At 45.0% G+C, this 109,592-nt stretch overlaps 3 protein-coding genes across 7 annotated transcripts in view; 1 reads left to right on the top strand and 2 right to left on the bottom strand.

The window, feature by feature from the left end:
* LOC141148502 (sulfotransferase 1C1-like) overlaps positions 1–11,004 on the bottom strand; it is an 18,231-nt gene extending 7,227 nt beyond the window's left edge. Inside the window, exons 1-4 of the mRNA XM_073636025.1 lie at positions 10,913–11,004; positions 8,226–8,406; positions 644–772; positions 467–564 (exon numbers count right to left, since the gene is read on the bottom strand). Coding sequence (XP_073492126.1) covers positions 467–564; positions 644–772; positions 8,226–8,406; positions 10,913–10,930 — 426 coding nt within the window. The 5' untranslated portion in view covers positions 10,931–11,004. The remainder of the gene's footprint in view (positions 1–466; positions 565–643; positions 773–8,225; positions 8,407–10,912) is intronic.
* Positions 11,005–26,113: 15,109 nt separating this feature from the next.
* On the bottom strand, positions 26,114–84,908 carry LOC141148504 (sulfotransferase 1C1-like). 3 transcript variants are annotated; one of them, XM_073636028.1, is made up of 8 exons: positions 84,695–84,908; positions 40,303–40,483; positions 36,193–36,321; positions 36,016–36,113; positions 33,132–33,258; positions 29,357–29,451; positions 27,855–28,035; positions 26,114–26,537 (listed from the first exon to the last, which is right to left on the bottom strand). In XM_073636028.1, the coding sequence occupies exons 2-8, from the start codon at positions 40,388–40,390 to the stop codon at positions 26,425–26,427; spliced, it is 831 nt and encodes a 276-aa protein (XP_073492129.1). In that variant the 5' UTR covers positions 40,391–40,483; positions 84,695–84,908; the 3' UTR covers positions 26,114–26,424. The 3 variants fall into 3 exon arrangements, with proteins under 3 accessions (XP_073492129.1, XP_073492128.1, XP_073492127.1); XM_073636027.1 differs by lacking the exon at positions 84,695–84,908 and adding an exon at positions 51,568–51,626; XM_073636026.1 differs by lacking the exon at positions 84,695–84,908 and adding an exon at positions 44,415–44,609.
* Positions 51,433–107,699, top strand: LOC141148505 (sulfotransferase 1C4-like). 3 transcript variants are annotated; one of them, XM_073636032.1, is made up of 8 exons: positions 51,433–51,451; positions 87,555–87,742; positions 98,703–98,828; positions 101,355–101,452; positions 102,181–102,307; positions 103,110–103,204; positions 103,276–103,456; positions 105,222–107,699. In XM_073636032.1, exons 2-8 carry the CDS (start codon positions 87,571–87,573, stop codon positions 105,332–105,334), a joined length of 912 nt encoding a protein of 303 aa, XP_073492133.1. In that variant the 5' UTR covers positions 51,433–51,451; positions 87,555–87,570; the 3' UTR covers positions 105,335–107,699. The 3 variants fall into 3 exon arrangements, with proteins under 3 accessions (XP_073492133.1, XP_073492131.1, XP_073492132.1); XM_073636030.1 differs by lacking the exon at positions 51,433–51,451 and adding an exon at positions 84,983–85,304; XM_073636031.1 differs by lacking the exon at positions 51,433–51,451 and adding an exon at positions 85,360–85,377.
* The last annotated feature ends 1,893 nt before the right edge of the window (positions 107,700–109,592 follow it).

Consider the following 109,592-nt stretch of genomic DNA (forward strand, 5'->3'; position numbering starts at 1 on the left):
GGAGTCCGGGGACCAGCCCGACACTGAGCACCGCAAATACTTTTCCCACCTGTACCTTCTTCCGGGGCACTGAGCCCAGCAATGTCCCCATCCCCGAACAATCGGACCAATTGGACGGACACATGCTCAGCCAGATCCACCGACTGCCCAGGGAACAGGACAATGACATCATCTAACCCGAGCTACTGGACATGACCATCTCCCTTCTGCCTGGGGGGGGGGACAGCCCCCCTGAAATATGCCGTCAAAGGCAAATGCCTTGTTTGCCTCGTGGTAGATACGCCCCTGCACCCAACCACCCAGAAGGAGTGGAATGGATCCCCTTAGTTTTTTCTTTTTTAGCGGATAGTCCGTTTACATTCACCGCTCTATAGAAGTTAATGGTCTTTCTCCCCTTAACCCCAAAAGATGATGGAATGTTTAGAAATTACACTTTTCACTGTGGTGTTCCCATCCTCACTCCTACCTTACACTTTTGCTCCCAAAAAGATTTTGGCACCAGCTCAAACTGAAGATGGGTTTTTATTTTTCGGGGAGATGGTGTATTATTCAAAACATCCAAACCTGAAGAAAGAAGTGAAGTTGTCAATACCAAGTTCAGAATTTCATGAATCAAGCTGTTTGAAACCTAATCCAAGCTTACCAGAAGGCAAGGGAGGTGGGGCGAACATCTCTAGAAATGGAGAACGTATATGGGTGGGAGCACACTTGGACTTCTCTATGTCACCATCATTCATTATGGAGTCCACAATTTCTTGCATCCATGTTGTGCCTGAAGCCATCTCAGATGAAAATAGCAATTTAAAAAAGGGGGAAAAAAAAAAAAAGACAAAAAGTAGACATTATAGGTCAACAGAGGTCCACCATCTTAGCTACAGACCCTATCAACAGTGCTCATTTTGTGGATCTTCTCACTAAAGCATAGGGAAGCCCACCAAATTTGTGAAATCTTTGACTATAATAATCTGTATTTCTCAGAATAAATCTATTTACTAGGCACAACTGGTGAAGCATGCAGAAGGGGTGAATAATCTTAGCCCTAAACAAGAGGAGAATGGTCAAAGTGATCACATTTTCCTAGAGGGAGAATATATTTTACCTTAGTGAGTACACTTTTTTTTAAAGATTTTTGATAAAATGAATGGTCTGGTGATCGGGTCTCTTTAAAGGAAAGGGTTTACTCCCATCACCAGCAAAGCTTCAGTACAAATGCAACCAGCAACTACACTCTTTGGCTAGTTAGAACAGCGAGTATTAAAAAGGATCAACTTATTTATTTTATATTTTAATATATCAAAGCGGCCGAACAATGGAATTCATATAAGCATGCAAAGACATTACAAACTAGACACACTCTAAACATTTGGGATTGGTTATGAAAATCCAAAAAGGGATACAGAGCCCTAACATATCACTAGTAGAGCTATTAATGTAGATTTCTCACCAGAGGTTCATATTTATATATTCTGATGTCAAATATTATTTATTGTTCTTTTTTCAAAATGTGATAAGCCAGGTCATCCAGCAAAGAGACATCCCCATATATTCAGTAAAAAGATAGCCCAATCCAGCAAAGAGACGGCCCAATTCAACAAAGAAGCAGCCCAATCCAGCAAAAAGACAGTCCAATTCAACAAGCCCATTCAGCAAAGAGACAGCCCCATACATTCAGCAATGATACAGCCCAATCCAGCAGAGATATCCTCATATATCCAGGAAAAAAGACATCCCCATATACAGTATGAAGAAAAGAGATTGCTTAATCCAGCAAAGAGACAGCCCCATCCAGCAAAGAGACAGCCTCATCTAGAAAAAAAAACAAACAAAAAAAAAAAACAAAAAAAAACAAAAAACAAAAAAAAAAAACAGCCCCATATATTCAGCATTGAGACGGCCCAAATCCAGCAAACAGATGTCCCCATATATTCAGCAAAGAGACAGCCCAACCCAGCTAAGATACAGTCCAATCCAGAAGAGTTATCCCCATATAGCCAGCAAAGAGAGGTCCTGATATATCCAGCAAAGATACATCCCCATATATTCAAAGATACAGCCCAATCAAGCAGAGACATCCCAATCCAGCAAAGACATCCCTATATATCCAGCAAAGGGGTATTCTCATATATTCAGCAAAGAGACCGCCCAATCCAGCAGAGACATCCCCATATATTTAGCAAAGATACAGCCCAATCCAGCAGAGACATCCCAACCCAGCAAAGAGACATCCCCATATATTCAGCATAGAGAAATTCTAATCCAGCAAAGAGACAGCCCAATCCAACAAAGAGACATCCCCATACAGCAAAGAGACAGCCCAATCCAGCAAAGAGACAGTCACAGGCAGCACAGGCCCACATCCAAGCAACATTAACAGACACACACAATGACAGCCCCATCCAGCAACATTGTCAAATTTACCAAAAAAATGTCTAACAACTTGTCTCCAGCCCAAAGTGAGCACTGAGCAGTGAGCTGTCAATCAGGCAGGCTACATGCACTGAAGTTTTTCCACACTGCTGAGCTGCGACTGGCGCCAAAACCAACATCCGGGCTGCGGGGAGAGGCAGAGTGCAGATGGTATTACTCTGCCTTCTGCTCTCTCAGGCTGCAGCCAGAACTATGTGTGCATCGGCCCTGCTAAGGCTAAGCAATTCAGAGAGTGCTTCTTCTCCTCACTGTCTCTGGCAGAGGTGCCGAAACGCTGTTCCTGCATGTTCTGCCAGAAAAAAAAGCCCTGAGCTTACCAATCCTTAGTTGTGGTGGCTTTAATAGTTTTCTTTTCCCAAGCTTCTTTTTATTTATTTTCACCTAGTGATCCTGCCAAACTTCTTATCCTAGGGTGACAACGCTTGCTCACTGTACATTTACGGAGGAGCAATATTGTCACCCTAAGCTCCTTGTTCCCATTTGTACTGCAGGCTTAGTGCTAACATCTGCATGTTCAGTCTGCGTTCATAGACTAAACCTGAGGAGGAGTTGGCACCAAGTCGTCATTAAGGAGCATGCATCCTCATGTAAGATGCGCAGGGGCATGAGGAGGAAGTCACCAGGTGCAGACTTCAAGAAATTAAAAGGTAAGTTTAACAACTTTTACCCTAGAAGTAGGAAGTGTATAAGAACTACAAAACACCTTCTCCCCTCCTCCCTTTCTGTATATCAGTAACCCAAAGTTAGTCTTAAGCCAACCATACATTGATCGAAATTCAGCCAGTTTAGCAGGGACCGGCTGAATTTTGATCCATGGGCTGGCTGGTTGTACAAAAGTTGATCTGTCAAACAAAATCCAGCCTGTTGGACTTTCCTGAATGGTCAATGCCGCTGGCTATAGCCGGCAACACTGATCATTTTATTCTGAAGGCAGGGAAGGCTCCCTATTGTCAGAATACAATAACACAGCAGGAGTGAATCCCCCATTCACACATTTGAGTGTGTGGATAGGGGAATCTTCTTTTTCATTCAACCTTCTGGTTATAGGTAAAAAAAAAAAAAAAATCGTTTCATGTATGGCCCGCCTAACAGTACAGTGTTTTCTCTAAAGGTCATACCTGACCCATAGACATTAAACTTGAATGGAGTGAGATGTGGCCTTCCAGAAGGGATGCTGTTCCGCTATTATCAGCTGCGCCATGCTTTCCGGGCTCAGTTCCCGACACCACCCGACCTGTTGACGGATGGGGTCGAGGAACTATTGGCGCAGGAGTCCCTGGTTAAGCCCCTATCGACGTTATACTTGACGTTACTTAGCACAGATTCCAAAAAAATGGATGTATTGTGGGACAAATGGAGGGCAGATATCCCATCCCTGGATAGAGAGACTTGGGAAGAATGCTTTGAAAATTCCTCCCAGCTGGTGATATCCTCTAGGGACAAATTAATACAAACAAAATTCCTTCATAGGATTTACTTTACGCCTCAGAGGCTGCACAGAATTTACCCGCTGAAACCCCCGAACTGCCCAAGATGTCAGTCTTTGGACAGTGATTATATGCACATGTTCTGGCTATGCCCGAAACTCAACCGTTACTGGGCTGATATCTTCGAGTTTATTAATGTACGGCTCCAGCTGGAGCTCCCCCTGTCGGCTGAATTGGCCCTACTGGGCATACAGGACGATGACCAAAGGCCTCGATACACTAAACTTTTACTTTCATTGCTACTCTTTTATGCAAAAAAAGAGATCCTCCTTAGATGGACGTCCTCTTCACCACCTACTATAAGGTCATGGGAAAACTCAATCAATGCTATTTTGCCAATGTATAAACTTACATATATAAGTAGAGGTTGTCCTCGTAAATTTGAAAAGGGTCTGGCAGCCATGGACCGACCCCCTGTGATATTGTTCTACATTATCCTCTTCTGTAGTCCCCACCCTATAGGTTTATGCTGCACTGTATTAGACTCAGCTGTATTATTTGATGCTCCCCTCCCTCTGCCCCCCCCTTTCCCCTCCTTCCCCCCCCTCTCCCCCCCATTGCATACTGCGTATGTACTGCTTTTGTTCCATCGATGTGTTCACTGCAAAGCTTGCGTGCCTTATAATGTACTGCAACTTGATTTTTTTCCAATAAAGACCAACCTTGTTGTTAAAAAAAAAAAAAACTTGAATGGAACCTTCCTTGCCTGTGTTGACCTTGGCTGGCCTCTTACACTTGCTTTGAACCTACATTTTCCTACCCCAAGATTGCCCCATTTCCTGCACTTGGCATGAACCTACATTGCCAGTTTTGGATTTGGTCTGCTTCCTGCACATCAATTGGTCCTGCTTTACCTGTAATGACTTCCTGCTCCTAACTTGAGCCTACATTGCCTTTTCTGACTCTGGTTTGCTTATCGCACTTGACATGAGCTTTCATTGCCTGTTCCTGACTTGAGCCTACATTGCCTGTCCTGACTTTGGCCTTTTTCCTGCACTTACCATGAGCCTACATTGCCTGTCCTGACCTTGGCTTGCTTCTTGCACTTGACATGAGCCTACATTGCCCGTTCTTACTTTAGCCTGCTTCATGTTCCTGAGTTGATTCTACATTGCCTATCCTTACTTTGGCCTGCTTCCCGCACTTGAACCTACATTACATGCCCTGATGGTAACCTAATTCCTGCTTGTGACTTGTCCATATATTGCCTGTCCTGACCTTGAGCAGGGTTTTGGTTTGAGCTGCACTAGTCTAAAGCCTCGTACACACGATCGGATTGTTGGCCAACAAAACCGTGGAATTTTGTCCGAAGGGCGTTGGCCCAAACTTGTCTTGCATACACACAGCCACACAATTGTTGGTCAACAAATACGAATGTAGTGACGTACTACGTTGTTTTTCAGCTCTTTAGCGCCACTCTTTGGGCTCCTTCTTCTAATTTCGTGTTAGTAGAAGTTTTGTGGGTGTTAATTCGCACTTTTCATTTCGCACTTTTCAGTTTGTTTCTGAATGGCCGTTCGTCAACCAGCTATGTTGCGGAATCGGAGGAGATAACGTGTTATTTATTATTGGCCTTGGCGTTATTGCTTTGACATTATTTTTTTGATTGAATAATGGATTTGATTTGGTATATTTTCTATATGTTTGGATGCATAGAATGCAATTTTTGGTTAAGTTCTATTGGCAGATAGTATGTCTAATTTTATTTGTTTTTTTTGTGGAGAATGATACTTGGCTATGTGTTTTACTTCAAATGACAGTTTGGGAGTAGGCAGTTACATTTAAAAAAAAATACAATGTAAAATTGACAAGGGACACCATTAAAAACGACGGATAATGGTGTGGTGGTAACTTGCCCCCCAAAAAAATAAAAAAAAGCATAATAATATTATTCTTGATATGACTAGAAAAAAAAAAGCCTTTGAAAATTTGTTTGCAATAACTCCATCAGTATCACCAGCAAAGCAGCTTCATTATTATCCCATTAGCCGCTTGCCGACCCGCTCACGCCGATATACGTCGGCAGAAGGGCACGGGCAGGCAAATTAACGTACCTGTACGTTTCCCTTTAAGAAGCGGCTTGTGGGCACGCCCCCGCCGCGAGCCCTGTGAGTGCGATTGCGAGTCCCGCGGACTCATTGTCCGCAGGGATACCCGCGATCGTCTCACGGTGAGGAAGAACGGGGAAATGCTGATGTAAACAAGAATTTCCCCGTTCTGCCTAGTGACACTGACACTGATCACAGCTCCCTGTGATCGGGAGCGGTGATCAGTGTCGTGTCACACATAGCCCCTCCCCCCTACAGTTAGAATCACTCCCTAGGACAAACTTAACCCCTTCACTGCCAGTCACATTTACACAATAATCAATGCATTTTTAATCTCACTAATCGCTGTATAAATGTGAATGGTCCCAAAATATCGCCAAAAGTGTCCGATCTGTCCGCCATGTCGCAGTCACGAAAAAAAAAAAAAAAATCGCTGCTCGCCGACATTACTAGTAAAAAAAAAAAAATTGTTAATAAAAATCTATCCCCTATTTTGTAGATGCTATAACTTTTGCGCAAATCAATAAACGCTTATTGCCTTTATTTTTTTACCAAAAATTTGTAGAAGAATACGTATCGCCCTAAACTGACGAAAAAAAATAAATCTTTTTTTATATACTTTTTGGGGATATTTATTATAGCATAAAGTAAAAAAAAAAAAAAAAAAATGTGTTTTTTTCAAAATTGCCGCAATTTTTTTTTTTTTTTTTTTATAGCGCAAAAAATAAAAGCTGCAGAGGTGATCAAATACCACCAAAAGAAAGCTCTATTTGTGGGGAGAAAAGAGGACGTCAATTTTGCTTGGGAGCCACGTCGCACGACCGCGCAATTGTCAGTTAAAACAACGCAGTGCCGAATCGCAAAAAGTGCTCTGGCTTTTTGCCAGCCAAATGGTCCGGGGCTTAAGTGGTTAACCGCTTCAGCCCCGGAAGAATCTACCCCCTTCCTGACCAGAGCACTTTTTGCAATTCGGCACTGCGTCGCTTTAACTGACAATTGCGCAGTCGTGCGACGTGGCTCTCAAACAAAATTGACGTCCTTTTTTTCCCACAAATAGAGCTTTCTTTTGGTGGTATTTGATCACCTCTGCGCTTTTTTGCGTTATAAACAAAATAAGAGCGACAATTTTGAAAAAAAAAGCATTATTTTTTACTTTTTGCTTTAATAAATATCCCCCAAAAATATATAAAAACACATTTTTTTTCCTCAGTTTAGGCCGATACGTATTCTTCTACATATTTTTGGTAAAAAAAAAAAAAAAAAAAATCGCAATAAGCGTTTTTTAATCGGTTTGCGCAAAAGTTATAGCGTTTACAAAATAGGGGATAGTTTTATGGCATTTTTATTAATAATTTTTTTTTTACTAGTAATGGCGGCGATCAGCGATTTTTTTTTTCGTGACTGCGACATTATGGCGGACACATTGGACATTTTTGACACATTTTTGGGACCATTGTCATTTATACAGCAATCAGTGCTATAAAAATGCACTAATTCCTGTGTAAATGACACTGGCAGTGAAGGGGTTAACCGTTCATGCCTTCCGTGAGACAATCATGGGTATCCCCGCGGCGATTGAGTCCGTGGGACCCGCGACCTGACTCACGGAGCTCACGGCCGCATGCAATGACACGGTGGGGATTTCAAATGGACGTATATATACGCTCATTTGCCCAGCCGTGCCATTCTGCCGACGTACATAGTCGTGCGCTGGTCAGAAAGGGGATAAAGAAGAAGAGAATTGTGCGTTGCATGTGGAGATTTCATAATTTGCCACGTCACGAATGTTAATTCTCCATTACAAACGCTAGTTTACAAGACTGACCACTTTCGCCCTTGCTTCCGAGCATGTGTGTTTGTACTTTGGACTTTTGTCTGGCGGACCTGTGTACACACACTCAAGGAAAATCCAACAACAGACAATTGTCCGCGGAAAATTTTAAAACCTGCCATCCAACATTTGTCCGTGGAAATTCCAACAACAATTGTCCGATGGAGCGTACACACAGTCGGATTTTCCGCCAACAGCCCGTCATCACACATTTCCCGTCGGAAAATCCGATCATGTTTACGGGGCTTAAGTTTTTCCGCTAGTGTGAGCTAGTCATGTGAAAGATCCTTCATCATAACATTCTGCTCTCTGGAATAACAGTTCAGGCAAAACCTATATCCCTCTTTTTGGGAATAAATGATGTTAGTTTGAAAACTGTATTGATGACAATGGGTCAGAAAATGATATGTGCAGACCCCCTGCCTCTCTTACCTGCCTTGGGATAAGTCACTATGAGGATATCATCTGGTCTGGCTTGCACATTTTCCAGATCTTCCCATCGGTCTGCAATTGGTTTCATTAGCGGTACTCCATGAACTGAGCACAGCGGAAACCTGTGGAATGTACCTTCCGGGAGTTTGTTGATGACGGCGGCAAAATCCTTGTCAGCTAGCTATCCAAGAAACATCAGAAAATGAGGATGACACCTATTTTAGCATTCTAAAATAGTAAAACTCAAGGCAAAACTTGGGATTTCCTTTAACTTTCACTCAGAGGGTAAATGTCCTCAACGGGGACACAGACAGCAATAAAAACCTGACAGGGGTTCTAATCCTTCTTCACCGTATCCAAAACGTAAATAAAAAAGTTTTGCTTTTTTGTTATATTTTAAATATTGGTTTTAAAGGCTTCATTCAGACGGGTGTTGACACCCATTCACACAAGCCTTGTTACATCCGCAACACACCCCGAGCTGCATATAGGCAGCCCATGCAGGTGGATGGAGATGCAACAGCTGTTTCTCAAAATCTGATTTGGGTGTAGGAGCGGGTGCACAGATTCGAACACAGACAGTCTATTTCTTGACACACGGATGGTGTGCTGGGGTGGAAAGTTTTTTATTTCTGACAATCCTGGCTCCCTTTGGCTCTCACTATGCACACTATGAGCTGAAAAAAACAATAGAAAAAACGCTGGATAAAAAATGCTCAATATTAGTGTTTTTTCCATTGTTTTTCTGTTTTTTGTGCCAGCGTTTTGCAGTGTATAGCTGGTTGTTAAGGAGCGGGCCAGCAAGCCGGCCAGCCTGACCCTTAACAACCGATGACTCATCAGCTGTCAGCGGGGTTCCCTGCTGACAGCTGAATGTAAACAAAAGAATTGCCACATTGTGTTTTTACTGAACTTATTTTAGACACTTTTTTGGTGAAGAAGTAGGGGTACAATGTACCCCTATTCATTCACATGGGAGGGGGGCAGAGACTGGTGCCCCCCCCCCCATCCACAGACCCCCACACCCAAATGGTGGGCGGAGCCCACTCAGGTGGGTGTGGCAGTCTCTGGTGGGCGTTTACCCATACATGTGATTGTGGGTATATTAAGAGGATGCTCAAGGAGGTCAATCTACCATTGCTGTGGCTCTGAGGAAGAAGGTTCTCCCTGGTAATGCATAAGCCGTTTGTGATGCCATCTGGTTCCTCCAGATACTCTGGTCCAGGTTGCAGGCGTCTAGAGATACTGCTCGCAATTGCTGGAGTATCGGTAAGCCTTGTTTTAAAGCTCGTTTGTGAGTATAATTCTTGTCATTGTTTATTTTTTAAATAAATTTTATCTTTCGTATCGAACAAGGTCGGTGGGCCCTCCTTTTCTTTTTGTATGCCCCACAACCACCAGCCAGGGTTTCTGAGAAGAGGCCCTTGTCCTCATTAACATGGGGACAAGGGGAGAGCCCACCATGTTGAGGGCATGTGGCCTGGTATGGTTCAGGAGGGCGGGGGTGCTCCAATTACCCCTCCCCTCCCTTTCCTGGCCTTCCAGGCTGCATGCTCGGATAAGAGTTTAGCGTGGGGTTCCCCTCAAAATCTAAGACCCCTTAAAATCCACAACAGACCCAAGGGGACTGGTATGGATTGTTTGTTTTTTTCTCAAGCATTTGCCGGCAATTCTTCTGTTTACACTCCGCTGTCATCCGAGAACCCCGCTGACAGCTGATGAGTCATCCGAGAACCCCGCTGACAGCTGATGAGTCATCCGAGAACCCCGCTGACAGCTGATGAGTCATCCGAGAACCCCGCTGACAGCTGATGAGTCATCCGAGAACCCCGCTGACAGCTGAGGAGTCATCCGAGAACCCCGCTGACAGCTGATGAGTCATCCGAGAACCCCGCTGACAGCTGAGGAGTCATCCGAGAACCCCGCTGACAGCTGATGAGTCATCCGTTGTTAAGAACGCAGCGGCTGGCTTGCCAGGCACCTCCTTAACAAGCAGATATTCACTGGTTATTAAGGACAATGGGGGTCACCTGCTAAGAAAAAAAAAACGCTGGAAACGAGCTCTTAGCAGCGGCTAGGAGCATTTAGGAGCTTTCAGTGTTTTTTTCTGCCACAAAACTGCTACCAAAAACGGTGGAAAAAACTTTTTTTTTTTCTTCTCCTTTCTTGCAGTGGGAACTGCAAGCGTGAAAAAACCTGTATCATCTCCTCACCGCCTGCTTGAACACTGTGCTAGCTAGTTAGAACTGCATGCGTTGCGTGCAGCTGCAGGGTACTTTACAGAGCAGTCTCATTCACTTGAACGCCGCAGGGAATATAATTCCTGCCACAGCCATGAAGCAAAGCATTGCAGCCGTGGCATGTGTACACCCTGGCCACTGCTTCTGCCACTAAAGGGGGAGCGATTGGAGGGCAGTAAGGTGTGCCTTAACCATAGGGTTTTACTGTTCTCCCCCTCCCCCCAACTGCTAGTGTGAATGAGCTATATCGCCTCCTCACATCCTGTCAAACACCTCTGAAAAGCGATCTGAACGTGGATCGCTTTTGAGGAGTGGCAGTCCTTGGACCATGACAGAATGAGCCCTCTTGTCTCACCTTTCTTTCTTCAACCCCTTTCTACAAGCCCCAATCTCTGATCTCCTGGGCTATGTGTTGCCTGTGTTCAGTGCTCCTCTTGCTGCACTCACCAGTTGCTCGAGCTCCATGTTTCAGCCTGTCTTCTTTATGCACTCTTCTTCTTCATGTGTGCTCCTCGTTCCATATCTCACTGCACCGCCCCACAATGTAATCAGCCCATCGCTTCTGTTTGTGCATTAACTCCTCAATGACCAGACTCCAGTGTAAGTGCCTTAAGGCTACGTGTCCACTAGTGTGACTTTTAATGCCACCTGCAAAGTCGCATGACAAGTCGTACCCGATGATTTCCAATGAGTACCGTGCGTATCTGCGCAACTTCAAGCCGCAGCGACTTCAAAGTAGTCCCCGCACTACTTTGGTCCCACTTTGATGCGACTTGAGGTCCATAGACCTCAAGAATACACAGGCATTGCATCGAAATCGGGGCAAAATCGCGACAAAAAGTGGCAAAAAATCTTGGCAAAATCGCACGACTTTCAGGTCACAATAATGGAAACCTAGGCTAACCCTTTCACTGCCACTAACATATGCCATGCATCGGCAGCAGCAGGGGTAGAGTTGCCACCTCATCCCTTTAAACCCGAGCACATATGAATTACACAGGTTCTGAGGCTAATTTAATACAGATAAGGCACCAAGTGAGTTTAATTACCACCTTAATCAGCCACAGAACCCGTGTAATTAATATGTGTTCGGTTTTAGGGATGAGGTGGCAACTCTAAGCAGGTTTTATTTAAGTGTAAATCTGGTAAGCCTTTTCAGGTGAAAACCTTCGGGCACCTAATTATTTCCACCCCCCCCCCCCCAGTACATTCTCTTTCTCCCCCCCCCCATGTTTCTAGGGGCTCTGCTATCCCACCTGTGGGTCCGGAACCCCATGGCGGTTGCCGCCGGGTAGAATGAACATAGACCAGCAAACATCCCTTCTCTGATTTCCTCCACCTAGTAAGAACCCGGAAGCGACGTGCATTGCATCCCTTCCAGGTCCGGCTGTCACTTTCTCTGGCTGGGGAAGAGGCTAACGGAGTGCAATCAGTGGAGGACAGATGGGATATCGGGAGGTCTAATAGGCCCCCGATGTCTCAATAAAGAGAACCTGCCACAACATAAAAAAATAAAGTTTTCATGAAAAAAAAAAGTTACACCCGAACACTTAAAACACCCTCCCAATAAAGATTTTGGGCCTGCAACGCCCCCCCCCCCCCATATACGCACACACATGAACGTGAACGCATACAAACACGCTTGTGATACTCATGTTACATATTGAATGAGAGCAATAATTCTACAGCCGCTATTCACAGTTACATTTAAACTAATGGCCTGCCCTGTGGGTGCTTTTAAAGGGATACTGAGGGATACATTTTTGGGGGCTTAAAATAAAAAAAAATAATTTTATACTTATCTGCTCTGTGCAACTATATTGCACAGAGCAGTCCCTTACCCCCCCACTGGCACTGTCCGCTCTTCCTCCTACAGGTGCCTCCTTAGTAAGCCAGGTACTATGAATGTACCTGTGCACACGAGCTCCCAAAACATTGGAACTACTGCTATTTAATTCTCTAGGGTCTCTACTTTCAGAAAATATATAATGTTTGAGGATTTTAACTAATCTTCAGGCCTAAAATAATTTTTTTATATGTGTACAAAAAAAGAAAAGTAATGCTCTGGTAGTGAAAGCGCTCCCTCGGCGAGCCTGAAAATCTATTTTAGCTGAGTGTCCCAGGTCCCAAAAGTGAGCGGGTCAGCAGAAAAATAAGGCTGAAGTGTCTATGGAAACCTGGTGTATTTATTTAGACCCGGGGAGCAGTGACAACCTTTCACCTGAAGCGGACTTTACACTGACAGTTCTTGTAGCCTATCTCTAGAAGAGAAGAAAATATAGATTTGCTCATGTAACTGAGGACCTATATCAACTTTAACCACTTAAGGAACAGAAGGATTTGCCCCCTTCATGACCGGGCCTTTTTTTGCGATACGGCACTGCGTCTCTTTAACTGACAATTGCGCGGTCGTGCGACACTGTACTCAAATAAGATTTATGTCCTTTATTTCCCACAAATAGAGCTTTCTTTTGGTGGTATTTGATCACCTCTGCGATTTTTATTTTTTGCGCTATAAACAAAAAAAATACCAACAATTTTGAAAAAAAATAACAATATTTTTTTTACTTTTTGCTATAATAAATATCCAAAAAAAAAAAAAAAATCATCAGTTTAGGCCTGACTGACTCTTCACCAGCCCACCCGATTGATTCTTCACCAGCCCACCGGACTGACTCTTCACCAGCCCATGCGGCTGATGCCGTGTACACACAATCAGAATTTTTGTCGGAAAAACCTTGGATGGTTTTTCCGACGGAATTCCGCTCAGGCTTGGCTTGCACACACATGGTCACACAAGTTCTCTGAACTTTCGACCGCTAAGAACGCGGTGACGTACAACACATACAACGACACTAGAAAAGGGAAGTTTCATACGAAGTGCGCCACCCTTTGGGCTCCTTCTGCTAATCTTGTGTTTATCTCGTGTTAGTAGAAGTTTGGTGAGAGACAATTCGCGCTTTTCAGCCTCGTGCTTTTCCGATCGCCACTGCTCTTCAGTTTGTGCTTGTGGGTTCGTATCTGTTCTTCAGTGCGTGTAGTCAGTTTGCATCTGGGTTTCAGTGCGTATTATAGTACGTATTTGTTTTCCAGTGCGTTCTTGTCTGCTCGTTTCTGATTTTCAGCTCGATCTTCTCAGGCCTTTCTGTTTTTCAGTGCTTTCTGTTAGTTCGTTCTGACCAGCAGAACGTTGTGAAGCCATGTTGCAGTTACCTACTGGTCATAGAGTTCGTGCTATGCGGGGGCTTGGTGTTGGGGTCCTTACTTTGACACAAGTCCAGTCCATGAACAGGGCGGGGAGGAGTTCATGGACCAAGAATTGGTTGCTCCAGCGTGACCAATTCTGTTATATGCCTTTGTTGCGGGAGATCCAGGAGAATAATCCTGATGATTTTTCACCGTCTGTTGGCTTTGCTGTCCCCTTATATTATGAAGCAGGACACCTGCATGCGGCAAGCCATCACTCCCGAGCAGAGGCTCGTCGCCACGTTGCGGTACTTGGTGACGGGGAGAAGTCTGCAGGACCTCAAGTTCTCAACAGGCATCTCCCCCCCAGGCTCTGGGGATCATTATTCCAGAGACCTGTTCTGCCATTATACAGGTCCTGCAGAAGGACTATATTAAGGTAAGTTTTCTCCTTTAACATCACATTCTATGTATTTAATGTTTGCCAATGTATTGTATTTCTTTCATCATTCCCTAATTACCATGATTGTAATATGCTGTGAATGTCCGCTTTGTCCTCATGCATGCTGTAATCTTTTAACGCTCCTTTTTTGTCCTTCGTGCATATTTGCCTTCACTAACCTCCCCAGCATGCTATCCTGGGCCCATACACACCTAGCCTAGTCACTTAACAATGTATTTTGTCAGCTCCATAGTAGTGCTTTACCCTAAACACCCCCTAAAATGTGTACAAATGTTATTGTTGTCCTTAAATTCAAGCAGAGTGCCATAATCCTTTTTTTGGGGTCCCAAACTCATCTAGAACCCCCCCTAAATTTTTTACAATGGCCATCAGAGGGGGTGCGGAATCTGATAAGTGTACCTTATCTTTTTGTCTTTAAATACTCCTTAAAAAAAATGTTATACTGATGTTGGCCAAGAATGTTTGTGTCTAATCTGCTTGCAATGTTATGTGCAAAAGTAGTAATTTTATTTTTTCTGGTTTGACTTCACAGTTTCTTTCAACACCACAGGAATGGCAGACTGTGGCCTCCCAGTTTTCCGAGCGGTGGGGCTTTCCCAACATGTCAACATCGTCCCACCACCCCACTCGGGGTCATACTATTTTAGCTATAAGGGGTTTCATAGTATCGTGTTGATGGCGGTGGTGTCGGCGACATATGAGTTTTTATATGTGGACGTGGGGAAGAATGGCCGGATGTCGGATGGTGCAGTCTTTGCCCAGACCAAGTTCTACTGACGTCTTCAGAGTGGTGGCTTGGGATTGCCACCTGCTGAAGAGAACGTGGAAGGACTCCCATTTGTGTTTGTCGCAGATGAAGCATTTGGTCTGGGTGAACATCTAATGAGGCCGTTCCCCCAGAGGACCCTCACCCCGGAGAAGAGGGTTTTAATTACCGGCTGGCCAGAGCCAGAAAAATGCTGGAGAAAGCGTTGGGTATAATGGCCAGCCGGTTCCGACTATTCCTTACGGCAATCAACATGGCGGAGTATAAACTGAATCACATAGTGCTAGCATGCTGTATACATCATTATTTAAGGAGAAATGCTCCAAATTATATGGCCTCAGTTGGGCCTGAGACCGCAACTCAGGACATAAATCCAATGACGGCCCTGGAAGCTGGCTCTCCTGGCTTGCCCCCCCAAAGTGCCCGTGATGTGCGGCAAAAGTATCTGGACTATTTTACAGTTAGGGGGGCAATTGCTATGCCAGCAAATTTTTGATTCTTTTCTAAAATTAAAAATTATTTTGATCTGAAATCATCTTGAATTTGATTTACTGCTTGTGTTTCTTTTAGCTGTCTCCTAGGTTCTCCTAGTGCACTTGTAGTGCCAAGTGGATTTTGCTTTATTAAATAACCCCCATTGTCACTGTAAACACCAGCTTAATACAAAAACTGGTATTGAGCATTGAAAGAAGAAGCCACATATTGTTAAGTATAAAAACTTTTACCCCGTACACATTCACATGTGCGTTGTAAAATACTTTTCCACCAAAAATACATCTTTGTTTATTAAATTTGACGTTTTTAGTTTTATATTTTGCTTTAAAAGGCTATCAGAAACTATGAACCAATCCAAGACAGAAGTACAGTAAAATCACACTTGTTTATTAATAAAAATATAAAGGTAAATAGAGTAAGCGTAGTCAAAGCATAGGCAGAGTCCAGTAACCGGATCGGGTAGTCAGTCAAGCCACAGTTCAGTAACTAGATCGGGTAATCAGCCAAGCCAGAGTTCAGTAACCAGATCGGGTAATCAGCCAGGTCAGAAGTCAGCGATCCAAGTAGAGGAAAAGCAAACAGGATAAGGAGTCAGAAGGGATGTCAGCAAAGCCAGTCTTTAAACAGGAACACAGGAGATGGTTTCTTGTGAAGTGACCAAGGCGAAGGCAGGAACGAAGTGAGCTGGAGATCTTTAAGTAGGCGGGACTGATGAGCAGATCCACAACATCTGGTTAACTGTGGAGAGAGATGAGAGCTGGCAATTAGCTGATAGCTGAGCGGCCAGCTCAGAGAAGGATGAGCTAAGCCAGCCCTGACAGTACCCCCCCTCCTCAACAACCCCTTCCCCTCAGAGGACCACCGGGCTTGAGGGGAAAACATCTATGGAAATCACGGAGGAGGGCAGGAGCATGTACGTCCTAGGATGAGACCCAGGAGCGTTCCTCCGGACCGTACCCCTTCCAATGCACCAGGTACTGTATGCGCCCACGCAACCTGCGGGAGTCAACAATGGATTATACCTCATACTCTACATGGTTCTCAACCTGTATAGGGTGAGGACGTGGCAAAGTGGTTGCAGACCAATGGTTTGAATAAGGAGACATGAAACACATTTGAGATGCGCATACTAGGAGGAAGGTCCAACGCGTAAGCCACTGGGTTCATCCTGCGAAGGATACAGAAAGGCCCAATAAACCAAGGTGCGAACTTCAGTGAGAGAACATGAAGTCGGAGGTTGCGAGATGACAGCCAGACCCTGTCCACAATCTGGTAGGAGGGCGCAGGCAGGCGTCTGCGGTCAGCATGGAGTCTGTACCTATCATTAGCATGACGCAAAGCCTCCTGGACTTGTGGCCAGGTGGAACGAAGACCACGGAGATGCTCCTCTAGTGCAAGAATACTCTGCAGAACAAACAAGTCAGGCAACATGGAAGGTTGGAAACCACAATTCGCCATAAACGGAGACAATTGGGAAGCAGAATTAAAGGCACTGTTGTGAGCAAACTCTGCCCATGGTAATAGGTCTGACCAGTTGTTGTGATGGTCAGAAATATAGCAACGTAGGAATTGCTCCAAGGACTGATTGGCTTGTTCTGCGGCCCTATTAGACTGCGGGTGATATGCAGAGGAGAAAGCAAGCTGAATTCCCAGCTGTGCACAAAAGGCTCGCCAGAACCGGGACACAAACTGACTACACCTGTCCGAGACAATCACCTTGGGTAGCCCATGTAAGCGAAAGATCCCCCGTGCAAAAATGGAAGCCAGTTCCTTAGAAGTGGGCAACTTCTTAAGTGGAATACAATGACACATTTTTGAGAACCGGCGAACCACCATAAGGATAACTGTGTTGCCTTGGGAGTTGGGCAACTCCACAATGAAATCCATAGACAGGTGGGTCCAGGGCCTCTCTGCATTGGGTATGGGTTGTAGGAGGCCCACTGGAAGGTGTCGTGGAGTCTTATTCTGAGCACACTCGGAACAGGCAGCTACGAAGGCAGTTACATCAGCACGTAGACTAGGCCACCAGAATTGTTGGCAAATGGCCCAAACGAGTTGATTCTTACAAGGGTGGCCAGCTGCCTTGGGGGAATGGTAAGTCTGGAGCACGGCAGTACGGAGACACTCTGGGACAAAGCAGCAGTCACAAGGTTTCTCAGGAGGAGTATCGACCTGAGCAGCAAGAATTTTGTCACCGGAAGGACAATTAAGACTGGTGCGAACCATAGCCAGAATATGATCAGGAGAAATCATAGGAAACAGAACCGACTCCAACTTGGAAGTGGAGGAAAATTGTCGTGACAAGGCGTCAGCCCTTACATTCTTAGTACCGGGTAAGAATGAGACAATGTAATTGAAACTTGACATTAAAAGACCCCATCGCGCCCTTCTGGGAGAGAGGCATTTAGCCTCAGACAAGAATGTGAGATTCTTATGGTCAGTAAGAATGAGAACCGGCACAGTGGTACCTTCGAGGAGATGTCTCCATTCTTACAGGGCTAAAATGATTGCCAACAGCTCTCTGTCACCAATCTCGTAATTGCACTCGGCAGGTGACAATTTCTTGGAAAAGTAGCCACAAGGATGCATAGGACTCTCAGAGGTAGGACGTTGAGACAGAAGGGCACCAACACCAGTCTCGGAAGCATCAACCTCATGGATAAAAGGTAAAGTAGGATCAGGATGTGCCAACACAGGAGCAGAAACAAAGGTAGCCTTGAGACTTTCAAAGGTCTTAATGGACTCTAGAGACCAACTCTGTGGGTTACCGTTCTTTCTGGTCATATCGGTCAGGGGCTTTACCAGAGATGATAAGTTACGAATAAACTTCCGATAATAGTTGGCAAAACCCAGGAAACTCTGCAGAGGATGTAACCCCATGGGTGGAGGCCACTGTAGGACTGCCGAAAGTTCCTCTGGGTCCATTGAAAAACCGGCAGTGGAAATGACAGCCCAGGAATTTAACCTGTTCCCATTGGAACTCACATTTCTCCAGTTTACAATAGAGATTGTTCTCTCTTAATTTCTGAAGCACACAACATCTGTGTGGTGGCTCTCCAGGGACTTGGAAAATATGAGGATATCATCGAGATAAACCACCACACATAACTGCAACAAATCTCGGAGGACATCGTTAATAAATTCCTGGAAAATTGCCGGGGTGTTACAAAGGCCAAAAGGCATTACGAGATACTCATAATGACCTGTTCTGGTATTAAACGCAGATTTCCACTTGTCACCCTCCTTAATCCTCACGAGATTGTAAGCCCCTCTCAGATCAAGCTTAGTGAAAAGCGTTGCTCCCTTGAGGCAGTCAAATAACTCTGTAATCAAGGGGATCGGGTAGGCATTCTTAATTGTGAAACGATTGAGACCCCTATAATCAATACAAGGTCTCAGTTCACTGCTCCTCTTCTTCACAAAGAAGAAACCAGCACCAGTAGGAGATGAGAATTTGCGGATAAAACCCAGAGAATGTGCGTCTACAACATACTCCTCCATGGCTTTATCCTCCAAGTCCGACAAGGGGTAAACCCGGCTACGAGGGGGAGTGGCACCAGGTTGAAGGTCAATTGTGCAATCATGCGGCCGGTGTGGAGGCAAACTACTGGCTTGACCTTTGTCAAAGACATCTCTAAAATCACGGTACTCCTGTGGCAGGGAGGAGAGTGAAGAGGTACACAGGACCTTGGCTACCTTCCGGAAGCATGTTTCACGGCATTGTGGTCACCAGGAGAAAACCTCAGCATGGAGCCAATCAAAAGAGGGGTTGTGCCTCTGTAACCAAGGATAACCAATAACCAGCAGAAACATAGGAGAGGAAATCACTTGGAATTGGATTATTTCATGATGAAGAGCCCCTACGGCCATGGACAATGGAACCGTCTCATGAATCACATGGGCAGGCTGTAGAGGTCTCCCGTCAAGAGCCTCCATGGCAAGTGGAGTGTCACGCAGCTGCAGTGGAATCGAGTGCTTTGATACAAAGGCAGCATCAATGAACAGGCCTGCAGCCCCAGAGTCGGTTAGAGCCTGTACCTCGATAGACGACTTAGCCCAAGAAAGGGTGACAGAAACCAGGGGCTTATCTTTCTGGATAATTGGGGACGACACAACACCACCTAAGGTCTGTCCATGACAGGACCTCAAGGTTCGGGTGTTCCCAAGACGGGTAGGACAAGACTTCAAAAAGTGACTTGCTTGGCCACAATAAAGGCACAATCTCTCCCTCCTCCTAAAGGCTCTGTCATCCACAGAGAGACGCGTGAAGCCCAAGTGCATGGGTTCATCTTCACTGACTGACTCGGTACCAGGAGGCATGGGAGGTGAGGGAGGCACAGGTGGGACTGCAAAGCTCGGAGGCAAACGTACAGGAGGCTTCCGCAAGCGAGTAAAAGAAAGGTAAAGAGACAGATTAGCAATTAGCCAACAGCTGAGCGGCCAGCTCAGAGAAGGAAGGGCTGAGCCAGCTCTAACACAGGCATGTTTCAAACCATAACATACACAACTCTGGAACTTACAAAGTTCAACGTACAAAAAGTGAAGGCAATATCAAACATTAGTATGTCAAAACTTTGATCTTGCCTTCATCAGATGGGGTGATGTCACCCCTGTAAAAGCCAAATTTTGAAGATGCACAAAAATTGGGATTCAAAATGGGGATTCCCCTCCTGATCCATGCCTAATGTCAACATGTGCTAGCTCCCATCATGGGGGATCAAAGGACGTGTTTTGGGGGTGCAACCCCTTCCTTTCACCTACTTGAATTGCGAGGAAGGGGTTGCACCCACAAAACGCGTACATTGATATCCCATGATGGCAGATAGCACATGTTGACACACTGTGTGCATGTTCAAAATTTGGCTTTTTAATTGTATTAAAACTTTAGGAAATGTCTCCAAAAAATTCCAAAATGGTGTCTATTTTTTGTTATTTAGATTCTCCCTAATACATCAATCATGTTCATCATTTTTTGTTCAACATCATTGTTTTTTTGCTTTATGATGTCTAAATCCCGACTACAAACCATTATGTCTTGGATTAGCATTTGTGAACTAGCACTGGTGAAATGAGGAGATTGTTCTTCCACAACATGCACATCACCTAAAAGAAAAAAACACACCATGTATTATAAATATGCAGGCAGACATCTATTACCTGAAGCTGTGGTCTCAGACACTCACCTGTTGTGGTCACTATTTCAACCACGTCATCCACCTCTCCTTCCTCCACATCCTCAGTTTGTGGTGTGCTGAGTTATTTGAGGCCTTATATCTCCTCCCGGATCAGGACGTTTCTGGCTCCGGGCTTTCCACGTCGTTACTGGAATTACGCACCTGCTGTGTCATGTTCTCTTCCACTGCGCCGAAAGAGAAGGGGCGGGGAATATTCTAGAAAGAACGTCAGGGGCAGGCGACGCGGGCAGAGTTTCACGTATGCGCAGTGTATATAAAGCGTAACGCGCGTGCGTCGGATGTACGATCTGTGAGTTTAGGAAGTGCCGATCGTGAGAAGGTAACATTTTAACTTGGGGCATCAGTGGCCTATACTGCTTCTAGATTGAGGCCTATATTGTGATAAGATTATGAGAGTTTAGCCTGACATTAGAGCTTTTCTCTAGTTTTTTGTCTTGCAGAAATAATGAATCAGTTCAAAAAGCTTGAGTTTATGAGCCAGTTTATCGATGGGTACAGGGATCTGCCCAGTTTGTGGCAAGTCAAATATAATTTATTTCATAGCGATTTTTTTATTTTTTTTTTGGACAGGAAAATTGATAGCTTGAGGAGCACATACAAGAAGGAGTGTAATAAGGTACTAGCATCCCAGAGGTCAGGAGCAGCAGCAGAGGACGTGTATGTACCCAGTCTGTGGTACAACAAAATGCTTTTTCTGGAAGACCAGACTGAAGTGAGGTCATCACTTTCCACACTTCCTTCCCCCCCATCCGAGGACCAACCTGGGCCTTCCATCCAGGAAGAAGTGGAGGCGCCCAGCTTGAGGCAGGTATAGTATTTTTCTACATGTTTCTTGTCCTAAAACTAATGATGTTAACTAGATATTATTATTGATAATAAATTAATGATTGAACAAAAAAGTGTTTTACATATCAATAGACATTAGTGGCCAAAAATGATTGGGACAAGAATGAAAAATGCTGGGGTCAGAATGATAGTCTTTTCTATTTATTAACATTCAATTTGCAACAGTCATGAGCTGAAAATTGTGTGTGATTGATGAAGCAAAAACTAAAACTATGTCCCTTTTTTATACACAGGAAAGCTTCAGCCAGGATGAGGGTCTGGAATGTGGCAGCCAGGAGGTGACAGGGGGAAGTGGCAGCCAGGAGGTGGCTGGGCCCAGTGGACTGACCCAATCCCAGGTCCCTCCCCTCTGCCTTCCTCCCAAAAGGCCCAGGAAGGGGAGGAACATGGAGGAGGCAGCACTTGCCCTCATTCGGGATGCTCATGCGACCCTGAGAGACCCCCCCCCCAGCGTTCAAGAGGGCTATGGCGGCATAGTAGCATCGAAAATGCAGGAAATGGAGGGCCAATGGCTCATCTGTGAGAACATCATTTTACAGACCCTAAATAAGGGGTTGAGTGGCCAACTGACAGAAAATACACACCTTTCTGAGTTCGTCCATCCTCTTCCTCTTCCTCCTCCTCCTCCTGCCACAACTCGACGAACAAAGCCACAGCGTGCAGGGAAGCGTGCAAGTAAGAAAAGAGTGTGATGGCCTGGGTTCAGTCTGGTCTGACAGAAGACGCAGGCTGTGGTAGTACCACAGCCCGGGGACATATATGTGATCTGCTGCTGTTCCTGATCTCTCGGAGTCTAGGACCAGATTGTGCTCACTATTGTATGGACTCCTCAGGCTACCAATTTTCTTTTTCAAATAGTTGATGTCTGCCCTGGGGTCCAAAGGCTTCGTGGATTTCTGCAGTTTCTCCAGCGTTGCCTTCCCTCTTTCTTTTGTTGTGACCCAGAATAAATGGTAATTTTGTTTTCAGCAAATACTTGCCTATGTGTTTTTATTAAAAAAGGACAGTTTGTTTGTGAGTAGGCAGATACATTTCAAAAATGCAATGTCAAATTAACAAGGGACACCAACCTCCTTGAGGTTAAAAAATACAAGATAATAATGTTGTTGTGGTAATTTGACACATAATAATTATGGAGATCACTAGAAAATAAATGTAAAATAATCAAAAAAAAGGAGATCTTGATTTAAATAAAAAAAGGAAAAAAAAATCACTATAAAAATAATTAAAAACATTATTATGGAGATCTGGCTTTAAAAAGTAAAAATATTGTTAAGGAGATCACAAGAAATAATAAAGAAATAAGTTTGTCAGAACTCTGTCTGAATATCAGCGGCAAAACAACTTCATTCTTCTAGCATTATAAAGAACAAAAGAATGCGCTGCATTAAAAGATCCAAAAATTTACAGCGTGACGAATGTGCTATCTCCATTACGAATGCTAGTTTTACCAGACCGAGTGCTTCCGTCTCATACCTGATTCTGAGCATGCGTGTTTTTTTGCGCATCGGAATTGCATACAGATGAACGGAATTTCCAATAGGAATTTTTTCCGACGGAAAAACAGAGAACCTGCTCTCTATCTTTTGCTGGCGGGAATTCCGATGGAGCATACACACGGTCGGATTTTCTGACCAAAAGCTCACATCGGACTTTTGCTGGTGGAATTTCCGATCATGTGTATGTGGCATGACTCTTCACAGCCCAAACTGCCAACTTCTAGACCAGGGGGAAGTGCCGGAGAGAGCTGCCAGATGAGTCACCCAACTCTGAGTCACAGAACCCTGACCCAGATAACACGACTCAGGCTTAGCCCTGAGCTAAACTAAAGTTACCTACACTAACACAATTTACACTACAAGCCTTCACTAGTTCTAGCATACTAGATGGTGCTACAGATATAATAAAAAAATTCAACGGTGTAGGTAATGAAGCACAAGGGAGCAAATCATTGTAATTCCTCAATGACCAGACTCTATTGAATGTGCATTAGCTCCTCAATGGCCAAACTCCAGTGTTCATATGATAACACCTCAGTGACCACTCTTTATTAACCAGTGCCAGGAAAAAGTCATCCAGAGCCCAGGGCTAAGATGGGAAACTACGCCCCCTCCCCTCAGCACCCTTCCTCCGAACCCCCATTGGGTGGAGAAGGGGAAAGGGCCAATATTGGTGTGCGCCAAAATGTTTGTGGTATATTGCAGCCAACTGAAATAATTATCACTGGTGTACAAGTATGGGGCTGATGGTAGCAAAGGAAAAAATGTCCCTGTATTAGTGGTGTCACCGAAAGGAAAAATGTCCCTGAGTTGGTGGTGTCACTGGAAGGAAATATGTCCCTGAGTTAGAGGTGTCACTGAAAATAAAAAAATGTCTCTGTGTTGGTGGTGTCACTGGAAGGAAAAATGTCCCTGAGTTAGAGGTGTCACTGAAAATAAAAAAATGTCTCTGTGTTGGTGGTGTCACTGAAAATAAAAAAATGTCTCTGTGTTAGTGGTGTCACTGAAAATAAAAAAAATGTCTCTGTGTTGGTGGTGTCACTGGAAGGAAAAATGTCCCTGAGTTGGTGGTGTCACTGAAATTAAAAAAATGTCCCTGCTTTGGTGGTGCCACTGGAAGGTAAAAATGACCCTGCATCAGTGGTGTCACTGGAAGGAGAAATTCTGCCCCCACCCCATCCTTGTACCAAACCTGCCTTTAACCTCTTAGTGACCAGTCCCCATAGTACATCTATGTGCCCCATATTATACCAGTTTTCTTCCATATGACATCTATAGGTAGGAATGTATCTCTGGGCTTGAAGTAAAACTATAGGCAAAACTTTTTTTTTTTTTCCTTTTGGATAGAGTAAGGGAGAGTTATAACCTCTGTCAGATATTTTGCACCATCTGTGTCCCATTGCGGAGATTTCTCTTCACTTCCTGTCTCATAGCCAAACAGGAAGTGAGAGGAAATCCCTGCAAATCAAGGTAATTCCTTGGGCACCCCCCAGGTCACCAGAACTAGTGTCCCCATTGGAAGATTTCCCCTCTTTTACTTTTCTGGGGACAACCCAAAATGTGGGTTTTTCTTTGAATGGTAATGATAAACAGGACAAGTAGAGAGGGTGAATCTCCTTAACGGGGGCACAGACAGCAATAAATACTGACAGGGGTTCTAATCCCTCTCCAGTCTATCCAAACCGGAAAAAAAATGTTTTACCTTTAGCTACACTTTAAGATTAAAAACAAGGTATATGGACTAGAAGTGAAGTGGATCTTTAATGGTACTTTTTCCAATGAGATTACAAGTACGGGTCCTGACAACAGCTGGTTGAGTCCAGTTCATTCCTAATTCATATGCATTATTATTATTCAATCTTAAGCCCTGATAAAAGCGACATATTTGGACCCCTAAAACATTTCGGACACTCTTTCATTTGTCCCCCAAACTCTACTGGAATAAAGTCATATCTGGACCATTTAGCAGCTGTGTGGGACTTCAATTTCCATTTTTGTTACATTACATTACAAGTCAAGGAGACCATGGGGCATAGAAGCTGGTGTAGAACCAGATCACCAATATCAACATCAATACAGATAAGAGAACCTTATGAGTCCAGTATTACTTTTAGACTTTTCCTAAATATTGCATAACAGGCAAAGCACGCATGCAGACCCGGGAACTCCATGCAGAGATCTCATCAATGGAGTCTTCAAGAGGCTTCAGAATGACCCCCAGTGGAAGAATATCCAGCTCTGTGTAACAAAATACATTCATACATCAAACATTCTTTTGGGACTCCCCCATTGATAGCCGAAATGTAAAAAAAAAAAAAAAAAAAAAGCCGGCAATTACCAGTTGGTAAGGACCAGGGCCGATGCGTTCTTAACAACAGATGATTCATTCAGCTGTAATTGGGGTTCCCCTGTTAAACAGATGACTTATTCAGCTGTCAGTGGGGTTCCCCTGTTCAACAGATGACTTATTCAGCTGTCAATTGGGTTCCCCTGTTGACAGCTGAAGTGTAAATTAGGTCCTGGCAATTGGAGCTGTCAAAAAAAAAAAAAAAAGCAGCCCAATCTTTACCAACAACATTGCTAAGCCGAAACAGAAAGATAAAAAGAAACATTGTTTCTTTTTGTATCTTTCTGTTTATTCATCTACAGATCAAAGGGGTGAACCTGATCTGCAGATGAAGTCAGTTTAAAGCAACCTGTCAAGTAAAAAAAAAGCATTTGTTTTTGTTTTGTTTTTTATTAAATTGTTCCTCTGTTTAACCACTTATTAATCCCTAATTTACTTTAATCATCCTTAATAACTCCTTATTCTCCTTCTCCATTTATTATTATTTTCCTGCTGTTTTTTTTTTTTACTTCTATTTATAAACTATTAATATTCAAAACTTTTTTTTGCTTGCTTTGTTCGTTATTATTTTTATACCACAAAAAAAAAAATGTATTTCATTTGTAAATAACTTCTCAATGCTTTTTTGTTAACACTGACAGCTATCAGTATAAACAAAAAAGTTGCTGTAGATATCGGTAATTGGTATCGTGAGTACTAAAAAAATTTATCAGTATTCGTACTCGTTGTAAAGAAAATAGTATTGGTGCATCCCTATTATTTTTTTATTTTAATTAATATTATAAGGAGAGTTGAACATGTCTGTGGAGCAGCTGTCTGTGTGGATACTGGATGATCAGGATGAACACGCATTTTTTCTATGGTCTGGTGGAATAATTTTATTAGATATATAAAGCAAGGTGTTACTAAGTCTATATAGTTTTTCCTGATTCTTGCCAACACAAGAGACCCAAACCAATCCAAGGCACCCTGTACCCAACCACCTGTCCCCTGAGATCTGCCATTTATTACTTGTTGGTCCAAACCCACAAATTTAATTGGTATTCCATCAGTCCTCATAGGATGGTGGCCTCATGCAGGTTTGTAGGCCAGGCCTTATTGTCCAGTTGTGTTTACACAAGAATAGTTTTCCGTATCATCTCGAGACTTCAATAATTCTTCTTCAGATGTTGGTGCGGAATTTCAGGTCTGTCCCTTTCATTCTCTTCTCATATTCCATGTTGAACATTTTATTCTGGGATTCAGTGAAATAATTCATCCAGTCTGCAACTTCACCTAAATAAAAATGGGCACAAATTAAAATCGACAAATGAAATGAAAAACAGATGCAAAACTTGTGACAAGAAAAATTGGATTTTTTTTGTTTCATTAGCGTTTTATTGAACAAAAATGCCCAGAAGGTGGTTGGAGAGAACATAAATAGGCCGGTGCTGGAGCAGTCACGGTTTCTGGTACAGGAGGAGAGGTCTCCCTACTGGAGGGCTACTGCCCCTCCCTGGAAACTCAGATTACACCTGCCATGAAGCTCAACGAGGCCCCAGCAAATATAAAGCCGAGGGGCCTATCAATCCTAAGAAATCTCTGAGGCTAAAGAAGATGAGCGATCTCACCCAGAGACCAGTTTGGAGAGTCCACATTGCAAATGCCTGCCTGTTGCAGGAGTGAGGCATCCAATTTCCTGAGGACATCTGATTACAAACCAGAGATCAGGACCAGGGTGACTGTGCTGCTGTTAACTTTCCCTGGTGCATTATTGCTAAGGCTTTTCTGGCTTAGGGCATTGTCTGTGGTGTCTATTGCCTATTGTCAGTCTATTGACTGTCCGGAGAAGTAGCTACAGAGTGGAAAGTGTCATGTTATTACTGTTCAGCATTCTGGAGTATCCCACAGCTCCCTATCCTATCCAGATTACCAGTGGTAGCTGGGTCGGTTGGTTCGCTCTGCAGTTACAAAGCCACCCCCGCTCAGTTGGCCCCGCACTTACCCCCTCTAGGTTTTTGGCAGCTCCTTCCTGCGTCTCCTCCTTCTCTGTGTCTCGGGTTTCACGTTGGCTTCCTCCTTCCCTCGGCGGGGTGCCCACTACGATCGCTTCTCTTCTCGGCCAATCGGGTCTCAGGACCGGCTTCATGATTGGCCGGGAAAAGACTCAGGAAGACAATAGCGAATATTAATTTGCTATTGTCACACATCTGGGTGGGCTCAGGGCGCAGTGCTCTGCACCCCGAGCCCACCCTTTTTTGAAGCCAATTAGAGAATCCGGCTCTAATCATGTACTTCTAATAAAAAAAAAACAAAAAAAAAACAGCTGGAATCCATGTGTCTGGCGCCCTGCATGTAGATTAGGGGCCGGGCGCATGGATTAGGAGGGCAAGTTATGCAACAATAAATGCAGCAAAAGGCAACCCCTATATAATTTATTGAGCCAGAGGAGTGAATTCTGCTGTTTGCTTGGCTGCTGCAGCACTACAGAGAGAGAGTAACCTAAGACAAATCAACGGCCCTTGTGGGGGTAGCGCTACATATATACAAATACTGTAGTGGCATTCTACCACATGCACCAGTTAGACTAAACCAATTTAGAAACATCCTCACCTTTCCTCATGAAGGGCGAGAGGTTCTGGTCCAGCAGAATATTGGGAACGGTGGAATAATTTGCCATTGGGTTTTCTTTCATGACTTTGAAATTGGTGTGGTGGCAAATTGTATCCAACACTTCTTCTGAGAGGTTTTTCCCAAGGAACTTCATCACCTTTCGAATCTCTCGCTTTGGGTCCTGTTCATAAAAGTTTTGGTAAGAAGCTTTCAGGACAAACAGAATAAATATAACCATTAACCAACATATGAGAGGCTGGAGCTCTTCATTACAAGGTCACTTATATGTAGATATGTGTGGTTAATTTCATTTCGAATCGAAATTCAGACAAATTTTTCATCTAAATTCGAAAACAAATCTGAATACGAAAACAAGAATAGAAAGAAATTGAAAAGAAAAATAAAGGAATAGAATATAAAAAAATTAGAATAGAATACAAAAGAGTAAAAGAGAGTAAAACAGAACAGAATAGAAAATAAAATAATAACATCAAATATAATAGAATATAAAGGAATCGAATATAAAAAAATAAAATAGAAAATAATAAAAAAACAATAGAAAAGAATTTAATAAAATAGAATATAACTATCTTCTGAAATTCAAATAGAATAGATTAGAATAAAATAGAAAAGAATAGAATAGAAAATAAGGGAATAGAAAAGAATAAAATTTTTTAAAATGCGCAGGAGCGGTACAACTGTGCAAGACTGAAGGCAAAAGACACTGTGACTGGTGTGGTGGTGATCAGGCACACTGACTGGTGTGGCGGTGATCAGGGACACTGACTGGTGTGGTGGTGATCAGGGACACTGACTGGTGTGGTGGTGATCAGGGACACTGTGACAGGTGTGGCGGTGATCAGGGACACTGGGACTGTTGTGGTGGTGATCAGGGACACTGACTGGTGTGGCGGTGATCAGGGACACTGTGACAGGTGTGGCGGTGATCAGGGACACTGACTGGTGTGGCGGTGATCAGGGACACTGTGACTGGTGTGGTGGTGATCAGGGACACTGACTGGTGTGGCGGTGATCAGGGACACTGTGACAGATGTGGCGGTGATCAGGGACACTGACTGGTGTGGCGGTGATCAGGGACACTGTGACAGATGTGGCGGTGATCAGGGACACTGACTGGTGTGGCAGTGATCAGGGATGGTGTGACTGGTGTGGCGGTGATCAGAGACACTGTGACTGGTGTGGCGGTGATCAGGGATGGTGTGACTGGTGTGGCGGTGATCAGGGATGCTGTGACTGGTATGGAAGTGATTAGAGATACTGGAGGGGTTGATTTACAAAAACTGGAGAGTGCAAAATCGGGTGCAGCTCTGCATAGAGACCAATCAGCTTAACTGAACAAGTTGAAGTTAGAAACTGATTGGCTTTCATGCACAGCTATACCAGATTTTGCACTCTCCAGTTTTAGTAAACCAACCTCAATATCTTTACAATTAAAAAGACTTTGATTCCTTTAGCTCCAAGTTCACTCCCCCTGCCCCCACCTCCTTCATGTCTTCATAAAACATATAGAGGATTTCGTGCTTGTCTTTGGCGTTCCACCAGCCGATCACATGGTCAAACCAGTTTCCCCAGGCAACTATAAAAGAAGGGAATATGAGTCACCAAAGCCGAAACTGTCACCATTTCTGGGTACCGAGACCTCTAAGTGCACTTTATTCCCTGGAAAGGTCTTTCAGGCATGCCGTTCTTCAATGATATAACACTTTGTCCACATTCATTTCAATATTTTAAGCATCATAAATAAATGATTTTCTAACAACGACACACTTTCTCTGCAATACATTTTATGGCAGACAAATTTTCAGTTTTTTGCAAAAAATTCATGAAGAATGAACTGAACTTTATACCTGTAAATATCATCTAAATAAATGAGCCATGTGTATTCATCCTTAACCCTAGGTTCACATTTATGCGACTGCAGGTGATGCGTTTTTCCAGCACATTTTGTGGTGCGTTTTACAATTTTTAATCCACGTTTTTTTTATGCAGTTTTCATGCATTTAAATTTATTTTTTTTCTCTTTAAGAAACTGGGAATAGCTGGTTGTTAAGGAGCAGGCCGCATCCCTAACAACCGATGAGTCATCAGCTGTCAGCGGGGTTCCCCACTGACAGCTGAATGTAAAAATAAGGATTGCCGGCAATAAAAGAAATCGGAGAAAAAAAACGGTGTGGGGTCCCCCCCCGCAATCCATACCAGGCCCTTCCCCACAACCCTGGCCGGTGGTTGTGGGGGTCTGCAGGCGGGGGCTTATCAGAATCTGGAAGCGCCTTTAACAAGGTGGCCCCTAGATCCCACATCCCCCCCCCCCATATGAATGAGTAGAGGTACATGATACCCCTACTCATTCACCAACAAAAAAAGGTGTCGTGTAAAAAATAACAGTAGGCAGTTTTTGACAAGTCCTTTATTTGAAAAACAAAAATAAAAATAAAACGTCTCCTGATGTAGAGCCATCATCATGAAGCCCCCATCACTGCCGACCCTAAAAAATAGTCCACTCCAGCCGAAGGCTTCCGTTGTCTGACAGTTCTTAAATAACTAAGGGGCAGGGTCACCTGCTGATGTCACCGGGTGGCCCTGCCCCCTAGTGACGTTTCCTCCTGAAGAGCCTGGTATGGATTGGGGGGGGGGGGGGGCACCCCACGCTGTTTTTTAATTTTTTTAATTGCTGGTAATTCTTTTTTTTACATTCAACTGTCAGCGGGGAAGCCCCCTGACAGCTGATGACTCATCGGTTGTTAAGGATGCGACAGGCGGCTTCCCGGACCCTTGCTTAGCAATCAGCTAGTCACAGTTTGTTATGGAGGAAAAAAAAAAAAACGCAAAGCAAATGTAAAACTCATTCCATTGAAGTCTATTACAGGCAAAACGCAATCTGCTGCAAGAAAAAAAGTCCCTGACCCATTCCAAAAATGTCCCCTTGTCTGAACATAATAGTTCAACGGGGGAGATCGCTGTACTAACATTGGATCATTAGTACGGCGGCTCCCCCTGAGCTCTTTTTTTTTCTTCCGGGCTTTAACTTACAGTATAATCCCAATGCAGTTTCAGGAACACAAGAAAACTTTCTGTAGAAAAAGTGTTTTTGAGGGTCACGTGACTCTTACACTCACTTTATTAGGTACACCTGTTCAATTGCTTGGTAACACAAATTGCTAATCAGCCAATCACATGGCAGCCACTCATTGCATTCAGGCATCTAGACGTGGTGAAGATGACTTGCTGAAGTTCAAACTGAGCATCAGAATGGGGAAGAAAGTTGATTTAAGTGACTTTGAACTTGGTATGGTTGTTGGTGCCAGACAGGCGGCTCTGAGTATTTAAAAAACTGCTGATCTACTGGGATTTTCACACACAATCATCTCTCAGGTTTACAGAGAATGGTTCGCAAAAAGAGAAAATATCCAGTGAGCGGCAGTTGTGTGGAGGAAAATGCCTTGTTGATGTCAGAGGTCAGAGGAGAATGGGCAGACGAGATAATAGAAAGGCAACAGTAATTCAAACAACCACTCGTTACACCCAAGGTATGCAGAATACATCTCTGAACGCTCAACACATCGAACCTTGGAGCAGGTGGGCTACAGCAGCAGTAGACCACACCGGGTGCCACTCCTGTCAGCTAAGAACAGGAAACTGAGGGTACGATTTGCACAGGCTTACTAAAATTGGACAATAGAAGATTGGAAAAATGTTGTCTCGATTTCAGCTGCAACATTCAGATGGTGGGGTCAGAATTTGGAGTAAACCACATAAAAGCATGGATCCATCCTGCCTTGTATCACCGGTTCAGGCTGGTGGTGGTGTAATGGTGTGGGGGATATTTTCTTGACACATTTTTGGGCCCCTTAGTACCAATTGAGCATTGTTTAAATGCTACGGCCTACCTGAGTATTGTTGCTGACCATGTCCATCCCTTTATGACTACAGTGTCCCCATCTTCTGATGGCTCCTTCCAGCAGGATAATGCACCGTGTCACAAAGCTCCAATCATCTCACCACTGGACAATGAGGTCCCTGTACTCCAATGGCCTCCACACTCACCAAATCTCATCCAATAGAGAACCTTTGAGATGGAAGATTCACATCATGGATGTGCAGCAGACAAATCGGCAGCAACTGCATGATGCTATCATGTCCCTATGGACCAAAATCTCTGAGGAATGTTTCCAACACCTTGTTGAATCTGTGCCATGAAAAATGAAGGCAGTTCGGAAGGCAAAAGAGGGTCCAACCTGGTACTAGCAAGGTGTACCTAATAAAGTGTCCAGTAAGTGTATATAAGAATAGAAGCCATGTGTGGCCACTCTTTTTTTCCCAACAATGAAACATTTTATTACACTTAAATTTGAATTCAAGCCATCAAATTAGGTTTCCTGATAGCAGTGGCGGCTGGTGGAAACAATTTAACAATTTTTGTGGGGGCAGCAAACAGTATGCCCCCAAACCCCACCCCCCGGTCGGTCGGTCGCACTTACCCTATCCTGTTCTCCTGCTCTCCATCACCAGCAGCTACCCCTGCTCGGTGGCTTCCAGTTCTCCTGCTCTCCACAGCGGCGGCTTCCGTTTCCTCCCTCCTCCTCGGCGGCCAAGCGGGAGTCTTCTCTTCCAGGGCAATCGGAAAACGGGTCTCACACCCGCTTCTGATTGGCCACATCGAGGATCAGTGTTTCAATAGCGAATATTCATTAGCTGTTGTAACACACCTGGGTGGACTCCAGGTCGCATGCTCTGCAACCCAAGCCCATCCTATATTGAAGCCTATTAGAGCCTCTGGCTCTAATCGGGTGCTCCGGAAAAATTCCCCGGCCGCTGTATTTCATGCGCCCGGCGCCCCCAAAAGGGGCCGGACGCATGAATAGGGGGTGGCCGCGGCGGCCATGGATAGATTTATGCTATGCATGAATCTATCCATTATGCATATAGGGGTGGCATGGAGAGAGGGGGCAGTGCCCGGGCGCCCCTAATAGACGGGCCCCCACAGCCTGATAGTGACAACAGTGGAACATGCCTACATAATGCGTGTGCAAACGGTGTCACTTGTAATCTCCATGGTCAGCCCATGTGACATGGCATAAAGACAATTGGGTACAGGGACAGAGTGTTGTCACCCTGTAACAGGAAGTTACTGCATCTTCATGATGGACGTTCATGCCAAGATCACCAGGTATTATGTGAATGAGACCTGAAAATGTAAAATGAGCTTACTTGAGATTTCGGTGACTGAGTTCACATAAACTTTAAGCTTTCACATACTTTCACCCTTTAGAAACCTTTCCACGTACTGATCCCAGGTCCCAGGGTCAGGCTGACATTTATTCATCAGATCGAAGAAATAATATGACACCGCGTTGTCCTTTGCATTCCGAGCAACATAAATTGTCTGCAAACAGTAAGACACACCATCAATTCTTTGCATATGCTCAAAGGTATTCCTAAAGTGTTGGTGTTCTGGGAGTCTCCTATGTAATGTTCTGTTCTAGGTGACCAAGTTATGCTGGTAAGTCAAAAACTCCACTTTGATGATAGTGAGGTCTGATTAACTTCAAGCTGTGTGGGGAAAATGCGAAAAGTCCAAAACAAGACAGCCAGAATAAAATCTCCTGCCTGTGCTAAACAGCCATGGAGGCGACACATTTGATAAAAAGCAGTCCATATATAAGGAATGCAAAGGCATCATAAACCCTCAATAGCCAAGATAGTGAAAGGACTTCCAATGAGGCCCTGTCATAAATGCTCACATTGTAAATGGTTAAGGAATGCACATCTGACTGTGAGGATGGAGTGGTGACCTATACTGACCTACAACTGAACTCCACAGAGTTAGTAAAGGCTTTTTTAAACAAAAAAAGAAAAACCATGCAAGGTAAAGACACAATGCGCTAGTATGCATCGCATACTAGCACATTATGAAAGACTTACCTTGAATTGAAGCCCTCCAGCGGGGGTTCTGGGTTCGCGAACTGTGGCTGAGCTGCAATGATGTCACAAGAGTATGCCGTTCCTTCAGAGCGCATGGGCTGGTGGCCTCACCAGCTGCTTCTCTCTAGAATATCTCCATAAACGGTGCACATTTAGAAGATATTCATTTTACCTACAGGTAAGCTCTATTATAAGCTTACCTGTAGGTAAAAATAAACTTTGACCGTTTACTACCACTTTAGGTATCATACATATTCCATCATTTCTGCTGTAATAGAGTTATCTTCCTGAAAATGGTCATATCAATGTAGAAGAAGATACCTATCAGTTATACCCCAAGCATAACTTTATTACAACACCTAGAAGGCTAATGAGACACATTAGACCTCCTAGGACAGTGATGGCGAACACCCCAGATGTTTTGGAACTACATTTCCCATGATGCTCATCTACACTGCAGAGTGCATGAACATCATAGGAAATGTAGTTTCAAAACATCTGGGGTGCCAAGTTTGCCATCACTGTCCTAGGAGAAAAATGTACTTCGAATATACAGTATATCAAGCTTGGTCTCTAACGACTCATAATTTCATCCTGTTGAAGGATATGCTGGTTTTTGGATTGTGAAGTGTTGTCCAATAAAAGCTTAGAATCTACAAGGATAATGAGCATTAAGGGTGTTTCTGCTGCCCATAAAAAATATTCTAGCACACACGCCTCAGACCTTTTATTGGTTGAGGTTAGTTTTGCAACACCTTGTCCATGGACATGAAAAGAAGGCTCTTGTTTTACCACTGGAACTATTAAGGAACATTAAGAGTCATTTATGAGGGCCAGTGACTCTTACAACATCAGATTGGATATCATCTTCTAATGGTGCAAACTCTGAACTGTACTGAAGACCAGGTGGACTCTAATTAAAGTGTAAGTTCACCTTTTCAGAAAAAATGAATAGGTGAACTATCACCCTACTGACAGTGGTACTTACCTGAGTGGGTGATGAGCTGTCAGTGCCCACAGAGCCGGTTCAGCAATCTGGGGATTTGAAATCCCCAATCTTCTCCCTGTTCTTTCTTTAGGGCTTCCATGATGGATTTGGGCGATTCTCCGTTCCGGCATTGACCAATCAGAATCACGCTGATCTGTCCCAGAAGCCCTGCAGAAAGAAGAGGGAGAAGAGTGGAGATTTCAAATCTCCAGACCGCTCCAATGGCTGTGTGGGCACTGACAGCTCATCAGCTATGGAGAGAAGTACAGCAGGGACTGGGGGGGGGGTTAGGAGGCTCTAGAGTGTTATTTAACTTTTCTCTTTTTTTCGGAAAAGGTGAACTAACCCTTAGGTATGATTCACTTCTAAGCTATTTTATTTAGCAGTTTCTTATATCTACATTGTAATATCTTTTTTTTCATTAAATATATTTTTTTCAGTAAAACTTTTTAAAAATTATTGAGATGAATTGTTGAATGCTGTAACTAGTAATAAAGAACTCTGCTTCTTTGAAGACACTACTGTAGTCGAAACCCTGTTACATTCCTCTCTGAGTGTGGTAGCAAGGGATACTGAGATTGTTTAACCTCTTGGCACTGACAGCACGCAAATATGCAGCCTCTCGATGGTTGGGCCTTGGTGCCAAGTGGCCGCATATTTGCATGCAATATTGCAAAAACAGCTATGCTGAGAGTTGCGCGCTTGGCGCTGGCTCACTTACCGGAGGCTAACGGAAAGCTCCAGATCGCTGCCTGCAATCGGGAGCTTCCATGATCATGTGACCGCCGTGACAGCCAATCATGGCGGTCACATGATCATAAAACCCCGCCCCGCCTCCCAGCATCTTAAACTCCTTAAAGGGCCAGGAGGCGTGGGCACCAAGGGGTTAAAGTCAGAATCGCAACAGCAGATGCTGTGAACGGTGCATGCTTCCGCTATAACACATAGCAGCTACCATATGTGTAAAGGGTTAACTGCTCAACTGATGGTCACTCTCAGTCTGCTAGTTCTTAGATTGTCAATTTGTTTTCAGCTCATGTGGGACTTGGTTTTTATTATAGCCGACAACCAATCAATTTCTGGTAAATACTGAACCAAAGAAACCTTTTTTCACAGAACATTTTGCTTTTGTTTTTTTGGGGGGTTTCCTACTGGTAATTTTTGCTTATTTTGTGTCACGTTTTGTGGTATGTTCATGCATCACACTATTTATCTGATTCTTATTCTTACTTTACACTTATGCTCCCAAAAAGATTCCGGCACCAGCTCGAAGGGCAGATGGGTTTTTACCAGCCTCGGGGATGGAGTGTTATTCAAGATAGCTACGCCTGAAGAGAAGAGTGAAGTCGTCAGTGCCAAGTCTATTGTTTAATCACCCAAACACTGTGATAGGCAAACTACACTCACCGGAAGGAATGGGTGGTGGAGAGCAGATCTCCAGGAATGGAAAACGTACATGGGTGGGAGCACGCTTGTTCTTCTCTAATTCACCATTGTTCATTATGGAGTCCACAATCTCTTGCATCCATGTAGTGCCTGGAGAGACCTCACAGGAAAAGACAAAAATTATAAAGAGAAAAAAATGAATAATGGTAAACTTAAAGGCCAACTCTATTCAACATTTTTTTAATTTTGTCTTGAATACAGCAGGGAAGGCTTAGAACTTCAGTTGAGTTTCGGAGTCCTTGTTCTGGGGAACTCTACCCACTACTGCTGAATTCTGTGTTAGCCAAGACAGACTGTAGGAGACTCCTAAGAACTAACCTTATTTTGGCCTCCTTACTATAGGTACGATGACCATTTTCATATTACTGAAATACGATTAAGATGATATAGCAAATATTGTGGACTTCATATGGCCAGTGGGTTTAAATACATATGTGCACTACTTGGTTTCTATGCCATTTCTTCTCTTCCGGCAGTGCTGGAACCTACTGCTTCACTAATGTACAGTAATGACATGTGAGTGCCATTCAGAACTGTAGTACTCAGGAGGCAGGTCCACTTCGGGCTCAAAGAGTTGGTGACAGCTGTGGATTAAAGGTGGGTATTTCAGCAAAAGCTGTTTTTTTGGCATCTCTTTCTACTTCTGCTTTGACACACCAATAAGATACTTAAGAGATAAGATAGTTACATTAAGCTATACCATCCATATGTATACTTAGGGAACTATACTATACTGCATTGGGGATGCATCTTTGATTTTGTTGATGGTTGTTTTCTAAATTTTTCACACAAAAAACATTATCAGACCAAAGGACAAGTTGCAGAGAAGTAACAGGTAAGTTTTACAGAATCTGTAAAGGAAGTTTGGTTGAAAATGGAATCAATGAATTGTTGTTAAATGGTATTCATCCAATGCCAACCTTAACATCCCAAGGGTTAAAGGATTGGAATATCAGTTGTTCAACCTGTGGCTCTCCAAGATTAAATTATAGTAGAGAACACTGTGTTCTTCTGGAGCTGGAATTACATAAAGAAACATTACCTTGCCATGAACACCAACCAGAGGTGTTTGTTGGGTTGGAATGAACAGCGTTCTGTTTACAATGACATTCCTGATTGCCGTGTGTGCGTCTAGGACCTGGAGATATTTTATCCATTAATTGGCCCGAAATACTGGCTCAGTTCCATCCTTTTTGATGTTAGTTTGTATTATAATTCTTCCTCTTGGCTTGCTGTACATCCTGTGGATCTGTAACTGGCCTGATTATAGCTTCTAATCTAATCTGTTCCTTTCCCTAACTTCAACTTGTTTCCTACACATTACACAGCCCAAAAAATGACTGCCATACCTCAGTGTTCATCCTATATTTGACTATAGCTTGCATTTGATTGACCTGATTTTGTCCAGCTTTCTGCATGTTTGCTGCCCTAACCTTGGTTTGCTTTCTGCTCTTGACATGAACTTAACCTTGTCTTATCTCTCACATTTTACTTAAACCTACACATGACATAATGTCCTGACCTTGCCCTGCTTTTTGCAGTTGACTTAAGCCTACATTATCTGCTCTGACTTTAGCCTGTTTCCTTCCCTACCCATACCCTGGTTCCTGTATTTGAATTATGCCTACATTGGATCGCCTGACCTTGTTCTGTATCCTGAACTTAACTTGAGCCTTCTCTCTGACCTTGGACTGCTTCTTGCAGTTGCAATGAACATGAGTCTACTCTGCCTGCCTTGACCTTGTCCTACTCCCTTCACTTGCCTTGACCCCACATTATTTACCCTGACCTTGGCCTGCTTCCTGCACTTGACTTGAGCCTACATTGCCTGCCTAGACCTAAGCCTACTTCTTTCACTTGCCTTGACCCTACATTACCTGCCCTGACCCTGGTCTGCTTTCTGCACTTGACATGTACTCGAACCTACAGTTGATGTCCTGGCATTGTCCTGCTTTTTGCAGTTGACACAAGCCTACATTATCTGCTCTGATTCAAGCTTCAGTTTTCTTCCCTCCCCATGCCCTGCTTCCTGTATTTGAATAAAGCCTATATAGGATGCCCTGATCTTGTCGTGCATCCTGAACTTAACTTTAATCTTCTTCCTGACCTTGGACTGCTTCTTGCAATGGACTTGAGTCTACATTGCCTACCTTGACCTTATCCTACTCCCTTCACTTGCCTTGACTCCACACTACCTACCCTGACCTAGGCCTGCTTTCTACACTTGACTTGAGCTTACATTGCCTGCCTAGACCTAGGCCTACTTCTTTCACTTGACTTGAGGCTACATAGCTTGTCCTGACCTTGTCCTACACCCTTTACTTGCCTTGACCCTACATTGCCTGCCCTGTCCTTGCTCTGCTTCCTGCACTTGTCATGAACTTAACCTTGTCTAATCTCTTACATTTGACTTGAACCTACACTTGATGTCCTGGCCTTGTTCTGCTTTTTGCAGTTGACTTAAGCCTACATTATCTGCTCTGAATTGAGCCTAAGTTTCCTTCCCTCCCAGTGCCCTGCTTCCTGTATTTGAATTAAGATTACACTAGATGCCCTGAACTTGTCCTGAATCCTGAACTTAACTTTAACCTTCTCCCTGACCTTGGACTTGCTCTTGCAGTGAACCTAAGTCTACATTGCCTGTCTTGACCTAGGCCTAGATCCTTCACTTGACTTGAGCCTACATTGCCTGCCTTGACCTTGTCCTACTCCCTTCACTTGCCTGGACCCTACATTGTGTAAGTAGGTGTGTAACTAGATGTTATTTCCTACCTGCGCAAAAAGTGTGATTTATATTAATATTAATTTAGGGGCTGTTCGTTGTGAGGTTAAAACCTATACAGTGAAAATGAGTGATAGACCGCGCACCCTATAAATGGATATACAATAAAGTGCCAAATGCATTAAAAAAAAAAACCCACTAGATGTCCTTAGCGGATAAATTATACAAATGTGTTATACAAATTCAGAAAGTGCAAAATAAACAAATAAATGTGCATTAAGATTGCCACCTAATGTTTCCATTCAAATGTGTAAAAACTCTTGTCCAAAAACTTTCATCAAGTGATTTCCAAAGGTGCAAAGATCTCATGGATCTGACAATCAAGTGACTGTAATTCTTCCTCCACCAACACCGATCACTCAGCCTACTTACCAGATTTACATGACCCCCCATTACAGGAGTCATATACAGCAAGTGGATACTAGATGTTCCCGTTGTCCGTCTCAGTGACTCAGCAATGAAGCCTCTAGGACCACATAGGAAAGACACCCACAGGATCTCCAGACATCAGTGGAGGGATGCAAAAAAGAAACAGTCTCCCATGGGGAAGTCCTTAGGTCTTTTATTAAAAATAATTGCACTTTACTAGTGTAAAAGTTACAAAAAAGGGAATGGAAGTGGGGAAGCTGTTCTGCGCTCCACCTGCATTCCATTATGGGTGAAAGTGACGTGTCATGCTCGACTACACCCAGTGCGTTTCGTCAGCACGTCTGACGTCATCAGGGGTCTGTACACATTTGTATAATTTATCCACTAGGGACATCTAGTGGTTGTTATTTGGACCCTACATTGCCTGCCCTGACCTTGGCCTGCTTCCTGCACTTGACATAAGCTTATATTGCCTGCCTTAACCCAGGCCTACTTCCTGCACTTGACTGGAGCCTACATTGCCTGTCCTGGCTTTGTCCTATTCCCTTCTCTTGCCTTGACCCTACATTGCCTGCCCTGACTTTGGCCTGCTTCCTGCACTTGACTTGAGCCTTCATTACCTGCCCTGATCTTGGCCTGTTTCCTTCGCTTGGCTTGAGCTTCATCTTGGCCATGTGGAAGGACTTTGATAATAAAATTCTGCTCTTGAACAAACTGATTGAAGGAGGTCAGGTGGGACAGAACCACCCACAGAGTGAATTTTGGCTGGTTCATCAAGAAGTGCCTGAAATTTGCTCTGTGTATGGCCTGAGTAATGCTTTTTTGTTTGCAACAATTCTTATTAAGAAAAAGTAGGGTGACAACAAGGGTAATAAAGATAATTCACGCAATCAATCAGCATAGACTCAAGCCTCTCTTACCTGCCTTGGGATAAGTCGCTATGAGGACATCATCTGGTCTGGCTTGGAATTTTTCAACGCCCTCCCATTGTTCTGCAATATGGTTCATTAGCGGTACTCCATTAACTAAGCACAGCGGGAACCTGTAGAATAAACCTTCCGGGACTTTGTTGAGGATGGCGGCATAATCCTCCTGAGTTAACTATACAAGGAACATCAGAAAAATGGTATGTTCTCACTTATTTTAACCTTCATCACTTGTTGAATATTGTTTTTTAAATATACATATAAAAAAATAAAGAAAGCATACATAAAAAGTCTCAAATATTCTGAAAAAAAGTTGTATTTCTTGTTTACAATAAAAAAAAACGTAAAAGCCATTATTTATATATGAAAAAACACAGGCTTTATATATCATAGAAGACCAGCCAAATTCAAATAGTGAAATACAGCTCTCTGTCTCCATCTGCTGGACAGTTGCTAAATAGTTGTTGAGAAGTTTTGCAATGATAGATTAGAATATCCCTTAAGGAATAAAAAGTTACAATAAAAAAAAAACATGTTTAAGTACTAATGAACTACAAGGTTTTAACACTTTGTAGTGTATTTATAAAAAATTTGCATAGCAAATTCCAAACTCCAAAGACATGCTGGTAGGTTAATTGGCTTCTGTTCAAAATTGGCCCTAGTATATGAATGTTAGAGACCTTGGATTGTGGGCTCCTTGAGGGTAGGGATCGATGTGAGTGTGTGATATATGTGTGGAGCGCTGCGTAAAAATTGACACAGCGCTATATGGGTACCTTAAATAAAAATAGGGATAGTTGTAGACACGCACCCAAACTTGCTCAGGTTGAACTTGATGGACTGGTGTCTTTATTCAACCTTACTAACTATGTAACTATGTAATTTGCCCAGTGCATGCAAGTTTGCAAATGGGGCAGGAAAACAGATAATAGTCTTTTTTTTTCTGAAAAAAAAATAAAAATACCTAATTTGGCCACAAGAGGGCGCCAAGTATCATAGAAAATTGCCCTGATACTTAGCACCATCTAATAATCAAATGCTGTGTTTTAATTTTTAACCTATGAAAAACCTTCAACCAGCCCAGGAAATAGGCTAACATTCATTTTTGTTTTGCCCCACACAGCAAATCTACATGCACTATTACTGAATGAACTGCTATGCATTTTTAAAAAAAAAATAAATACACCACTATGTGTTAAATTTTGATGTAGTGTAGTAACTCTTTACATTTACCCTAATTGTTTTCTCTTCTGGTGGATCCAACAGTTGCATAGTTTGCTTGAAAATAAGACACCTGTCCATCAAGATCAAAAATAAATAAATAAAAAATGGCATCTACAGAACCCCAACCTGCAGGTGATCCAGAGGAAGGCCCAGCACCCTAATAAATTTGGCTCCAGTTATCCCTAATGCTCTGTACACACGACCGGTTTTGCCGTCGGAATAAACTCTGAAGGTTTTCCGCTCAAGCTGTCTTTCATACACACGGTCACACCAAATTCCGACCGTCAAGAACGTGGTGACGTACAACACGTACGACGGGACGACACGTACGACGGGACAACACGTATGACAGGACAACACGTATGACGTCTCGTACTTGCTTCAGAGCATGCGTCATTTTTGGTATGTCGGAACAGCATACAGACGAGCGGTTTTCCTGATAGGAATTTGTCCCGTTGGAAAAATATAGAACATGTAGAACATGCTAATGCCGTCTGAATTTTCGACGTAAAAAGTCCGATGAGGCATACACACGGTCGGAATATACGATGAAAAGCTCCCATCTGACTTTTTCTGTCGGAAATTCCGACCGTGTGTACGGGGCATAACAGGGAAAATTCCTTCCGGATCCCCAAAGGCGATCACACACTCCTGGATCAACAATCTGTGTGGTTCTCCAGCTGCTGTTTTCTTGTTTCTGCTCTTTTCTGGAATCTTTGATGGCTTCAGGCAATGTATGAACAACGGGAGAGTTGGCAGTGTGTCTGTGTACACTGGAACTTGATGTGATTATAGCCGTATTAGTGCAATTGTGACAGAGAAAATTGAGCACAATAACATACAATTTTTCAGGACAAGCTTTCGGGGTGTGTCCCCTTCTTCAAGGTACTGCACCCCGAAAGCTTGTCCTGAAAAATTGTATGTTAGTGCAAATAAAAAAAAGTATCACGGACAGTACTCAATTTACACTGGAACTTGTCAGCTATGACTTCTAGGGCATAGCCTGGCCTTATACCAGGCACATATTAGTCTGATTATTGCCGGTCTTTAAAATGGGTCCATACCGTCCACTGCATTTTCTAACTGCCCTATCAGCACTGTCACACTGCATCTAATAACTACCCTTCCAGTACACACATAGCACAATGGTCACAGCTTATAATGCAAAGAGTGCAGGAGTCAGGAGTGTGTAACACACAAAGCACAGGGGTCAGCCGTGCATAGTGCACAGAATGCAGGAGTCAGGAGTGTGTAACACACTAAGCACAGGGGTCAGCAGTGCATAATGCACAGAGTGCATTAGTCAGGAGTGAGTAACACATGAAGCACAGGGGCCAGCAGTGATTAATGCACAGAGTGCAGGAGTCAGAAGTGTATAACACACAAAGTACAGGGGTCAGCAGTGCGTCATGCAAAGAGCACACGAGTCAGGAGTGAATAGCACATGAAGCACAGAGGTCTGCAATGCGTAATGCACAGAGTGCAAGAGTCAGGAGTGAGTAACACATGAAGCACAGGGGTCAGCAGTGATTAATGCACAGAGTGCAGGAGTCAGGAGTAAGTAACACATGAAGCACAGGGGCCAGCAGAGTGTAATGGACAGAGTGCAGGAGTCAGGAGTGAGTAACACACAGAGTGCAGGGGTTAGGTGGACATAATACACAGAGCGCAGAAGGCAGGAGTGTGTAATGCACAGAGCTAAGGAGTAAGGAGTGCATAGTGACAGGGTGCAAAGGTCAGGAGTGTGTAACACACAAAGCACAGGGGTCAGCCATGCATAATGTAAAGAGTGCAGAAGTCAGGAGTGAGTAACACAGGAAGCACAGGGGTCAGCAGTGTGTTATGCAAAGAGCGCAGGAGTCAGGAGTGAATAGCACAAGAAGCACAGGGGCCAGCATTGAGTAATGTACAAAGTGTGGAGTCAGTGTGTTACTCACTCGGGAGTGAGTAACACACGAAACACAGGGGTCAGCAGTGCACAATGCACAGAGCGCAGTTGTCAGAAGTGTGTAATGCACAGAGCGAAAGGTCCAGGAGTGCATTATGCACAGAGGTCAGGGGGTAGGGCTCTGTAACACACAGAGTGCAGGGGATCAGGTGGGCATAATGCACACAGTGCTGGGGTCAGGAGAGAGTAACACACTCAATCAGCAGATAGAGTACAAACAAAAATGACTTCCCTCCCCAAGCCCAAATCCCTGTCAGTACACATCACTCCTCTTTCTCACTAGTACAGATCCCCCCCCCCAGTTCAGACCCCCCCCCTTAATGAAACTTAATAACCAGAACAGGCAGTTCAGAGTCAAGGGAAGCCCTCCCTCAGCTGTGACTGGAGCAAAGGAGAAGCTAAGGGGAACCTCCTTCACTCTGAACCCCCCTCTATGCCCCCGCTTGTTATGACTGTACTCCTAGCATTGTCACACTGCATCTTATAATTGTAATAATACACTGTCACTGTAGTGTCATGGTAAATCTTCTAACTGCACTCCAAGCACTGTCACACTGAAATGTCAGCACTTTCACACTCGTCTTATAACTGCTTTTCAAAACGGCACCTTATAACTGCACTCCCAGACTGCATGTTATATTTGTATCCTCAGCCAAGGGTAGGCAGAAGAGGCAGTTGCCTTGGGCTCTTCAGCAGGAGGGGGGGGGGCACAAAATGTCAGGACCTGCAACCTTTTCTGCTCAGGTAGTTCACAGCTCATTTTAAAGAAGGTGCAAGCCTTTTGCCTTGGGTGCTAAAGGACCTTATTCCAGTGCTGGGTGAGTACAACACGTTTATTGTGCCTGCGATAAAGTGAAACTTTGCACCACCCGTTCTTATCTCACCCTGCACCCTCACCTCCCTGAGTTCCAAGCTGATCCCTTGCGTTACTCACATCAGGCTCCTGCATTGTGTGTGCTTTCTCTCTCCAGCCTCAGCTCCGGCTCTGCTGACTGGAGAAGCGTCCAAACAAAATATAAATAGGGTGTACGACGTCACAGAGGGTGGGTTCCCCCGGGAGAGTGAATCTGAGGGCAGAGCTCAGCAGAGAGCACACAGCATACTCATGTGCCCGCGTTCTTATTAATAATAAACAGTCCACTCCCGGGGGAAACGAACACAGTAAAAATAATAAACCTTTCCGCTTCCCCATATCAGTCTATCGCAAAGCAGCCAACACAAAACAAAAAAATTAAACCAACATGTGCGTTCACTGGACGGAGTCCTAATTCCTAGACGCACAACTCGTTTAAAAAGGATTGCTCATGGTTGGACTTCTCCAAGATTGTTGAGCATCCAGTCTTATAATTATTATAATTGTCCAGTCGCACCTATCGCGTTTCCCCTGAAAATAAGACCGGGTCTTATATTAATTTTGGCTACAAAAAAAACACACTAGGGCTTATTTTCAGGGGATGTCTTAATTATTTACGGTATGTACAAAAAAGTTCCTCCCCCTGTCAGCTCAGGAGTTAGCATTGTGAAATTCCACTGGGCGCTCACGTGACCCGCCGGAGCTCTTCTTCCCCGCTCCGAATACTGCAGAGGGAGAGGCCGAGATCCCCGCTGACGTCAGCCCACTCCGAGCGTTGCGGAGGGATGGGCTGCTGACATCAGCCAGGAGGAGAAGAGTAGAGCTCCTGGGGGTCACGTGAGCGCCCAGAAGCTCTGTAAATAAGGTATTTTCAACAATAAAGTTACGCAAGGAGACGCACTGCACATTATATAATCTTTTTACAGAACCGATTACATGATTTTACAAGGACTTTAACTAGGGCTTATTTTCGGGGTAGGGCTTATATTGCAGCCATCCCAGAAACTCACAGTAGATCTTATTTTCGGGGTAGGGCTTATTTTCGGGGAAAGAGGGTATGTCTGCACAGAGAGGCTTCTGAGTAAGCCAAGCAAAAACAGAATAGGAATAAGGGCGTTAAACGATGATCCCCTGATATTTTAGATCACAGTAGATATGCAGACAGTTAATCATATCTTGACTGCTGAGGTGCAATAAACCCCAGGTCCATACCATACCAAATTCCACCAACTCTTAACCTTACCCTTTCGTCCCATCCAATAAAGACCACTTACCACCATTAATGTTGGAAAGGGCAAGGCCACAGCTTTATTAACTTGAACACTTTATTAACTTGAACATATAACATTAAATATTCCACAGTGCCAGTCACAGTAGCACTGTGAGCACTCAATTCCAGATGGTGAAGGGAGATAGCTGAGGGGCCTGTCCTTACCATAAGTGCCAGACCGGCCATCTATCTCCCAATTAACATGAAGGGCGTACCTCTTAAGCCATGTTTTGCTGGCAAGGTCACCAAAAACCGCAGCAAGCTGTGACATACCAACCATAAATAGGGCGGGAGGGTGGGCAGCTCTTACCAATCTTCTTCCACGAAAAGGCCCAGCATCCCCTGGGGCATCACCCTAGTGAGCTCAGGCATAAAACCCATCCCGTCCCCACCACCAATCCGCAGTGACCCCATAGTCACCATACTCCGCCCTGGTTATGCCCCCATCAGTCAGGGCTCTCTTTCCCCAGGGGTTCCAGAGGCCTGCATTATTACGAATCGTTAAAAGTGAACATATCACAACAAAGGGCAACATAGGGCCCACATATATAAAAACAAGAATAGAGTTGGTCGTCAGACAATAGAAAATGCCTACACGTTGCGTATTCACAGCCACTTCTTCAGGGCTTCAATCTCTTAGCGTCTGACTAGATACCTTATGTGGCCGTCACATTTGTTTAGGCTCCCAGCAATGGATCCTCGGAAGACCCAGGGATCTGTTTGGTATCCCATCCCTTGGCTTATGAGCGGTCATAACCCTTGTCAGAATTCAGCTGTCCCTGATTTTTCTTCCATGTGTGGGGTTGATGCTCACCCATTTGTGCTTTTGCTTCAAGCATACACACTATGGTCATCCCTGTATGTGCTTTTGAAAGGCTTATTTTCTGACTAGTTGTCAACATAGTCTGCAGGCCTTTTGAGGTCTTTTGTCTGCTCTACTCCAGGGATTGGTTCTTTCTAATGCAGGTTCCCATACACTTTTCTCCCCATAGCCTAAATCAGGGATCTCCAAACTACGGCCCTCCAGCTGTTGCGGAACTACACGTCCCATTAGGCATTGTAAAACTCATTCTTAGATATGACTAGGCATGATGGGAATTGTAGTTCCTGAACAACAGGAGGGCCATAGTTTGGAGACCCCTGGCCTAAATGAATGTGTTGCCCACATACAATGAGGGAAAAAAGTATTTGATCCCCTGCTGATTTTGTACGTTTGCCCTCTGACAAAGAAATGATCAGTCTTTAATTTTAATGGTAGGTTTATTTTAACTGTGAGAGACAGAATAACAACAAAAAAATCCAAAAAAATGCATTTCAAAAAAGTTATAAATTGATTTGCATTTTAATGAGTGAAATAAGTATTTGACCCCTTCGCAAAACATGACTTGGTGGCAAAACCCTTGTTGGCAATCACAGTGGTCAGACATTTCTTGTAGTTGGCCACCAGGTTTGCACATATCTCAGGAGGGATTTTGTCCCACTCCTCTTTGCAGATCCTCTCTCAAGTCATTAAGGTTTCTAGGCTGATGTTTGGTAACTCGAACCTTCAGCTCCCTCCACATATTTTCTATGGGATTAGGGTCTGGAGACTGGTTAGGCTACTCCAGGACCTTAATGTGCTTCTTCTTTAGCCACTGCTTTGTTGCCTTGCCTGTGTGTTTTGGGTCATTGTCATGCTGGAATACCCATCCACGACCCATTTTCAATGCCCTGGCTGAGGGAAGGAGGTTCTCACCCAAGATTTGACGGTACATGGCCCTCTTCATCGTCTCTTTGATGCAGTGAAGTTGTCCTGCCCCTTAGCAGAAAAAAACCCCCAAAGCATAATGTTTCCACCTCTATGTTTGATGGTGGGGATGGTTTTCTTGGGGTCATAGGCAGCATTCCTCCTCCTCCAAACACGGCGAGTTGAGTTGATGCCAAAGACCTCGATTTTGGCCTCATCTAACCATAACATTTTCACCCAGATCTCCTCTGAATCATTCAGATGTTCATTAGCAAACTTCAGATGGGCCTGTACATGTGCTTTCTTGAGCAGGGGGACTTTGCTGGCCTTCACGGCGTAGTGTGTTACCAATTGTTTTCTTGGTGACTATGGTCCCAGCTGCCTTGAGATCATTGACAAGATTCTCCTGTGTAGTTCTGTGCTAATTCCTCACCGTTCCCATGATCATGGAGCCCCAGACCAAGGGAGATTGACGGTTATTTTGTGTTTCTTTCATTTGCAAATAATTGCACCAACTGTTGTCACCCTCTCACCAAGCTGCTTGGCGATAGTCTTGTAGCCCATTCCATCCTTGTGTAGGTCTACAATCTTGTCCCTGACATCCTTAGATAGCTCTTTGGTCTTGGTCATGGTGGAGAGATTGGAATCTGATTGATTAATTGCTTCTGTGGACAGGTGTCTTTTATACAGGTAACAAGCTGAGATTAGGAGTGCTCCCTTTAAGAGAGTGCTCCTAATCTCAGCTTGTTACCTGTATAGAAGACAACTAGGAGCCAGAAATCTTCTCGATTGATAGGGGATCATTAAAATGCAAATCAATTTATAACTTTTTTGAAAGGCGTTTCTCTGGATATTTTTGTTGCTATTTTGTCTCTGTTACTGGTAAAATAAACCTACCATTAAAATGATACACAAATCATTTCTTTGTCAGTGGGCAAATGTACAAAATCATCAGGGAATCAAATACTTTTTCCCTTCACTGTAAGGCAGTGGTGTATTTTGGTTTTATGCTGCCCTAGGCAAGACTAAATTCCGGCGCCCCCCATCTAAATTTGCCCCACCCCTCCTGTTAAAGATCCACCCCTTCATCTGGAAACTCCACCCCTTACTCTTTAGGCTCCACCTCTTCCTATTAGCACTCCACCTGAAGAGTTGGTCAGAGACTGCAGACAACATACAGGAGAGGGTCAGAGACTGCAGGCATGATAGAGGAGAGGGTCAGAGACGGCAGACAACATAGAGGAGAGGGTCAGAGAGTGCGGACATGAAAATGGGTCGTGGATGGGTGTACCTCTGCTCAAACCCAGCCAAACGGAGACTGCACCTGTCCTGCACAAAGCCGAGACAGCCGCCGGGGACTGTTTTTGTGCAAGAGACGGGAGGAGGTGGGGGGGCATTTGTTTATGTGGGGTGGGGGCGGCCTTTTGCCGCCCCCCGCAAAGTGCCGCCCTAGGCCTGGGCCTTGTTGGCCTAGGCTAAGACACAGCACTGCTGTAAGGTATCAAGTCAGACGCTAAGAGATTGAAGCCCTGAAGAAGTGGCTGTGAACACGCAACGAGTAGGCATTTTTTATTGTCTGACGACTAACTCTATTCTTGTTTTTATATATGTGGGCCCTATGTTGTCCTTTGTTGTGATATGTTCACTTTTAATGATTTGTAATAAAGATATGACTTTTTATATAAACAGTCTGTATTATCTACTGTGATCTGAAATATCAGGGGATCGTCGTTTTCACGCCCTTTTTCTTATTCTTTTTTGCTTCAATCACTACTGAGTTGATGACCTCCCGCTGGTTTAGCTTTTCCTATTTGCCCTTTTCATATACCAATTTTACTATTGTTACATCTGAGTAAGTCGCTCGGGTCTTTGACACAGTTATGTACAGTCAGGAGTCTTCCATTTTTGTTGGTTTGCTAATTACAGGGTTTGGCAATAAAAGCAAATCTATAGAAAAAAAGTTTTTCTTAGTTTTGGATAGACCATGAAATTATTAAAGGAAAACGTTGTAGAGCTACCCCCCGAAGGAGCCACGTGAAATGAGTCCCAGAAATGTGTTGACTGTTGTATATTGCCTTGTTGTGAACAAACACCAATATTAAAAGACTTTAAGCTCCAAACTTTAAACTTTAAAAATCCAGAGGTGAGAATTCCCTACAGGAGGTGAAAGTGCAAATTCTTCCTTTATATGGCTACCAGGGGCATAGGTAACAGTTGCAACTATCATAATTAACTGATAACCTGTTACCTACATGACCGTCACATGAACTTTAACACAGAATCAAACTCCTAATTCTTCTTAAAGCTGCCTTTTAGATAATCATTTCAGTGCATAGCTATGTGGTCCACCTTGGACCAGTCTAAGTATGCATATCTTAAAACTGACAGATCCCTGTGGAGGTTGCAAATTACTGTAATAGTTGCTGCTAATACAGTGGTAGCAGCGGTTTTCTGGATCCAGTGCTGAGTGGCTGCAATTTTGCATAGTAACCACAAGAAGGGCGCTATCTCGGCTCTGATGCCAGTGTGAGAAGGCACAACTCTAGTCTCTGCATGCAAGGGTGGCTCCATTGCATGCTGTAAAAGAAAGGAGCCACCCTGAAACAGAAACCTGGAACATGATCGTGTAATCCAGCTTAATTTTGCTTTTAAGCTGAAAGTGATTCTAATGCCGCGTACACACGGTCGGACTTTTCGTCTACAAAAGTCCGACAGCCTGTCCGACAGACTTCCGGCGGACTTCCGGCGGACTTTCGGCGGACTTGCAGCAGACTTTCTAACGAACGGACTTGCCTACACACGACCACACAAAAGTCCGACGGATTCGTACGTGATGACGTACACCGGACTAAAATAAGGAAGTTCATAGCCAGTAGCCAATAGCTGCCCTAGCATGGGTTTTTGTCCGTCGGACTAGCACACAGACGAGCGGATTTCGGGGTCCGTCGTAGTTACGACGTAAAGATTTGAAGCATGTTTCAAATCTAAAGTCCGTCGGATTTGAGGCTGAAAAAGTCTGCTGAAAGTCCGGAGAAGCCCACACACGATCGGATTACCAGCCAGCTTTAGTCCGTCGGCGTCCGTTGGACTTTTGTAGATGAAAAGTCCGACCGTGTGTACGCGGCATAAAACCTAAAGTTTTTTTTTTTTTTTTTTTTACCAAAATATATTCTATGCAACCTTCTGTGCCAGCCCCCCTTATACTTACCTGAGCCGATCTCAATCCAGAGCTGTGCACGAGTAGCGGCTCTCTCAACTCTCTTTCTCCTTATTGGGCAGATTGATAGCATTGGGAGCCATTGGCTCCTGCTGCTGTCAATCAAATTTTTTGACAAGGGAGCAGGGGGGAGGGGCTGTAGACACAGACAGGGCGGCTTGGGATTGAGCCCACACGAGTGCTCCCATAGAAAAAGGCTTTCTGTGGTGGGCACTTACTGAACAGAAGAGGAGGATCAGGGCTGCTTTTTTTCAAGACCACTGCACAGAGCAGGTAAGTATAACATGTTTATTATTTTAATTTTAAAGAAGCTTTAAATAGGTGGGGCCCAGGATTTTCTATTAGCTACTATCGACGTGAATCCTTTATACACAAGCATCGTACAAAAAGATGGGTTATTGGGTGTAGAAAAAGCCCTTCATGAATTGACCTCTATGAAACAGGAACAGATTGATTACATACTTGAAGGCTTACAACTCGCCATGGGACGTAATTATTTCTGGTACAACCAAGAATACTATGTCCAGACAAAAGGCGTAGCTATGGGGGCACGGTATGCCCCAAGTGTAGCCAATCTCCTGATGAACATGTGGGAAAAAGAATATGTCTACGCCAAGAAAAGCACTGTCACACTGAAATGTCAGCACTTTCACACTCGTCTTATAACTGCTTTTCAAAACGGCACCTTATAACTGCACTCCCAGCCTGCATGTTATATTTGTATCCTCAGCCAGGGCTTCACTGAGGGGTAGGCAGAAGAGGCAGTTGCCTTGGGCTCTTCAGCAGGAGGAGGGGCACAAAATGTCAGGACCTGCAGCCTTTTCTGCTCAGGTAGTTCACAGCTCATTTTAAAGAAGGTGCAAGCCTTTTGCCTTGGGTGCTGAAGGACCTTATTCCAGCGCTGGGTGAGTACAACACGTTTATTGTGCCTGCAATTAAATGAAACTTTGCACGACCCGTTCTTATCTCACCCTGCACCCTCACCTCCCTGAGCCCCAAGCTGATCCCTTGCATTACTCACATCAGGCTCCTGCATTGTGTGTGCTTTCTCTCTCCAGCCTCAGCTCCGGCTCTGCTGACTGGAGAAGCGTCCAAATAAAATATAAATAGGGTGTACGACGTCACAGAGGGTGGGTTCCCCCGGGAGAGTGAATCTGAGGGCAGAGCTCAGCAGAGAGCACACAGCATACTCATGTGCCCGCGTTCTTATTAATAATAAACAGTCCACTCCCGGGGGAAACGAACGCAGTAAAAATAATAAACCTTTCCGCTTCCCCATATCAGTCTATCGCATAGCAGCCAACACAAAACAAAAAAATTAAACCAACATGTGCGTTAACTGGACGGAGTCCTAATTCCTAGACGCACAACTCTTTTAAAAAGGATTGCTCATGGTTGGACTTCTCTAAGGTTGTTGAGCATCCAGTCTTATAATTATTATAATTGTCCAGTCGCACCTATCGCGTTTCCCCTGAAAATAAGACCGGGTCTTATATTAATTTTGGCTACAAAAAAAACATACTAGGGCTTATTTTCAGGGGATGTCTTATTTATTTACGGTATGTACAAAAAAGGTCCTCCCCCTGTCAGCTCAGGAGTTAGCATTGTGAAATTCCACTGGGCGCTCACGTGACCCGCCGGTGCTCTTCTTCCCCGCTCCGAATACTGCAGAGGGAGAGGCCGAGATCCCCGCTGACGTCAGGCCGCCCTGAGCGTTGCGGAGGGAGGGGCTGAGATCCCCGCTCACGTCAGCCCGCTCCGAGCGTTGCGGAGGGATGGGCTGCTGATATCAGCCAGGAGCAGAAGAGTAGAGCTCCTGGGGGTCACGTGAGCGCCCAGAAGCTCTGTAAATAAGGTATTTTCAACAATAAAGTTACACAAGGAGACGCACTGCACATTATATAATCTTTTTACAGAACCGATTACATGATTTTACAAGGACTTTAACTAGGGCTTATTTTCGGGGTAGGGCTTATATTGCAGCCATCCCAGAAACTCACACTAGGTCTTATTTTCGGGGTAGGGCTTATTTTCGGGGAAAGAGGGTATGTCTGCAAAGAGAGGCTTCTGAGTAAGCCAAGCAAAAACAGAATATGAATAAGGGCGTTAAACAATGATCCCCTGATATTTTAGATCACAGTAGATATACAGACAGTTTATTTAAAAAGTCATATATGTAAGGAGATTCCATAATACATTGCATTATGATTGATTATTGATTTTACCCTGAGGATATATGTTCAGGTTTTGCTTATTTGCTTTATGATTAGAGAAATATCTTGGTATATGATTAGAGAAATATCTTGGTATATTTTAGTGAATATGACAGACTGAATCTTATGACAAGTATTACTTAATGACTGAATTATCTCACCCTGTCTGTCTATCCCTGTCTGATGCTTTCATCTTAGGAAACATCTGTCTGTGGTTTTTATCTCTGTACACTGTTGCTGGGTATGAGAAGGCCAACGGCAGCTAAAAATAGTTTTTTTTAGGAAGTTGTGGTTGGCCATCTCATGGTCAAAAGACAGTGACAGAAAGTAAGGAATCAATGACCTATTAACTTGAACTAAAGGGGTCAACATTTTAATATTTAAGATCACAAGATGAAGACATTACCAAAATCACAAGATTAAGAAATTACCGAATAATATGCTAATGAACATTTATGTGTATCATTTTGATTGGCCCCCAAATTGGGGCAGAGTCTTGTAAAGACAGCATAAAACAGCGAATCCTGTAATAAAGAATTGTAATCATTTCAGCATACCTAGTGTGTGTATGTGTTATTGATTAACCGCCGGCGAGGACCTCCACTGAGCCATCTCCAAGAGCCTAGGCCACAAGGAGAAGACGAGGCACCTAACAGTTTTTGGTACCAGGAGTGGTGGGGTGTTTTGAACAGGTAAGTCATTTTTAACTCCTTTTTACCTATTTTTGGTAACTGGTGTTGATGCTTGCCTTGTTCAAATAACCTTGTATGTCCACCCACCTACTTACATAACTGTGCCTTCGCAACGGGCTAGGCTGGCCCCTTGGAGGGTTAAAGGGCTCGCAGGTTTTTTGGTTTTTTATAGTCTGACTAGGTTGGTCTGACTGCTGTGTTGAGTAGATATATGTGTGTTTAAAACTCGGGAAGTATAGAATACGCCCGTAGTATAAGGAGTGGCTAAGTGGACGCCCAATTTTTGGGGAAAATATTGAAAAGTGCACTTATTATACTTATTATAACATGTTCATATAATGTAACTTTATTTTGCCACTGTATATATAAGATTTTGCTTGTTTTTCTTTTAGGTACCACCGTAAGTATTTAGAGTGTTTAGAGTATTAGAGAATTAGAGATAAGTGTATGATAATATATGTGTATGACAACTGAATGTAAAGTACTGTATTAATTTAGAGGATTTTTTTGTTAAGATATTGTATTACACATATATGTACTAAATGAACCACATAAGACAGGAGCCTGACTGTAGTGAGATAGCGCCCGCCTGCCCACATTGCACCTTTGGTTTACTGTTCCTTAGTGTTGACAGGACGTGGATCCTGCTCACCACTAGACCAACCGGGTTTTCATACCGACTTGGTGCAAGGGGGGTTTATCCTACCACAAGGAGGGGTTTCCTATACCGAGTACTGAGGGTTAACCTTCATAGCTATATCAGCCCCACAGCGATAACAGACGAGGGGACTTATTCCCAAGTCAGGGAACAGATTATAGCACAAACAGGTTGCTTTCATCTCTGTCCCTGTACTAGACACACACTACCAAGGTTATTGGATGGGGAATTCTGCGGCAACCCAGACCATGGCCAATCCATCTCCCTATGAGTATGTTAAAAACACACTACCGGGGCCACAGGTAGAACCGTTTTGGACACAGGTCAGAGAGAGGTGCCAACAGCTGGGGATACATGACCCAGGGCCAGTGGGACCCTGTTCTGAGGACGAGTGGAAGGAAGTGAGCAAGGTGTGTCAGGTGCACAAGCACTCTTACCCACCTGGGAAATGGGAAGACACCCAATACATGAAAGATTGTTACAAAACATGGAACAAATGCTTAGCCAAGTATAAAACAAAGTATGTAACTAAAGCCCTTACACCAAAACCTGTAAACTCACCCGCCCTATCACCCGAAGCACCCCCCCCTTATGTGATGGTTAAACAGGAGGATGGAACATTGGGTCCATGTCTTCAGCTGTATCCATCTCTGGATCCAGCAGTATTGGCTACCATGGTATATGGGGCAGCTGATCAGGCACAAGTTACACGATGGGAAAACGAAAGTAGAAACAGGGAAGAGGAAGTCCGGGCAGAAGGTATACGTAGGAGGAATTAGAGGAGAAAATGTCTAGGAGGGAGGAAGAGCTAGAACATTACAAAAGAGAGCTAGATAAGAGGGAAGGTGAGATGAGAGAGTATTCTGCGATAACTAAGGAAGAAAGGGATGGAATGTCCCTGGAAGAGGGAGAAGAGGAAGGAGTCAGGAAGTTAAGCCCCAAGGAAAAGGAATGGGAGGAGAAACAGAAAGAATTTAATAAGAGACAGCAGGAAGAGGAAGAAAGGATACAAAGGAAAAGGGAAGATTTAGAGGCGTACGAGAGGAAACTAGAGAAAGAGGCAAGAAGGATTAAGGAGGCCAAGGAAAAGATAATTTCACAGCCATCCACCACACTCAGAAGCCAAACAAAACCGGCCATAAGCCAGAAACCCCCACAGGAGGAAAGGGAGCAGGGTGAATCCTCTACTGAGGAAAGAGAAATAGACATGGAACAGGAAAGTCTAGGTGCCACCTTTAAAGCACCACTCATGCATATAGGGGAGACGGTAGTGCATATTCCCCTACCCCTAGGCACACTGTCAAAAATAAAGGAGTTATGCCCCAGCCCAAAGAAAAGCCCTAGGGAGGCTGGAGCTTTCCTTGCAAAATACAGTGCAGGGACAAGCCTGGATAAAGAAGATATAGCAGGGATCCTTAGTATAGTTGACCCTGACAGCCCAGAAGGGCATCCCGTAGATGCCTTATGGACAGCCCACATAGAAGAAAATAAGGATTGGGTATCTTTTTGGAAAGGTATGGGGAATCATTGGTCTACTATATACAAGGGTTCATCTGCACTTCAGGAACTTGTCCTAGCAAAACAGGGACCGAAGGAAAAGTTCTATGAATTTTGTACCCGGGTATATGGTCTGTGGAAAGCAGTAGATAACGCCAACCCCCAATTGTTCACCACCACCATTATGGCTGGTGGCGATACAAAGGTGACACAGTTGCTTAAATTCACTAATCCAAAGTGGGCAGAACAACCCCCCGATGAATTTATGAAGGATGCTAGGTCACGAGAAACATCAGGGGTATTTGAGCAGAAGGGTGGCATTTTTCCCTCCCTGACACCAACCCAGACTCTGCCAACTGGTGGGACTCCGCCCACCCACATAATGACAATGCAACCTTATCCACCAATGCAATCTTATCCCCCAGATCAGGGTTACCCACCAGACCAGGGGTGCTTTAACTGTGGGGAACTGGGGCACTGGAAGTCCCAATGTCCCTACAGAATTAGAACAAACGCCCAGAGAGGAAGAGGTAGGAATCTTAACACCGGCCCCCGTCGCCTTCAGGATATCAGGTATCCTCACCCACCACAACCCCAACCACCCCAATCACAACCCCAATACCAGCCTCAGCCTAACAGGCCACCCCCACGCATTCCGATGCAGTGGCCATCCGCTCGGCGGACGCCACAATAGGGATGCCAAGAGTACGTCCCGTCCCTCAGCCTTGTGTGTTACAATCCATCATGGAAAAGTCTTCCGCAGGTACTATTGCGGGTAGACAATCACCTGATATGTCTATTGTTGGATTCAGGGGCTACATTCAGTAGTTTGAATGATGCCATATATGATACACCGCACTGCACTGAGGGAAACTCTATTGGTATAAATGGGACATCAATTACCCACCCCATCACTCCACCATTGCCCGTGGCCACTCCAGAAGGGCAGGAACTGTGTACCCAGAGTTTTGCTGTCCTTGTGGATTGTCCAGTATCTTTAATGGGGAGGGACCTACTCTCAAAACTGAATATCACCATTAAATTTGACAGAGGGGGCTCCCTCACTGCCAGCTCACCGTTCTGTGATTTACATGCTCCAAAGAGACACACTTTCAGGGGACTCTTTGCATCATTACCACCCACTCTAGAAACACATGCCATATGGGCAGACAACAAAGGGAGTGTGGGTTTTATTAACTGTACACCCTACACACCACAAATGCGTCCAGACGCTGAAGTACAATATCACAAGCAGTACCCCCTGCCACTTGAAAAAATTGAAGGCATCACACCATTAATCAATGATTACATAGCAAAAGGGATTCTAAAACACATTATAAGCCCCTGGAATACACCAATCTACCCTGTGAAAAAGGCAAATGGGGAGTGGAGGCTTGTACAGGACCTAAGGGCCGTTAACAAGCAGGTTATACCTCTGCCACCTTTGGTAGCAGATATTTCTTTCATCTTTTTGAAAATACCTGCTGATTCCCTTTGCTACACAGTAGTAGACCTGGCGAATGCATTTTTTAGCATCCCGATCGATGATGGGGTATTGCCCATGTTTTCATTCTCATGGGGGAGGGGAAAGCAGTTAACCTGGTCAAGATTACCGCAGGGGTATGTGGACAGTCCAGCAGCCTTCTCCATGGTCCTTAATGAGACAACTAAGTCATGGACTGCTGATCGCGGGTCGGTACTAATACAGTATGTGGACGACTTGCTCCTGTGCAGTCGATCTGCTGAAGATTGTGCGGTCGATTCCACATCTCTGTTACATCACCTGGCCAGGTCTGGCCACCTAGCATCGCGGAAGAAGATACAATGGTGTCAAAGTCAGGTAGAATACCTGGGATGCATTCTGAAGGAGGGAACCAGGCTGGTATCCCCCAAACGTGCCGCAGCCCTGCAGGCTCTCAGTCCTCCAAGAGACAAAGCAACTTTGCTCTCATTCTTGGGCGCAATCGTATATTGCCGCCAATGGATCCCAGATTGTTCATATTATGATGGCATTCTGAGGGAGGCTACCTTGTCCACCGCCCCAAAGACAGTAGATTGGACAACAGAAAGGCTCTGTGCTTTTCAGGCCTTGTTACAAAGTCTGACTCAGGCCCCCGCCCTGGGATTGGTAGAATATGGCAAGCCCTTTCAATTATACTGTGTGGTATCGGGAAATTCTTTTGCTGCGGTTTTGACACAGCAACATGGAACCGGGTACCGACCAGTCTCCTATCTCTCAAAAAAGTTGCCTACCCAAGTACAAGGGATGCCATCTTGTCTACAGAACCTTGCTGCTTGTGCTATGGCAGTTCAGGAGGCTAACAAATCAGTATTAGGCCATGAACTGACTCTCTACACTACTCATTCAGTAACTCACCTCCTGCAAAACATGAACACACAGCATATGACAGCACAAAGGCTTAGTGGGTATGAGATCACACTTCTGAATACTGATAACCTCACTCTCAAACACGCACCACCAAGTAATCCCACTGTCCGTCTTTTGCACTCTTTGCTCAGGTTACCGCGAGACCCTGATCAGAAGCACAATTGTGTTGAACAGGTTGCAGCAATAACCAGCCCTCGCCCAGATCTCACTGACATTCCCCTACCAGGGGTACAGGACGTCTTCATAGACGGCAGTTGTACTCGCCCCTCTGATGCAACATTCCTGACAGGGTACGCCATTGTCCAACTCCCTGATGTGGTGTTGGAAGCAAAAGCCTTACCACCCTCCTCGGCACAGGTAGCAGAACTGGAGGCGCTCACAAGAGCTTGCATACTTTTCTCTGATGAGGAGGTAAACATCTACACAGATAGTAGGTACGCTTTTGGTGTCACGCACGACTATGGCGTAATATGGGCGAATAGAGGATTTAAAACCGCTGACAACAAGCCAATCGCTAACTCTACGCAAATTAAAGCACTCCTGCAAGCGATTCTTCTCCCAAAGAGGATAGCGGTCATCAAAGTAAAGGCACATTCATCAGATAACAGCAGAGTTTCCAAAGGAAACGCTCTGGCAGACAGAGAAGCAAAAAAAGCCGCTGCCCTATACATTGGTCAGCCAGCCCCCACAACAATGTTCTTCAAAGAACATTTTACATCACCCAACTTCAAAACCATTGTGGCACAAATACAGGGATTAGCTGCAGAGGAGGATGTTTCTTTTTGGGTCAAGGATGGCTTGACCAAGGACCAAGAAGGTCTTTGGTCAAAAGAGGGGAAGATATTGGGCATACCAGAATCAAGCAGTGTTCTCATACTTTCCTATCTCCATGGTCCAGGACATATAGGTACCACCGCCCTAACAAACATATACACAAAGTCTTTCTGTACGAACAACTTAAGTAAACAGGCAAAACTCCTCACCAGCAGTTGTCTGACCTGTGCACAAAACAATGTCCAAGGGAAAAATCATGGATTACATGGCCACCTGCCCTCACCCCTGGGTCCCCTAACAGATTTGCAAATAGACTTCACACACATGCCCAAACAAAAAGGCAATTTGAAATACCTTTGCGTGATCGTATGCAAATGGTCAGGTTGGGTTGAAGGTATTCCATGTACAGGTGAGACTGCTAAAATTGCTGCCAAATGCATACTGAACCATTGGGTTTGTAGGTTCGGAATACCAACGGCCATATGGTCAGACAGAGGGCCTGCCTTCAGCTCCTCTGTTACACAGACTTTAGCTAAGCTACTAGGCTTACAGTGGAAACTGCACATCCCTTACCACCCACAAAGTGCAGGGGTAGTGGAAAGAATGAACAGGAACATTAAAGACAAGTTAAAAAAGGCCACGGGGGGCACCATGAAAGGATGGTTGGATTACCTTCCTTCTGTCCTATTTCAGATCAGAACAACACCACATGCTAGAACAAAACTCTCGCCCTTTGAGATTTTGATGGGAGTTCCTGCAAACATAGAGCTGCCCCTCTTAGATCAAAACACTGACATTAACATCTATTCTCAACAGGAAATGTACGTGAAAAATCTGGTAAGTATGCTACAGGATATGAACGAACAAGTCTCTGTCACCTTTTCTCCTCTTTCAACAGAACCTACTCATCCCTTCATCCCAGGAGACAAAGTACTGGTGAAACAACTGGCACACAAAAAGAAGGTTGGACCCATTTTCTCTGGACCTTGGAAAATAGAGAAGGTTTCCAGAACTGCTGTACTGACCGATCTAGGAAACACCTGGATCCACGCCAGCCGGTTAAAGAAGTGTCCACAGCAACCCCAGACCCCTGACCCTCCTCCAGCACCCCAAGACTCCTCTGACCAGGAACAGCGACCAGATTTGAAGGACATTCAAGAAGGCATAACACAAATCTCTCTGGACGACGAGACCAATCCCCCACCAACAAGAAGAAACGTGTAACAGAACTTTGCACACAGTACCTGACAAAATGATTTCCACCTTTGTGTCAGGAAAAACATTATGCTTCTGGACATGTCTGATTCTGATAGTATTTATACCTACTTGGTAGAATGACCATTTCGATGATATCGAATGGTCAAAGGGAGGTTTGTAAGGAGATTCCATAATACATTGCATTATGATTGATTATTGATTTTACCCTGAGGATATATGTTCAGGTTTTGCTTATTTGCTTTATGATTAGAGAAATATCTTGGTATATGATTAGAGAAATATCTTGGTATATTTTAGTGAATATGACAGACTGAATCTTATGACAAGTATTACTTAATGACTGAATTATCTCACCCTGTCTGTCTATCCCTGTCTGATGCTTTCATCTTAGGAAACATCTGTCTGTGGTTTTTATCTCTGTACACTGTTGCTGGGTATGAGAAGGCCAACGGCAGCTAAAAATAGTTTTTTTTAGGAAGTTGTGGTTGGCCATCTCATGGTCAAAAGACAGTGACAGAAAGTAAGGAATCAATGACCTATTAACTTGAACTAAAGGGGTCAACATTTTAATATTTAAGATCACAAGATGAAGACATTACCAAAATCACAAGATTAAGAAATTACCGAATAATATGCTAATGAACATTTATGTGTATCATTTTGATTGGCCCCCAAATTGGGGCAGAGTCTTGTAAAGACAGCATAAAACAGCGAATCCTGTAATAAAGAATTGTAATCATTTCAGCATACCTAGTGTGTGTATGTGTTATTGATTAACCGCCGGCGAGGACCTCCACTGAGCCATCTCCAAGAGCCTAGGCCACAAGGAGAAGACGAGCAACCTAACAATATATTTATTACGAATCGTTAAAAGTGAACATATCACAACAAAGGGCAACATAGGGCCCACATATATAAAAACAGAATAGAGTTGGTCGTCAGACAATAGAAAATGCCTACACGTTGCGTATTCACAGCCACTTCTTCAGGGCTTCAATGTCTTAGCATCTGATTAGATATCTTATGTGGCCGTCACATTTGTTTAGGCTCCCAGCAATGGATCCTCGGGAGACCCAGGGACCTGTTTGGTATCCCATCCATTGGCTTATGAGCGGTCATAACCCTTGTCAGAATTCAGATGTCCCTGATTTTTCCTCCATGTGTGGGGTTGATGCTCACCCATTTGTGCTTTTGCTTCAAGCATACACACTATGGTCATCCCTGTATGTGCTTTTGAAAGGCTTATTTTCTGACTAGTTGTCAACATAGTCTGCAGGCCTTTTGAGGTCTTTTGTCTGCTCTACTCCAGGGATTGGTTCTTCCCAATGCAGGTTCCTATACACCAGGGGTCTTCAAACTATGGCCCTCCAGTTGTTCAGGAACTACAATTCCCATCATGCCTAGTCATGTCTGTAAATGAAGATCCCTGCTCTACACTTTTCTCCCCATAGCCTAAATCAGGGATCTCCAAACTACGGCCCTCCAGCTGTTGCAGAACTACACGTCCCATGAGGCATTGTAAAACTCATTCTTAGGCATAATGGGAATTGTAGTTCCTGAACAACTGGAGGGCCATAGTTTGGAGACCCCTGGCCTAAATGAATGTGTTGGCCACATACAGTGAGGGAAAAAAGTATTTGATCCCCTGCTGATTTTGTACTTTTGCCCTCTGACAAAGAAATGATCAGTCTATAATTTTAAGGGTAGGTTTATTTTAACTGTGAGAGACAGAATAACAACAAAAAAAAGCCAGAAAAAATGCATTTCAAAAAAGTTATAAATTGATTTGCATTTTAATGAGTGAAATAAGTATTTGACCCCTTTGCAAAACATGAATTAGTACTTGGTGTCAAGACCCTTGCTGGCAATCACAGAGGTCAGGCATTTCTTGTAGTTGGTTACCAGGTTTGCACACATCTCAGGAGGGATCTTGTCCCACTCCTCTCCAAGTCATTAAGGTTTCTACGCTAATGTTTAGTAACTCGAACCTTCAGCTCCCTCCACATATTTTCTATGGGATTAGGGTCTGGAGACTGGTTAGGCCACTCCAGGACCTTAATGTGCTTCTTCTTTAGCCACTCCTTCGTTGCCTTGCCTGTGTGTTTTGGGTCATTGTCATGCTGGAATACCCATCCACGACCCATTTTCAATGACCTGGCTGAGGGAAGGAGGTTCTCACCCAAGATTTGACGGTACATGGCCCTCTTCATCGTCTCTTTGATGCAGTGAAGTTGTCCTGCCCTTTAGCAGAAAAACACCCCCAAAGCATAATGTTTCCACCTCTATGTTTGATGGTGGGGATGGTTTTCTTGGGGTCATAGGCAGCATTCCTCCTCCTCCAAACACGGCGAGTTGAGTTGATGCCAAAGACCTCGATTTTGACCTCATCTAACTATAACATTTTCACCCAGTTCTCCTCTGAATCATTCAGATGTTCATTAGCAAACTTCAGATGGGCCTGTACATGTGCTTTCTTGAGCAGGGGGACTTTGCTGGCCTTCACGGTGTAGTGTGTTACCAGTTGTTTTCTTGGTGACTATGGTCCCAGCTGCCTTGAGATCATTGACAAGATTCTCCTGTGTAGTTCTGTGCTGATTCATCACCGTTCCCATGATCATTGAAACTCCACGAGGTGAGATCTTGTATGGAGCCCCAGACCGAGGGAGATTGACGGTTATTTTGTGTTTCTTTCATGTGCAAATAATTGCACCAACTGTTGTCACCCTCTCACCAAGCTGCTTGGCGATAGTCTTGTAGCCCATTCCAGCCTTGTGTAGGTCTACAATCTTGTCCCTGACATCCTTGGATAGCTCTTTGGTCTTGGCCATGGTGGAGAGATTGGAATCTGATTGATTAATTGCTTCTGTGGACAGGTGTCTTTTATACAGGTAACAAGCTGAGATTAGGAGTGCTCCCTTTAAGAGAGTGCTCCTAATCTCAGCTTGTTACCTGTATAGAAGACAACTGGGAGCCAGAAATCTTCCTGATTGATAGGGGATCATTAAAATGCAAATCAATTTATAACTTTTTTGAAAGGCGTTTTTCTGGATATTTTTGTTGCTATTTTATCTCTGTCAATGGTAAAATAAACCTACCATTAAAATGATAGACAAATCATTTCTTTGTCAGTGGGCAAATGTACAAAATCATCAGGGAATCAAATACTTTTTCCCTTCACTGTAAGGTATCAAGTCAGACACTAAGAGATTGAAGCCCTGAAGAAGTGGCTGTGTGAACACGCAACGAGTAGGCATTTTTTATTGTCTGACGACTAACTCTATTCTTGTTTTTATATATGTGGGCCCTATGTTGTCCTTTGTTGTGATATGTTCACTTTTAATGATTTGTAATAAATCATTAAAATCTGTTTTATATAAACAGTCTGTATTATCTACTGTGATCTGAAATATCAGGGGATCATCGTTTAATGCCCTTTTTCTTATTCTTTTTTGCTTCACTCACTACTGAGTTGATGACCTCCCGATATATAGCTGGTTTAGCTTTTCCTATCTGCCCTTTTTATATACCAATTTTACTATTGTTACATCTGAGTAAGTCGCTCGGGTCTTTGACACAGTTATGTACAGTCAGGAGTCCTCCATTTTTGTTGGTTTGCTAAGTACAAGGTTTGGCAATAAAAGCATATCTATAGAAAAAAAGTTTTTCTTAGTTTTGGATAGACCATGAAATTATTAAAGGAAAAAGTTGTAGAGCCAAGTGGTAATTTGGGTTTTCTGTTCTGTGCCTCGACTCCAAGGACAACCTCAGACCCTCTGGTTGAGTGAAAGATACCGCAAACACTTATAAGAACATGAGTATAGAAACCTTAACTTGGATATAAATTAGCACCAAGAAATAGACACAAGACCGTTTAGTAGTAAATGAACTCAATGTAATGGTACGGTTAAGAGTAAATGGTGGTTTGAGCATAAATGAACACACAGAAGGTAGGTTCAGACACCATCCACTAGACAGTATAATCACTATTCCAAAGTAGGTTAGAATAGAGTTCTGTACCACTAGACTGGGATTAACTCATGAATCAGCAAGATCAGCAATAAGCAGTGCATATAAGCATTCACTGCAATACGAATAATAACACTATAACAAGTCTAGAGTGCACTTCAGGAGAATCGCTAGGATATGTTGCCATGTCCCCTGAGAGGTACCTCTTTGCATAAGCAATAGGTGAAGGTGTCTGTGTAACAGCTGCACAGGGGAAGTCTTCAACCGGCTAGCGTTGGGGTGCAGTTGTACCATTAGTGCGCATGAGAACAGTCCCAGCCGAGGCCACAGGCAGCAACAAGGCTACTAGATGGAGGTATGGTCAGTTCCTAAAGGGCTCAGCCTCTCTAGCACCAGATAGTATATCCCTACAGCAGCAGCTCACCGGTTCCAGCAATATTGCAGCTCATCGTCTTGTCACACACAGCGATTAGTCCACTCTCTGCTCTGCACCCATTTGATGCTGGCTTTTGGCACCCCAAACTCAGCACTCCGGATCCCAATCAGGCCATCCATATGTAGCAGTGATGGTGCACACTTAATGGTAATCTGCTCTCTACAGTCTCCCTCACAGCAAGAGGAAGCTCCGTCCTGTACAGCTTGGAAAAATGCAGCTCTTTCCCCTCCTCCCAGCAATCTCTCTCTGGGAAATGCAGTTCAAAAGCTTTTGATTACAGTAGAGTCTCTCTCCTCTGGACTACAGTTCCCACAGTGCAGTGCTGCCTGACTCATCTATTAAATTCTTACTGCTCAGCAGCTCTCTCCTCTGGCTGATATAGCTCTTAACCAGATCAGCACCGCAGGGCGGCTGCTACAGAGAGCAGCTTTAGCCAGTGTTCCTTTTTTCATTCATAGCCAAGTGCCTGGCTACACAGTATCACACTTTATCATAGTATGCAGTTCCCAAAAGGATAAAGTACATGTAGAACTTTCTCCCATGACTGTTGGATACCAGATGTTACTCCTGACCATATCTATACCCCCCTATGTTCTTAATCCCCTACAAATTAAGACCACACCATTCATTGGGGTATAAAAGGCCGTAGCAGCCTACTTTATTTATATATAAAAATACTTTTATTCAAAAATAACTATGGAAAAAATATCCATCAATAAACAAAAACAATAACGTACGGAAAAAAGAGAGCGTTGGTCTGGGCAATAACATCTTGACAATCAATCCGATGGCCATCACCAAAAATATGGCACTGCAGTCCTTATCAATATATCAAAAATTAGGCCTCAAGCCGACAAGCTGGCTCAGAGACTGCCAGTGACCGCAGTGCCCCCATATCACTTCCCGGCTAACCTCCGTTAGCCGGGAACCAGCATCTGGACCCATACAACGTCAGGTCCCACTCTTACTTGCCATCTTCCTTCCCTTGCACAGACCAGCGCCCGCCACAGCACCCCAAGAGTAAAACCTTACTCGCGGGTGCCCTCCCAAACCCGAAGAGCTCGCTGAATCCCGTCCTGCAATCCCAAGTTCCATAAATCAATTCCCACCTCGTTGAGATGGACGCCGTCAGCCCTCAAGTACCTCCAGGTCTCAAATTCCAACTCCATATGCCTTATAGCCAAACCCCCATTATTAACTACAAATTTACTCACTTCCCGGTTAATCTTCCTCCTGGCCCTGTTAACGCCTGCCACCGACCTAGCCATCCTCCAAGATCTACGAGCCACCATGTCTGACCACACTATAATAGTATGGGGAAATTCCGCCATCAATCGCCACACATCACATTTGATGTCCCGCGTGATATCCACCATGGAACGCAATCCTAGGTCATTACCCCCAGCATGAACCACCAAGATGTCCGGTGGTCTGTCACGCTGAGAGTGACGCTGAACTTCTGGCACTAATCTGCCCCATAACATGCCCAGTATGCCCAACCATTTTAAGCAGACATCTCGCCTGTTAAACCCCAACTGCCTGCCCTCGTGGCGAGCATCCCCCCTTCTTGCCCCCCAACACACATAAGAATGGCCCATAATCCAGACCAATCTTGACACCGGACCTGAAATTAGAAGAAGACAAGAAAAACTAACCACTAACAATTTAGTGATGAAAACCACTAAAGTCTATAACTGAAGACATTAACAAAATCAAACTTGCCGTCAACATTTCTCATTCCTCTATTTATTTATTTATTTTTTATATTCCTACCACCAAATGAGGACGTACATAAGATTGGAACCTGTTAGATTCCCACCTCCCAATACGTTTTACCGACTCCGCGTCGAGACCATGCTTGGATGCCTCCGTAGCAGCCCCAATCCTAAACGAATGGGAAGAAAATTCCTTTTCTTCCAATCCTACCCCCAAACATCTTCTAAAAACTACCGCAAACTGAAACTTGGATAACCAACTACCATCCAGATGCACTAACAATGGGCCCTTGAAATCTGGACGCACTGTTAAAAATTCCCTGACTGTGGCCACCAGGCATAACGGGGAACCATGAACCGGAAAAACTTGTACCACCTTACCTTTCCCTACCTGATCAGTTTTTGACCTCTTGAAAAACAACTGCAACACCTCCTTATGCAACTTCACATCCTGGCACCCCAAACCCCCTTCTACCTTTTTAGAAGGACTAACCAACTCCCCTATCCTGAATGCCCCAAAGAACGCTAACACGAAAGCCACCTTGAACAACAAAACTTCGTATTCAGATGAACACACCCCTTTTAAATGATCAACAACACCCCCCAAAATTTCGAAAGTAACCAGTCTCCTGGAGTCCCGCTTAACCACTGACCTCCTGTATCCCTTTAACGCTTGTCTCACTCGAAAATCTTTTGTAACGTCCGGCTGCCCCTGTAACTTGAACAGGAAAGCCAAACCTGCCAAGTTCGCACTAATCACAGATGCCGACCTACCTTCCTCCATTTTCCTAATAATGAAATATAACAGTAGCAAATTCACTGCCTGCCCGATCGGTTCCTCCCCAATCCCTTCCACAAAAGCCATCCACTCCTTCCATACCTTTTGGTATGCTGACCAGGTACCCCCGCTTACCGACCGCTCGATCCATCCTGCGGCGACTCTAATGCTATGTCCCACATCCACTCGGGACAAGGCACCCCTCGTTGCTCCGCCTCCGGCGCCAACTCTCGGAACCTGTCCCACTGGAATCGAGACAACGCATCAGCTATCACATTTTCCACCCCCAGTAAGTGAACAGCATGAATAAAAACGTTCAATTGTAAACATCTTAACACTAAATGCTGTAGCAACCTGATCACTGGCGGAGAGGACGCCGTAATCCTATTTATCACTTGCACCACCCCTAAATTATCGCCATGGAAACGCACCTTCTGATCCCTGAAAGATGCTCCCCATAATTCCACCACCAGAACCACTGGAAACAGTTCCAGCAGCACTAAGTTCTTCGTAAACCCTCCTTCTACCCAAGATTGTGGCCAAGGACCAGCACTCCACTGCCCTTGGAAAAACGCACCAAAACCAGTGGCACCCGCCGCATCAGTAAAGAGCTCCAAGTCAAAATTGCTGACTGGGCCCGACATCCACATTGCCCTGCCATTAAATGACTCCAAAAAGGTATGCCATACCCTTAAATCTTCCCTGTGCGTTTTTTTTGATCCTAACGAAATGCCTTGGTGATTGTATGCCACTAGTGCTAGCTGCAAGCCTGCGGCTAAACACTCTCCCCATCGGTAGTATCCGGCACGCAAAATTAAGTTTTCCCAACACAGACTGCAACACTGGCAACTGAACTTTCTGTAATCCTATTAAACCTGCAACCTCTTTTTTTAAATCTTCCAACTTGTCATCTGGCAGCCTGCATTCCATTGCCTCTGAATCCAAGATTATGCCCAGAAATTTGATGACCGTGCATGGTCCCTCCGTCTTGTCCGCCGCCAGTGGAATGCCGAATCTGTCAGTGATATGTGCCAACGTCGCCATGAGCACCGCGCAGATTCTGGACGAAGCCGGGCCGATACAGAGGAAATCGTCCAAGTAGTGAATGACTGAATTCACCCCTGACACGTCCCTCACCACCCATTCCACGAACGAGCTAAATTGCTCGAATAACGCGCATGACACTGAGCAGCCCATTGGCAAGCACTTGTCTACATAAAATTCTCCATTCCAATGGCAGCCCAGCAGCCGAAAACTTTCCGTGTGAACCGGCAGCAGGCGAAATGCCGATTCCACATCTGCTTTTGCCATCAAGGCCCCCTTACCGTAATGCCGTACCCAGCCCACTGCCGTGTCAAAGGACGTATACGTCACCGAGCACTCCTCCTGCCCAATAGCATCATTCACCGACCCACCCTTAGGGAACGATAAGTGGTGAATGAGCCTAAATTTGTTGGGTTCTTTCTTGGGCACCACCCCCAATGGAGATACAACCAAATCTGCCAAAGGTGCCTCTGCGAAAGGGCCACCCATTCTACCCATTGCAACCTCCTTCTTCAGTTTCTCTGAAACCACCTCCGGATGTTGCAATGCAGAACGTAAGTTGTTTGACACAGGAGGAATAACCGTTAACGTGCATGGGATCCTAAAGCCTACCGAAAAACCTTCCTCTAACAGGACTGCTGCTCTCCTATCCGGATACCTACCTAGAAACGGCCGCATCCTTTCCACTTTCACCGGAGTCCTCCCTTTTGTTTCCAGCTTCACCTGTTCGTCCCTTATTTTGCTTAAAGCATCTTGACGCTGGATGCATTCCACCGCAGCCTGTACACTTGTGTTTATACTTACACGTGGCCCCGAACTTACAGGCCCCTGTGTTGTACTGCCAGCAGATCCCTTTTTTGTTTCCTGCCGAGTGTCCCTGGGCTGAAGGTCCACCGGCTCCCCCCTGAAAAAACTGGTTAGGAGCCTTCGCCGTTGTCATCAGGCGCATCCACAGGCTGATGTCCTTGTGGTCCCAACGAAGCTCCGGACGCACCGCTCTCCTTTGCCTGAACTGTTCGTCATACCGAAGCCACGCTGTGCCACCGTAGACTCTGTACGCTTCCCCTATCGCATCTTGATAGCAAAATAAAGCCGAACAGTGTTCAGGCTGTTTTTCCCCAATCACGCTTGCCATGATTGCAAAGGCCTGCAACCAATTCGTAAATGTCCTAGGTATTAAACGATATCTCCTCTTCTCCTCGTCGTCTTTCTTGGAACTATCGGGTTTAACCCTATCCAAGTTAAACTTCTCCAGGGGCAACAATGAAAAAATTTCCACGTACTCACCCTTCCACAGCTTTTCTCAAACCTCCTGCTTCAGGTGAGCTCCTAATGGCCCCTCAAAACACACATATACCTCACAACGTGCAGCGTCCCCCAATCTAGTTATATCCTGCCTAACCGCGACTTCCTTAGCCGCCTCAGCATTGTCCGTCCCCTGCTTATCTCCGCTCCCCACTGCCTCCAGCACCGCAGGTGCTGCCGCCACCGCCACCGTTGGCAAAGCTACTGTTACATCCACACTCCCAGCTGTTGGGACCCACGCCGTCGCTGGTACTGGAGCCGGCCGTTCTGCCGCCTCAAACTTCTGTACCAACTCCTTGATACCCACCAAAAACCCCAATAAACCAGAAACCCCCTCAGCAGGCCCAACGCTTACTCCACTGTCACTTGACCTCCCGACAGTAACCTCTGTCCCCACAATATCATCGCTACCCATAATATGCCCTGATGTAAGAGACTTACCGGGCTGCACAGGTAACACCCCATCAGCCGACCTTCCGCCCGCTGTTGCTGCTGTTCTCCTGGAAGGGGGGTGCGCCTCCTCTTCCGATCCGGATCCTTCCTCCACCACACCAGGGATCTCCTCTTCCTCCTCTGATGAGGGCCCGCTAGGCCCGCCGACCACAGCTGCCGCAGACACCTCCATGTTTTCCCTCCTCTGCGCATGCACCGCTCCGCCCGACTTCCGGACAGCCTTCCCAGGACCGGTGTGGGAAACCACGGTCCTGCCGGCCTCCGCTCTCCTGCTCACCATGCCCGATCGGCCTCTCTCTCCCCTCTTCAGGTCCCCTGCCGCAGATGCAGGTGGCCCGGGAACCCCCGCTCTTGACCTGGCCTGCTCTCCTGCTGGGCCGCCCGCCATGTTCCTGGGGGCGGGGCTCGCGCTCCTTGCAGATGCTCTCCGTCTGGGCCTCAACTCCGCTCTCTCCTTTTCCCGCCCCACAATCCGGTCCCCTGCGGCCGCATAGCCACCGCTTCCTTCTCCCCCAGCCGCTCTTTTAGACGGTGGGCCCACAGGGAGCCCCGCACCGGGACTACCCCGCTGCTGCTGTGATGTCCCTGGATGCTCTGGGGAGAAACGCTCCGGCGGCCTAGAGCGGCGCGCTCTGTTACCGGTTCTCCCGCTCTCCACTGGTAGCCGCTCTCCCCCTGCCAGCGCAGCACCGATCGCTGCCTGTAGCCAAGCTGTGCCCCGCACCGCCGCTTCTTCCCTCAACTGGTCCATGATCCGCTCGATCTCCGCCATGCTGCTGAACTTTCCACAACTTTCTGCTTGTACCTCCCAGGGCGGGCCTACTATTTATCAGTCCCCTCCCTGTGTTATCCTCCCCCTCGGCACCTTGTCTCCACCCCCTCATTCATTAACCCTGTTACCTCCGTCATGTGCGCCCTGCACATACCTCATTTTATTCGGCTGCTCCAGGCTTCTCTTCTTCCTAGGTGCCTTGTTGGGATGTCAGACAGAGCACCCCCACGTCTGTAGCGGTTTTCTGACACTGCAGTTTGCAAGGAGTAGGATGCTTTGCTGGCGAGTTCCTGTTCCTGGACAAGCCCCAGCAAGAGAAACCGGCACAGGCACAGGAGGCCAGCAAGTCCCACCAGGAACTGAGTACTGTAAAAATCAAAAGTGATGCTTCTTTTTTAAGACTCATCAGTATTTTATCTAGACCACTGAGGTTGAAGAACATCAATCAAATTCCTACAGGACGCAATAGCTCCGGTGAGGCTGGGGCCCAAAGCTTGGAATCTACATGGCAAGTCTAATTAGAGCACTAGACCAAAGAACAGCAGCCAACATATTTTGGGGGCTAAAACAGGGCACCCCTTCGCCAGGAGTAGTCCCCAAGTTTGGAATCTACTTGTCAAATGTCTAATGGGCACACCAGAGGTCAGCCATTGAGCCAGGCGGTAAACAATCCTGAATAGGCCTCGGTTGTTGGGGTTCAAGGAGAGAAGAATCAAAGTCAGGCAGAAGATAGTGGTCCACCCAAGGTTGCCAGACCCTACGGTGTATAGGGATCTTATCTAGTATGGTGGCCTCAATTTTGCTATAAATCATAGCTTAAGTTATTCTATTTTTGGCCTCACCTTGGTACACAGAGTACCAAGGTCCTCCAGGCCTTTGCTATGGTTTGTTTAGAGGCAGTCATAAGTTGCTGTAGTAGTTTTGTCTATGCCCTTGTAAGGTCATAAGCACGGTGGTTCAGAAGAAGGTGCTAAGGTTTGTTTAAGCAATACTGAGGCCATCCTGAAAATTTCAGCCCAAAACAGCCGCACGATTGGGCAAGTCCACCAAATATGGACATGTGTGCCCAGCTTTCTACATCAACAAAAGCACTCAGAGGGGTAACCAGGTAGGAATTTTGAGGTTCTTGCCGGGACCAAGTACCACCGGAGCAAAACCTTATAGTAGGTCTCCCTTCACATATTTTTTAATGTCTTGTATTGAACCACCTGAGATTAAAATTTTTCTATAATATGTTGACAACTATTAGCGGTTTTGAGCCACTACAATGTGTTTACAAATGTGATTTTGGTATCTCAGTCTGTCCTCCCCCTCCTAGTAGTGCTAATTAGTTCAGTTCTAGCTAGACCCTCCACAGTTTTTTTCCCTCAGTCAGTGTTAGTACCTCACATAGACAGGGCTTAGGAAAGTCATTGTCTTCTTACACTTTAAAGAAACTGGAACAAATATCCTCTGTACTGCAACAGCTGAAGTAAAATTGTGTTGGCTTCAACTTTGCATCTTATTGAAGAGTTAAGCTGCCTGTGGATGGATAGTTCTCCCAGCTGTAAACAATTTTTGTGTCCTGAAGAAGGGGGGAGATGTCTGAGTCCCAGAAATGTGTTGGCTGCTGTATATTGCCTTGTTGTAAACAAACACCAACATTAAAAGACTTTAAACTCCAAACTTTAAAAGTCCAGAGGTGAGAATTCCCTATAGGAGGTGAAAGTGTAATTCTTCATTTATATGGCTACCAGGGGCATAGGTAAAAGTTGTAACTATCATAAATTCCTAACTGATAACCTATTACCTACATGACAGTCACATCAACTTTAACACATAATCAAACTCCTAATTCTTCTTAAAGCTGCCGTTTAGATATTAATTTCAGTGCATAGCTACGTTGGTCCATCTTGGACCAGTCTAAGTATGCATATCTTAAACCTGACAGGTCCCTGTGGAGGTTGCAAATTACTGTAATAGTTGCTGCTACTACATAGTTGCTGCTACTACAGTGATAGCAGCGGTTTTCTGGATCCAGTGCTGAGTGGCTGCAATTTTGCATAGTAACCACAAGAAGGGCGCTATCTTGGCTCTGATGCCAGTGTGAGAAGGCACAACGCTAGTCTCTGCATGCAAGGGTGGCTCTATTGGATGCTGTAAAAGAAAGGAGCCACCCTGAAACAGAAACCTGAGGATATGATTTTGGCACCAGCTTAATTTTGCTTTTAAGCTGAAAGTGATTCTAAAACCTAAAGGTTTTTTTTTTTTTTTTTTTACCAAAATATATTCTATGCAACCTTCTGTGCCAGCCCCCCTTATACTTACCTGAGCCGCTCTCAATCCAGAGCTGTGCAGGAGTAGTGGCTCTCTCAACTCTCTCTCTCCTTATTAGGCAGATTGATAGCATTGGGAGCCATTGGCTCCTGCTGCTGTCAATCAAATTCTTTGACAAGGGGGCAGGGGGGAGGGGCTGTAGACACAGACAGGGGGGCTTGGGATTGAGCCCACACGAGTGCCCCCATAGAAAAAGGCTTTCTGTGGTGGGCACTTACTGAATAGAAGAGGAGGATCAGGGCTGCTTTTTGTAAGACCACTGCACAGAGCAGGTAAGTATAACATGTTTATTATTTTAATTAAAAAAAGCTTTACAATCAGTTGAAGTTTAGGTATGATTTTTCTTGCATAGTTGTATTGCTCCAGCTTGGACCAATGAAAGTGTGCGTATCTCATACCGGAGGAGTGGAAGTTGCAAGTAGAGGTTGCCGCTACTACAGTGATAGCAGTGGTCCTCCGGGTCCAATACAGATTGGAGCAAATCTGCATGGTAACTACAGGGATCGTGGCCCCTGAAATGTCTTGGATACAATAGTGGCTGTAAATGGTGCAAGAGGAGTGATGAGTATGTGCAAAAAGACCAGGAGAAGGTGTTCAGTATCTTCAATACATGTCCATTGAGACAGTTCGTTCTTTTCTTCTGACAGATACTATCCCCTAGGTCCGGTGTTACAGAGTCCAATAGAAAGCTCTGCCACTTTGCTAAAGCCCTCATGAAGGGGGGTTTGGCCCTTGAAATGTGTTGGATACATTATGAGTGACTTGAATGAGTGGAAGTGGAGGGATGAGTACGTGGAAGAAGACCAGGAAAAGGTGGCCAGTATATGCAAGATGTATCCATTGAGATAGCTCGTTTCTTTCTTCTGACAGATACAATTCCTTAGGAGTTACAAATTGAGTCCATTACTTTGCTCAAGCCCTGATAAAGGGGGGTTTGGCCCTTGAAATGTGTTGGATACATTATGAGTGACTGTTGAATGAGTGGAAGTGGAGGGATGAGTACGTGGAAGAAGACCAGGAAAAGGTGGCTGGTATATTCAAGATGTATCCATTGAGATAGCTTGTTTCTTTCTTCTGACAGATACAATTCCTTAGGAGTAGTGAGTCCACTACTTTTCTCAAGCCCTGATAAAGGGGGGTTTGGTCCCTGAAATGTGTTGGCTAAATTAGTGGCTGTAAATGGTGCAAGAGTAGTGATGAGTATGTGGAAGAAGACCAGGAGAAGGGGTTCAGTATCTTCAATACACGTCCATTGAGACAGCATGTTCTTTTCTTCTGATAGATACTATCCCCTAAGAGGTGTTATAGTGTCCAATAGAAAGCTTTGCCACTTTGCTCAAGCCCTGATAAAGGGGTTTTGACGCGAAAACATGTTGGTACCATTTAATTCATATGTAGAATAATAGACTCTTAATCCTAGAACACACAGGCCGAAAGTCAGGCGGTTCAATAGAAACCGGCCAACATTCGGCACGTGTGTATGGCAGACAGTCCGACAGAAGCCAGCCAAATGGTCATGATCAAAAAAGGTCTGCTGGCTGGAGTGTCCTACGGGGGGGACGTTCCCCTGTCAGAACACAATCAGTGTACTAACGTCAGATTGTTAGTACAGCGGTTCCGACACGACCTGTTAGTTTAAAAAAATAAAAAATAATAGTGTGTGTACGAAGCTTTAGGAGGAACATTTGGTGCTCTGTTTTCTGATTTTACATGGTACAATTCTGGTGGCTCTGACCTTGTGGGGGCAACCAGCCAGTTGGGTCTGCCATAATGTGTTACCTATATATTGGGAAGCCGTATCTTCATGTTACATATGTGGACTGCCCTTGCTCCTTTGCGGTGTGAAGAAAAGTTGTTGCCTACTGCAGAACTGCATACATTTTTTCTAAAATCCAGGAATTATTTCCAGAAAATGTTGAAGCTATATCTTGTATAGGTAGAAGAGGACAGTCACTACTCTTAACCTAGCAGTATTTATAGTTGATCAATTCTGGAAACCAGCTGGGAATGTTCCGGGAAATTGCAGACAGTTGGAAACTATGGGAAAACCTAACATCTCAGTACCGTAAAGACCACAAAAGATTGTAAAAGAAACCTGCAGACCAAGTGCCTCTCCCCCTACTATGATCTGGCACACCTCTTATCTCTTGTACTTTTCTCAGTTCCAGTTGGCAGCCTCACCATTGGCGGAGCGATCAGAGCTGTTGGAGCCACATTAACCCACAGTGCAGGCATTATGAACATGAAATATAGATATTAGGTTCCATTCACAAAACGTTAACACAAGTATAAGTATCTTTATTTTCAGTCTTAGAATTCAACTGAAAATAATCGTCACTTTAAAAAAATAAATAAGTGTCCTTATATTGGTGTGTTAGTAAAACGTGTCACACTCATGCCTTCCACGATCCAGCAATGGGTCTCCTCTCCACAGTGTGGCCAACACCACATCCAATCAGCAAACAAACGCTACCTTAAAGGGTGAGGAGACACCTCGCTTGGTGTTGGACCAATCCATTGCTATGTCTAAAGCTGAGCCCCTGTGCCTTCTGAGGCTCCAACTGGCTGAGACTCAGTCTGCACATGCCAGATGGTTGGAGGATTTCCCCCAACGCTGGGAAATTGTATTCTGATAGCTTTCCACTCTCGACAGAAATTTTCCAACCCCTCATATTGGGCACAGCATGTTTACAGACCCGGGAACTCAGCACAGGGATGGTGGGAACCCCTCATAATTGGCACACCAGGTGTACATATCTGGGAGTTCAGCACAGTGATGGTGGAAACCCCTCAAAATGGACACAACAGGTGTACAGACCCAGGAACTCAGCACAGGGATGGTGGGAACCCCTCATAATTGGCACAGCAGGTGTACAGTCCCAGGAACTCAGCACAGGAATGGTAGCAACCCCTCACAATGGGCACAGCAGGTGTACAGACTGGGAACTCAGCACAGGGATGGTGGGATCCCATCATAATGGGCACAGAAGGTGTACAGACCTGGGAACCACTCATAATGGACACAGCAGGTGTACCCAGGAACTCAGCACAGGGATGGTGGGAACCCCTCACAATGGGCACAGCAGGTGTACCGACCTGGGAACTTAGCACAGTGATGGAGGGAACCCCTCATAATGGACACAACAGGACACAACAGGTGTACAGACCCAGGAACTCAGCACAGGGATGGTGGGACTGGGAACCCCTCATAATGGGCACAGCAGGTGTACAGACCCAGAAACTCAGCAGAGGGATGGTAGGATCCCCCCACAATGGGCACAGCAGGTGTACAGACCTGGGAACTCAGCACAGGGATGGGGGGAACCCCTCATAATAGGCACAGCAGGTGTACAGACTGAGAACTCAGCACAGGGATGGGGGGAACCCCTCATAATGGGCACAGCAGGTGTACAGACCTGGGAACTCAGCAGAGGGATGGTAGGATCCCCTCATAATGGGCACAGCAGGTGTACAGACTGAGAACTCAGCACAGGGATGGGGGGAACCCCTCATAATGGGCACAGCAGGTGTACAGACTGGGAACTCAACACAGGGATGGTGGGAACCCCTCATAATGGGCACAGCAGGTGTACAGACCCAGGAACTTAGCACAGGGATCTCATCAGTAGAGTTCCTGAAAGATAGAAGAGACTGTCCTGAGGTTGAACTCTCGTCTCCACCAAACCCTGAAATATCGGTTCTAGATATCGGGTTGGATAATGTTATTTATTGGACGTTATTGTTCTCTGTTGCTGTCTCAGTACAGCAAAATATTGTAACATTGTTTCACAAGGGATTATAAATGTTTGTGAACTCTGAGATTATCTCCAGATTTTATGACCATTTAACCTTCTTAAAGCCGAGTTCCACCCAAAAATGGAACTTCTGCTTTAAGTGCTGGTGACCCCCTGACATGTAGGGTGACCACATTTCCAAACTGCCATTCAGGGACACCCCCCTTCCCAAAAAAAGATGGGGGGTTGGGGGAATGTAGTCTTGGGGTTGACGGGGAATTCGGCTGCAGGGGTGATTTGTCGGTGAATGGCTGGTGTTGTACTACATTGTAATATATAGTGAAATTGTTCAACTCACCATAATGCAGAATCAGTGGGGACCCTGAGCTTGTCTCTTGCCACCTGATGCAGTTTGTCACTTGCCACCGTTGCCTGCCACTAGATGCAGCTTGTTACTTGCCACTGTCACCTCTGTCACCTGCCCCAGATGCAGCGTGTCACTTTCCACCAGATGCAGTTTGCCACTTGCCACCGTTGCCTGCTCCTAGATGCAGCTTGTCACTTGCCACCATTGCCTGGCGCCAGATGCAGCGTGTCACTTGCCACCAGATGCAACGGGTCACTAGCCACCAGATGCAGCGTGTCACTTGCCACCAGATGCAGTGTGCCAATTGTAACCCATTGCCTGCCACCAGATGCAGCGTTTCACTTGCCACCATTGCCTGACGCCAGATGCAGTGTGCCACTTTCCACCCATAGCCTGCCACCAGATGCAGTGTGCCACTTTTCACCCGTAGCCTGCCACCAGATGTAGTGTGCCACTTGTCATCTATAGCCTGCCACCAGTCTGATACACCGGAGCCCTGGGAAAGTGAACGCTGCTCCCGCCGCTGGCTGCTGATATTACTTCTCCCATGCGGGGGCCGTGTGTGGGGGGATGTGTCACATCTTCAGCTCTGAGGGGTTCATGCTGGGACCTGTAGTCCTTCACTTTTGGGGGGTCACATCCCCCAAAAGTGAAGGACTACAAGTCCCATCATGAACCCCTGATATCTAAGGATGTGATCCCCCCACCCCCAAATTGAAGGACTGCAGGTCCCAGCATGGACCCCTGAGAATTAAGGGTGTGACCCCATAAATTTCACATGCTAATTCTGGGACCTGTAGTTCCTCACTGATTGGGGGGGCATCACATCTTCAGTTCTGAGGGGTTCATGCTGGGACCTGTAGTCCTTCACTTTTGGGGGGGTCACATCCCAGCATGAACCATGTCTTGATATCTAAGGATGTGTCCTCCTTCCATCCCTCAGAGGGTGTTATCTCAACTGTCAGTGTCCTCTCCTCTTCTGAAGACCCCTCATCTGCCTACTGTCCTCTTATCAGTGCCAGCTCCAGGCTGACACACACTCAGAGCTCCTGTGAAGTGCTGACAATTCAGCACAGAATGCTGACTGCTGGGGGAGAGCTGGCTGAGGATTTTAACCCCGATCTGTCCATGGTGAGTGCTTTGGATTCACTTGTCTTTCTACAAAGCTCATCTCTCCTTCGTGCACTTCTGCATGCTGCTGGCTGAACGATGCAGGGAGGAGGTGGGTGGAGTTAATCAGTAGGCGCGGAGGAGTTCCCGCTGTGAATGCTGGGGCTCTGTCTCTCTCCTCCTCATGACGTCACTGGTTGCTAGATACGAGTCGGGCGGTGGCTAGCAACCATTTGGGCACTGAGCCAGCGGCTCATGTAAAAGCATAGTTGCCAACATTGTAAAAAAAAAATGTGTGACACTTTTGTGGCTGTAGGCGGAGCCTTACAATAATTAGGGGGCGGGGCATTCGTTTGTAGGCGTGGCTTACGAAAAATATACAAGCGTGAAGCGCGGAAAAATGGGCGTGGTTTATGCAACATAGTGGGCGTGGCTTAAATGGGCGTGGCTCAAGAGGGTGTGGTTAGAGTCTGAGATGAATGAGGGATGGAGAGGGATGGAGAGGGGGAGGGATGGAGAGGGGGAGAGGGGGAGAGGGGGAGAGGGAGATGACGGGACAGCAGCCCCAGATCCTACACAATAAAAATGTGTGTATTCTAGAAAGTTTAACAATCAGCAGATAAAGATACTCCAAACACCTGGTGTTAGCACTTCAATCATCCCGGCACCATGGTTGTTATGGTGTCAGGATGATTGAAGTGCATTATTTCTATTATTAATATAAAATGAAATCATTCAACTCACCATAATGCAGAATCAGTGGGATCCCTGAGCGTGTCACTAGCCACGTCGCCTGCCACCAGCCGTCCGTCCTTGCATCAGATGTCCCAGCAGAGTCCGTCCTTGCATCAGATGTCCCCGGCGGAGCCCCCCCTCACATCGTGTCCCCGGCGGAGCTCCCCCTCACATCAGGTGTCCCCGGCGGAGCCCCCCCTCACACCAGGAGTCCCCGGCGGAGCCCCCCCTCACATCAGATGTCCCCGGCGGAGCCCCCCCTCACATCAGGTGTCCCCAGCGGAGCCCCCCTCACATCAGGAGTCTCCGGCGGAGCCCCCCTCACATCAGGTGTCCCCAGCGGAGCCCCCCCCTCACATCAGGTGTCCCCGGCGGAGCTCCCCCTCACATCAGGTGTCCCCAGCGGAGCTCCCCCTCACATCAGAAGTCTCCGGCGGAGCCCCCCTCACATCAGGTGTCCCCGGCAGAGCTCCCCCTCACATCAGGTGTCCCCAGCGGAGCCCCCCCTCACATCAGAAGTCTCCGGCGGAGCCCCCCTCACATTAGGTGTCCCCGGCGGAGCTCCCCCTCACATCAGGTGTCCCCGGCAGAGCCCCCCCTCACATCAGGTGTCCCCAGTGGAGCTCCCCCTCACATCAGGTGTCCCCGGGGGAGCTCCCCCTCACACCAGGAGTCCCTGGCCGAGCCCCCCCCCTCACATCAGGTGTCCCCGGCGGAGCTCCCCCTCACATCAGGTGTCCCCGGCGGAGCTCCCCCTCACATCAGGTGTCCCCATCGGAGCCCCCCCTCATATCAGGAGTCTCCGGCGGAGCCCCCCCTCACATCAGGTGTCCCCGGCGGAGCTCCCCCTCACATCAGGTGTCCCCGGCGGAGCCCCCCCTCACATCAGGTGTTCCGGCAGAGCTCCCCCTCACATCAGGTGTCCCCGGCGGAGCCCCCCTCACATCAGGTGTCCCCGGTGGAGCCCCCCCTCACATCAGGTGTCCCCAGTGGAGCTCCCCCTTACATCAGGTGTTCCGGCAGAGCTCCCCCTCACATCAGGTGTCCCCGGCGGAGCTCCCCCTCACATCAGGTGTCCCCATCGGAGCCCCCCCTCATATCAGGAGTCTCCGGCGGAGCCCCCCCTCACATCAGGTGTCCCCGGCGGAGCTCCCCCTCACATCAGGTGTCCCCGGCGGAGCCCCCCCTCACATCAGGTGTTCCGGCAGAGCTCCCCCTCACATCAGGTGTCCCCGGCGGAGCCCCCCTCACATCAGGTGTCCCCGGTGGAGCCCCCCCTCACATCAGGTGTCCCCGATGGAGCCCCCCCTCACATCAGGTGTCCCCTGTGGAGCCCCCCCTCACATTAGGTGTCCCCAGTGGAGCCCCCCCTCCCCTCACATCAGGTGTCCCCGGCAGAGCCCCCCCTCACATCAGGTGTCCCCGGCGGAGCTCCCCCTTACATCAGGTGTCCCCGGTGGAGCCCCCCCCCCACATCAGGTGTCCCCGGTGGAGCCCCCCTCACATCAGGTGTCCCTGGTGGAGCCCCCCTCACATCAGGTGTCCCCTGTGGAGCTCCCCCTTACATTAGGTGTTCCCAGTGGAGCCCCCCTCACATCAGGTGTCCCCACGGACCCCCCCTCACATCAGGTGTCCCCAGTGGAGCCCCCCTTGCATCAGGAGTCCCACAGCGGTGCGCCCCCCCCCTACCTCAGAGGTGTCCTCCGCATGGCTAGAACCCCCGCCCCTTTCCATATCAGACTGGCAGCGGGGCGGGGGGTAGGCGGGGTGAGGCAGAGCGGGGCGGGGGGTAGGCGGGGCGAGGCGGAGCGGGGTGGAGGGTGGACGGCAAAGCAGGAGCTCCGTCTAGCCCCCCCCCAGCCGTCTTCCTAAACTACAGAAAAATGGCGGCCGGCGGACCTCTAGCGGCGGCAGCGGCGGCGGCGGATGCGAAACCGTGAAGAACCGGATTTCTCGGGACATTTACCGGGACGCCACAAATTCAGGAATGGCGTCTAGGTCCCGGGAATGTCCCGGAAAATCCGGGACAGTTGGCAAGTATGGTAAAAGGGGTCTCACCAGCCAGGGGTCCACCACAGGCTGTCAGTGAGTGACAGTAGCAATGTGAGGGATATTTTAGAGGGCATCAGAACGGTCCAGGGCCAGGGGGAAATTCCAGGACACTGTATTGTCCCGGAATGAGGGTGCCTGGGACCCAGGACAGACCTGCTAATTGCGGGATTGTCCCGGGCAATCCGGGACACGTGGTCACCCTACTGACATGCCACATTTAGCATGTCATTTTTTTTGGGGGGGGAGCGGGTAACCTGTTTTTACAGGCACCCAGCTCCCACTTCCTCCCTGGGCTCTGCGGCACCTGAAGGAAGATCACCTCTCCTCCCTCCCTCCCTGCAATCTTCTGGGACACATCACAGGTCCCAGAAGATTGCCTGGCCATTCACAGCGTGCAGCGCGGCATGTGCATGTGCAGTGCGCGCCCAGCTGTGAAGCCACAACCGGGTGCCCACAGTTAGGATGCCGGCGCCGCGGAAAGGAGCGGGAGAGAAGCGAGGCTTCCTGCACCCGCATCGCTGGACCGTGGGACAGGTGAGTGTCGGGTTATTAAAAGTCAGCAGCTACACTTTTTGGACTTTTCAGGACTTTGAAACATTTGGCTTTGCTGAGCTCCAGACATACAGCTGAGAAGACAGATGAGATACATGGTGTATATGGGGGCTGTTCTACCTGTCAAAGGATATGTATTTCTGTCCATCCAGCTCTGAGATTTACACAGCTCTGGCACTCCCAGTATGGTAGAAGACCTGATTTTTCTCTGCTGCAGTTCAGTAACACTTACAGGTCTTGCCCCTCCTCCAACCTGTGATTGGTCATTAAACGGAGAAGCAGCAGGCTGATGAGCTCATCTCTCTGTCACTCTGCTCTCCTCTCCCATCAGCATGCTCCTTTGTCTCAAGTTCTGTTGCTGTCTGTAATCACATCACTAAAGCTGGCCATACACGATACAACCTAAATGTAAAATCCCCATACAATCTCTTTTAGCTTTACCAAAACTGTGTAATATGAGGACAATCCTAAACCATCTATTCAATTTGCATCCAATCAGGCAGGTCTTTGTACTACATAGTTGTTGGTAGCTCTAAGGGTCACCTTTAGACCTGGTATGTTAAACATCAGATATGAAATATGAACAAAGCATGCCCCTCTAAAGTGTGTACATGTCTCAATCCAGAGCACTAAGCGTCATTTCTGTCTGCTGCCTCCTTCCTCTGCTATCAGCATGAATCACTTCTGACAAGTGGTCCTGACACCAAGAGAAAAAAAAGTTAACAGGAGAGGAACGTCCAGCACACAGCCTGTGATTGACAGCCTCAGCTCTGTTCCTGTGTGCTGTGTGGAGGGGGGTGGTGTGTCCCTTCCCTCCAATCAGCTCTCAGAGCTCTCCTCACTAAGCTCTGCAGAGTGTAACGTCAGCTCTCTGCCCCCCTTTTTTTCTGACAGCTCAGACAAACTTTATAATGACTGCACTTTGCACACATCTCCTTGTATCACCTCAGGCCAGTCACTTCACCAGGTATAAGGAAGGGTTTACAACCACTTTAACCACTTACGGACCGCCCGCCGTCGTTATACGCCGGCACTTTGAAGAGGAATATCGTTGTTATAGCAGCAGATAGCTACCATAACCCCGGTATCCTCTTCTTCAGCGGGCGGTCCTCTTTCAGATAAAAGTGGTCTTTGTTTGTTTCACCGCAAAATCACTTTTATCTGGGGGCGGGAGAGGGCCCACTCCCGCCACGCTCCGGTGGTCTCTGCCGCTTATCGGAGCCGCCGGTAGCGGCGGAGATGATCGGGTCCTCTCTCCTGCTTGGCGGTGATGGGAAGATGGCCCCCCCACTCGGCTCCATAGCATTGACTGGTGAAAGCAACGTCAAAAGTCACTTCTGCCCAATGCTCTTAAAGCAGAGTTTTACCCAAAAATGGAACTTCCGCTTTTCGGAATCCCCCCCCATTCCGGTGTCACATTTGGCACCTTTCAGGGGGGAGGGGGGAGCATATACCTGTCTAATACAGGCATTTTGCTCCCGCTTCCGGGCATAGATACCCGAGCCGCCTGTTTTCTGGGAGACACACAGGTCCCAGAAGACAGCAGGGACCAGTGATATCGCGCAGCGCGAGTTGCGCATGCGCAAGTCAAGCATGCGCAGTAGGGAACCAGGAAGTGAAGCCACAAGTCTTCACTTCCTGATTCCCTTACCGAAGATGGCGGCGGAAGCACCCGAGAGCCGAGGGAGAGATCGGCTTCGGGTGCCGCCATCGCGGGCGCCCTGGACAGGTAAGTGTCCATATTTTAAAAGTCAGCAAGTAAGAAAGCCTCAGATAGTGGGATTTTGAGGGCAATTAAAGATAGATTGAGAATTGTGTAAAAATTAAATTGATTTTATTCATATACAAAATTTAAAAAGCAGATTTAGAGCAAAAAAACAAATACATAAATAACACAGTAAATGGTCATAATTAACAGTGGTGACAAAAAGGATCCCACTACATGATGAACATCATCCATGGGTGAGAGTCAGGACCACTGTTAATTATGACCATTTACTGTGTTATTTATGTATTTGTTTTTTTGCTCTAAATCTGCTTTTTAAATTTTGTATATGAATAAAATCAATTTAATTTTTACACAATTCTCAATCTATCTCTAATTGCCCTCAAAATCCCACTATCTGAGGCTTACTTTCTATACTTAGGGACGTTGGCAAATTTTTCGCAGCAATTCTTGGGAACCCGTTTTTCATTTTAAAAGTCAGCAGCTGCAGTATTTGTAGCTGCTGACTTTAAAAAAAAAAAAAATTGGTGAAACACCGCTTTAAAGGAGATTTTTTTTATTTTAATTTTTTCAAATGCCATTTTTTTTTTGTTTGGTTTTTTTCTGTTTTATTGCATTTTAGTGTAAATATGAGATCTGACATCTTTTTCACCCCAGATCTCATATTTAAGAGGTCCTGTCATGCTTTTTTTCTATTACAAGGGATGTTTACATTCCATGTAATAGGAATAAAAGTGACCCAACATTTTTTTTTGAAAAGGACAGTGTCAAAAAATAAAATAAAAAGTAAAATAAATAATAAAAAAAAATAAAGCGCCCCGTCCCACCGTGTTCACGCGCAGAAGCGAATGCATACGTGAGTAGCGCCCACATATGAAAACGGTGTTCAAACCACACATGTGAGGTATCGCCGCGATCGGTAGAGCGAGAGCAATAATTCTATCCCTAGACCTCCTCTGTAACTCAAAACATGCAACCTGTAGAAATGTTTAAACGTCGCCTATGGAGATTTTTAAGGGTTAAAGTTTGTCGCCATTCCACGAGCGGGCGCAATTTTGAAGAGTGACATGTTGGGTATCAGTTTTACTCGGCGTAACATTATCTTTCACAATATAAAAGAAAATTGGGATAACTTTTCTGTTGTCTTATTTTTTTAATTCAAAAAATGTATTTTTTTTCCCAAAAAAGACCGATGCGCAAATACGGTGTGACAGAAAGTATTGCAACGACCGCCATTTTATTCTCTAGGGCAGGGATATGCAATTAGCGGACCTCCAGCTGTTGAAAAACTACAAGTCCCATCATGCCTCTGCCTCTGGGTGTCATGCTTCTGGCTGTCAGAGTCTCGCTATGCCTCATGGGACTTGTAGTTCTGCAACAGCTGGAGGTCCACTAATTGCATATCCCTGCTCTAGGGCATGGGTGCATAATCTGTGGCCCTCTAGCTGTTGAGGAACTACAAGTCCCATCATGTCTCTGCCTTTAGGAGTCATGCTTGTAACTGTCAGCCTTGCAATGGCTCATGGGACTTGTAGTTCAGCAACAGCTGGAGGGGCCACAGGTTGAGCACCTATGCTCTAGGGTGTTCAAAAAAAAACATGTTTTGGGTGTTCTAAGTAATTTTCTAGCAAAAAAAATGATTTTACCTTGTAATCACCGAGTCTGAAAAATACGCCAGGTCCTTAAATGGTTAAATAAAATATTTCCCATTCCCATGTCTACAGTCAGCCACTATAAAGGGAACATCTTGCATGCTGGGATTTGTTGTTCTTCTACAGGTTACTCAACTCCGCTGTGCCACCTCTGTCCTCTTTTAACCTTTGTCTGCCAGTTCATTGAATGGGGTGAGGTTGAGGTCCTGGAAAAAGAGAGGGAGGCCGGTCTCAGGACTAGGTGAGGCTAATAGGAATAGGAGGGATTAGGGCAAGAGGGCAGGAAAAATCTGAACCAAGGATGAAACCGTATAAAGGAAGGGAAGCCATAACAGAGAGAGGACAGAAAGTTGGAACACCATCAGAAAAAGGAGATAAAAGAATGCCAAGGTCCAGATAAAGCACACATTCCGTGTGCCACTGAGGGGAGCGTTCAAAGGCTTAAAGGGGACGTCCACTTTCAAAAAAAAAAACTCTCTCGACTTAAAGGACACATCCACTTTTTGTGATTAAACAAAATAGACTTGCGTGGATTATTCTTCTCGTCAGCTGGCGGTGTCAAGTAACGGGAGCAAAATTTGGCTTCTCTACCTATTCCTGTAAGGTACGTGCACTTTGGTCTATTTATCAGTCAGATTTAAAAAAAAAAAAGTTCCTTCCTCGCAGTCCTACCGTAGGTAAACACGTCAACAGCCGCACTGACATAACTAATCAGGAAATCATTTTAAAAATATTTGAAGTATTAATTATAATTAGGTTAAACTAAATTGTATTATATTTAATCAATTTAATTATTTTGTATAATAATAATAATCATAATAATAGTAACAACAATATCATTAATAAGTAAGATTATATTTTAAAATGATAATTATTATTAAATACAATTGTATTAAGTGTAATTCATATAAGCTTGAATAATAATAATAAAAATAATTATTATTATTATCACTGTTATTAATATGATTCATTAACTAATATTAAAATATTTTTTTAAACAATAATAATTATTAAAATAATTGCATTAAATGCAATTCATTTCAGCATGAGTAATAATAATAATAATAATACAACAAAAAATATAGTGTTACCAGTTCTAGGGATCCACATCCTGACCTGTAAAAAATGTGCGATGGGGAAAACCCCATAAAATAGGACTTTTCAGGATGTAAATGCAATTAATTTAAGCAGGAGTAATAATAATAATAATAATAAGAAGAAGAATTATTATTATTATCATTATTGTTGTTGCTGTTATTATTATTTATTTGAAATTAAAATTACCATTGAAATTTATACTCGAGTATAAGCCGACCCGAATATAAGCCGAGGCACCTAATTTTACCACAAAAAAATGGGAAATTGCGTATTGACTCGAGTATAAGCCGAGGTTGAGAAATGCAGCAGTTACTGTAAGTGGAAAAAGAGGGTCAACAATGCCCATCTGCAGCCTCACTGTGCCCATTTGCAGCCTCACTGTGCCCATTTGCAGCCTCACTGTGCCCATTTGCAGCTTCATTGTGCCCATTTGCAGCCTCACTGTGCCCATCTGCAGGCCCCTCCCCTCTCCACTGAACACACGGAGAAAGCCGGGAACTAGCTGCTGCTGAATTTGTGCTTTAAGACCAAAATTGAACCAAAATTTAACTTTCTGGTCTAAAAGCAAAACACTATGTGTGGCAGAAAACGAACACTGCACATCACCCTGAACACACCATCCCATCGCAAAACATGGTGGTGGCAGCATCATGTTGTGGGGATGATTTTCTTCAGCAGGGACAGGGAAGCTGGTCAGAGTTGATGGGAAGATGGATGGAGCCAAATACAGGGCAATCTTAGAAGAAAACCTGGTAGAGTCTGCAAAAGACTTGAGACTGGGGCGGAGGTTCACCCTCCAGCAGGACAACGACCCTAAACATACAGCCAGAGCTACAATGGAATGGTTTAGATCAAAGCATATTCATGTGTTAAAATGGCCCAGTCAAAGTCCAGACCTAAATCCAATTAAGAATCTGTGGCAAGACTTGAAAATTGCTGTTCACAGACGTTCTCCATCCAATCTGACAGAGCTTGAGATATTTTGCAAAGAAGTATGTGCAAAAATGTCCCTCTCTAGATGTGCAAAGCTGGTAGAGACATCCCCAAAAAAGACATGCAGCTGTAATTGCAGCGAAATGTGGTTCGACAAAGTATTGACCCAGGGGGGAGCCATACAAATGCACGCCACACTTTCAAATTTTTTTACAAATAAATATGTGAAAAACCATTTATCATTTTCCTTCCACTTCACAATTATGTGCCACTTTGTGTTGGTCTATCACATAAAATCCGAATAAAATACATTTACATTTTTGGTTGTAACATGACAAAATGTGGAACATTTCAAGGGGTATGAATACTTTTTCAAGGCACTGTAGATATAAGAATGCACCAGCTTAAAGTTACATTTTATTATGACAATGTAACACAAAGAGCTTTCCTACAAGAACATAACTATACTTATTTTTTTTTTTTTACATGATTATTTTACATTCCGTGTTTTTATTTTTATGCAAGAACATAAGTATTTTTGATCTTTGAGTTCTTCTTATCGTTAGAGATATTTCTCCAAGTTTATGAAGTACCGCAAATCATGTTTAACTCACCCATCAGTATATAGAGTAAGCAATACTACAGAAAGCCTGATTTCAGCTATAGATTTAGGTCATTAAAGCAAATAAATTGCAGGAGCATTGAACCAATACTGTGCAACTGTATATTGTAACTGTTAGTTACATTGTTATCTATAATTGTAGGATGTTTCAATATTTTAAGTTCATAATCCTGTTAATAAACTTTTTCCTGGTATTTCCAGAACTCAACATCCCAGGATGGACCCCAAAATGTTTGACATGCTTGCTGAAAAAATGAAGAACGTAACGATAAAAATGGAGCTTGTGGATGGGGTCCTCCTCCCAGACACCACCTTGGAGATATGGGACCAGTTCTGGAACTTCCAGGCACGTGAAGGCGATATCCTCATTGCTACATTTCCCAAAGCAGGTTTGTGCTGGAGGGGAAGGGCATGGCAGAAAATCTTCATCCTACCCAATCTGAGTTTTATTTATTTTTTTACCAAAAAAATCAAGTTGGGCTTGTCTACGACTCTACGTGAATCTGGAGGGCCCCAAACAGTTAGCAAACAAAATCACCTGGAGCAGGGGACAATTATCTGATCTACAGAAGTAACTTAAATGTGTGTTGCAGTCAAAAAACGAAAAATTATACTTTAATACAATGCAGGTGTAAAAAAAATGCTGTAAATGAAGAATTCTTTCAGAAATAGAAGTGTTAACAGTTTATTTCTATCAATTAACAAAATGGAAAGTAAAAGAATAGAAGAGAAACCCAAATCAAATCAATATTTGGTGTGACCGCCCTTTGCCTTCAAACCAGCATCAATTCTTCTAGGTAGACTAATGCCGCGTACACACGATCGGACTTTGCGGCATACTTGGTCCGGCGTACCAGATTTCGTCGGACAATTCGATCGTGTGTGGGCTCCAGCGGACTTTGTTTTCTCAAAAGTTTGACGGACTTAGATTTGAAACATGTTTCAAATCTATCTGACGGACTTGAGTCCGGTCGAAAAGTCCGCTCGTCTGTATGTTAGTCCGACGGACAAAAAACGACGCTAGGGCAGCTATTGGCTACTGGCTATGAACTTCCTTGTTTTAGTCCGGTCGTACGTCATCAAGCATTTTGCATATATTTTGAATATGAGCAGATAATATTGCCCGAAACACTTCAGAATTCATCCTGCTGCTTTTGTCAGCAGTCTCATCATCAATAAATACAAGAGAACCAGTTCCATTGGCAGCCATACATGCCCACGCCATGACACTACCACCACCATGCTTCACTGATGAGGTGGTTTGCTTTGGATCATGAGCAGTTCCTTTCCTTCTCCATTCTCTTCTCTTCCCATCACTCTGGTACAAGTTGATCTTGGTCTCATCTGTCCATAGGATGTTGCTACAGAACTGTGAAGGCTTTTTTAGATGTTGTTTGGCAAACTCTAATCTGGCCTTCCTGTTTTTGAGGCTCACCAATGGTTTACATCTTGTGGTGAACCCTCTGTATTCACTCTGGTGAAGTCTTCTCTTGATTGTTGACTTTGACACACATACACCTACCTCCTGGAGAGTGTTCTTGATCTGGCCAACTGTTGTGAAGGGTGTTTTCTTCACCAGGGAAAGAATTCTTCGGTCATCCACCACAGTTGTTTTCCATGGTCTTCCGGGTCTTTTGGTGTTGCTAAGCTCTCCGGTGCGTTCTTTCTTTTTAAGGATGTTCCAAACAGTTGATTTGGCCACACCTAATGTTTTTGCTATCTCTCTGATGGATTTTGTTTTTTCAGCCTAATGATGGCTTGCTTCACTGATAGTGACAGCTCTTTGGATCTCATATTGAGAGTTGACAGCAACAGATTCCAAATGCAAATAGCACACTTGAAATGAACTCTGGACCTTTTATCTGCTCCTTGTAAATGGGATAATGAGGGAATAACACACACCTGGCCATGGAACAGCTAAGCAGCCAATTGCCCCATTACTTTTGGTCCCTTAAAAAGTGGGAGGCACATATTCAAACTTGATTTGGATGTAAATACCCTCAAATTAAAGTTGAAAGTCTGCAGTTAAAGCACACCTTGTTTGTTTAATTTCAAATCCATTGTGGTGGTGTATAGAGCCAAAAAGATTAGAATTGTGTCGATGTCCCAATATTTATGGACCTGACTGTATATAAATGTATAATAATAATAGTGTGTGACCGTGTTTGAAAATTAGAGTGTAAGCTTTCTGCTGCAGAGACTGTGTGACTGGCTCCGTGTTCTCTGTACAGCACTGCGGTATATGTCATTTATACAAATGTATAATAATATTATATATATTGTGTGACTGTGTGTGTGTGTGTGTGGGGGGGGGGGGGCATTAGAATGTAAGTTCCATTATGCTTTACTTTCTTCTTAAACCATCAAGTAAAAGCAAACTGAACTGTAAGTCCCATGAAATTGTCCCTGAAATTCAATCGGTTGGGATTCAGTGACCACTAATATCTTCACAATGCTGATACTGGCTGATCTCAGCTGAGTTCCCATAATGGGATTATGATTGTAATAAAAGGATTTACAAGAGATACAACATGATCTTATGACATGCTAACAACCCACATTATGACATCAATGCACAGCCGTCAGCGATCTCTCCTTACTGCAACCGTGACTCAGCATGGAACTTTCTATTGGGCATTGCTGTGCAATTAGAAAAAGAATAATAGATAATAAAAATAACTAAATATTAAACTAATAATAACTGATAAAGATGGGGTTGTGTATTATAGGTGTAGCCAAGATACAGTGAACAGCACCGTTATTTCTTAAAAACCTTTTACTTTCCTACCCTTCTTCACCATTGAAAATTGGGGTCATGTAATGTTCTCTGGCCGCTTTAAAGTCCTGGATTGGGTCTGTAGGGGGCGCCATCCCACACCGCACATCACACCCTATGGGGTGTTTTTCTAACAAATTGGCAGATCTATTTGTCCTGTGATTCTTCATGTACTATATGTTCATTCCGTGAGAATGACAGTTAAAGCAAACGTTATTAGGCTATTTCTTTCTGCAGGTTGAATGTTATTCTTCATATAGAATAGTGAGAATCAGGACTATACCACACTATGGTTACTAGGTGGAACTGACAATCATAGGAAAGAAATACCAAATTACTATGATCGCCATCTAGTGGCCATAATGCAGTATTTTCCTGATGCATGCTATGCTTATCACTGAAAAGAGAGAATATGGCTTAGTAACATTCAATTTTGCTGGCATTTGCGCAGTATTAAGGTACATGCAGACTCACAGGTTGAATAGCTCTGCAAATAATTATAAATGCACACTGGGTATTGCATGTGACAAGGCTGGGACTACATTTCCCAGCGGTTTGCAAAACTAGCTGCATCGGCATAAGAAGAAGTGGGCGGGGTCAGACAGGGCTGAATGCAGCTTTCACCTGATAGTCACATCATGTAAACAAAGTGAATGGGGGGGTGACAACATGACCATGATTTATTAGGAGGCAGGCGAGTGTTGTCATCTTACTAAAAGAAGTGACCAAAGGCGTGGGCAGGAGGTGTGCCAGGTGTACCTGGGCACACCTTAATCACTATGTACGATGCCAATTCCCCCTACTGCTTTGGCTTCCCCATGTTAGCCCCCCCCCCACAGTTCTGCTGGCTTCCCTCCTCTCCCCTGGCTGGTGCGGGGGGGATGTTTCAGGATGGAGAGCGGGAGAAGGGGTTAATAAATATGTAATTTACCAGTGCCTTCCTTTTCTAAATGAGCACAGTGAACACACGCACTCACTGTGTTCATTCACAACTGAAGCATAGTAAACTGTGTCTATAATGCTGCAGTTTGGGAAATGAACAGGAAGCCGCTCAGCACAGAGCACTTCCCATTTATTCACTGTCCAGTGCAGCTGAGGCGGCAGAGAAAGGCCTGTGTGTTTGAGTTTTGGGGTGCACACCCTAATGTAATAGGCTGCCCACACCTATGGAAGTGACATAAGGCAGACTGGAAAGCCTATCACAATGTGCATTATAAAGCTGCAGCAAGGCAGATAAAGCCCCCTTCATTTCCTGACTGGAGGACGTCCTGCAGGGGTGTTGCTAGGTCTACAAAAGATCTGGGGCTAGAGCCCATAGCAGCGTAGTAAAGAAAGAAATACTCTTGGGCGGGCATACACATGTATATAATATGTGGGTGTATGTGTATATATATATATATATATATCCCCAGAGAGCCCCCCACTTACATCAGGGTCCCCAGAAAGCCCCCCTCTGCTTGGGGACCCTTGCAGAGACTCAGGGCTATGGGCCCCAGATTCGGGGCTATAGCCCCAAAAGCCACCCCCTAGCAACGCCACTGATGTCCAGCATCATCTATTTCCTTCCTCCCCAGCCTGACTGTCCCTGGCCTGCCCCATTCACCATTAGGATTTCAGTTCTGTCAATCATGGAGGCTCAGCATCACATGTGGACAGGGCTCCTGGGAGGACTACTAAGGCCGGCTGCTGTGATGTTTTTAGGAAGCTATGTACAACCCCCCCGCTGGCCCCTCCCATCAGCCGTGATCAGCCTGCATTGCATAGAAGAGCACAGACTTCACTGGGTCTAAAATAAGATATTCAATAAAAACAGAAAAGGGTTTATATATAAAAATGTCATTAGCATGTTAAAAAGGAGGAACCAGAGAAGACAAAATATTAGCAGATTAAACTTCAGCTTTAGCATACCTCCCAATGTTTTGAGATGGGAACGAGGCATATCTCTGAGCAAAAGTATGTAGGCATAGGACACACCCCCTGCCACTCCCCTTTAGGTCTGGTTCACACCTATGCGGGTTGCAGTTTGTATATTCCAGGTGCATTTTGTGTTTTTTCAATATACATTTTTGATCCATTATAATCTATGGAAACAAAAACCAGAAAAAAAAATCCCTGGCCCTTTCCATAAAATGCACAGATGTGAACTGCATCCATAGGAAACCATGTTAACCACTTCAATACCAGGCTTCTAATATGTAGAATTGATGGGCACTGATATGCAGCACTGATGGGCACTGATAGGTGGCACTGATGGGCATAGCTCCCATTTTAGAGGGGATTTAGAGGGTCTGTCCCTGATTCGAAGCAATGTCCCTCTGTCCCACTTCCCGCCCTCATTTGTCCCTCATTTTGGTCTGATCTATATAGTTGTATATAAAATGCACTTATTTCCTTTCAAAAAGTGTTTTCCAGTGCTAAACCTTTCATCAAAATTCTAAATTGCTGCATTTGTAAATTTTAAATGCCAATATAAAGGAATAGTAGTGGTAAAAAAAAGCCCTTGTGGATTTAATTAACCTTTTATTATGGTTAATTCTCCTTTAAGGGGGTGTGGCAGGGGGGCGTGTCCTATGCCTGCATATGTTTGCTAGTAGGTGTCCCTCATTCCCATCTCAAAATGTTGGGAGGTATGGTGATGGGCACTGACAGGCGTTACTGATAGGAACTGATTGGCACTTTGATGGGCACTTACCTAGCACCTGATGGGCACTGATTGGCAGCTGTGGTGGCACCTCTGATGGGGGTTGAGGTGATAATCAATGCGCTGATTGTTAGCTCAGACCCCCCCCCCCCCCCTGACAGAAGAGCTGCTGATCGGCTGTCCTGTCAGCGTGAACCGAGAAAACACTTCCTGGTTACACGCTGTGATCAGCTGTGATTGGTCACAGCTGATCACGTGGTAAAGAGCCTACATCAGAGGCTCTTTACCTAGATCGGAGTTGCGGTGTGTCAGACTGACACACCACACCTCCGATCGCCGCGCTGTGCGCCCCCCCGCGGCTTGTCCTGCTGGACGTCATATGACGCCCAGTCAGGACAACGCAACCTCCGCCCGGCCGACATTCTGCTATAGGCCGGGGAGGGAAGTGGTTAAACGGACTGTAGTGTGTTTCTGCAAAACTGAAAACGTGCAAAAAAATTGCATGGTTGGGAACCAGGCCTTAAAGGAGAATTATTTAACCACTTCCCCCCGGGTTGTCGTCATGTGACGTTGGGGACTTGAAGTGGTGACATTTGAATGATGGGTGCAGCTGCAGGCTTTATCCAGAATTCTTTTTTTTTTTTTTTCAGCAGGCCTTCAATTTCACCTCATGTTGCTACAGAAAAGAATTTTCTTGGCCGGGAATCTTCTTTTCTCTCCGTAAATTTTCTTTTCTATATTAAATTTTTCGCACGATTCTCTCATTATTGATTAGAAAAACGTTTGTTTCTCTAAAAATTTCCAACATGTCAGATTTCTCAAATTTGATTGCCGATCAAAAATCGGGCGTTGCCGCAGGCCATTATTGGTGCGAAATTCGTATGAAAATTCTTAGATACGAATTTCGAAAGAAAATTCTTTTGAAATTCAAACCGTGTATGGCCGGCATAAGGTACCCTGTTTCCCCGAAAATAAGACCTTACGTGATTGTCGGTGATGGCTGCAATATAAGCCCTACCCCCCAAATAAGCCCTAGTTAAAGTCCTTGTAGGTCTTATTTTCAGGGTAGGGCTTATTTTCAGGGAAACAAGGTAGGGCTTATTTGGGGGGGTAGGGCTTATTTTTGGGGAAACAGGGTAGGGCTTATTTGGGGGGGTAGGGCTTATATTGCAGCCATCACCGACAATCACGCTAGGTCTTATTTTCGGGGAAACAGGGTATATATTTACTCGGTGTAACATCATCTTTCACATTATACCAAAAAATCGGGGTAAATATTGTGTTTTGTTTTTTTTTTTTTGATTCATGAAACAATCGTATTTGAAAAACTGCTGCACAAATACCGTGTGACATACAAAAATTGCAAGCCATTTTATTCCCTAGGGTGTCTGCTAAAAATTATATAGAAAAATATATATATAATGGTTGGGGGCTCTGAGTAATTTTCTAGCAAAAATATGATGATTTTTACATGTAATATGAGAAGTGTCAGAATTGGCCTGGGTGGCCTTTTTTACTACTACTATTCCTTTATATTGGCTTTAAAAAATTTCTGAATGTAGCAATTTAGAAATTATATGAAAGGTTTAGCACTGAGAAACAGTTTTATATACAACTACCCTGTTTCCCTGAAAATAAGACCTAGCGTGATTGTCGGTGATGGCTGCAATATAAGCCCTACCCCCCAAATAAGCCCTACCTTGTTTCCCCGAAAATAAGACCTAGCGTGATTGTCGGTGATGGCTGCAATACAAGCCCTACCCCCCCAAATAAACCCTACCCTGTTTCCCCGAAAATCAGCCCTACCCTGAAAATAAGACCTACAAGGACTTTAACTAGGGCTTATTTGGGGGGGTAGGGCTTATATTGCAGCCATCACTGACAATCACGCTAGGTCTTATTTTCGGGGAAACAGTGTATATAGATCAGACCAAAATGAGGGACAGATGGGGAGGAAAGAGGGACAGAAGGAAATTGCTCCAAATCAGGGACAGTCCCTCGCAATCAGGGACAGTTGGGATCTATAATTTTACTACTGTAAATGATCACGGCTTTGATTTTTTACCGATGAGACAGACCTCCATGCAGGTGTTCATAAACTATTCTCTTGAATCGAATGTCACTGTTTACAGCTGCTTTACTATAATTGAAAGCAGAAATGACAATAGAGTGAACAAACACAAAATGCTCCGTTTGAGATAGGGGCCCCTCGAAGCAAATGCAAGAGTAGAAGACACGTGCAAAAGCACAGATGGTGGAACAACGTGCTCAACGCAGAACACACTGAAATTCACTCTGTTCCCCTCTCACCTGCTTCTTCACTGCAACATGTTTTTCTTACCAAAATTTCCCTAATATTGGCACCATCATCACTCCTTCCAGCATTATGTTGGCAATAACCCATCCTGACCATGTAATGGAGTCTTGTTCCTCTACAATGGAAGCCTGGTCCGTACTCACGCTCCCAAGTTATTATATATGCCTGCACTAATTACATCACCCAACAATCTGCTCTTCAATATATGACATCTGGAACAGCATTAGACGCCTGCACAGGAGGAAGGAAATTTTGGATAGACCTGGGAAGAGTAGCGCTTCTTGCACGCTAGGTGTTTAGCCCCTGTGCCTAAAATCCTGGCATTTCCATACAGTTGGAAGGCTCAGGTGCATCATCCAGTCTGAGAGCCTGAAGAAATGTGGAGGCTGGATGGTGTACCAAGTGGTACTGAGTGGTAGTAATGTTTATGGGCGTATGTGTCCAGGGATGAATGTAGACATCCTGCTGGCAGCGGGGCTGGACTGTGCACCTGTGCCTTCTTCCCACAATGCTGAAATCTCAGGAATAGGTGCTAAACATGCAGTGCACGCATTGGGGATGATGATCTAAGGTCTGATGAGCATGCATTGGGTCTGATGAATTGGGGTCTGAAGGTTATGGACTGGGGCTTATCTGGGGTCTAATGAGCATGCATTGGGTCTGATGATCTGAGCTCTCAAGGGCAGGTATTGGGTCGGATGATCTGAGCTCTGAAGGGCAGACATTGGGTCTGATGATCTGAGGCCTGAAGGGCAGGCATTGGGTCTGATGATCTGTGGTCTGAAGAGCATGAATTGGGCCTGATGATCTGAGGCCTGAAGGGCAGGCATTGGGTCTGATGATCTGTGGTCTGAAGAGCATGAATTGGGTCTGATGATCTGAGGCCTGAAGGGAAGGCATTGGGTCTGATGATCTGTGGTCTAAAGAGCATGAATTGGGTCTGATGATCTGAGCTCTGAAGGGCAGGCATTGGGTCTGATGATCTGTGGTATGAAGAGCATGAATTGGGTCTGATGATCTGAGCTCTGAAGGGCAGGCATTGGGTCTGATGATCTGTGGTCTGAAGAGCATGAATTGGGTCTGATGATCTGAGGCCTGAAGGGAAGGCATTGGGTCTGATGATCTGTGGTCTAAAGAGCATGAATTGGGTCTGATGATCTGAGCTCTCAAGGGCAGGTATTGGGTCTGATGATCTGAGCTCTGAAGGGCAGACATTGGGTCTGATGATCTGAGGCCTGAAGGGCAGGCATTGGGTCTGATGATCTGTGGTCTGAAGAGCATGAATTGGGTCTGATGATCTGAGCTCTGAAGGGCAGGCATTGGGTCTGATGATCTGTGGTCTGAAGAGCATGAATTGGGTCTGATGATCTGAGCTCTCAAGGGCAGGTATTGGGTCTGATGATCTGAGCTCTGAAGGGCAGACATTGGGTCTGATGATCTGAGGCCTGAAGGGCAGGCATTGGGTCTGATGATCTGTGGTCTGAAGAGCATGAATTGTGTCTGATGATCTGAGGCCTGAAGGGCAGGCATTGGGTCTGATGATCTGTGGTCTGAAGAGCATGAATTGGGTCTGATGATCTGAGGCCTGAAGGGCAGGCATTGGGTCTGATGATCTGTGGTCTGAAGAGCATGAATTGGGTCTGATGATCTGAGCTCTGAAGGGCAGGCATTGGGTCTGATGATCTGTGGTCTGAAGAGCATGAATTGGGTCTGATGATCTGAGGCCTGAAGGGCAGGCATTGGGTCTGATGATCTGTGGTCTAAAGAGCATGAATTGGGTCTGATGATCTGAGGCCTGAAGGGCAGGCATTGGGTCTGATGATCTGTGGTCTGAAGAGCATGAATTGGGTCTGATGATCTGAGGCCTGAAGGGAAGGCATTGGGTCTGATGATCTGTGGTCTAAAGAGCATGAATTGGGTCTGATGATCTGAGCTCTCAAGGGCAGGTATTGGGTCTGATGATCTGAGCTCTGAAGGGCAGACATTGGGTCTGATGATCTGAGGCCTGAAGGGCAGGCATTGGGTCTGATGATCTGTGGTCTGAAGAGCATGAATTGGGTCTGATGATCTGAGCTCTGAAGGGCAGGCATTGGGTCTGATGATCTGTGGTCTGAAGAGCATGAATTGGGTCTGATGATCTGAGCTCTCAAGGGCAGGTATTGGGTCTGATGATCTGAGCTCTGAAGGGCAGACATTGGGTCTGATGATCTGAGGCCTGAAGGGCAGGCATTGGGTCTGATGATCTGTGGTCTGAAGAGCATGAATTGTGTCTGATGATCTGAGGCCTGAAGGGCAGGCATTGGGTCTGATGATCTGTGGTCTGAAGAGCATGAATTGGGTCTGATGATCTGAGGCCTGAAGGGCAGGCATTCGGTCTGATGATCTGTGGTCTGAAGAGCATGAATTGGGTCTGATGATCTGAGCTCTGAAGGGCAGGCATTGGGTCTGATAATCTGAGCTCTGAAGGGCAGGTATTGGGTCTGATCATCTGAACTTTGAAGGGCAGATATTGGGTCTGATGATCCGAGCTCTGAAGGGCATGCATTGGGTCTGATGATCTGAACTCTGAAGGGCATACATTGGGTCTGATGACCTGAGCTCTGAAGGGCATACATTGGGTCTGATGATCTGAGGCCTGAAGGGCAGGCATTGGGTCTGATGATCTGTGGCCTGAAGGTAATGCATTGGGTCTGAAGATCTGAAGTCTGAAGGGCATGCATTGGGGCTGGGCATGTTTTGTGTGCACCAATTATCAATTTTTGCACTTATAGTAATATCAATGATGGCAAGTTGCACTTAATACTTCTTAATTAATAACCATTAGCAATACAACAATGAATGCAAAAATTGAAAAAAAAAAAACTAAGACTACAAAACACTGGCATGTCGGTTGTCTAATGCAGGGCTCTCAAACTGGTGGCCCTCCAGCTGTTGCTAAACTACAAGTCCCATGAGGCATTGCAAGGCTGACAGATACAAGCATGACTCCCACAGGGTGAGGCATGATGGGACTTGTAGTTTTGCAACAGCTGGAGGGTCGCCAGTTTGAGACCCCTGGTCTAATGCTTGTGAACAAAACACTAAGGGGTCTATTTATAAAAAAAATATGCTGTGCAAATGCCTCCAGCATTCACACAACCAACACCAATAATTCCAGTAATATGTTTACCTCCTATGATCGTTGGCTCCATCTAGTGGCCATAATGTTGTATTTTGCTGATTGAGGTATTTCAAGAAAATACTGCAATATGGCCACTAGATAGAGCTGATGATCATATGAAACAAACACATTACGGGGATTTTGTGTGACTGCTGTGCAAATTGTGTTGACCTCTGTTCTAAACCTCCCCGTCTCTGTCCAAGATTACAAAAAACGTTTTGTCTGGAGTTGAGTTTTAAGCTGACAGTTTTGCTGATACTCCATTACAGGAGTCAGAAAGGGTCCAAGTTCTGTATATAGTATAGTGTAGTGCACTATCATCATCAGGTCTTGTAGTGGGGTTGGTCAAAATACGCACTTGAAGGTGGGTAGATGTCTCCCTGGTTGTCATTCCTATAGAGATACCTGTAAGTTTATTGGCAGGCTGACAAAGCATAACCATTTTTTTCCCCAAGGTACCACGTGGATGCAGGAGATCGCAGACCTGATCCTGCTACAGGGCGATGTGGAGCAGAGCATGCGGGCCCCCTGCTTTATCAAAGTTCCCTTCCTAGAAATGAACGCCAAACCAATACCACCAGGTAATACTTGTGTGATGTACAACACAACTGTGGTCATATGTGGAGTTAGCTCAAGTGGAATCCAATGTCGAGTTTGGTGTCCCCATTCAGAACATTTCACCTCTCTCACTGTAGTGTCACGGGTACAGCCAGTGGAAATGCCTCCAGCAGAAAAATACCAAGAAAAACATTCTCCCCCAACTCCTGTTCCCCCTGAGGTCCCAACTAATTTTTTTTTAAACCGACCCTTGCCAGATGTTTTCTTGCTGGTCATATAACGCAGGGTCCATTTAATCTAAAGTCTTCTCCTAGTGCTGGGTGGTATTGGATTGTACAAATTGCTCTGCCCCGCTTTTTTATGTCATTTTTCTGGCTGTTATTGAACTGCATCAAGTTATTATTATTCTGTAGTATGATGACATCTAGTGGAGGTTTTGGGCCCCTACAACTTGTTTACTTATGTGATTTGGTTTCTTCGTTTGTCCTCCCCTCCTGTTTAGTTCTAGTAAGTTCAGTCCTTGCTAGACCCTATCCTTTGCTTCCATGTTCCCTCAGTCAGTGTTAGTACTTCGCAGAGACAAATCTCAGGAAAGTCATTGGGGTTGATTTACTAAAGGCAAATAGACGGTGTACGTTGCAAGTGCAGTTACGTTAATTTCCCCCAGAGCTTAGTGAATGCGGTGAAGCTCTGCTGATTTCCATCAATGTGCAAGCAAAAATGCAGTTTTTTTTTTGTTTGTTTGTTTTTTTACATTTTCCTTGCACCTGATTGGATATTCTTTTTTAATGTGAAGCTTCACCACCTTCTCTAAGCTCTGGGCAAAATGAGTGTAACTGCACGGTACACAGCCTATTGACCTTCTTATACTGCAAAAGAAAAATATCCCCCATACTGCAATTGCACTGGATTCAAGTTCTGTGTCTTATTGAAGAGTTAAGCTGTCTGTGGATGAAGCCAAGTCAGATGACCATACTATCCAAACAGATAACAGGGTATAAGGAGGTATGTTAATGCATACATTGGCATTAAGAGCGGCTCTGGCATTACCCACTTGCCATCCGCTAACAGTACATATACTGCTAGTGGGCAGCACAGCCAGGCCGGGCAACATACTGACATACTGATACATTGCCCGTCACATGCGCACCCCTGGGACATGCAGCAGCGCAATCCCATGACTGCTGTGTCTAATGGACACAGCGGATCACAGCTCTCAGCAGGGCCAGGACTAGGGGTGGGCAGGAGGGGCGGCTGCCCTGGGCGCTGTGGTATCATGTGAGGTGGAGGGGGGGGATTTATGTTGGGAGAGGAAATTTCAGGGGTAGCAGGGGGTAAGAATTGTTCCAGGAGGGAAAATTTGGGGCTGTGTGCTAGGAGTGGTTATTTAGATGGATTTGTGTTTGGAGGGGGGATGAGGAAGAGGATTTGTGCCAGGAGGCAACTTTTTTTTGGGGGGGGGGGGGCTGTGCTAGAAGGGATGAATGGGGGGATTTGTGCTAGGAGGGGAATTTTATTGGGAGGAAGATGAGATAGTAGAGATGAATGCGAGGGGACATTTTTTTTTTTTTTGGGGGGGTGGGAGGATTTTAGCCAGTAGGGATGAAATGGGGGGGGATTTGTGCTGGGAGGGGTAATTTTTTGTGATGTGGGGTTTGAGCTAGGAGGGGGGAAGATGTGTGGGATTTGAAGTGTAGAGGATTCGTGTTAGAAGAGGTGCTTTTGGGGGGGGGGGGGGGACATTTGTGCTGGGAGTAGGGGATTTATGCATAGAGGGAAAGCATTCAGATTAGTGCTCAATTTTTTTTTGGGGGGGGCGCAGTTTGGCATGTTCGCCCTGGGCTCTAGAAGGCCTTGTCCCAGCACTGGCGCTCAGTAGGGTTGCCACCCTTTCACACTGAGGCAGTTTTCAGACGTTTTAGCGGTAGAAATAGCGCCTGAAAACCGCCTCCCATGCCGCCCGAGTGCTTTCAAACTGGGGCCGTGCGCTTGTGGGATGTTAGAAAAAGTCCTGCAAACAGCATCTTTGGGGCGGTTTTGGAGCGATGAATACCGTGCTTCCAAAACACCCCTGCCCATTGAAATGAATGGGCAGCGCTTCCGAAGCGAGTGAAAAGCGTTTTGGAAGCGCCGCAATACAAGCATTTTTTTAGGTTAAAAGCGCCCTGCTAGCGGACGAAAAATGCTGCTAAAACGAGCTGCACTTTAGCGCTGCTGTGGCCCCAGTGTAAAAGGGGTCTAAAACTGAACACATATTAATTCTAGTTTGGATGACTGTGGGCGTCATTCAACCTGAAAGACTGAGGACATCTTGTGGCGAAAGGGCATACTGCAGGGGACTGCGGCTGTATTAGAAAACCAATGCAGCCCCTACATCTAGTATACTTCAATATATTAGTTTTTTCTTGTTGGTTTTAGATACCACCTAAGCTGTGGAAAGCTTCTTTTTTTTTCTTTTTTTTTTTGTTCTGCTTCATCCAGACACCAAGGCAGAGTTAGATGGACTAATCAGCCTAATTAGCAAGGTGACGATGTGTCTTATATTTCAGGAGTGGAAGCCGCTGCTAACATGCCATCCCCTCGTCTGCTAAAAACGCATATGCCAATAAAGCTGCTGCCACCATCTTTTTTGGAGAAGAACACCAAGGTGAGTCGGGGAAATGCAACAAAATGGAATAAAGTAAGGATAACAGGATACTTTAAAGGAAACCTGCACTGAGCTTAATGTCCCATCGCATTCAGTCATTATTGATATTGTACTTTTATATACTATAGTGGTGACATATACAATCCTGCTGTACATAGAACACTGAGCCGGTCACAGCAGCCTCTGCACCAGAGGAGCTTACACTCTAATGCCCCCAGTCACACACTATTATTGTTATACATTTATATTTCTCAGACCTATACCGCAGTGCTGTACAGAGAACACTGAGCCAGTTACATCAGTCTCTACTACACCATATGAGCTTACACTCTAATGTTGCCCCCCACACAGTCACACACTATTATACATTTATATGGTTCTGACATATTCCACAGTGCTGTACTGAGAACACGGAGCCACTCACATTAGTCTCTGCACCAGAGGCTTACTTTCTAACTTCTCTATTAAGGGTACATATGCGCCATAGGGGCCAGTATGCTGAAAAGCCCATTAACCTCCCAGTATGTCTTTAGATTAGGGAATGCATAAAAGCCATGGAAGAACAAGCAAATATCCCACACAGCGTATCTAGGTGGGAACTGAGCATAAGAGAGCAGTGCTGCAAGGCAGCAGTACGAACCACTAAGAAGTTGTATTGCCTGTATGTCTGTGGTTTTAAAAAAAAAAATGTGTATGGACATTTTCTAAGTGCCACTTACCTCCTCCAGGTCATATATGTGGCCAGGAATGCCAAGGACTGCATGGTGTCATACTACTACTTCCATCTGATGAACAAGGGTCTACCAGACCCCGGGACCTGGAATGAGTACTTCTCAACTTTTCTGTCTGGAGACGGTAAGTGAGGGGTGCGGCTCTCTAATATAATGAAATATTGCCATTGATGACCCTTTAAGTAAAACCCTAAATCCTGTCGATCAGTATTAGAAGTACTGTAATGCCGCGTACACACGGTCGGACTTTTCAGCTACAAAAGTCCGACAGCCCGTCCGACAGACTTTCGAGAGACTTTCGACAGACTTTTGGCGGACTTTTAACGGACTTTCTAACAACCGGACTTGCCTACACACGATCACACCAAAGTCCGACGGATTTGTACGTGATGACGTACACCGGACTAAAATAAGGAAGTTGATAGCCAGTAGCCAATAGCTGCCCTAGCATCGGTTTTTGTCCGACGGACTAGCATACAGACAAGCGGATTTCTGGGTCCGGCGGAGTTACGACGTAAAGAATTGAAGCAAGTTCCAAATCTAAAGTCCGTCAGATTTGCGACTGGAAAAGTCCGCTGAAGGTCCGGTGAAGCCCACACACGATCGGATTGTCCGCCGGATTTGGTCCGTCGGCGTCCGTCGGACCAGTCCGGTCGAAAAGTCCGACCATGTGTACGCAGCATAAGAGAAAACAATTATTCCAAATGCTGTCTTCATCAGAATTCAGTCAATGTGCACAATTAAATAATACACTTTTATGCAAATACCAGTATTGCAACAACACAACATGGAAGGGGCATAGTGTCTCCAAAAAAAGGTTCTCTTCAAACAGGGCTATACATATGTAGAGGTCACAGTTATGAGGGAAAGAGGGATTGGGTCCAGAAGAGGGGACATTTCATAAGTATAAATGTCTCTCCTTTCAGTGCCTTGGGGAAGCTGGTTTGATCATGTCATCGGCTGGTGGAAAGCAAAAGACAAACAACGAATACTCTACATCTTCTATGAAGACATGGTTGAGGTGAGGGGATCCTATTTAATCCCCCGCATGTGTTGTTATTTCCTTCTTTTTTTTTTTTTTTTTCTTTCTAGGACCCAAAACGAGAGATAAAGAAGATCATTGAGTTCCTGGAGAAAGATGTGTCCGATGAGGTCCTCGAAAAGATCCTTTATCACACGTCATTTGAAGTCATGAAAGATAATCCAATGGCCAACTATAGTGCCCTACCATCTCAAGTGATGGATCAGTCTGTCTCCAAATTCATGAGGAAAGGTATAATATCTTCAACTAGAAAGTAGACTCATTATGGACATAGATCATGGGCTCCATTCACAAAGCGTTTTTTTCTTCTTTAAAATTTTCGGTAAAATACCTCATAGCGTTTTTAAAATGTTTTTTGTCATTTACTAAAAAAAACGCTACTAAAAAGTCATGCGGTAAGGCAATCGACTCAGTACTACCTCTGTACAAACTCACCCAATGCCCGCGTAAATTTGACAAGGTATGGTCAGCATGGATGGACGCCCGTGGGTGAGGGGCCGTGGATGGGTGGGACCGTGTGATGGATCCCCCCCCCCTCGAGCTTTGGGAGATACCCCCCCTCCCCCGCATGTCTATCTATCATACCTAACAAAGAATATCCCACATAGCACTGACACAAATTTGCTTGTCTCCCCCCCCCTCGGGGGACTGGTTCGGTACCCTACTAGGATTAAGGGCAAGCTACTGAGAGGGACTCTAACTGGTTACCCAACTTGAATAGGAAACGGTATAACTGACTGCACCACGTACTTGTAGGATAATGAACTCCAAATACAGATTACCCCTATTGATGATGCTTGCATGGAAATCTATGAATATCTGTTGCTGACTATGATGTAATGCTGATTTATTTATAAAAAACGTTTCTGTAAAAAAAAAAAGTCATGCTGTATTTTCGTAGGGGAAACATGTGGCAATTTAACGCTTGGCGGTAGCTGGCATATTTATTAACAGTAGTAAATACTGTGTTGTAGTAGTACACAGTAGTAAATACCAGTGTCCTTAACAACCAGTAATTGTCATGGTTGTTAAGGAGCGGGCGGCCTCCGCGTTCTTAACCACTGATGAGTCATCAGCTGTCAGCGGGGTTCCCTGCCGGTAATTCTTTTCATTACATTCAGTTGAACCCTGCTGACAGCTGATGACTCATCGGTTAAGGGGCACACCGCCCGCTCCTTAACAACCATGACAGTTACTGGTTGTTAAGGATACTGGCAGCCTGCCTCTTTGACGACCAGAACACATTCCTTACAGGAGTATCCATAAAGTCTCATGGTTTTTCACCTTAATGCATTTTTTGCATTAAGGTTGAAAACCTTCCGTGCTGAAGCTGCGTCCCCAGAGCCCCCCTTTTACTTACCTGAACCCGATCATTCCAGCGTCGAGGATGAGCCCAGCAGCTCTAGCCACTGTCTCGGGTCCTCATTTTATAGATTGATAGCAGCAGGAGCCACTGGCACCTGCTGCTGTCAATCAAATTCAGTGACACGGGGGCCTAGTCCTGCTGTCTGTGTCAATGGATGCAGCAGCAGGACTCGGGAGCAATGGAAAGCGGCTCTCCGTAGGGGCACTCGATGAAGAGGAGGAGCCAGGAGCCCCGCCGGAGTCCCCAGAAAAGGAGGATCGGGGCCGCTCTGTGCAAAACCCTTGCACAAAGCAGGTAAGTATAACATGTTTGTTATTTTAAAAAAAAACAAACAAACCTTTACAATCACTTTAAATACCGCATGCCTTGACCACTACTTAATTACCGCATGCATTTAATTATTTCCTTCAGTGAACTGAGTTTAACCCCTTTACATGATGCATTTACTGAGCATTTAGCAGTAAATACCGCAGAACGGTATAGTGAATTGACAGTTTTAGGATCGCATGCGGTATTTAGGGAAAATGTGTCTGGACACCTACATACCGCATGGGATCTGGTTCTGTGAATGGAGCCCCATGTTCCTTGTTGTGTCAGAGCTCTGTTCTTATAATGATGTCCTTGTTTTAGGCAAAGTCGGAGATTGGAAGAATCACTTTTCAGTGTCTCAGAACATTTTGTTTGATGAAGAATACAAGAAGAAAATGGAAGGGAGTGGACTGACCTTTCGAGAAGTACTATGAGATAGACCAAAAGCTGACCACATGGTTGGCCAACATTGAAAGAAACTTGTTATCCCATTTGGATTCTGACAACATGGAAGATACAGTTCAAGATCCTTATAACCAGGGATTTATGAGATTTTATACTGAGTATGCTGTCCTAAATCCAGATGTCCTCCGCAAATTCTGAACTCAAAACTTTGGCCTCATGTAATTATTGTTTACAGGAATTGGTTTTGAATCTGCTTTAGTTCTTCAATAACCAAGGAAATAAACTCACCGCACTCTACCCATATCTCCTAATCGGGCTGTAAAACAGGTCGGTGCTCTGTCTGAGGCCAGAAACAGTCCAAAGTATTAGCAATGCCGACACCCAACAGAATCTTAAACAGTATGGAAATCGTTATTGATATTCAGGGTATATCAGTAAAGCTTTATATATTGTTTAAGATCCTGTTGGGTGCAGGCTTTGCTACTACTTTATTCTTAAATAAAGAAAAAGAGATATTTACAAAAGTAGCGCATTAACACACACACACACACGCCCAATTGCGAACACTTACAGATGACAACAGCGTGTAGTGGAATTGGTCTCAGCTGAGCTGACAGCATCTGCTTGGGGGGGGCCGAATGTGGCTTGGCCAGTCCAAACCCAAGTGAGAAGGTTTCCAGGAATAGAAGTGGATCCCTATGCTTTCCCTACTTGTCTGGAAGCTTTCCCTGCTGCTAATACTGTTCCTGACAGACGGGTGACCTGACCCTACTATCCATATCATCTTTAGAAAGAAACCACAGCTTAGGTAGAAAAAGGCTGTCCCCAGCTAGCATGCTGCAGAGAGGGGCTCTTGCTCTCTGTGCAGAAGCAGGGGTCTATCTGTAGAGGTTCAACACACCCCTTGGAGTTCTCCATTCAGCAGGAAGCATGATCTTTGCTAATTGAAGAGTGTTAGGTCTTAGGAGTCAGCTGGGGTTGTGTCAGACCTCTGCAGAGAGACTCCCGCATCCACACAGAGAGCAAATTTAACTAATGCTCCCCAACGCCCCCCCCCCCCCCCCAGTTCCCACCCAAATCAAATCTTATACTCATTTGTCCTGGCTCCTGCTAGACCCAAGTACCCAACACAGGCAGCTGTGCTCTTGCCGCCAGTCCCTCACCTCTTCAATTTTTTAAATAAGGATTTGAAAACAGTTTAGCTGAATTCCACATATATTGCCAAATGTTAGTAAAATGAACAGAAAATATTTCACTTTCACATGGCAGTTAAAAAAGAATAACTGGAGCTCATTTAATCTACTTTTATCCCTTCCTTAATATTCATTGATTTACATTATGAGTATTGATAATATATTGTTCATACATACTTCTACAGTTGGGTGTACAGTAAGTACACATATTAAAAATACAGAACATAATATTTCAACAGAAGAAAAGGGTTTAAGGGTTTTACTCCTTGGAGCTTACAACGTAGTAGGACACAGAAGGTATGAGGGTCTTGCTTGTTACAGCATACAAACCAGTATACAATCCAGAAAAGAAAAAGTAGTCATGTCTCTTAGAGCTTAAAATCTAATTGGGAAAAGATATGAAGATCCTGTTCCTTAGACTGCTCTATATCCTGCTTCTGCTCCATAGAGCTTGCACTCTAATAAGGGAAATGTATGAGAGTTCTGCTCTTTGGAGCTCCCAATCTTAAAAGGAAAATGTATGCTCCTCGGAAAATGCAATCTAATAGGACAGAGAAGATACAGTATGACAGTTCAAACTGATAGATCTTACAATCGAATAGGGAAAACGTATGAGAGTCCTGCTCTTCAGAGCTTACAATCTAATAAGGAAAAGGTATGAAAGCTCTGCTCTTTAGAGCTTACAATTTAGATGGGAAAATATATGAGGGTCTTGTTCTTTAGAGCTTATAATCTAATATGGAAAAGGTACATACTGTAGGTCCTGATCTTTATAGCTTTAAATCTACAGTAATAGAGAAGAGGAATGAGAGTTCTGTTCTTCAAAGTTTTCTAAAAAAGTGAAATGTATGAGGAGTTCTGCTCTTCGGAGCTCACAATCTAAAAAGGAAAAGGTATGAGGATCTTACTCCTCAGAGATTGCAATCTAATAGGATACAGAAGGTATGACAGTTCTAATTGATAAATCTTACAAACGAATAGCGAAAAGGTAATATATGGGGGTCCTGCTCCCTAAAGCTAGCAGTCTAATAAGACACCGAATTATGGTGGTCCCATTCTTTAGAGTTTACGGTCTTAAAGGTAAAAATGATTAAGCACATGATTCTGTGCGAAACGCGTCTGCCTTGATTGCCGTTTTTCCTGTGGTGTGTCACCTTGTTTTATGGATCAAGAATAAAGAATAAAGGACTCATATTTGTTATCCTGGTGTGCAGCCGTTCCTTCCTTTTTGCAGTCTGTACGGCGGGCGAGCCATGGCTTGCACCCTTGGGAGAAGTCCTCCAACCCATTCATTTATTCACCTGGATCTACTCACCTGAGCGGTGTTCTCTGCTCCTTTCTACTGGCTTAAAGGTGACAGAATATTATCCAGAAAGATACACTATATCCAAAGGGGGAATATACCTACAATGCAGCTGCTATATACTGTATCTGAGTGCTCTTAGGAGCGATCGTCACTAGAAAATCCTGAAGTTTGTTAATCCAACATGCAGGAAATTAGATGGTAAGTGGTAAGTTCTGTTTAACGTTAAACTTACGTTTTCCTACTGTGTGCCGAAAACTATATAAAAGGTCCTGCCATTTTTATGATATAGCCAAAAGAGAGCGTAGGTTTGGATAATATTTTGGTACCTATTGTTACAAACATATTTCACAATTCAGGAAAAGGTTAACTCAAATATAGAGGAACAGTGTTTAATAAGGAATCTGCATAAGAAGTTGTAGTTGATCATCAAGGGTAATTGATACTTGGAATAAACTCCCAGCTGAGGTAGTGAGACCATCAACAGTAAATGGCTTCAACATGACATGCTTGGGATCTATACTCAGACAAAAAAAACAAAACAAGAATCTTATGGGCAGACTCGATGGACTACTCTGTCTTTGTTTGCTGTTGCTTTTCTATGTTTCTAAGAATTTGAGCAACACAGTGTCGCAGGAGGGCCAATGTGTATACCTGTCCATCAGGGATTCCATAGACCCTGTGTGAGTATGTGACCCTGAAAAGTATAGCTGATATGCCTGCATTTCAGAATGACCAGACAAGTATGAAATCCTCACTTAGTCCTATTATTCCAAATTATTATTAGTATACAGGATTTATATAGCACCAACAGTTTGCACAGCGCTTTACAACATGAGGGCAAGGACAGTACACTTACAATACAAGTCAATACAGGAGGGATCAGAGGGCCCTGCTCGTTACAATCTTAGAGCTTACAATCTAGAAGGGACGGTCAACTGGAAAAAAAGGTAATAACTGTGGGGGATGAGCTGATGGAGAAAATGAAAATACACTTGTAAGGTGTGGGTAGGGTAGGTTTCTCTGAAGAGAAGGGTTTTCAGGGATCGTCTAAAAGCTAATAGAGTAGGAGATAAGTGGACAGATTGGGGTAAGGAGTTCCATAGGATTGGAGATGCTTTGGAAAAGTCCTGGAAGCGAGCATGAGAGGAGGTGACAAGGGAGCTAGAGAGCAGGAGGTCTTGAGAGGAACGAAGAGAACGAATAGGTTGGTATTTAGAGACTAGGCTAGTGATATCGAGGATGGCTTTGTACGTAGTTGTTAGTATTTTGAATTTAATTTGTTGGGTGAGCGGAAGCCAGTGGAGGGATTGACAGAGAGGAGTAGCAGACACAGAGTGATTGGTAAGGTGGATGAGTCTGGCAGCAGCATTCATGATGAATTAAAGACGTGATAGACTATGTAGAGGTAGGCCAATGAGAAGGGAGTGACAGTAGTCGAGGCGAGAGATGACCAGCGAGTGAATTAAAAGCTTTGTTGTGTCATTGGTTGGAAAGGGGCGTATTTTGGAGATGTTGCGGAGGTTGAGGCGGCAAGATTTGGACAATGATTGGACAACAGCTGAAACTATTACGTTTCCATTACTCGTAATTGGAAACGTTTATGAGGTTTTGAAAATTGTTCTCACCAAAATCCTGCTTGAGGTAATTAGATAATAGGCAGCAGCCAGCCCCTTCCATGCAATTGGTTAGCCTGTGTGGGTGGCAACTCAACTCGTCTGTAAGGTATAACTATGGATGTCTGAAATAATAATAATAAGGTCATAGTTCTGGGGTCCCATCGATGCAGGG

Source organism: Aquarana catesbeiana, linkage group LG06 (assembly GCF_042186555.1).
Source record: "Aquarana catesbeiana isolate 2022-GZ linkage group LG06, ASM4218655v1, whole genome shotgun sequence".
NCBI lineage: Eukaryota > Metazoa > Chordata > Amphibia > Anura > Ranidae > Aquarana > Aquarana catesbeiana.

What these genes read in the sequence shown, in the direction of transcription:
- LOC141148504 (XM_073636027.1), bottom strand. An exon ending in AGCGACTTATCCCAAGGCAG is followed by an intron (nt 36,322 to 40,302) that starts GTAAGAGAGGCT and finishes AGGTCTCTCCAG; the next exon opens with GCACTACATGGATGCAAGAG. An exon ending in TCCACCACCCATTCCTTCCG is followed by an intron (nt 36,114 to 36,192) that starts GTGAGTGTAGTT and finishes TCTTCTCTTCAG; the next exon opens with GCGTAGCTATCTTGAATAAC.
- LOC141148505 (XM_073636032.1), top strand. Translation starts at nt 87,571, where the DNA reads ATGGACCCCAAAATGTTTGACATGCTTGCTGAAAAAATGAAGAACGTA. An exon ending in CGCCAAACCAATACCACCAG is followed by an intron (nt 98,829 to 101,354) that starts GTAATACTTGTG and finishes CTTATATTTCAG; the next exon opens with GAGTGGAAGCCGCTGCTAAC. An exon ending in AACTTTTCTGTCTGGAGACG is followed by an intron (nt 102,308 to 103,109) that starts GTAAGTGAGGGG and finishes CTCTCCTTTCAG; the next exon opens with TGCCTTGGGGAAGCTGGTTT.